We start from the raw sequence: 144,179 nt of genomic DNA on the forward strand, positions 1-144,179 counted from the left end.
TCCTCTCTCCTTCCCTCACCCCAACCCAAGCCTGCCCATGCCTCAGGGCCAATCCAGCCCCAACTCTTCCCTCACTCACCTGTAAGCCCAACCTGAGCCCTCAGCTTGTAGAAATCTCTGGGCACCTGGCTATAGGGATGAAGGTGCTGTAGGAGAGAATCACATCACACCAAGTTCTTCAGCTTGAGGAAGGCTGGTGTCTTCACAGTCACCAAAGATGGTTCTTCAGTGGAGACTGTCTTGGGGAGGAGAAATAAAATCCTGGGTCTGGGATTTTTTTTTTTTAGCATTGCTTTCAGTCTTGGATATACCACTTGAAAGTGTGTCAAGTCTTTTTTCTTTCTTAATTGGAGTATAATTGCTTTACAGTTTTGTGCTAGTTTCTGCTGTACAACATGAATCAGCTATAAGCATAGATATATCCCCTCCCTCCTGAACGTCCCTTCCTCCCAGCTTCCATCCCACCTCTCTAGGTCATAACAGCTGAGCTCCCTGTGCTATACATCAGCTGCCCACTAGTTGTTTTAAGTGTATCAAATTTTGAAGGTGGAGTTATCTTTAAAGATAACCCACTCTCTCACCATGCCATGTACCAGCACTGCTGCAGACCTGTGAAAATTTAATCAAAAGACCCCAGCGGGGGCACGGTAGAGATTTGGCTAGCTGCCCCATCCCTAGATTACTTTAAAACTTCTGTGCCCACCCATCTGGGCCTCTGCCCAGCCCCCCTCCACCTCACCTCCTCCATGGGCATTTAGAGTTTCATCTTATTCCAGGTACGTCTCTTCTGTGGTTTTTTAAAGGGTTTGCTTATGGTTGATCAGAAAAACAGGAAAGGAAAAAAAATGACTCAATTTTATCCAACTTTACCATTTCTTCCTTTCTTGTAATACAAGAAAAACTCCAGTGGTCCAGAACTACCAGCATCCTTAGATGTACCAGTGCTTCAAAAGGATACCACCATGGCCACTGCCAGTCGAGTCTCTGCAGATTTCACTTGGTACAAGAGAAGAAAGACAAAGTAAAGGTGGGGATAGTCACAGGCCCATTCTGAGAAGCAATCAGCAGAGGGAGAGAAGAGTAAGAAGGACAGTTCCAAGTATAGCTGGGGCCACCAGTCATTTTCAGGCAATGGTGTAAAGTGCCCCCCTGCTTGTGTAGATAAACAGGATCTTCCCAAAGTAATCACCTGGGCAGGTGAGATCTTTATTTCCACAGAGAAGTCCTGTGTAATAAATACTTAGGAAACCCTCTGCTGCCTATAGGATTGACACAGATTTATATTTTATTATAAAAGTTTCCCTGGTGGTTCAGACAGTAAAAGATTCTATCTGCAATGCAGGGGATATGGGTTCTATCCCTGGGTTGGGAAGATCCCCTGGAGAAGGAAATGGCAACCTACTCCAGTACTCTTGCCTGGAAAATCCCATGGACGAAGGAGCCTGGCTGGCTACAGTCCATGGGGTCTCAAAGAGTTGGACATGACTGAGCGACTTCACTTTCACTATACTTTATTATGCTGGATATCCTTAGCAATGGCAAATCTTTAGCATTTCAGGACACATTTGATGACAGGAGCGAGTCATGTAGAGTAAAGCCTTACTAAGAAGCTGGGCAAGTCCCTTTTAGGTTAAAATCTAGGTGAGGTTGGTTTAACAATTATCTTTCTCTTATTTGTAAATTTCCCAGAAGTGAGGAGGCTAGGCTGGCTGGACCATGATCACCATTGCTCACCAGCCAATAGGGTCTTGACACGGTCAGGTCCAGGGGACCAAGTACATTGTCCAGCAGGGTCAGTGTCACTGCAAGAGAAAGTTCTTATCTTTGGAACACCTTCAGTTTTCTGGGTCTGTAGCAGACTCAAACATTTGGGTCCTTAATTGTCTCTCCAATCCCCAGGCCTCACCCAGTTCCCCATCAGTGGTATTCTGCCAGTTTTCTTCAACCCTGTCTTCAGGGCTAAAAGTGATTCCCCCAGATAGCCTACTATGGCTTGGTGCCTCTCTCCAAATCACTTAAAAAGATAAAGCAAAAAATGAAAGTCTCCTCCCCAATCTCACAAGCCTAGGCTACTCCTAGTGATACCTAGTATGTTTCTTCCCACATGGTTTCTTTTTGGGGACTCAAGCATGCTGTTTTAACTAAATCAATGCACATATTTTGAATGACAGGAAGAATATCCTGCAGTGAGCACAGTGACCCACCACCCTCTGCAGAGCCTTAAGTAGGCTATGATTATCTCGGGCCAGGACTTAATTTCTAAGTCTATAGATCTCTTAGTGCAGCTACAACCTATACCAATCTCAGGTCCTAGCAGAACCCAGGTAGGCTGTGGGCAAGACAGGCTGTTCTGTTGGACTGCTCAAGTGACAAAGTCAGTGGTAACTTCTGGTCCAGCAGCCAAAGGTCTAGGGCCAGGATCTGATCTGAACTCTGCCCTGTCCTGGATGAGTCCCTCTGCTCTCCAGCTACCTCACTTGGTAAAGACAGAGGTGGAATGAGAGGGAGCCAGTTGTTAAGATGCCCAGGGAACTACTCTGTAACATAATGGAATAGAGAAAATGGTATTAATTAGCACTCTGCTCAGGGAGCATCCTGAGTCTGGTTTAAAGGAATATATTGATAAGCTGCCAGATATTCAGGTGGAAAGTGAAAGTGAAAGTCACTCAGTCATGTCTGACTTGTTGCAAACCTATGGACTATACAATCCATGGAATTCTCCAGGCCAAAATACTAGAGTGGGTAGATTTTTCCTTCTCCAGGGGATCTTCCCAACACAGGAATTGAACCTAGGGCTCCCACACTACAGGTGGATTCTTTACCAGCTAAGCCACAAGGGAAGCCCAAGAATACTGGAATGGGTAGCTTATCCCTTCTCCAGCAGATCTTCCTGACCCAGGAATCAAATCGGAGTCTCCTGTATTGCAGGCAGATTCTTTACCAACTGAACTATCAGGGAAGCCCATTAAGGTGGACAGAACATGTCTATAGTCCATATTTGTTTCTTTGCCTGCCCAGAATCTATCTTCTTGTCTTTTGGCATCAGAAGCAATATTTTCTGTGATGTAGCACCTCCCCTACCCTCAGTGCAAATGGTTTGGGAGCTTGACTCCTTCAGGCTGTAAGAACTGGCATGTGACCCAGGCAAGGACAATCAGAGCAGTGAATTCCTCTGGTTATAATCATTGATTTCTGGTTGGGCAAATGACACAACTCAATTCCATGATGCTCAATTCTTTGGGGACATTGTTGGGAACTGTTAGGGAGACTCTGTTCCAGCTGCTCAAAGGATAGGATGTAAGCCAAGAATTGATAGCCTCTTGCCACCATCAGTGTGAAGATCCTGGTGAGAATGAAATAGAAGAACAGACATATGGAGCAAACATGATGCATTTTAATGTCATTATTCAAGTCCATGGATCCAGCTATGCCCAAAGTAAGTTAATTCCCTAGAGTTTAACGATTGATACATTCCGGATTTTGCTTAAGCCTATTTTTTTTTCACTTAGTTACACTTACACACACACACACAATCCTAACACAACTTCCAACGGGAATGCTTGGGCAACAAAGATGATAAAGCAGGGCTTTTGTTTTGCTGAGATGTGCAAAAGCTGGGATGTTACCTCTAGAATTCTCCTTTTCCAACCTTTCCTCACAGGAATTACTTCTGTTATTTCTTCAACTCTAACTACTGGACAAATATTTAAGAACACCCATTTAAAAGGGCACAGAGGTATGACTGGCTAGAGACACATGCATACCATGGTTCAGATATAATGGAACAAAATGCTTTGTGTTCATGTTCCAGTTTCTCCACTAACTGTGTGAACTTGATTTAGTCTCACAGCTTCTCTAAGCCTAAATATATGTGCCTGTGAGGATGAAAGGAGATAATGTTCATGGAAGTGTTTTGAAATGCATAAAGGAGTAGGAGTTGAGAGTCAGGGAAATCTGAACACTTGCCACCTTGCAAGGCTGCTACATTACAGAAGAAAACATCCTGAGGGAAAAAAGCAGCACTTTATCTCAAAACAAGGAGGCTGAGCTGGGACACATTTTAGTATCAACAGATCATGATGCCAAATGGAACTTCATCTTTTTGAATGAGGATTGAGAACAGCTCAGTAACTGATATGGCCTCCAGTCTTCCTGTTACCAGAAAGTAAGTTTATATGTCCAATGTACAGTGAGGCCAAACAATACCAAAATGTGGGAGTTTGGAACAGAGAAAAGTTTATTGCAGGGGTGTGCAAGGAGATGGTGCTCATGCCTTAAAACTCCCAAATCTTCCCCCGAACAAGAGCTCTCAGCTAAGTCCTTTTCTAGGAAAGCTGAAGGAGTACGGTTAGTTGTTGCAGACTTCTAGGTGTCAGAGCCTTTGTTCTTGAGGCCAGGTTATGGTTAGATAACAATGTTCCTGTAAATATCCACCAAACAAATGTTATTCTCCATTCTGACAAGAAATGGCGAGGTCCCAAGGCTCAACTTTTCCCCTGTGAGGTCCAGGTTCTGGCTGAAAAGCTCTCAGTTGATGGTTCCTTCAGAGCCTGGTCCCCAGACCCTGCCCAGCTGTCATCCCTCAGGGAGCCAGGTGCCTGGGACCTCTTGCCTTCAGCTCCTCAGGCCGCCCTGGGGGTCAGGTCCTGCAGATGACATTTCTAGGCAGATGGCTGCTGCCATTAGGTCACAGGAGTGGGGATAGGGGAGAGGTTCACTGTAGCCTCAAGGCCTGGGTCCAGCCAGCGAATGGCTTTGACGAGAGCTCTAGAGCCCTCCAGGACATAGCCCCCAGCCTGTTCTCTGGGCCCCGCCACTTACTGGCCTGAAGCCAGGTAAGCTGGAGGGCCACAGGGGAGAAGGCCAGGATCCGCCTCTTACCTTACTCTCTGCCTTGATGACCGCTCCACTGAAGGCTGGCTGAATGGCCTCACTAAGGTTGCTCCTGGACAGTTGGTCGCTTGTGGGAGGGGCCCACTGTGGCACCGACCAATGACTGAGCAGGACCATTAAGGGTCACTCACCAACGGCTGCATGGGGGAGGGGTCCACTGAGGAGACAACCAATGGCTGAGCAGGACCACTAAAGGTCCTGTGCTAACTGTTGCCTAGTAGCAGGGTGGGCAGGCTGGAAGGAGGATGGTGGTAATGGCACACAGCATCCACAGTTTGCTAAGGGCCACTCTTTATTATATTCCCATTGCTTCTCTCTCCTAACCTACCCCCGCTTCCCCAGACACAAGCAGACAGTCAAGATTTGCGCCAAGAAGTTCAAACATTCCAAATGGGTAACCAACAGGAGACTACCACTGGGGAGAAAATAATTACATTCAATATAACAGTCATTCTAATCTTTTTAAGATAGCATGAGAACCTCTTTTAAACATCTAAAATTTTCACAGACCTCTTTCCACATGAAGGCATCTGTTCTTGAGAAAATACTTTATAAATTATGAATTCAGTGCTACTTTAAAGTGAATTTGTATATTACTCATAACAGTGGCAGTTCCTAATACTTGGAGTCACACAAGAATATGCAAGTCATATGAGGTGCTTGGTGTTCAGTCCCCTCAGGTCAGGGGCAAACAGATGAGACAACCAGGACAGCCCCTGAGGGACTGACTCCTTGCTGTTGTTCCCCTGGCAGCTCCCTGCCCCCACCACCGTCTGGTTTCTGTGCCAATGTTGTTCTCTTGGTATTCTTAAGAAGGGCACTTGCCACTTGCTCCCTCCATCTGAGATTTGGTCGTTTTCCACTTCCTTTTGTATTTTTCTTCCTCTCAGGTGGGTGAACCGGAGTTCAAGTTTGTTTTGTTATTTCCTAACCTGGGTCACATTCAGGACTCTGATTAAAGCTTTGTGATTTCACCTTCTGAACTCCCAGAAGACAAAACTCAGAACTGCAAATAGTACCCACTCAGGCTGTCAAGAGATGCAAAAGCTTTTCCTTGATGTACAGCATCAACAGCTTTAAAAAGCATCCACTTGGGTATCACACTGATTTTTCTCAAAGTCTCTATTTGATCACTATCAATTTCAACTGGTCTACCCGACCATGGAGCATTGTCCAGTGAGAAATCACCAGCATAAATCTTCACAAACCACTTTTGACACATTTGATCAGTCACAGCACCTTCTCTGTACACTACACAAATCTTTTTCTGTGTTTCAGTTGCATTTTTACCTTCCTTGAAATAAAAAAACATAACATGCTGGAGGAAAAAAAAAAGAAATCTCCTACTTCAGTTGTACATTTTGAAGAAGACACTCAGAGAGTATCCAGGCAGGCTCTTTTCTGGACAGCTTATTAACAGAAGAGCAGGGCCAGTAGGGGCTTGTTGCAAGTGCAGTTCAAATGGCAACACACTCCAGTATTTTTGCCTGGGAAACCTCATGGACAGAGAAATCTGGTGGGCCATAGTCGTTGGGTCACAAGAGTCAGACATAACTTAACAACTAAACCACCATCTTTTAAAATGCCCGTTTAAAAAGCCCAAGCCCTCCCCACATCCTCAGACCCACTACCTTCAGGGCCCTGTCTTCACATCTTGGTGACAGCTGCTAGCAAGTGGTGCCCAGGTCAGAGTTCTGAAAATCCAGGTGTTTGGGGGCTCAGGCTTGAATATGGTTTGAAATCTAAAAATATGGCCAGTCATTTTATGGTGCTCCTTCCCCAAGGGTTTCTCCTTGACCTATTACCAAGATTTGGGCTAAGCCCTCAACAGGGTTCTGGCACTCTCCCTGGGCTCCCAAGTCAGTAGAACATCTTCTGACCCCCTCCTGTTGAGAGCTCAGGTGGGTTCCACTGCCATGTTAAGGTTCTGAGCCGAGAAGGAAAGAACAGTCAATGTGATTCTCAAAGAGATTGTGCTCAGTTGCTAAGTCGTGTCTGACTCTTTGTGACCCCATAAACTGTAGCCCACCTGCCCCCCCAGGCTACTCTGTACATAGGATTTTCCAGGAAAGAATACTGGAGTAGGTTACCATTTTGTCTTCCAGGGGATCTTCCCAACCCAGGGGTCGAATCCACATCTCCTGCATTGGCAGATGGCTTCTTTACCACTGAGCTACTTGGGAAGCCCCCTCAAGAGATTAGGGACATTGTAGTTTATCACAACAACACACACAAAAAATCTGAGCCTAGTCTCATTTCTGACCTTGTAATTCCCAGAAGCCCAGATAAGAAGGTAAGATGGTATGGGACTAGGTGGGGCCCATAATCTGAAGCTCATGGGCGTGGGTGCCAATGCTGTAAGGTGGGGGCAAGGGTTAGTCACTAAATTCCAACTGCTTGACTTCTTATTCCAACTGCTTGCTTCTTACAAATATTCCAATCACAAATGGCAGAGTTTATCTTTTCTAAAAAAAAAAAATCCTACTAGACCAAGTACCTGCCAAATATGGTTTGCAGAATAGCAGCACTGCATGCAGTACTTTTTTGGGAGTGGGAGGTATGGAAAGTTCAACGTCCAAGTCAGTTTGAAAAGCAGTAAGTAAAACAAAGACAGTTTCAGCTACAGGACTCCTCAGAGCTTCTGCCATGTTAGTACTCATTGTGGCCTCCAAACCTGCACTAGAGACTGCAACACTGTCTACACCTGTATTAAGTTGGCTTTTCAGGGAAAAGGACTTCCCTGGTGGCTCAGACAGTAAAGAATTTGCCAGCAGTGTGGGAGACCCAGGTTTGATCCCTGGATCACGAAGAGCCTCTGGACAAGGGAACGGCAACCCACTCCAGTATTCTTGCCCAGAGGAGCCAGGCAGCCTACAGTCCATGGGATCGCAAAGAGTGGGACACAACTGAGCAACTAAGACTTTCTTTTCACTTTTTCAGGGAAAGCATTCTATGATGCTAGTGTACAACAGAACATGCTCTGGGAAACATTACAGCAGACCTAACGTGATCTAATTAAGAGGTGAAGCAGTGCTCTCACCCAGAATCCTGAAGAGAGGCAAGGGTAGAGGGAAGCCACTTAGGCAGTACCATGAGCAGGCCTCGGATTCCTCTCCATCTGTGGCACTTCCTTCCACAGGCCCCAACCACATCATAAGTAAGCTGCTTGTGTGTGTCTGTGTGTTTTAAGGGCAGGTGTAGAGGAACAGGACAAAGGGGATGCTTGATCTTTTATTTGCCTTGCAGCTGATGAAAAATAATGGCAGTTGCACCTGAGATTCTTAATATAAGTAAACATATACACACACAGAAACAGGTATATAACTATAAAAACAAAATCGTGCAAGTTATTTGGAAATAAGAGGAATACCCATCATGTCCCCATCCTAATTCCTGTCATCACTTATATATGTCTTCAGTGCTCTTCTAGGGATAGCTTTTTATGTCACTGTCATTATCATTTTAATTCTTGTATTCCTGGCAATGGAAAAAAGCCCTGATTTTCCTCCCCACTTCTGAATTTGTCTTTCCAGAAGTGGAAAAAGACAGAACCACGATGGAAAGCACCAATGGACGTTGCATATCCTCCTTTCTTCAAGCTGGCCCCCTACCCTTCCTTCTGTCCACAGCCCACATGGTGTTCCCACGGCCAGTTCTCCTCCCTCTGTGTTATCATCCTGGTATACTTCTCCCTCAAGCCCAAGAATACCACTAGCTAAAATGATAAACTTTTGCCCAGTATTCATATTAACTTTGGCCTTCCAGGTACAAAAGTCTTGCCTTTTGTCAGGAAACACATGTTAAACTGAATTCATTCTTGCCCACTCAATTCTTTTTATTTTATGGCTGTTCTGAGTCTTCATTGCTGTGTAAGGGCTTTCTCTAGTTGTGCGTTATGAGGGCTACTCTCTAGTTGCAATGCACGGGCTTCTCATTGTGGTGGCTTTTCCTGTTGCAGAGCATAGGCTCTAGGGTGCATGGGCTCAGTAGTTGAGAAGCATGGGCTTAGTTGCCCCATGGGATGTGGAATCTTCCCAGACCAGGAATCAAACTTGTGACCCCTGCATTGGCAGGCAGATTCTTAACCACTGGACCACCAGGGAAGTTCTGTCCACCCTATTCTATACCATGATCCTGGAAGATTTTGGATGGTGAAAGATGGTGGTGGGCAAGCAGTAATGTAGGATATTCTCCCAAGAGTATTCAGGGAACTAGGTAATGCAGTCTATAGTAGACAACTGTTATTTCTGCCTTCCCAGTGTCTTTTCTCTTTGTAAAAGCATTCAGATTTTCCTTCAGGAACCACTTTTCCCATTCCTCTCAAACTACACAGTTTGGTTGAGGCTAACATCCCTACCACTTCAGGGATGAGAATAGGACCCAGATCTGGTCATTTTGGAGTCAACCAGAGGGAGACACAATTCTGGAGGATTTTTTTTTTTTTAAATAATGGGTAGAATCTCTCTGACCACAAGATTGCTAAGAACTGAATGTTAAAGATAATGCCTGATGGAGAAGAAACACTGAGAGCAATACTGGGAGAAGGGAGATAGTGGAGTTCTGATGACATGCAGGTGCTTACATGGTAGTCTTGTAACACTCTTGCATGATGACACTGGAGCTCATTTGGATTGGTGCACACAGTAGCTGAGCAGTGCTGAGCCCTGAGGCAGCCTGCCTGCTCTCTTCACCCTGACCAGGTGGGTCCTGCTAGAACATGATGAACTTCACAGAGACGCCTGTAGGCGCTCTTTTTAACTCTATAGCATGTCATGGGGCAGTGTGACCCCAACCCATGTACAGGTGCCACATCTTGCCTCTGGTCTTCTGGCTAAGTCCATCCAAGTATCAGATATAAAGATAAACCCTATGACCCATGGAGACATGAACCTGTTAGGTAAAAGACTGCTTTGAATCCTCATCAGGGGTTTAACAGCTAAAAAGACCCCTAAGCATTTAACACATAACCATTTAATAAGTCCTGTCAGTATGAGGGTGGACAGCAGCTATTTCCCATTTTACAGATGAGGTAGAGGATCTGCCCAATGCCATGTGGCTACAGACTCAGCTATTTAATAAGATGCAAACACAGTCTCATTCCTAAGCCTGTTACTTCCACAGTGCTCTACTGAAACTCAAGAAGCCAAAAGCTTTCCTCACAAATGATTGAATTCATCTTTTTTTAAATAGTCTTTCAAAAATACATTTTAAAACCACAGCCACACCAAATTGTAAAAGATTGACCTACTTCACATCAAAACAGGTTAACACAGAGAATTAAGCAATAACTGAGGGTGTGAAGTGTGAAGAAGGCACCCAGGGGTGTATGAGAACCTGTAGTCGAGGATGCCCCACAGGCTGGGGGAGTCCCTCCAAAGATGCTGAGGCTCTAACGTTACAGAGGTGGCTCAGTGAGGGGGGAGGACTTACATGGTTTTACTTTCGAGGCCTCTTATGAGTGTCACCAAACCACACATGTTAAAATACAGCCATGTGGCAAATTTCTGAAAGGCTCCTTATAATTTTGCCTTTTAAACTGTTTGGTTGGCCAAACAACTAGCCATATAATATATGACTGGCAATAATTCCTTGCAATTACTGTGTGTGCCTGGAAATATATGTGTAGAAACAAACTCATTTATATTGTTTTAACATTTTAAATTTGGAAATGCTTCATTTTGTGGATATTTATTTTTGCTCTTTTTCTTTGCCAACTTGAAGGCAGTATTTTTTTGGGGTGGGGGGTAAGCCTTCCCATTGGTTCTTCAAAGCTTACAGATATTAGGCACAATGGCTTTAATTGCTTAACAGGTAAAACAGCAGAGAGGTGGAAGCAGAGCACTGACAGAGAGAGGAGAATTTGAGAAGTATGGGGAGCCAAGTGTACTCAGCATTTAAAACCTGAGGTCAGTTGTCATGACCTGAAATTGGATCCCTCCGAGCAACAAGCCAGGTACCATGTCAAAATATATGGTCCCACCAATATCTTCCCTTAAAGACGAAAGTGATATCTTCAGGAGTCCTACCATCCAACATGCACCAGGAATAGGCACCTGCCTCGAACATTCCTCTTCCTCTGGGGCAGCAGGCACTCCCAAGAGGAGACCAGTTATCCAAATGGCCACCAGTGAGTCCAACAGCAGGTCCACCACCCTCAGGACTGTGTGGTGACAGGGTGTTCACAGAATAGACACATGAAGCTGCCAGATGTGTCATTGTTGGGCTACTTCATTTAAGTCAGTCTCTGATTTCTAGAAATTCACCTACCGTCATCAGTTTGAAGACATGATTTCCCAAATCACAGTAGAAATTATTAGCAAACTAATCAACCTGAAATTTTTAGATGTAAAGCTCTTTAAGAGGGTTGGGAATGGGGGGGAAATACAGGAATAAAGAGTGTCTAAGAGATCTCAGCAAAACATCTTGATGTTATGAGGATGGGAGTGGCATGGAGGAGGCAATGAAGGTCATCTTTCTGGTTTTGGGGGCACCCAAACCAGGAAACTCTGATGGAGTGCAAATTACTTCTCCCCTACTCTGGAGTCGGGTGAGGAAGAGCAGAGGTCCAGGCTAGGTACAAGGCCTCATATATCCACCCTGATTTCTCAAAAGCAATCTGAGTGTGCCGAAGTGAAATATTTATGCCATAACAGCTGGTCAGCAGCTGAAATGGGCCAGAAAGCAAGCTGGGCCTCTTACCTCCCAAGATCAGTATCCCCGCCCCTGTAGACTTAACACAAGGGCATCAGCAGAGCCGGATCCACATCCAGAACCACCAGTATCAGAAGAACCAGGAAGACAGGAAGTGGCCCATGTGCCAAAAGCTCTGTCCCAGTCCATCTACAGATGCTGACCAAAGGCCAGTGCCTCAGGCATGGAGTCAGGCTATCTAACTATTAAGGGCCAAGTGAAAGATGGATTAGAGGAGCCCTGGACCTAGGCTGCTCCTGACAAATATGACAGCCCTATTTGCTTGAGTAAAGGAGTGACATGGCTTGGCCTCTGTAAGAGATCAAACACTGATAAATTTCCCACTCAAATGGCTTCCTAGACCTAGTCAACTAGAGTACAGAAAAACTGCGCTTGCCTATCGACATTCCTCTTAACTCCTGGTCACTTCTAAAGAACAGGCCAGGGTGATTGAAACATGGAAACTCTGATCGAGTGCAAGTTACTCCTCCACTCTGGAGTCAGATGACGAATAGCAGAAGTCCAGGCTGGGTGCAAGGCCTGTGAGGCTGCTTTTCTAGCCACCACAGACTGTTATAATCACCTACCAGCACATTCACATGTCTCCAAACAAGCACCAACAGGTAAAGTCAATGAGGCCCCACATTCTAATCCACCCACCATAACCAATACCCTGGAAAATCCACTTCTGCACCCTGCTTTGGCCCCCTGACCTCACCAGTTGAATCCCACCCCCACCTCAGGCATGGCCAAAATTAAAGTAATCCCTTAGTTCCCTGGTGTCTTCTTTTCTCCATCTATCTACGGTTTTGTCCACTTCCTTAGGCCTCCTCTACTCCAACTGTCTACTTTCTTCCCTGCCTTTTCATACCCTTATCTCTTTCACTTGGCCACCTCGAAACTAACTGTCAGCACTGGCCTTACCCAGGAGCCTCCCAACACAGAAGACCTAGCGGGATGGCTACCTCACCATTTTTCACTGTGGAGTGACAATGAGAGGACAGGCACCACAGTGCAACCTAAGTTTGGGGGCTTTTTGGTTGGGTGTGTAATCAGTGATGTCCTTCACCACTTTTTATCAGAAAAGATAAAGACAAACAAACAAACCACAAGGTTCAGCTGCCCTCTGAGGGCAATCTGGATTTCAGCAGTGCCTCCTGCTCTTTCCCCATCCACACATCATGTTGCAACACCCCAGCCTGCCCCCCATCCTTATCAACTGTCTTGTTGAATATGGTAAATAATCATGATGGAAGGAGGCTGGCTGGTGTTCACCCAGAATGTAACAGAGAAGGATGATAGAAGACAGAAGCAGGGCTTGGAACACGATAGGAAGGCAAGGCCATGGTTCTGTCATGATCCCTAAAACGTGTATATGCCTTAAAAAAAAAAAATTACTAGTTTTATTGAATTCAGACTGATCTGTCTCTGTCTACAGAGGGAAGTAAAGGGGTCAAGATAGAAAGCTAAGTTCAAAGTGCTGGAATCTCTCATCAAACTATACTAGGGGTAGCTGCACCAAGCAGCAGCTAAGCTAAGAACAAGGCAGAGACTGCAGGAGCAGAATGTCACTAAGAAGTACCAGTAACCTCTGCCCAAGGAGAGCTGTTGCTTCTCTCCAGCACCTGAGAAGGAGCCTGCAGCAGGCTGCTTAAATAAATATTAATATTAAATGTGTCTTACTATTGCCTACAGCATCACTACTACCACTCCAGAAGCAGCTGTACCAGTCAGAGGGCTGGAGACCACCAGACACTTTCATGTTGACAGCAGATGGAGGCTCACATCCCTTATACTAGCTGTAATGTTCTACCTGGTGTCTACATGTCACCCTAAACTGACCAACAGGACCCATTTCCCAATCTTGTCCCAAGGGACAGAAAGTTCCTGCTGGACACAGCCAAAGTCATGTGGTTCCTCAGTTCTATATCTGAGCATGGGTGGATCTGGGTTCAAACGTCAGCAGCATTAAATTACTTTGCCAACAAAGGTCCATCTAGTCAAAGCTATGGTTTTTCCAGTAGTCATGTATGGGTGTGAGAGCTGGACTATAATGAAAGCTGAGCACCAAAGAACTGATGCTTTTGAACTTTGGTGTTGGAGAAGACTCGAGAGTCCTTTGGACTGCAAGGAGATCCAACCAGTCCATCCGAAAGGAAATCAGTACTGAATATTCATTGGAAGGACTGATACCGAAGCTGAAACTCCAATACTTTGGCCATCTGATGTGAAGAACTAACTCATTGGAAAAGACCCTGACACTGGGAAAGATTGAAGGCAGGAGGAGAAGGAGGTAACAGAGGATGAGATGGTTGGATGGCATCACTGACTCGATGGACATGAGTTTGAGCAAGCTCCAGGAAGGAGCATGACAGGGAAGCCTGGCATGCTGCAGTCCATGGGGTTGCAAAGAGTTGGACACGACTGAGCGACTGAACTGAACTGAACTAATAATGTGTGGTAGGCATAATTTTCAGATGTCCAAGAGCCCTGGCCCCTGCTATTCAAACACTAACCTAGGTACTGCTATGACCAGATGACCTTAAGATAAGTTATCACAAGAAGTCAGATTCAAAGCATGAGAAGGATTCAATGCACCGTCGCTGGCTTGAAGATGGAGGGAGCCAAGTTACAAGGAATGCAGGCAGCCTCTACGTATAAGCTGAGAGTTGCCTGCAGCTGACAGCCAGCCAGAAACAGGAACTCCAGTCCAACAATTCTGCCAATGATCCAAATGTGGTTGGAAATGTATTCCTGCCCGGAGACCAGCATCTTGGCATTAGCCTTGTGAAGCCATAACCAGAGAATCCAAGCAAGCAGGCCAGGACCTCTGACCTACAGAACTGTGGATGATAAATGGTACTACTTTAAGCTACTAAGTTTGTGGTTACTGGATATGCAGCAACAGCAATCTAATACAGCATGCAGGGCTCTCAGTAAGTAGACAACCACAGTTCAAAATGGCTTGACCTGTCAGTGTTAGCTCCCCACTCCACATCCTCCCACACCCCCAGACACAAGAGCACAAACTTCCTCTGGACCCCCTTTACTGAAAAAAGAAAAGGATACTGAGAGACTGGGGAGGTAAAGACCATGCTTTACTTCAAAAGTCCACCCTGCTGCTGCTGCTGCTGCTGCGTCGCTTCAGTCGTGTTCGACTCTGTGCGACCCCATAGAAGGCAGCCCACCAGGCTCCCCCGTCCCTGGGATTCTCCAGGCAAGAACACTGGAGTGGGTTGCCATTTCCTTCTCCACCCTAGGTAGACAATATCATTTGGAATCCTAATAGAAAAGTCAGCTATTTCCCCTACCACCGATAACTCTGAACCCCCTATACACACCACTTGTAGCCTCTACTAGCAGCAGGTACAATCGCCACAAGTCCTGAGTGTTCCTGCACATTCCTGCTGGGGAGGCTTTTATCCTGGCCCTTTCCTATCACGTGTTCACAGCAAGCAGTCTTGAGAGGTGAAGTAATGTCCCTATCTGGAATAAAGAGCAGGCTTGTAAGAGGTGGAGTTCTCACATGTGCATGCTCCTTGCCTGTGATGCAAACCACCAGTGTGCATGGCATACCTGCAGACTCTCCACATCTTGTGGGACTTGGAGAAAGAAACCAGTAGAGCTCATGCTGCTTCCCGTGCTCTGAGTAATAAAGCTTTTCGTCTATGACATGAGATTTTCATGTTTTCTGTTAGCATCCGTGAAACAGTAATAATCTAACTTACTAGCTTGCAAGTAGCATAAAACTCCAGACTCTGATACTTAGCTCTTGAAATCAGGAGAGCTAATATCTCTATATTATCAAATTTCAAAAGGAATAAAATATCCTTTTTGAATTTCTCTTGTGGGGATAATCAAATCTACATCACTGGGCTATTGGGAGAATTAAATGAGAACATGCATAGCACACCCGAGATATAGAAAATATTCAATAACTTTAGTTGGATCCTTGCACTCCCTAGTCATTCATTCCCTTAATATCCACATACAATGAACCAGATGGGGAGCAGTGTATCTCCAAGATAGTAGTCCATTCAGAAGACAAGGGGTAAAAAGGTCTAACACACCAATTTCTGACATTTGCATTACATGGCATTATTCATAAAGGGCTTCCACTCATAGTACCTCATTTAATCCCTGCACAGAAACCAATATTCAGGGGGGTCAGTCCTTGCAGAAGGAACTGTAACAAACTCCAAAGGTCTGGAAAATAGCCATATGGCGGAAGCCCAGGGATGTGGGGTCAGGAAGCAGTGCTAAAACGCAGCTGTGATGCTGTAGCAGTCCAGTTGGGTCCCGAAGGCACACCCTTCATCCAGGTAAGCCGAGGGAGCTCCTGTTTTGACTGGGCCTCCTGAGGAATGTCTGCCCTGGAGAAATGGCTGAAAACCACAAGGTAGAGAGATGTCCTTTGTTCAGATATCCTGATTGTTTTCAAATGGGAAGCTGGAAAGTCCTGGATGAATCTGGTCCCTTTGGTTCCCTGGCAGCTTCTGCGTTGTCTAGAAGCCTTTGGGCCTTTCATCGTCTGACAATGTCACTTGAGGGTCTTGCTAAGGTTGGAGAAGCCAATGCCAACACAAGTCATCAGCACTTTATCCCCTCCCTTGAGTTCTTCACCACATGGTTTGGTTTCGATTTTAAACATAATCTGGAAAAAGCTCTTCAAATGCCGCAAAAATTCTATCCTAAAAAATAAAAATTAAAATTAAAAAAAAGGGAGGGGGTAAAAAAAGGAGGGAAAAATGAAAGAGGAATTTGATTTCACAAAAATTCTCCTCCTCTGCCAACCTAGAACTGAATTTCCCGGATCAGGAGAAAAGATTGAAATTAAGAAATTCTCATCAAAGCCGATTAAATAGCATTTATTTACAGCCTGCTAGATTCCAAAGATGATTTTAGACAGCTTGCAGAGATGCACACTAGACAAACTCAGTAAATAAATGAAAAGTAGGGAGGTTACTCCTACAAGCACATTAGAGTAGACAGGGATATGGCATTAATCTTCAAGTGATTCATACAGAGAAACACATGCTTTGATGATTCACAGTATCATGAAGCTAAAACCAAGCAGAGTGACTGCTGCCGATGTTGAAAGAGAGAAGCTGCCCTCTCCACTGTTTGATCTTGACAGGTCCTTCATTCATTCAATAAATATTTACAGAGTGCCTACTATAGGCAAGGCACTGTCCTTGGTGCTGGAGACATTGCCGTCAACCAAAATTCCCTTCTCATGAAGCTTTCAGGCTAGTGGAGCAGACAACATAAATATCCTTGAAATATATATATATACACTTTCTCCATAATCAGAAATTTAAATAAACAAGGTAAATGAGAAGGAAATGTAGGTATAAAATATTTGTGTGAATATGGCAGAAAAAGTGAAAATGTTAGTCTCTCAATCATGTCCAACTCTGCAAGTTCATGGCCGATAGCCCGCCAGGCTCCTCTGTCCGTGGAATTCTCTTGGCAAGAATACTGGAATGGGTAGCTATTCCCTTCTCCAGGGGACCTTCCCAACCCAGGGATCAAACCTGGGTCTCACCCATTGTGGGCAGATCCTTTACCCTCTGAACCACCCAGGAAACCCCATATAGAGCAGAAGGCAATAACGAAGGTGACCAGGGAAGTGCTCACAGTCAACATGGAGAGGAGTTCCAAGGAGCTCTCTCTTGCCATCTCCCGCAAGACAGAGTGATGGCTTCACCCCAAGAACACTGTGGGAGCAACAATTCTGTGCAAGGACCCCGGTTCAGGTATGCAGCCTTCTACTGGTCTGGCCTAGCAGATCCGGCATCACTCCAGCAGACTGGTCGTAGCACTGACCATAGTTCACTCAACAAGCAACTTCCTGAAGGTTTCAACCAACTGGCAATTGGTGAAGAGAAAATGTCCATGTTGGAAAGCCCAGAAATACAGGCCACACGTCCCCCTCCACCCTGAACCAGGCCTTGTCTCCCCGGGTAATTCCTCATCCCTGGTGACTCTTACCAGCCCAATTTGGGAAACTCTGGTTTAGTTAAGAACAGACAGTCTGCACGTCTTTCATGAAGTACTTCAGCAACCTTGCGTTGTGCTGCCTCCTAATCAAACTGTCCAAACACTCGCCACCCAGAATGTATGTGAAATCACACCAGGAGCTTTCAAAATACTGATCCTGACATGTAGGACCAATGGAACAGAACTGAGAGTCAAGAATTGAGCCCACACATTTATGGCCAACTAATTTTCTAAAAGGTGCCAAGGTAATTCAATGAGGAAAGAATAATCTCAACAAATGGTGTTGTAACAACTTCACACACAGAAAGATGAAGCTAGACCCTTTCATCATATCACACACAAAAATTCACTCAAAACAGATCAAAGACCTGCATGCAAGAGCTAAAGCTATGAAACTCACAGAATAAAACATAAGTGAATATCTTTATAATCTTGGGTTAAGCAATGATTTCTTACATACAGAATCAAAAGCAGAGTGATAAAAGAAAAAACAGATATACACTGAACTGCATCAACATTAAAATCTTGTCTGGACATTAATAAGAAAGTAGAAAGACAATATCCAGAAAGGGAGAAAATGTTTGCAAATCATTTAATTCATAAGGGTCTGGTGTCTAGAACATATAAAGAACTCTTACAACTCAATAATAAAAAACCAAATAACCTAATTTTAAAATGAGCAAAGGATCTGAATAAAAATTTCTAAAGAAGATATGCATACAGCATTAAGCATGTGAAACTCAACATTAGTTATTACAGAAACACAAATAAAAATCACTATGACATACCACTTCACAAACCAACAGAAAGGCTGAAAAAAACAAGGTAATAACAAAAGTATGGGTGAGGATATGAAGAAACTGAACTTTTAAACACTGCTAGTAGATATGTAAAATGGTACCACCACTGTGGAAAACAGTCTGGCAGTTTCTCAAAATGTGAAACAAGGAGTCAGTTGTTTCATCCTGCAGTTCCATTCAGGTATATACACAAGAAAAATGAAAACATATATCCAGACAAAAACTTGTACACAGCATTAATTCATAACAGTCAAAAAGTACAAACAACCTAAATGCCTATCAACTGATGAATAGACAAACAAATTGTGGTTTATGGAATATTATTCAGCCATAAAAAGGAATGAAGTATTGATATATGTGATAATATGAATGAACCTTGAAAACATTTTGTTCAGTGAAACAAGCCAGTCACAGAGAATCACATATTGTTTATGTCTATATGAATTGGACAGAACAAACAAATCTATTACAGCAGCAGAAAGCAGATTAGGAGTTGCCTGGGGCTGCAAAGGTAGGATGAGAAGAATTGGGAATAACTGTAAATAGGCAAGACTTTCGTTCTGGGGTGGTGAAAATGTTCTAAAATTAGACTGTAGTTACATTTATATATCTCTGTGAATAAACTAAAAACCCACTAAATTGTACATTTTAAATAAGCTGTGTGGTATGCGAATTATATCTCAATAAAGCTGGTTACAGGACTGGAAAGGTCAGTTTTCATTCCAATCCCAAAGAAAGGCAATGCCAAAGAATGCTCACACTACTGCACAATTGCACTCATCTCACACACTAGTAAAGTAATGCTCAAAATTCTCCAAGCCAGGCTTCAGCAATACATGAACCATAAACCAAGATGTTCAAGCTGGTTTTAGAAAAGGCCAAATGGTCAACATCCACTGGATCATCAAAAAAGCTAGAGAGTTCCAGAAAAACATCTATTTCTGCTTTGTTGACTATGCCAAAGCCTTTGACTGTGTGGATCACAAAACTGTGGAAAATTCTGAAAGAGATGGGCATACCAGCCCACCTCACCTGCCTCTTGAGAAACCTGTATGCAGGTCAGGAAGCAACAGTTAGAACTGGACATGGAACAACAGACTGGTTCCAAATAAGAAAAGGAGTACATCAAGCCTGTATATCGTCACCCTGCTTCTTTAACTTATATGCAGAATATATCATGAGAAATGATGTGCTGAAGGAAACACAAACTGAAATCAAGATTTCCAGGAGAAATATCAATAACTTCAGATATACAGATGACACCACCCTTATGGCAGAAAGTGAAGAGGAACTAAAGAGCCTCTTGATGAAAGCGAAAGAGAAGAGTGAAAAAGTTGGCTTAAAGCTCAACATTCAAAAAACTAAGATCATGGCATCCGGTCCCATCACTTCGTGGCAAATAGATGGGGAAACAGTGGAAACAGTGGCTGACTTTATTTTTCTGGGCTCCAAAATCACTGCAGATGGTGATTGCAGCCATGAAATTAAAAGATGCTTACTCCTTGGAAGGAAAGTTATCATCAACCTAGAGAGCATATTAAAAAACAGAGACATTACTTTGTCAACAAAGGTCCGTCTAATCAAGGCTATGGTTTTTCCAGTAGTCATATATGGATGTGAGAGTTGGACTATAAAGAAAGCTGAGTGCCAAAGAATTGATGCTTTTGAAATGTGGTGCTGGAGAAGACTCTTGAGAGTCCCTTGGACTGCAAGGAGATCCAGCCAGTTCATCCTAAAGCAGATCAGTCCTGGGTGTTCACTGGAAGGACTGATGTTGAAGCTGAAACTCCAATACTTTGGCCACCTGATGCGAAGAGCTGACTCTGGAAAAGACCCTGATGCTGGGAGGGATTGGGGGCAGAAGGAGAAGGGGATGACAGAGGATGAGATGGTTGGATGGCATCACCTACTCGATGAACATGTGTTTGGGTGAACTCCAGGAGTTGGTGATGGACAGGGAGGCCTGGTGTGCTGCGGTTCATGGGGTTGCAAAGAGTCAGACACAACTGAGGGACTAAAGTGAACTGAACTGAAAGCTGGTTAAAATTTTGTGAAGTTAAGAAAAAAAAGAACTGATCCTTGGCTCCCATCCTCACATGGTATTCCAAGCTAAGTCTAAAGTCTATTGTATTTTCCACCATCTCCTACCCCTCTGTCCTCATTAATCTAGACAAAAGAGGGAAAAGGCAAAAAGGGGAAAAGCAAGCCTGAACAATTGCATATCCTTTCTGCTTGAGACAGGGGTTACAGAACGGAACAGTAACCACCCTGGACAGCAGGGTGATGCGTGCACACTCATAGAATAATTCCTCACTCCTTTGCTCTCTCTTCCACCTTAAATCGTGCTATTTCATTTCCATCTTAGCAGCAGCAGCAGCAGCATTCTTCCCCTGCTGGCTTTCCCATTTTACTGCTAAGTCACTTCAGTCGTGTCCAACTCTGTGCGACCCCATAAACTGCAGCCCACCAGGCTTCCCTGTCCCTGGGATTCTCCAGGCAAGAACACTGGAGTGGGTTGCCATTTCCTTCTCCAATGCATGAAAGTGAAAAGTGAAAGTGAAGTCGCTCAGTCGTGTCCGACTCTTGGCGACCCCATGGACTGCAGCCTACCAGGCTGCTCCACCCATGGGATTTTCCAGGCAAGAGTACTGCAGTGGGCTGCCATTGCCTTCTCCATCCCATTTTACTAACCAATTGAAATTTTCAGATTTTTGCTCTCTGTCCCAGCCTTACAACCGCCTCAACCCTGCCCTAGGGAAAAAAGAAAACAAAGACATCAAAGCCACAGATAAATAGTCCACATCTGTGGGCAAAGCTTCCAGCTGGCAGTAATGAAGAAAAAGCCAGCCATCTCACCCACTCGTCTACATTCTAAGAAGCAAACAGCCTGTTCTCTCTTGCTGCAGCCTCGGTTCTCACACAGGCCCGAAAGCCTCCCCAGGCTACTTCATTCTTCTACCTGAATTGCTCAACTGTGCTAGAAAAACCAGACACCCTCCCCATCTGGCAGAATTCCTAAGAGGCCACAGCCTGCTTCTGATCTCTTGGAGAAAGAGGGCAGAAACACAGGCTTGAGTGTGCAGGCCTGCATAGTTGCATGGGGTATTTGTAGCCTTTGGAAGTGTTTGAAAAAGCAAAGTCGGTTCCACTTCTTACATAATGTTCTGCCAACCCTCCAGCCAGTCTGAAGAAGACTGTGTAAAGGCTGGATTAAGGTATGTCTTATGATCCCCTTCCCCTCCAGCCTCATTATCCCTAAGTCGCTTGCTGCTTGGGATAGCAAAATGCAAATATAGCTTTTTTTTGCTATGAGAAATAACCTCAGACAATATGGAATCCTAACAGTCTCCTTAAGAAAATCAAACAGAATAAATTCACCCAACTCTACATGCAGTTGAACAAAGTCACCTTCAGGGCCGGCCCACATCCTCCTCCACAGCCCCACAGCTCAGCATGGCCACAGCCACATGTTGGCCCCTAAGGCACCACTCCCCTTTCCTTCCCTTCCAAACACCATACAATAGACCCACACCTCCTAGATATACAGACCAGCCACAGAGCCAGGCAGAAGAGGTACCCAGGGGATACGGAGGACAGCCCTGCTCCTCTACAGATAACCCCCACATGGTGTGACTGGCAGCTTCTCAGATTAACCATTTTAGGCAAATGGGACTATGCAACTCCTGTGTGGAGAATTTAAATCCTGACTCAGAGAAGTATCCAGAGTGAGCTTCCCCCACCCCAGAACAAAGTGATTTATATATATAAACAGGCTCCAGTGCATCTGACAAGCAGGTTTCAGAGACTCCTAGAGCACAGAGGTAATTTTTCCCGGGTATTTTCCAAGAGCAGCTTGTTCCCACCACCACTACTGGTCAGCAGGTGAAGGCCACTGGGCTCTCAGTCATCTGCCCATTTGCCAGGTTGCCTGGCACTGCCCCTAAAATACAGCTCTTCCTAGCAGGTCCCCTCTAAAGCCTGCTAGAGCATGGCAGTGAGAGCAGTCACAGTGAGCTCCCTCCGGCAGCTCCACAGACCGAACCATGCCAGAGGGTCCTGCTTCCTGCTCCACCAAGCCACTCAGACTCTGGGCTCTAAGGAGTTGATCTGCAAGCTGAGGGGTGGGAAGAGAATCTGCTCACTGGGGCCCCCTGAAGTCGCTACACGCACGGCAGCTTTTAGATGTATTGGGGGTACTTCTTCTGCCAAAGAGCAACTTTCCCAAAGCCCCACTGACCTCTGCTCCAGGAATGAAGTTATTAAACTCCATTATAAGGCAACAGGAAACAAGAGAGCCAGGTAGGCTGCACTCTCATGAGATGGGGGCCCCAGGCCAAGTTCAGCCAACAACTAACTATGAGCAGGTGACCTCTTTTTCATCTGAAAAGTAAGGATATCACTTGTTTTTACCATATTCCAAATGTGTTCTGCGGCTCAGAGTATAGTAAGTTGGCAGGGCTTTGCAGCATTTAAACCACTCCCAAGATGTAAATACAGCGGCAAGTGTTGTGCTGGCTCCTAGAGAGCAATTAGGCAACAAACCCAAAAAACAGCAGGCTCGACCAGCAGCTCCCAGTACTCCTGTGCATCTCTCGCCTTGATCCTCACATCGCTGTGCTACATGCTGGGTGAGCCAACGACGCCCATCAGTCAGCGTCTGACAAGGACGCTCACTCCCCAGCACTGCAAAAATAGTATAAAGACATCAGTTATTAAAACTGGCATAAAACAAAGTGACATGGTTTACTTTAGACTTCCAAAGAAAGACAGAAGGAAATTATCTTATGACAATTTGAAACAAGGACTCTGAGAAGATATAGCATGGCACCCTTGCCCAGGCAGGGAGGTACCTGGAGTCCAATAACATGTATGAATCCCAGCTCTACTGAAGAGCACAGTGGGTCAGGGACAGGATGTCAGAGTTCAAAAACCTCAGCTGCTGACTGTGAGTGACCCTGGGCATGTGACTCAACCTGTGTCTCAGTCCCCTCACTTATAAAATAGAGTGTGCAACAGTACCTGTCTTTATCTAAACCCTTGTGGGGTTATCGTGAAACCTGAACGAGTTCGTATTTGTAAAGCAAGTAAAACAACACCTGGTAAATGTTGTTAAATAAACTTACAGAATTCTTGGGAATAGTAAGTAAAATATGTGTAATCTGTTTATTAATGTGACTAAAGGAAGCTAAGTCATACATTTTAAAAATTAGTGGACGCAGATCTAGAGATAGACAATTTACAGCTGATTTCAGGCCTGAGATCACCCAAAGCAACTCCTCCTGGCCTTCAAAATAACCTAAACAGGAGACTGGACTTCCCTGTGCGTCGAGCACTGATGGAGCTTCACCAGGCATGCTGTTTGGAGTGCTCAGTGCCCAATCTCGTCTAAAAGCCTCACTCCACCTCCACAAGCCCATGACTTCAGGACCGATGACTATCTCTATGGGTGAGACTGAGGCTCAGAGATGCCAAGGACCTTGTCCAGAGTCTCCCAGTGCTGCAAGGTACAGCCAGAACTGAAATCCAGATAGGCTGGGCTCCAATACCAGTGCACTGGAAGAACACAGAGAACTGTAGTCGCTGCAGTTTCCGATCATAAACATTTTCTAAAAGCGCTAATTAAGACGCTCATTGATATGTAACCATAATTTTAAATGAAGTACAAACTGTCCCTAAACTGTAAAACTAAGCTTTTTGAAGGGAACGTAGAATCACCATTACCAATTGTAAACCACCCAGAACTCCACAAACTGAAAAGAAATAAGATTCTTCACATTACCACCATGTCATCCAATACTATTTCATTTTACTAGGGGAAAAAAAAAAATCTCTGGCTTTCCTAAAGAATTTCATACCTATTGACTTACTTTCTCAAGTAACACAGAAAATCATTACCAGTCACATCCTGCAATAAGAGAAAAGATGAAAGTAGAAAAACAAGGGACCCTTATTTTCCAGAAAGGGTTTTTGAAAGCAACACTGCTGGAAAAAAACTATCCTGCCTGATCCCAGTGCTCTGTAAATACATTTTTAAAATTATTTATACAAATCAAAATGTGAAAACTGCCAGAAGAAATACATTTCTTTAAACCAAGGAGGATCTTGCTTCTGATTTTCTTTAGAAATCTGAGGTTACAGAAAGCAGATTTTTATTATTTTAACCTCACATAAAAATAAGTGTGATAGTTTGGTCTCCAAAGTTCCTGAATCCAACTAGGATAAGCTGTCCCCTCATGCCATCTACCTGACAGTGGATTCTGTCCTTTTCACCATTAACGTAATGTAAGTAAGTAATGCCTGTATGTAAACAGGTGATGATAACTTTGTCTGCCCTGCAGCTCATGTATTTCTTCCCACCTTTGCCCTGCAGCTCATGTATTTCTTCCCACCTTTGCCCTGCATCACTTTGGGCTTCTGGAGCTTTCCATGATGATTAAGGGAAGAAGGGTCCCAAATAGCAACAGTTTTCAAAAAAACACCCCCTCCCACCACCACTTCATGCTAGTTTACTGAAAGATGAGAGGCTGCCCTTTCCAAGCCCCTGGCCACTCCTCTTGCAGGACGCCCTGGGAGGCGGGTAACCCAGAGGAACATTTCCTGCGAGCTCCAGGCCCAAGGCTCAAAACATAAAATTTTGCAATTTGTCCCACTTCTGTAAAGCTCCATTCAGAGCAGACTACTTTGTTTTCCAGGAGATGTGTAATTTTAGGCAAGGTTTCTGGAAGACAAGACACTGCAATTAATGTTTAGTGAGGGAGTGTATCAAGGACACAGGAACTTTAAGAAATGTCCAGTCACATCTTCACCATCTCCACAGAGTTTGCTGACTTAAAAAGACTATACAAGGCTCTGTAGCAAACTGAAAAAAATAAAACTCTAAAAGCGAGAGAAAAAAAAGTGTCAAGGAAAAATAAAAATATACATTCCATTTTTCACATAATGTTCTGCCAAACCCCATGCCCCATGACCACACACATTTCTAGACGCTGCCTCAGGCTGGGTGAGCGGCCAGGCCCCGAAACCAAGGCTGGGAAAGCAGCAGCGATGAGACTGGCTAAGAAGCTGGAGTGGGCTGTGGTGGTCACACAGCTGCCAGTCACTTCCAGCAAATCATCACCGGAAAGCCAATCTCTGCACTTCGGGTGCTGTGCTAACTGTAAAGTCTCTCTCAGCAATGTTGATTCCTCATGTCAGCATGTCATTTAGGATTAGTCAATTTCAGATTTCCTGTCCTGTGAAACATTTACTTTACACAAGTTATCAGGAGATAATGTGGTTCTCACCAGTTTCCTGCTTATCTGTCTTTCCACACTGCTAACAGAATGTATTCTCTTCCATTTCCTTGTTTCAGAGAGCCTTCTACCATCAATTTACAGGAAAAAAAAAAAAGCCTCCAGAAGAATCTTCTGGTCTCTGCCCACAGCACCATGGTCCAGTGGTGCACCAGCCCCTCTGCAGTGCACTTCCCTTCTCAACGTGATGGCACCACCATTCTTCAGTTATCACAGTACTGTACCTTTCAGATATACAGCATCGGTACCATGATAACCGAAAAAGGACAGTTCAGTCTCATATCTACCTGAATATTCCCTTGCACCCAAGGCCCACTCCTCCCAAGCTACCCACCCGTAGGTGGCTACAGAACGATCTTCAAGTACACAGACACATGTACAGATATCAGTGCTCAAAGGGGCTGTTCACAGCAACCTCACTTATTTTCAGTAATGTTTTTTTTCACTGTGCTGTTTAGAATTCAAGTCTTCTGAGGATCTGCTCTTTTTGGATCTCCTACTTTAATAACCCAGCAGTCAACTTCTGATAACAACCCCTTGGCCTCAAACTCACTTCTGCATTTCCCTGCTAGTCCAGTGGTGTTACTATGAACTTTGTCTTTTGAACAAAAAGGCAGTCCTTTTTCCTATAGCTAGAGAAAAGAGGAATGTTGATATATGGCAAAACCAATACCATATTGTAAAGTAATTAACCTCCAATTAAAATAAATAAATTAAAAAAAATAATAATAATTTCATGACTGCAGTCACCATCTGCAGTGATCCTGGAGCCCAGAAAAATAGTCTATCATTGTTTCAAAAAAATAAATAAATAAAATAAAAATTAACAACACCCAAGCTATATATAATAGTATACCTCCAAAATGGAAATAAGGTCTAAAGCACAGACACAACTGTCAAATACTTATCACACAGCTTTAAGGACATGGGCGTGACAGATGGACAGGAAGAAACTGCAGGAAAGAAAAGAAGGCCGAATCCTTGAGACACCAGATGAAAATGACAACCTCTAGCTCATTTATGGATTAGTACAATCAAGTGTCCAGGACAGTGAACAGGACAGTGTTCAACATAACACTTTTGTGGTTTTGTGCAACTGGAGGACAGAAGTGAAGTGAAAGTCGCTCAGTCATGTCCGACTCTGCGACTGTCCATAGAATTCTCCAGACCAGAATACTGGAGTAGGTAGCCTTTCCCTTCTCCAGGGGACCTTTCCAACCCAGGGACTGAATCCAGATCTCCCGCACTGCAGGCGGATTCTTTACCAGCTGAGCCACAAGGGAAGCCTAAGAAAGTGGAGTGGGTAGCCTATCCCTTCTCCAGGGGGTTCTTCCTGACCCAGGAATAGAACCGAGGTCTCCCACATTGCAGGCAGATTCCTTACAAACTGAGCTATCAGGGAACAGAAGTGGACAGCATGAGGAGGCTGAAAGAAAACAACTCACGTGTAGGGAGAGAGTGGTCCGAGCAGGACTTTGGAAACATCCTGCTGTCCAAGGGTCATGAGTAATAGAGCCAGGCTCTGGTTGGTCGAGTCCACGCATCCACCCTGTAAATAAAAACACTTTAAAGATTAATATTGTACCAATCAGATAATGGAAAACCAATCAAACAGAGGGAGGAAAAAAAAGACACAGATGCCCAGAGCAGACACACAGAAGAGCAGGCTGCAAAGTTCAAGCAATAATAAAACTGAGTAAGGGTTTTTTAAAGAGTTATCCTCATATTAACAACTGTAGGGGGTTAAACTAACAGTTAATCAAAATAATTCTAAGAGTTGAGACTATCAGAATCAACAGACATTGAAGTTCACTGAGGTATATCTAAGGAAAAATGAAACTTTCCCTTCGTAATTAAACCCATAGCAGGACATATAAGCAAAAAGGCATAATCATTCATAGGCAAAGCACAGGTAATTAACACGGGTTAAGTGAATGACATTTTTACTCATTAATATCTTTCAGAGAACACCACCGTTAATCTGACATGAAAGGACCCTTCCCTTTCAAAGGTCTTACCTGAAACACTTATTTAATTATATTCAGAAACTCCATGCCATGTCCCATTAGATTCCCCTCTTCAGCTCCTCCTGTGTGCCTTAGAACTGGAGAACCTCCCAAATCCAGTCCCTCCACTCTTACTATTTATGCATTATCTTTCATTTTCCCTGTTCCTTCAAATCAAGAAGCAGAACAGAATTCTTTTCAAAAATTTCTCCTGAAGTATAACTGCTGTGGTTGCCTTTCTTTTCTCATTCTTGAATTTCTCAACCACTTTAGCCATTCTTACACTTGACGTGTGCATTCCTGCTGTTTCCATTCGTGCTTTAAACAGTGTCTTTACTTCAGATCATTCTTTCTGGGATAACTTTATTTAAAACAATTTATTTAGCCAGTTAGATAGCTATATTTATTCATTTATTGGCTGCACTGGGTCTTAGTTGCAGCATGCGGTATCCTTAGTTGCAGCATGCGGTATCCTTAGTTGCAGCATGCAAACTCTTAGCTGCAACACATGGGCTCTAGTTCTCTGACTAGTGATTGAACCTGGGCCCCTTGTTGGGAGGATGGAGTCTTAGCCACTGGACAACTTCCCTTGTTCCTAAAATAATTTAAACTTGCATTGTAAATAGTGAAAGCAGGATGACATCAACATATTTTGCACACATCACAAGAAATCTAGTTTTTAACCATGAAATCTAGTTTTTAATCATCGTTCAAGGCTAGAATCTCCCAGACTTTGAATAGGTTAGGTGGTTGCCTACTGCTGCTTATGTGAGCACATCTCTCTCCTTTTTCAACGTGTGCAGGGTAGGAAGTAAGTCAATTCCCTGATACAGACACTCATTCTCTGCTGTTAAGACTTCCTACAATGGAGTAAGAAAATCAGGAAGTGGATCCTCCAGCCAGGCTTTATGAAAATCTGCTCTTCTTAAATCTACCTGAGTTGATAAAGGACAATATTTATCTCCTTTAGCAAATTTTAGAACAAGAGTTATAGCACATATATTTCCATCTAAAAGGAAAACCTGACCCCATGGAGAATATATGGACCAACAACACTATTTCTGTTTTACAGAACTCACTCGTTTCATAAAATTAAAACTGTTCTCTTTAGTCTCTGCTTCCTATCACTATAGTGCTATTCTGCCATTCTCAACTGATTTTTATTTATTTTACTAATTTATTTCTTTTTGGCGGCACTGCGTCTTCACTGCCGTTTGTGCAGGCTTTCTGTAGTTGCAGCTAGCCGGGGCTTTTCTTCCTTGCGGTGCGAGGGCTTCTCACTGGAGTGGCTTCTCTTGTTGAGGAGCACAGTTTCTAGAGCACAGGCGTACTGTAGTTGTGGCACATGGGCTTAGTTATTCCGAGGCACATGGTTTCTTCCTGGACCAGGGATCGAACCCGTGTCCCCTGCATGAGCAGGCAGATTCTTACCCACTAGGCCACTAGGGAAGTCCCTCGACTGATTTTTATTATGTGCTGGACCAACACTTCACTGCAATAAATATATTAGGGTCTGTGTACAGGACACCATGGAGGGAGTGGTGGGGCCACTCCAAAAGCAGAAGATACAATCCTTATGCCAAGTAGCTTCAGTCTCACTATAAAGATGAGATATGTATGAGCAGGAACCAGTAACAGTTCAAGGTGAAGATGAAGCTATGCTGTTGAGGGCACCAGGACTCCCAAGGTGGTGGGGTAGGGGTAGTCATACCAGAGAGAGGCTTTGTGGAGGTGGGGATTTGAGCTGGCCCTGGAGTGATGAGCAGGATTTGGAGAGGGAAGAAGAACAGGAGGATGGGGGAAAACATGACCCAGGGCCAGTGAGGAACAGCCAGGAGGCCAGCCTGAAAGTGGCTGAGTGCCTTCTGAGGAGAACTGTGAAACTGCAGGGACAAGGCGGAGCAGGGAGGCTAAGGCACGGCTTTTCTCAATGGGTCAAGGGTTTTGATTTTATCCTGGGAAAGTGAGAAGCTGGTGAAGGTCTCTGAGCACAGGAGTAACAAGATCAGATCACTGTTTTAGGGGGGAATATTTAGACTGAAGAGGATGTTGGAGAGAATGTGGAAAGGATTTCCTCTCAGCAAGAAGGGAAAGCCAGTACGTCTAATCAGAGGAGGTTGGTGTGGAAGGGAAGAGGGTAGTAGATCGTGCCAGAGAGATGGATAGGCTAGGGTAGTTCCAGAAAGTCTGGAATGGAATCAAGAGGGCTTGGTAACTAATGAGACATAAATGGAACAAGAAGAATTAGATCAGAGGATTAAAACTTTGGTAAAAATAAATGGTACCAAAGGAGATGGATTTTTATTACTTATTTAAACCATGTCACATCACAGACTTACAAAGAATTATTATAAAAACAAGAAGCATCTTGATCCTTTTTAGCAATTAAAGATCACAGACCCACACAAAAGAAGTTTTCTTAATGATTTAAAACAAAAAAACGCAGTCCAGCCACAATTAAATGGCTTAAGGTAGAATTTAACTAGAGTAAAAAAAAAATAATAACCTAATCCAGATTGCATGTTTTCTGTCTTGCGGACTGGTAGACTGTGCTTTCACCCTAAGGCTTATAATCTGCCATTTATGGAGATATAAAACCCACATTCCAGCTGTGCCTGTGGGCTCCCACTGGGCTGTTCTATAATGAGATACATCCACTTCTCCCAGGCCCACTGGAAAGAGACAGGAGCGTTGATGAATGTCTAAGCAAAATGACCAGCGGTGCAGGCTTATCTTCAGCATCCTGTCACCTTTTCTTTGTCTCACCTTCCCAAGTCCCTACTATGCTCTGACACAGGCCTGCCTTCCTTAGACAGTCATCAACGCTCCCAAACACTGAGCAAAGTTGAGCCTATTACACTGTTTTTTATCTGAATTAACTCTCACATAGAAATCCAGCTTTCCACTTTCTCTTGAAAAATCTGAGAACGAGCCGTCACCCATGCTGTGGCAACGACTCGGGGGCTGAGAGAAGGTCCCTGCTCTGGGCAGGGCAGTGCGTGCCCTTCAGTTGGCCAGTCGCTGCCTAACCTGCTTCATTTTTCATCCCCTCCCTTGTGCATGACTCTGTTCTAGTTCTCTCCCCTCCCGATTGTTAAAACTTACCTGCTGTTTGTATCAAACCAATGGGGCTGAGTCTCTGTTCACTGCTGCTGCTGCTGCTAAGTCGCTTCAGTCGTGTCCAACTCTGTGCGACCCCATAGATGGCAGCCCACCAGGCTCCACTGTCACTGACTAGTTAGCTAACCCACTAAGCTAGTTAATGCTGAACTGTCTAAAGGGTAGGAAGAGGTTAACTCCTTGACTGAAGCCCTTAAAGAGAAAGAAAGTTGCTAATGAAGAAACATGGGAACTGCTTCCAGGTGCTCCTCTCCCAGACCTGCAGAAGCTGAGGACATACCCGGTAGATCTCTTCGAGCAGCAGCCTGGCACAGTTCCTGCCGAGATCTTCAGGCAGCATCGCTGCGCCCTGGCCCTGGGGGTTGGAAGCCAGCTCAGCACTGAGAAAAGTGCCATTGGTGGTCTCGGCAACCAGGGACAGCCCAAAGCCTGGAGACCTGGAGGTTCAAAGGCACAGACACTGAGTAGCGTATGAAGCAGGGTTTGCATGCATTCACCAGTCAAAAGAGAAGACAAACATCCTTTTGATGGCACTCTGTCTGGTTATATTAGGCCTTATTAGAGTTCCTAGCAGCTCACACTGGGAATACACATGACTCAGTGAGGGCACACACATGGCGAAACCACTGCTTTCCCTTTCAGCCCTCCCTTCCCCGACACCGTACACTGTGAGAGTTTGTAACACTCCACATGTACAGCCACCCTAACAGCTACCAGATATTGAGTTCTACTCTCAGCCAGTTTCTGAGCTAGGGGCCTGACATGACTCTGCAGAGTAAATATTACCATCCCACCTTAGAACGGAGGAAATGGACAAATCAAGCAACCAGCATCAAGTCCACATGGCCAGAAAGAGACTGATATGCATTTCAAACACAGGTGTTCCAGAAGCCAAAGACCACACAAGTTCTCCACTTCCTCGGCCCTCACTCAACCACCCCAGAAATGTAAGCCGCCTGGAGAGCACCTGATTACAGCGCTTCCTAAGAAACAGCAAGTTGTTGCTCCGTGATGACAAAGACCACCCAAGGAGAAAGGGCCTAGAGAAGGTACACCTTTATGTTTTTGTCCCCACGGGACGTCGGTAACTCAGAATTCAATGAATATAATCCAGAACCAGTACCATATTCTTGCCCAGGTGTTTTGACCACCAGCAGCCAGAACCTAACACCCTTACCAGTCCAGGACCACAAATGCCTCGTGCACTCATGCACACAAAAAACATTTAGGAGAAAGTTTCCACATACCCAGGAACTGGGGCACACACAGGCCCCTGCTCTCAAGAGGCTTAGTGACAACCAGTTTGATGTAAAACAAAATCAGTTGACAATAATAAACACAAGCATCTCCCCACAAAACTTCTAAACGTGACCCCTCACATCTACCTTGCTCAGTCCCTTTTAAACAAATATAACTGATCCTTGAGTAACACAGGTTTGAACTGCTCAGTCCAGTGACACAGATCTTTTTTCACTAAATACGAACCCCGGATACAGAGGAACCAAAGATGGAGAGCTGACTGCTGGTTTTGAGTACAGGGAAGTTCAGCACTCCTAATCCAAGCGTTGTTCCAGCGTTAGCTATGTACAGCTCCCATCAGTACACTCCACATGCAAGCACAATACAGCCCTGCCTCCTTTAACACAATTCAACATACACGTTCATGAAGCACCTTCTATGCATCTAGCACAAAACTAGCCAAAATACTTGTTTCAGAAAAACTACATGTAAAATTAATAATGTTCTATATGAGCTCACGACAAGGGGTAACTATACTGGTTGGTCCTTAATTTCCTAAAAAAAAAAAAAAAAATTGACTGTCTATGCAGCCAAGGGTTAATAACACCTGCCAAGGGAAGAGGGAGCAGTGAGAACACAGGTTCCAGGGCACTTTGAGTCACACTTCAACAATCTAACACTGTACTTCCAGCATCATCATGGGACATTTAAAGAACAATCTCAAGATGCCTATGACTCACTTGACCAGGGGCACCCAGCTCATCAGCAGAGGTAGTGGCACAAAATGGCAAGGAGAAAACGGAGGGAGGAAGGGCCAGGAGACAAGCCACCACCACCACTCTAACCCACTTAACTTGTAGTTCCTAAGCACTTCCAAACTTTTCCATCCGTGTGAAATTTTTGAGGTATGTGTACTTACTACAATGAACTTCACATTTAATCAAGATTGTTCCATTTGATATCATATTTGTTTTACAGAAAACAGCACGATAACATATTATGCTCTATGCATGTTATGCTGACATCCCCCACCCCCCAATTTGGGGTATGTATATTATCAGGCCTATTTCAGGTTATGCTGACAAAGCAGCTAATCACCAAGTGACCTCACTGAAGATGGCATTAGTACAGTTTATAGATAACGGGCTCCAAAACTTTCTAATTGATAAAGGGTTACATTTTTCAAAAAAGTCACTTTGGGAATCAAAATGGGAGCATGATGGACAAATGTGTACCAGACAAAGAACTGACACAGGCCACCAAGAACTGCTGGCTCCCAAAGTCCCAGGGCATGGCCACATAGGACTCTCACTCCCAGAGTTCAGCAAGCTTAACTTATGAGGACATTTCACTGAATTAGAAAAGGAAAATACCTACTCATGACTATAATTTCATAAGGGAGAAGGAAGATCACTGTTTGTCAACTGTAACTTGTTATTTAGAAAGCAGAATGCAAATTTAACATCGTGCATTGGTTTTATAGGTAAATTTTACCTGTAAAACAAGGCTATATTATGCCTACATCTCCATACACACGTGAGCTTCCTACTCATTATTCCCAAGTATGGGCCTTGCGCAGCACTAGGGTCGGCTGGTCAATGACGGCATTATGAAAAGCCACATTCTAGCTGGGAGCACAGCCTTTTGGTCTGCTCTGCTTCTTTGTAGAGCGAGAGGCCAGATGACAAGGCACTACAGAGATCAGGCCACTCAGACAGCTGCTGGCACCACCTATCCTCCCCCATCCCTTGTAATTCCCTCTCCCCAGAAAACAGCTGACACATAATTCCAGACCTGCAGCCAAGAAGGGAGGAAAAAGGCAAGAACAGCATTAGCAGCTACCATTTCTGCAGCACCTACTATGTGCCCAGCATTGCATTAGGGGCTTACATATGGAATCTTTTCATCTTTACAATAACAGTAACCTAGGGATGTAGGCAATATCACTCACATGTTAGGAATGAGGACACCACCAGTGGTATTTGAGCAATACACCAAAAGTTTGGGACCATCACTGACCTTTCCAATTCCCAGGGAAACAGCCAGCTTCGCACACAAATCCTTTCCCAACTCTAAGCTCTGACACCACCTCCTCTGTTGCTCTGGACAAAGAGCCACCACTGCATTTGTGAAATCTCCTTTATCTTTTAGTTAGGCCTCATGAAGGTCAGAGATCCCATAACATACTCGCCCCCTTCTTTCCCCTCTCTTTCCTTCTTTTCCTGAGGTTAAAGAAAACTCAGAGGAAGGACTATGAAAGGATGAGTTGTGGTACAACTTAGGAAAAAAACTGATTTCTTATCTCACAATTGTCAGTCTCTAATGTTCTTACTTTTATAAGACACAACCTGAAAAGTTCATGTCCAGAGTGTAAAGGTACTGTCATTCACACTAAAATGGCTCAGCAAAAACAGAAAACTCACATACAAGGAAAGCAAATTTGGCAAAATAACTCTACCTACAAGTAAGAAAAATATACAAGTGTACACTGTATTATCCTTCCAACTTTTCTGTACGCTTAACATTTTCATAATAAAAAATTAGTGGTTTCTAAATATATAACAAAAGCCTAAAACAGATATTTTCATAACATAGATCATCATTATTAACTTTTTATGTTCTAATGTGAGGTTTTCCACAAAGGCTCTAACTAAACCAAATTAAAATCTGCAATAACAAGTTTCTCTGGCTCCAAGGGTGTCGTTCCCCTTGATGGAGAGAGACGCCGACTGGCACTTAGACCAACAAAGGATTTTTGGATTTTTTTCCCCTAAATTGTTATTTACTCAGGATGGGAGAACTTTGTTTACTTTACTTTTTAGTGGGAACAGAGTGCAGATGGGATTTAAAGCTGGAGGCACTTTTATTAATAGCTGGGTTTTAATTCCCCGAGGCTGGTATTTCAAACCCTCATCACCCAGTACTGGGCACGGTGATGCTTTCCATGTGATAGGTGCTCAGAATATACTTGGTGGTGACAATGGCAGTAAGTCAGAAGGAAAAAAAATGAATCATTCTTCCTCTGGCTGCCCAGCCTCAGAGATGGCAGCTTAAGCTTCAATCAGAGACCAGGAGGATGAAAAATGCTTAGAGAGGCTGCAGAATTAGGCTCCCCAAAGGCACAGACACTTACTTCCCAGAGTTGATGCCTTTCATGTGGTCTGTGTAAATATAGATATCGGGTATAAACTTGTTGAGGATGCTCCTTGCAGAATCCACAATCCGGTTTGCCATCTGAGGTGATACACGTACCGAATACCTGCAGCTCGGAGTTAAGGGTGTCATTCTGCTTGGACTCCAAAGCAGAGAAAAGTCAGTCATAAAGCTAGCAAATATTTGTGGTACTGCCATAACAAAATGATGCTTCTAATTTCATTCTATTCTCCACCTGTATTTAATTACTTAACTTTGTAGTGTCACAACTCAATTTTTACATTATTATTTTTATTATTATATAATTTTTGTATTGTTATAAAAAGTCCTTAATGAAAACATCCAAACAATATAGACACTTGGAAAGTATAAAATAAAAGCTGCCAACCCCGCTCTAGATTGCCTACCCATTCCCTCTCCTCTAGAAATGGTTCACCTCAATTCTGGAACAAGTAAAGGCAATTGTCCCCCTGTATGGCATGAGCCAGACTCCCTTTGAAGTATTCTCTGAACATCCCCACTGCTGTTATCCATAAGTCTTTCTCTTACAACTAAGATCAGGACAGATACCCGACTGGGACTGACCTGGGCCTCTGGGTGACCCAATCCACCCCATGGTATGCTGACAAAAGAAGCAGAAAAAACATTAGTAAAAGAACATAGTGGGGCTATCTATATAGGTCTAAACAGGTTTTTAACTTAAGAGCCTATTTTCAATTATTTAAGTGCCGACAATGCTATTTATGGATGACACAGGCTCCTTGCAACTGCTACCTAATGGTCCAAATAGTGATAATTAGCACTTTTACAACAGGACAGCCTCAGACAGGAAAGGAAAGATATTGGCAACTCAAATCAACTCAAATTAAAAGAGTGCTGCTTGAGGAACTGGAAACTACTGCCTCAAATTAAACTTTATTACAGAGACTGGTTCTCCCCCAAATCAACCAGACAAATAAAAAATAAGTATGTACTAAGCACTTCCAATGTCCGATGTATGGTTAGGGGCTGGCTGTGCATGTGGAACGAGGGGCTAAAGAAACGAAGAAGTAACAACACACAATCTTCCCATTACTCTGATCCAAACCCCAGGCACAAAGTTCCTCAGGGAAAACCAGGTGTGTGGTCTCCTCAGCCCAGCCCAACTGTTCAAAAATTACTGTCAATTACACATTTAATTTTCATTTGAGCTGTAGAAACCAAAAGCAAAGAACCTGAATGGCATCAAGCTCCCCTTTCTGACCCATCCTGGACATTCACCAAAAGATCCAGCTCCCACGTGTGAGGGAGAAGCTCCCAGTAACTGCAGGCCCTCCCAGATCTTGAGATCAGACCCCTAGTCTGCTTGGTTCATCCCTAACCCAACACCACCATCCCCAGCTCTATGAACCGAAGTGTCCAAATCCCTCAGCCTGATCTACCTGCCTCCATTCTTCCAACCTGGAGTTTCCCCTCTCCTGAAATCAACCAGGATGCCCCAACTGTGGTCTGCACTTGAACTTACCACACATCTCCCTTCATATACACTCAGGCCATCCTTGCTCTCCGATCACACTGCACGCTTCATAACGAAAGGGGCTCTACCTCTGTATCCCTCACAAGTCTCTCATACACTACTTTTGTACTCAGAAATACTCGATAAATATTTGACTTGACTCAAAGGACAAACCCAAAATGAGGAAAGAGTAAAGAGGGATTTTTCAATACACACACACACACACACACAGAGCCCAGTTACATCACCACCTCTTCTGTCCAGAACGTACTTTTGACCACAGGCAGCTTCGACAAACAGTCCCAGGTCTCATACCCTTTGGACCAGGAGGGTGCTGTCCCTCTGAGGCCTGCAGTGCCCACATTCTGCAGGAAAATAACAGATGTCACTATTCTGATATATAATCCCATGGTGCTCGTGGCTTTCAAAGTTCTTTCAGGTACATGATCATCTTATTTTATGCTCATAGTAACCTTGAGGTAAGGCCATGGGTTTCTGCTTCAGGGCTCTCACTGAGGACAACAGAACCAAGATTCAAAATTAAACAGATGCGACTTCCCAAAGGCAACCTTCTTCCCAGATCCCTCCAGGGATGTGGAAACTCAGTAGGTAAAAGTGCTTATCAGGGCCAATGGAAGCGTATACTAGAATTCAGGCACTGGAGTAATGAAGGAAAGGAACTTTAAAGCTGGCTGCATCCCAGAGTCATTATGGAGCTCTCTGGCTTGTTATGGAGGTCCTACCAAGACTGGCTAAGAGTTCTAGAATCGGACTATCTGTGTTAAGCCCCAGCTCCCGCAAACTGCATCATTCTGGAACCAGTGTGCTATTTCTGGTGCTTCCAGCTTTGCACAGTGGTGGTATCATAGCTAATGAGTTTTATCCAAGGTGTGATTATTGCTACTTGAAAACCTGGTGCCTCCGCATCCTCACTGTTACAAAAATAATAATCATAATACTCTCCTTCACAGGGTCTGGAAGCTCAGCTGAAACCACGCATGTCAGGTGCTCAGCCATGCCTTGCGTGCAGTCGGAGCCCACTGAATGTCAGCTACTGCTTTTCCTACTGGTAGTCCAAGGTTCAAACCCCAAAGCCGAGGTTCTTTCCTCTCAGGAGTAAGAGACCTCTCTGAGAATCTGGTAAAAGCCATGAACCCTATCTCAAGAAACAAGTGAACACACAATTTTGCAGACAATTTCAGGGGCCTTGTATGAGTACCATACTAAGAACTCATATCCATGAAAGATAAGTTCATGGCTACAGGGCATAGGGACCTCCTACCCTTCACCCTCCCTGGTGTTACCAGTCAGAGAAGGCTAAGGAGGGAGGATATGTGTGAACACAAAGAAAGAGACTCACTCTCTCAGTACTCTCCCTACAATTAAGAGAAAGGAAACCAGATCGTCCAACAAACTCCACCTCACGCCCCTCTCCTGCCTCCACCCCAGCTTCTTCTCTTGACTCTTATACATCCAGTCATGAACTACTGGGACGGCATCACAAAACTGAAAGACAGTGTTTCTTTCTCTCTCAGGCAGTGGGGAGAATGAGAGTGGGTGGCAGGAAGTAAACGGCAACCACACTGTCCAGTCAACAGCTACTGGCAGGAATGCCACCAGCTCCCCGCCAGGCCCTGGCCAGTCAGTCAGAGAGACGCACTCGGCAGGGATGGGGGTGGCGGAGAAGGAGAAGAGTTAAAACCACAGAACCACACAAGAGAATGGGGCTACTTCTCCTAGCTCGAGCCCTCCTACAGGGAATATAACCTCCACGCTCAGCCTTGCAAGTAACAAACCCCTGCTAAAGCTTTTTCCAAAAGCAGCTCTTTTATCCCAGGCTCCAAAGCTGGCCAAGAAAAGTGATCTCAATTCAAACCCACATTCCTTTGGGGTATCTGTGAAACGGGCAGCTTTGCAGACCAGCAGCTGGAATGTCTGGTTTGCAGACAGGGATCTGGGCAAGGGTGCTGTGTCGACTTTCATGGGGAATTTAGAGGAAGGACTAGAGTTAGGGCTAGATGGGGGAAGGGACAGGTGTCCTATCCCCAGCCTCAAGGAAGGGGAACCGCCTGGGAGCTCACCAGCATCCTTCTGGCTCAGAGCCTACACAAGGAATGTTCGAAGAACACCAGAAAAAAGCAGGGGAGGAACAAGGTTACATCCCAGATGCCTAGGGTACAACAGCTGCTTCAGCTTTTATGTAAAACCCTGTACAATCCCAGAGCTTTCCCTGTTTCCTGGCATCTTCATCAAAGGCATCAAAAAACTTATGAGGCTCTTGTACACCTGGTAGAGAGTACATGTGAGACCCCAGTGTAACAGCCTCCATGCAACACATGTTGTTACCACAGGACTGTGGTAAACAAAGAGCACACACTGGAAATCACATTTCCAAACTAGCGAGAATGGACTCCAAGCAGAGTTCACTGCCATGACACAGCACTGAAGAAACAAATCTCTAAATAGAAAAAACAAACCGAAATAGTTCTGAAAGTGTGTAGGACTCTGTGTACAAGGCCATTAACCACAACATTTTTGGCAACAGTGAAGAACAGAAGACATCCCAGTGGCCATCAACAGGGTTTAACTTGGAATTTGTACACAGTGAAATTCAATGTTAAGGACAATGAGGTCGAGCTATTAGTAACTACGGGGGGCTTCCCTGGTGGCTCAGGCAGGAAAGTATCCGCCTGCAATGCAGTAGACCCCAGTTCAATTTCTGGGTTAGGAAGATCCCCTGGAGAAGGGAATGGCAACCCACTCCAATATTCTTGCCTGGAGAATCTCATGGACAGAGGAGCCTGGCTGGCTACAACCCATGGGGTCGCAAAGTCGGACACGACTAAATGACTTAACATGCATATAAGTAACTAACGTGCATCAAGCAAAACAGGTATCTTTAGTTTTTAAAAAGAAAACCCACCTACTAGCATTACCAGGCTTCCCAGGTGGTACCTGTGGTGAAGAACCTATTTGCCACTGCAGGAAACATAAGTTCAATCCCTGGGTCAGGCAGATCCCCTGTGAGGAGGAAATGGCAGCCCACTCCAGGATTCCTGCCTGGAGAATCCTATGGACAGAGGAGCCTGGCTGGCGACAGTCCACAGGGTTGCAAGGAGACGGAGAGAACTGAAGCAACTTAGCACGCACTTGCATCTCATTTCCATTCCTCTATAACCTGTTTCTGTCTCCTAAGAGTCAGAGAATATGAGAGTCGACCATCACCTTCAGACGTCAATGTAAGCATCCATCAACCTGGGGGTTCCCTGGGAAAGGTACCATTTCTCCTCCACCAGCCATTTTCCCCCTGCACACACAAAGCTTGGCCCATGGTTGGGCCCAAGGATAGCCCTGCAGAGAACAGACATTAATCCAGGGAAGCTTTATTACAAGTTCCTCTGTTCTTCATGATTCCTAAAAAGAACTTCAGGCAGCACCCCAAGTTTGATCTTTTATCTCAGCAACAGCTCTCTCTGTCCTGTGGCTCTGCAATCCACCCTACATTGAGCCTTCACTACTCACCATGCAATCTAGTCAAGGCCTCTGAAAAGGCAATCCACTCCACAGTTCCTTTCCTCCAAGTAAGACCACCCCAAAACCTCCTGAAAAATACAAAACTTGACTTTAAGCCCCTATCACCCCTAGAAGCACACATTCTTTCTATTCATATCAAATCCCCACCAGGAAAGCCATCATCCAACCCCATCCGGCCCCCCACCTCCAACACTTGCCCTTACCATGATCTTGTTGGTACCTAGAATTCTACCAGTCTTAACATCTGAAACCCCAAAATACAACTCCCTAAACACAATGTCAAGTTCTTCTACACAACACACACATCTATTTCCATTAAAACTGTGAAGAAAAAAAAAAAACCAAAACTGTGACGGTTTCCAACCCCATGACCATGTGCTTTCTCCAGGCCAGCATAAGGAGTGCACCAGCCATCGCTCCAATGACACGCTCACCAATATGCCCTGTAATCCACCCTTCTGCACATCTCACTCACCTGGTCAATCCACACCCAGTCCTGCATGAAGGTGGCCTCCTGCCTCCTCCACTCCTCCTTCTAGGCTGCCAATTGCCGCTAGACTAGCCATACACCACACAGCTAGCACCATGACAACATCTCACTTCAGCTGAGCCTTTACTGCAGTTCCACAGCCTTTTTCTTATCCTGAGTTACTATGCCCCACTGGACACACCCCTCACAATGCCTAAGTGGCCCACATCTTCGCTACCCTTGTCACATTCCCTTATCACACCCTTGCCAGTCCCCTCACCCTGGAACCCATCCTAACTCAACAAAAATTGAAAATGCCTCCTACCCCTTTCCAGTCATCATCAAAATGCTCCATCTAGAGCCATTCTTACCAAACGCCTGCAGTTTCAATCCATCTCCTCTTAATAACAATAAAAACAAGAACAGCCACCACTTACCAAACACTTACTTATACCAGCCCAGTGTCTCATACTATACATCTATTACTCCATTTAAACTTCATTAGAGCCTGGCAGACTAATGGGGTCACAAAGAGTCAGACAAGGCTGAGCACAGCACAGCATAGCACCAACAGCCCCACACAGCAGTCATAAACGGGCCCAGTGATAAATGTGTCAACCAAAGTTTGGGGCCAAAATCCCAACATCAGTGAATGGCAAAGCCAAAATTAGAACCCACATCTGTCTGACTCTAGCACCTGTGCTTTAGCTTTAATCACCTGTTACCTTGCTTTGTCAGTCTCCCTCTCTCATGTATAAATCTACTTAACCTACAAAAATACTCAAATCATCAATCTTTTTGTTAAAGAGAGGGGATGTCCTCAATTCTTTTCCTCAAGTTATCACCATATCTTTCTTTCCATTCTCTTTCCTGTCAAAGTTCTTGAAAGAGTAGCTTCTGCTTGCCACAATTTCTCCCCCATCACTCTGCAGCCCAGAACTGGTTATCTGGCCTCTGACTCCAACACCCGAGCCCTCAGGGTTATCAGCAGCAGCCTCCTGTGAGTCCCTCAGCTTGGCCTAATGCTCACTCCTCTGGGCCCTTTAAGACACTGACTTGGCTTCTAATAAGCTGCATTTTCTTTTCTCTTTTTTAAGAAAAAAACCATTTGCAATTTATTCATAAACAAAGAGTCAATACCTTGATACACAGAGACTTTCCCTCATCAACTTCCCTTTATCAGTTTGTATAGGAAAAGCAGAATAAATTATTGACATTTATTACCGATTTTCAAAAGAATGGGTCGATTTCCAAGGATGATCAATACAGGCTTTTTAAAGTATCATAATAAATTTGTGGATGTAACCTTATTTAATGTGTAATCAATCGGTCTGTAGTTATTTTTATTGGTAGTTAGACTGTCCCATCTTTGGCTAGTAGGAGCCACTTCAAGTTGGCTTCTGTGTCCTTTTGACATGACTCTAGTAGCCTTTGACAGCTTCCTTGATGTCTGGGAATTTTACTAGATACTGTCAAATTCTTAATCATAGTAGTTACATTGTCTCACCTTCTCACCAATCTTTCATCAGAATATGTTGTCAAGCTTTAGTTTCTTTACCAATCTAACTAGTGAGAGATGGCATCTCAGTGTAGTTTTAACTTATTTATTTTTGATGAAGTATCACTGATTTCTTTATTCCCCATTCAACTCTGATTTTCCCTAGTCTCCCTTCCTGGAAGAACTTTGCTTTCTGCTTTCAAATCTTAGTGACCTTTCAGGGTCCCACCCTCTTCTCTTTGCCTTCTACATGGTGGCTGATGCCACAGCCATCCATTTCTAGCTTTCCTTGTCCCTGAGTTCTACATTTCCTAGGAAGTTCTACATTCCCAATTTCTAAGTCCTTTCTGGACTTATCCATGTACTTACCTGGAATCATAAAACCCAACATGAATAAAACTAAACTTATTTTCACTGCCAACCACATGGCCACACCCCACCCCAAACATTTGCAGCTTCTATCTGAACAAATATGTCTATTCAGGGGTATAAGTGAGAAGCATCAAAATCATACTCAGGGACTCCCTATTCCTCTAGCACAGACCCAGGTGATCACTGCATCCTATCCATCCTGCCTCTAGGAGACCTCCATAAATTAGCAGCCCTCACCTGTCCCCAGGCCACAACCCTCACCAGCTCTCTTTCAGTTCAGTTCAGTTGCTCAGTCGTGTCCGACTCTTTGCAACCCCAAGAACCGCAGCTCTCTTTAGGGCATGATAATTCCCTACTATCTCTGCCTCTAAGAAGTGCAGTGAAGAGGTGCTTTTGTTTTGTTTTGTTTTCCAACTCATACCTACCAAAATTTTTACAATGAGCCAAAAACAGCCAAAAGTTCTTTCTGTACCACTGGAGTTATTTGGTTAATGTGCAAATTCTAAATTATCCCTCCAAAAGGAAGTTAATGATTTTGAATGAAGGTCAATTCCTCAGCACAGCCTCCAGTCTTCACAGGCTCCTGCTCTCACTTTTGTCCCATCTTCCACCACCAAACATCCTTGAGTGACCTGCATTCAGGCCACACCACATTGTGGGCCGCTCCCCAGAACAGGTGGGCACTGTTCCCTCCACACAGGCCCACATTTCCGCCCGCAGCACTCCTCCTTCTTTGTCCTGCTTTACAAGCCTCTATTCTTCAAGCTTAGTCCAAATGCCCTGTCCTCTCTATAGGAAAAAAGAGGTTAAAGGCATGGGCCACAGAGACAGGGTTCAAATCCCAGTTCTACCATTACTACCAATGTTATATGGGAGTAAATTCCTTAAGCGTTTGAAGCCTCAGTTTCTACATCCACAAAATAGGATGGAAGTGAATTCAGACTCACTTTGAGGTTAAGAATAAAGTATATAAAACATAAATGTATTAAACTCCACAATCAAAATACATAGAGTGGCTGAATGGATAAAGGAAGATCCAACAAGAGACAAATGAAAATGAAAGCAGAATGTACCAAGATTTACGAACGCAACAAAAGGGGCACTAAGAAATTTTACACTGATAAGTGCTTTCCTGGGCGCCTGATGTCCGCTGCCGGCATTCAGAAGTTGCATTCAAATGTTCTTCTGGTGAATTTGTGGGGGAGAAAGTGGTCTCCCTGTCCTACTCCTGTGCCATCTTAGCCTGATAAGTGCTAACATTCTTTCTATGAAAGGAAGACCTCAAACAGCCTAACTACGCTAGAAAAAGAAACCAAATTCAAAGTTGGCAGATTAGACGTAAATAAAACAGAAAAACAATAGAAAAAAATTAATGAAATAGTTGATTTTTGGAAAAGACAAAAACTGACAAACCTTTAGCTAGACTAAGAAAAGACAAGACTCAAGTAAGTAAAATCAGAAATGAAAGGAAACATTACAACTGATGCCACAGAAATTGGAAAACATCATGAGGGGCTGTTACAAATGACTATATGTCAATAAACGTGACAACTTAGAAGAAATAAATAAACTCCTATACACCTAAAAACTTTCAAGTCTGAATCAAGAACGGAGAGCTTGAACAGATCAGTTACATGTAAAGAGATTAAACCCGTAATCAGAAAGTTCCCAACAAAGAAAAGCAGGTGGCTTCAGCAGATGACTAATGGTGAATTCTACCAAACATTCAAAGAAGAATTAACATCAATGCTTAAACTTCTAAAAAAAATCCAAGAGAAAACACTTCCAAACTCATTTTATGAGATTAGGATCACCAAAGCCAACAACACTACAAGAAAACTACAGGCCAATATATCTGACAAACACGGATGCAAAAAACCTCAAAAAAATTAACAGCACATTAAAAGGGTCACACAACATGACACAGTGGTATTTATCCCTGAGATGCAAGAATGGTTCAACATATGCAAATCAAACAGTGTGATACATCACACTAACAGAGTGACGAATAAGAATCACATCATTGTCTCAATAGCTGCAGAAAAAGCATTTGACAAAAAACACTCTTTCATGATATTAAAAACAAAAAACAAAAAAAAACCTCTCAACAAATTAAGCATGGAAGCAACTTACCTCAACACAATAAAGGCCATATATGAAAAGTCCAAAGCTAACATTATCTTTAATGGTAAAAAAATGAAAGCTTTTCCTATAAAATTCAGAACAAAGCAAAGAGGCCCACTCTTGACATTTCTATTCAGCATAGTACTAGAAGTCCTACCCAGAGTAATTAAGTAAGAAAAAGAAAATGCATTCAAATTGGAATGGAAAAAGTAAAATTATCTCTTTTTGCAGAAGACGATCTTATATGTAGAAATCCTAAAGAACAGCATCCAAAAAAAAAAAAAAACCTGTTAGAATAAATGAATTCAATATAGTGGAATGATACAAAATCACCATCCAAAATTAGTTGAGTTTCTATACACTAACAACAAACTACCTGCAAAAAAAAAATCAAAGAAACAATCCTATTTACAATAGCATTTAAAACAACCTAAATTCTTAGAAATAAACTTCACCAGGGACGTGAAAGACCTACACACTAAAAACTACAAAACACCGATAAAAGACATTTTAAAAGACTTTAGAGGAAAAGACAGTCCATGTTCACAGACTGGAAAAATTAATATTGTTAAAATGTCCATACTTTCCAAAGCAATCTGCAGATTCAAGGCAATCACTATCAAAATCTCACATTTATTTTTAATAAAAATAGGAAAAAAATAAACCTGAGATTTATATGAAACCACAAAGGACTCCAAATAGGCAAAGAATTCTGAGCAAGCAGAACAAAGCTGAAGGCATCACAGGTCCTGATACCAAAATATGTTACGAAGCTACCAAAATCAAAATGGTAAAGTACTAACATAAAAAAAAAAAGGAAAAAAAAGAGACAACAGAACAGAGAGCCCAGAAATAAACCTACACATATCTAGTCACTTGACCTTCAGCTAGGTTACCAAGAATATACAATGGGGAAAGGATATCCTCTTCCATAAACACTGTTGGGAAAACAATACCTATATGCAAGAGAATGAAACAGGATTCTTATTTCACACCAGGTACAAAAATAAACTCAAAATGAATTAAAGAAAAATGTAAGACCTCAAACTGTAAAACTCTGAGAAGAAAACAGTGAGAAAGACTTTTAGCTTCAGCAATGATTTCTTGAATACCAGAAAGGCAAAAAAAAAAAGGAGGCAAAACAAACAACAAAGTGAAAAGGCAACCTATGTAATGAGAGAAAATGTCTGAAATTCATATATATCATTAACACTCAAAAGATACAGGACACCTTATCTTACAATTTAGTAGCAAAATGAACAAACAAACAACTCTACTTAAAAATGGGCAAAGGGCTTGAATAGACACTTCTCCCAAAAAGACATACAAATGATAAACTAAAACATGGAAAGGCACTCAATAATCACTAATTACCAAGGAACTGCAGATTAAAACTACACTGAGCTATCACCTCACCCCATTTGGATAGTGATTATCAAAAAATAAACAAATAAGTAAGAAGTGTTGGTGAGGGTATGCAGAAAAGGGAGTCCTTGCACAGTGCTAGTGGGAACATGCACTGGTGAAGCCACTATGGAAAACAGTATGGTGATTCCTTGAGAAATTAAAAATAGAACTACCATCTGATCCAGCAATCCCACTTCTGGATATATATCTAAAGAAACTTACATTAGGATCTCAAAGAAATACACATGGATTCCTATATTCTTTTCAGCATTATTTACAATAGCCAAGGTATAAAAGCAACCTAAATGTCTACCAACAGACAAATGGATAAAGAAAATGTGGTATATGGATTCAATAATGTTATTCATCCTCAAAAAAGGAAATGTTATCATTTGTGGCAACATGGGTGAACCCGGAGGATATTATGCTATGTGAAATAAACCAGATACATAAGAACAAATACTACATGATCCCATTTATATGAGGAATCTAGATAAGTCCTGCTGCTGCTGCTGCTGCTGCTGCTGCTGCTAGTTGCTTCAGTCACGTCCAACTCTGTGCAACCCCATAGAGGCAGCCTACCAGGCTTCTCTGTCCCTGGGATTCTCCAGGCAAGAACAATGGAGTGAATTGCCATTTCCTTCTCCTCGACACTTACTATACACTGTAATGCCTATACTGCATACTTAAAATTTGCTAAGAGGGAAAATCTTATGTTAAAAGTATTCTTATCACAAAAAATTAAAATAATAAAGAGGATGAAGAGAAACTTTTGGAGGTGATAGAAATGTTTATGGCACTGATTGGGTTGATGGTTTCACAGGTATATATATATATCTTTCCAAACTCCTCAAGTTGTACACGTTGAATATATACAGTTTTTTGTATGTCAACCACATCTCAATAGTTTAAAAATAAAAATAAATTAAGTATATAAATTATCATAGTTCAGAATAAGCAATTACTAAATGGTAGATATTATTCATGTTTACTCAGCTCTCTCACATCTTTCAGACAAAATGCCTCTCTACTCTTAGTTCCTCCAACCCACTGAACATCATCTACACCACTTTATACATTATAGCAGAATTATGTATCTGTACATTCATTTCCTTCACCAGATGATGAGCTCTTCTGAAGCAGGGACTACAGTGCATTGGTAGCCCCCGTATCAAAGCCCTCAAGAGAGTGTCAGAAACAGTGGAACTGTTTGCTTAAGTTTTAACCGAAAAAAATAAATGAATCAATCAGTCAATCTAGTTATGATGAGGCAGATAATAAAATACCCTATCTCAGCCAGTAATTACAAGTTCACTGTTAAGATTTTTCCAAGACTGTTGTCTGGAATGTGAAGCCAAGTGGGCCTTAGGAAGCATCACTACAAACAAAGCTAGTGGAGGTGACAGTATTCCTGTTGAGCTATTCCAAATCCTAAAAGATGATGCTGTTAGAGCTGCATTCGATATGCCAGCAAATATGGAAACTTAGCAGTGGCCACAGAACTGGAAAAACGTTAGTTTTCATTCCAATCCCAAAGAAGGGCAATGCCAAAGAATGTTCAAACTACCACACAACTGTACTCATCTCACATACTAGTGAAGTAATACTCAAAATTCTCCAAGCCAGGCTTCAAGAGTACATGAACCGAGAACTTCCAAATGTTCAAGCTGGATTCATAAAAGGCAGAGAAACCAGAGGTCAAATTGCCAACATCTGTTGGATCATAGAAAAAGCAAGAGAATTCCAGAAAAATATCTACTTCTCCTCTATTGATTACGGCAAAGACTTTGACCATGTAAATCACAACAAACTGCAGAAAATTCTTAAAGAGCTGGGAATACCAGACCTGACCTGCCTCCTGAGAAATCTGTATGCAGGTCAAGAAGGAACACTTAGACCTGGACATGGAACAACAGACCGGTTCCAAATTGGGAAAGGAGTATGTCAAGGCTGTATATTGTCACCCTGCTTATTTAAGTTATATGCAGAGTACATCATGCAAAATGCCAGGCTGGATGAAACACAAGCTGGAATCAAGGTTGCAGGGAGAAATACCAATAACCTCAGATATGCAGATGGTAACACCCTTATGGCAGAAAGTGAAGAGGAACTAAAAAGCCTCTTGATGAAAGTGAAAGAAGAGAGTGAAAAAGCTGGTTTAAAACTCAACATTTAAAAAATGAAGATCATGGCATCTGGTCCCATCACTTCATGGCAAACAGATGGGGAAACAATGGAAACAGTGACAGACTTCACTTTCTTGGGCTCCAAAATCACTGCAGATGGTGACTGCAGCCATGAAATTAAAAGACACTTGTTCCTTGTAAGGAAGCTATGACTAACCTAGACAGCATATTAAAAAGCAGAGACATTACTTTGCCGACAAAGGTCCATCTAGTCAAAGCTATGGTTTTTCCAGTAGTCATGTATGGATGTGAGAGTTGGACTATAAAGAAAGCTGAGCACTGAAGAATTGATGCTTTTGAACTGTGGTGTTGGAGGAGACTCTTGAGAGTCCCTTGGACTGCAAGGAGATCAAACCAGTCCATCCTAAAGGAAATCAGTCCTGGATATTCACTGGAAGGACTGATGCTGAAGCTGAAACTCCAATACTTTGGCCACCTGATGCGAAGAACTGACTCATCTGAAAAGACCCTGATGCTGGGAAAGATTAAAGGCAGGAGGAGAAGAGGACAACAGAGGATGAGATACTTAGATTTCATCACTGACTTGAGGGACATGAGTTTGAGCAAGCTCCAGGAGTTGGTGACAGGGAGGCCTGGTGGACTGTAATCCATGGGGTCGCAGAGTCAGACACAACTGAGCGACTGAACTGTTGTCTGAAATGTAAATAACCCTGGGAAGAAGTAAACTGTTACAAGTCATTCTTATCTTACTGAGGCAAAAAAAAAAAAAAAAAGTAAGACATCTGAAGTGAATGCAAAGGATACGCCATTCCTCTGATACGTTTGATCTTTCCTGGATCTATGAGTTGAATAGGCTTCAGGATCTTCCTCAGGGGACATGAAAAAAACACCTCACCTCCTCCCCCAGGCGGCATTCCCCGTCGTACAACCTGCAGGCATAGGGAGAAAGAGGAGGTCAGGGTTCACCAGAGTGGATGACACCCAGCCAGGCCGGTGCACACCAAGAATGGAAACCAACATTAGAATGCAGAAGGCTTTCAAACCCAACTTGTCCACCTCTTTAAGATCAACAGCACCTAATGTTAGCTCCACAGGGGCACATGCTGAGCAAGGGGACTACGTGGTGTGTCAGAAAAAGCAGTAAACACAGAGTCTACACGTTCCAGTCAAAGCCAGATAGGTCACTTGACCACCAGAACTTGTTTCCTCAACCTTAAAATGAGGGACTGGTCTAGCTCATCTGCTTACCCACTTCTTAACCACCAAGAACCCTTTTCTCCTCTTCTGGAATTAAATGGTCTATCAAAACTCAATAGTTTTGAGTTATTAAATAAAAACGAAGTAATTTCCCTTCAAAAAGCAGAGATGCTAAACAGCTTAAGATATCCAGTGTTATCACACTGGATTGATATAATTTCCTTAAATGGCAAACAAACAGATGCTTAAATTACTTCAACTAGGTTTTGAAAGTAAAGTACTAAAAAGTCTTAGGGACATTCAGATTGGTAGGCTCTGGACACAAATAATAAATGATCCAGATCAGAGAGGTAGCATGGTCAGAATCTCAGCTCCATGACTTATTGGCTGAGTTGTTATGAGTCAAGGAGTTAATGTATGTAGAATGCTGACAACATCTACTACCACTAAATAAGTGCAATATATCAGTTACTCTTGTCATTAGTAAAGGGACCCTTTCAGCTCAAAGTCTGCAATGCTAGGTTCAATAATTCTTATAATGATGACTTCAAACGTACCACACACACACTGAGCCATACAGCTCCTCCAGTGAGTTGGTAAGAAAATATTTCACACTGATTTATGCCACCAACAATCTGGACATTCGTACCTTTAACTCAAAAGATTCACCATCAATCCCAAACTGTTTCAGTAGAGGGAGTGCTGTTGCCTTCAGAACATCAACCTGTAGAACAATTTCAGAAAAAAAAAGTTTAGTTAAACCTTGAGATGGAAAGAACAAAGAATCCACAAAGCAGGTTAAGGCTTAGCCTTCAGGTAGATGAAGGAGTCTGGTAAAGAGAAAAGAGGCTGGCTTACAACTGAGGGCATGGGTTGGCTCTGCTCTTGACTAAAGACTATGATTTTATAAGCCACTGGCTTCTCTGAGCCCCTTTCCCACATTTGTAGTAGTACACACCTACCTTATGAGTCATCATGAGCATCACATGCTATCATGCCAAAAGCAGCAAGAAACTGCTGGGCTCCTGCAGAAAACAAACTGAGACCTCTGCTCATTCTTACAGGTACAAACACTAAGCAAAAACATGGCCCCTTTAAATATTCTTTATTCAACATGACTATATCACGTTTAGAGCTGGTGGCTCTCCAGGCTAAAGTGAATCAACTATTCAGCCTAACAGTTCTACCTGAGAATGCTGCTGACACCCACACACAGGCAGTTAAAGGTGGCGGTGATTCTACAAGGCGGGGGTGCCTCAGAGGAAGGACAGCCTCAAACTGCAGCAAACAACACAGACCCCTAAGTGCAAGGAAGATATCCACAGGTGATGGCAAGACACTGTCAAGTACAACTGTTATCACCTCCTCATTCGAAACTCCTAGGAGGCCTGCGATCCTTCCTTATTCATTTGCAGATTCCTCACAGAGGATAAGATGATATTCAAATCACGTTATCGAAGAAGTCAGTGACTGCTGTCTCAGCAGCAACTAGGGAAACAAGAGCAATCCCTTGCTTGTTCCCAATGGAACAAGACATGTTTCTCAGCCCTGCGGGGGCTGATCCTACAACAAACAGGAAGCATTGAGGGCAAGCAGCACAAGCAGAGGCTCTGGGAAAAGCCCTGGTCCCAGTACAGGCTCTAGTTTGCTGTGTGGCCTCAAACAAGAAAATATCAACTTCTAAATTCCCTTGTCTCCAAGGTAAGGAGCTCAGCCTGCCCGTCTCCAAGTTGCTACCAGCTCTTACATGCTAAGACTCAACAGAACAATACTCCAACAGGGCTTTATGGCAGAGAACAGTCCCCAACTAAATATTCATATATCAGAAAATTAACCAGAGGTAGAAATGACCTATGTAGCCTAGGAACATGTTCAGCATGGATCAGGTGGGGCAGAAGCAGTTACTGGGAAAATCCATTAAAGATTAGCTAATTTCAATTAAATACTAAAGCTACACACAACTCAGAAACTTAAAATAGGCATTTGGAATTGCTGAAACCAAGAAGAATTCAATCAAGGCTAGTACGAAGGGCAGCTGAGGAGAAGACCAAGCCAGATTCTGGAAAAGGTGGGGGCTGTAAGGATGCCGGTTACTCCATGAGCACGACTCCTGGAGCTAGGTGGCCTCTGGCTCTCCCAGGGAAGAGAAAGGCAAGAGAATAGAACACCCCTGCTGGTTCATCCCACCCACACCTGGAGTCAAATAGGAGGAAGTCAAATTGACTGAGGGCCAGTCAGGAGCCCAAATACAACTCCAGGTGTGGTCCTGTCTCCTGGGTCACTCTCCATCTGACACGAAGGGCAGGCTCCTTGCTGTGGTGGGACAAGGGCTGGAAAGGCAGCTGTGGGCTGGAGCCCCACTCTGCCTCTTACAGCCTCTGAGGCCCGGACACTCTCTCCTCAGGGCTTTGGCTGCCTGCTGTAGAAAGAGGGGCCGACTAGAAAATTCCATAACCTCCTCAGGCTCTACACACTGGATCTAGCAAAGTGGGGGTTGTCTGTGGATTCTGCTTCAAGGAAACCTATCTGTTACTCTGCAGTCAGAGAGGAAAGGCAAAACTCTGACCCAAGTGGAACCTCAGGGCAAAGGCATCACCCTTACAGTCCAATCAGTCAACAGGTAGAAATATGATCAGACCCATAGCTTCCCAGGTGGCCCTAGTGGTAAAGAACTTGTCTGCCAATGCAGGAAACATAAGAGACTCAGATTCAATCTATGGGTCAAGAAGATCCCATGGAGAAGGAAATGGCAATCGAGTATTCTCCAGTATTCTTTCCCGGAGAATCCCATGGACAGAGGAGCCTGGCAGGCTACAATCCACAGGGTCTCAGAGAGTCAAACATGGCTGAAGCAACTTAGCACCCACCACAACAAACAGAAAAAGGGAAGAAACCTGTTCCCTTCAGTTCCCTTGTCTGAAACAGTGATAAGAACATCTACCCAGCCCTCATGAATCAAATAAATACGGATATTGACAGAGGTCCACCTAAACAAGTGGCCAGGACACAGCAGACTTCACTCTACTTCTTTCCCCTGCTAGGATAGCCCTGAAAGAGGGTGGACTCTGCACTCACCATCTGGCCAACTGCTGGTACCAGTAAACATCAACGGGGGGCACTAGTATCAAATCACTGAGACTCAAAGGAGACCTCCTAGAATTTTTCTTCTCAAAATTTCCCCCCATTTCCTTCCTTTTTGTCTCCAAAATGTCCCTACCCCTTTACAAGGCTCATCCCATCACTGCTCTTTCTATCCTCTGGATATCTGTAGGTGGCCTTATTAAGCCCTTCTACCCTTCTCATTTTAACTTTTTCTTTCTCCATTACAGCCTACAAACAAGTGCAAGTTTCTCTCACTTAAAAATCCCCAACCTCAGCTCTTAAGGAGACATCCTATCTAGCGTTCTGGAAGAATCTCCCAACCTTCTATGGCTCTATTTCTTACTCATTCTGAACCTGTGTGTGATCTTGCAACCTAATGATACTGTTCTCTTAAAGCTCAACAAAAATTCTCACTGCTGCATCTCCCTACCCAACCCCAACTCAACTCCTGCAAGGAATGACTCTTGGATCATCCCCAGCTTTTCAGAACTCAGCTCCTCCTTGGCTTCTCCAAATCCTTCTATTTCCACAGTCACTGTCTCCAGCTCCTCTTCCCCAACTCACTCCTTACACACTTACTCCTCTTCTTCATCTATTCTCAATCCCTGGAACCATAGGCCAAAACTATACTGGCCCACTGAGGCCAGAAAGGGATGTTAAATCAATGATGAAGTCAGTTAAGACCTGTGTCCAAATGGAACTCTCATGCCTCTTCCCAAGAGGGCAGGTGCTACTCAGCTCTGATGGCTTGAGAAACAGCCACGCCGACCTATTGCAATGAAAAACTCTGGGGTTTCAAACAAAAACAACCAATTCAGATACACACACCAACACCAACACCACCCGCACACTATGCAGGCCAAGAGAAAAACACCTGTCAGACTTACTGAGCCAAAAAGCCACCAGTGATAAACCTCAGTACTAGTCAACCTCATTCTCCTACAGAGTGAAATATCAGTAGGTAAGATCCTGATGATCTGAGGCTCCAAACAGTAATTCCCAATTGGACATCCCCCATGGATATCCCATCAATATCCCAGAGAACAGAACCAAAATCTGACACATCAACTATCACCCCATCACAGTTTTCCTCTTCCCTGTGTCAAACTCTTTCTGATCACTATCCTTTCAAGTCATCCATGACAGAAATCATGGAGTTACCTGTGACCCCTTCCTCCTATCCCATCTCCAATTAGTTATCGAGTTATGAAGCCCCTCCCTGCACACTGCCCTTCATATCTGTCTACCCTTCCACTTCCCTCTGCATCAAGTTCATACTGGTTGACACCTTGGCAATTCACCCTTCTCTCAGCTCTACAGTTATCTTCCTAAAACCATGACTGACTCTGGGGCTTCCCTTCCTCTTGAAAGCCCTCCCCAGCCCTCAGCACTTGGCTTGTACGTCTGCCAGAGCCCAGAGGTATCCAACCTTGTGGTCTCCCTGGCTGTGTTCACAGCTGTTCACCCCATGAAACCACATTCCCTATGGGCAGAACTCATCGTATTCATCCCTGTGTGCAGACAGTAGGTGTGGACATAAATTGATGGAGAAACTACACATTAAAGAGAAAGTTCAAAACGAAGAAGCCACAGGCTGAAGAAGTTACTCTTTATCCAGGATTAGGTGTATTTACTTTATCCTGGACTGGAGCCAGGTACTAACCAAGGTCATTTTAGTCCTGTAGCATGTGAAAACTACAAGAAAGCCTTTTAATATGCTGCTAGAAAGAATAAAATACTATTTCTAGGGAATCTGTCAATTAATCTTTGTCATTGCTAATATGTAAATATATAAATTTTTAGTACTGTCGTAGATAAAAGCTTTTAAGATCACTGGCAATTATAGAAAGAGAGTACAAAACTGGGATACATGGTGCCAACATCACCTGTCTGCTTCAGGGACTTTTTGCAAGAGTCAAGGCACTTCCCCCCTCCCCCTTCCAATCTGAAATAGTAGAGGTCTCCTCTCTTACTTTTAACTGAAGAACCCATTTCCTAGAATCTTCCGGAAAAATGCAAGAAATAAGCAACCACTTGAAATTACTTTGAAATTCTAAACAGTTTACGCAGCATTCATATACAGTTAAGAATATCAGATCTTGCACTCTACTTTGGATCCTGGGAAGAATTTATGTACCCAAATCCTAAGAATTCAGGAATAAACCTTTTATTGCCCAAGAACATACTAATCATGTTTATAAGCTCATCAGCATCACGGTGAATACCAGCAGTCTCTGCTTTGGGGCTCACTGCACCACCTAACTGGTCTTCCCTGGTTACGGATGCCACACACGTCTGCCTCCGAAGCCACCCCTTCAGCGGTCTTGTTCTAATGTCTGCCGAGGTTAAGACAAGCATCCTCGGTTAGAACTTCACATCATGGCCCTCAGCTTGAAGATACCTTCTCTGGACAACAGAGCATCCAAAGGTAGGGATCGTTGCCTCACTATGAAAGCTCTAAGGCAGACCTGCTCCAATCCATCAGTCTCCCTCTCCCCAACCTGTCTGTCTCTCTCTCTCACACACACACAATAAAACCCATCCCAGACTGGCATTAAGACAGCTGTGGTAGCCACAATGAATATTTTGGTTGTACATTAAACTATCCTCCCCACAAATGCAGCATGCTTCATAAGAAGCTTGCTGATGCTCGTGCCCTGGCAAAGCTCGTCTGTACCTTCCTTGGCCTTATGCCCTTTCTCTAAATCTGCAAGCTCTTCTCAGAAGAAAGTCCTGAAGTGTACAGTTGAAGCCTAAGTCAAGATTATGCTGCAGCACGCCAAGAAGATATTATTCTCTGCCTAAAATTTTGATCTGCTGCCTTTCAGCCTCAACCATCACATGACCTTATGAAAACTCCACTCTCACACACTTCAATCAACAGAGCCATATTTCATGTCAAACATGATGAGATTGCAAGCATCTGTTCGGAAGGTTCCTAGACATAACAATGAAAGGCACCTTGAAGAAGATTAACAATCATCACTGAATCTGATGATTATGAGTCTTGGCTCATCTGCCTTCTGGAGTGATTAATCTCTAAACTTCAAGGTAAATAACAAAACAAATACACTCAACAATAAACTGTGTTTTATCAGGAACTAGTTTCTCAGAAGTTAGGTGTGACAGGAGACAAAAATCACAGTGTGGTGTGGCCTCGCTACTCACCGAAGGGTCAACCTGGTCATTGGTCACTCCTCGCAGAACTATTCTCAGCGGGTGCTTCATAAATGGAGCCAGGCAGAGCAGGCTTTCCAGATAATACCCAATGCCGCGAAGAACGCTGCAGTCATGCTCCACGGACCCACCATACAAGAGGCCAGGCTGATAATATAAGGTCGTTCCTTACAACAGAGGAAAGAAAGTCAGCAGAAGGAAAAAAAAAAAGTGTCACAAAGGCAATGAAACAGTCAGTCCCAAGGGGAAAGTCTGGCAAGGGCATCCAAGAGTTCAAAATGCCATTCCTGAGAGCCCACATACTTCACTCCAAAAGCTGACTCATTACTGTCAAGTCCTTGTAACAATAATAAACTGTGAGTGTAATTTAATAAACAGTAATAAATTAAACCCCTCCCTAAGCCATTTTAATTGCCAGAGTCACGGCAGGGCACAGAGGAGCTATATCCTAACAGGCACCCTAGTCTCCCAAGAGCATGCTCTCAGATTGTGCCAAGGTTGGGGTTTACAAATGATGTTCTGAAATCATCGTGCCAGCAATCAGCTTCTTCCAGGCCCAGGAAATCAGATTTCCCAATACCACAGTCACCAAACTAGGTACCTAGAGAGGGCAAGTACTTATGGCACTCACTTCCATTAACAGTAACTTTTAATTTAATAGTAACCAATGGAAATGTCTAAAATTATTGAACTGCTTTAGTGGAAACACTTTATCTTTCTTTATTCTTTCAAATATGCATATCATCCAAAAAGTTTCTTACTAGGTTTACATATTAGAGGAAAAACCAAATAAAATATGCTAGATGATTCAGGGAATATGAAGAAATGAACACAATATATTTTGATACTAATAATCCCTGGCCAAGTTCTCCAGGCACAATTTACCAATAAAGAAATCTAACATTAGAGGAAGGAACTATGTTCAGTCACCAAAAGGAAAGTAGTGCTTGGGAGTTTGACACAAGAAATACAGGTTTCACCATATTAAAAAATCAAAATCACAATAATCACAATCAGAATCATATTCTAATCAAAGTTAGAAAATTCTACTTTAGTTATTCTAAATACTATTTATGACACAAAACAATCTTTTAGGTCCAAAAGCCCCCAACTCCCAAAGACTCTATAACCACGAAACTGCACTAAAATCTGTCTATGCCGGCAAATTAACAAAATAAGAAACTAACCAGATCATCAAAATGAAGGCTGAGGGGGCTGGGGCGGGTGGGTAGACACAAGAGGTGGAAGGAAGCAGGATCATATAAATATCTTATTTCTCAACTAAGCTGTAGATATGACCCCAAAACAACAGAATTTCTTATCCTCTGAATCACCAATAAAAATCACTGAAAACATCCCCTGCAATTTCAAAGTAAAGGAGTCAAGGAAGACTAAAGGAATCATAGCTTGCAAAGGGCATCTGATGTTTTACTTCTGAAACCTGTTCTTTGTGAGGTATGGCTGAATGCAGCTACAGATCAAGTCCCACGGCCACTTATAAAGCCAAGCTTGTCTTCTCCCTTAACAGTGCCAACACACAGAAAAGTTCAGTTTTGTTTCCTCTGTTGAATACATGTGCAAAGGCACATAGCTCATGGACACAATCAAAGCATGTTTGCCATGATCATCTATACAATGTAGCTAACAGTTTGTAATAGCAAAAAAAAAAAAAGAAGAAAAAAAAACTAGACAAAAAGCTAGAAACAACCTAAATGCTTATCAGCAGGGAACAGTCAAATAAGTTACTATGTATCCATACAACAGAATACAATGTAACGTCACTGAACAACTGAGATGGACCTGCATGTGCCTGGCAAGCAAATTCCAAGACATCTGTGCTAATAAAAAACAGCTGGCTGCAGAACAGTATGAACAGCCTGATCCTGTTGATGGTTTGAGATACAAAAATGCCCATGGAAGCAAATACATACAAAGGAGACCAGGACAAAGTCCCCATGGCTGCCCCTGGGAGAGTGAATGGAAGGGGAAACAGGTGAAGGGATTTTCACATTTTTTGCACATACTTGTATAAACATTTTAAAAGACAAAATAAAAAAAATTAAAATTCATCACATACAGCTACCTCAGAGTTTGTTGTAAGACTTTATTGTGACAACATAAGCTACATGGACATTGAAAAGCTGTACATAAAGTTAGGTATAAAACACTTCTATTGTTTAAAAGAGAGGAGGTGCTTGTCTGTTTACCCAAAATTTTCACTGTTCTCACTTCCTTAAGTCAAGTATATGTCCCTTAAATTGGCAATTTCACATATTATCTTCAGACAATCATATCACAGACAGGAAACTGGGTCTTTCCATTCAAATACAATATTTATACCATCAAAAAGAGTGAGTAACAGAAGAATATTTAAGTAGTACATGTAAGTGCTTTCAGGAATGGGAAGAAAAGGAGCTTACCTGTTTGGTTTATTTCAATTCGAGAACCATTAGTTACTTTGTCCAACAGTCTTATGAAGCTGGCTTCAAAATCTGTGGGGAGGAAAGAAAACTGATTGGCCTCCAATTAAGTCATCATTTCCAGACAGCACATCCCATCCAAGTACTGCAGTGCAGGGTAGGTTACTCCCTGCATCACACTGGGTTCTTCACAGGACCTGGGTGAGCACACTGGCTAAGGAATCTGAAGCAACTGAGAAGCACTGACTAGCACTGGTATGTCTTGCTGTTGCTGTTGTTCAGTCGCTAAGTAGTATCCAACTCTTTTGCAACCCTATGGACTTGGCCCACTAGGCTCCTTTGTCCATGGGATATCCCAGGCAAGAGTACTAGAGTGAGTTTTCATTTCCTTCTCCAGGGGACCTTTCCAACCCAGGAATCGAACTCGTGTCCCTTGCATCTCCTGCCCTGGCAGGCAGATTCTTTACCACTGAGACACCTGGGAAGCCCATATGCATGTTTAGTAGAACTATTAAACACAACTCAGTTTTTGTATTCCACCAAAAAATAGGAACTCTACCAGCAATCTAATGGGATATTAATTTCAGCAGCATAACACCCATTTGTTCTGATCTCAGGAGTGTGTGCCAAATGAGAGAAAGAACAGAAAGCAGGAAAGAGTTTTAAAGTCAAACTCTTACTTGCTGCAGAATACCCTTCAATCTCAGAGACAGTAAAAGGTCACTGCCTCTCTCATTCAACAAAGTGCCCCTTCTCCCCTCCTCTATCATCTTATTGATCTAGAACTTTTTAATCAGTTCAGTTTTTAATTTTATTACAAGGTGCCTGAATATATAGTATTATTGTCACTTTTTTAATGCATGAAAAAGGTTAGAAGAAAAAAAACACCAAATGTTAATAAATAGGTTTCTCTTTACAGTAGCATTTTATATGAATTTTTCTTGTTTAAATTTTAATGTTTAAATTTGCTTCAGTTACTTTTATGAATAAATTGTTATCAAAGCTGTTGAGTTTGGCAGAAAACAAAATTCTGTAAAGCAATTATCCTTCAATAAAAAAAATTAATTTAAAAAATACAAAAGCTGGTTATTCTCTAAAACATGAGGGGGTAGATTGTAAATGTGAAATATGAAAAGATAGAGAGAAGAATCAGAAGTATATGTTCTCTGTTCTCCTGAATTGATATTATATACATACAACCCACTGCAGTATTCTTGCCTGGAAAATCCAATAGACGGAGGAGCCTGGTGGGCTACAGTCCATGGGGTCACAAAGAGTCGGACATGACTGAGTTACTTCACTTTTTCTTTCTTTCACATACACACATACACAGAGCTTTAGCTTCAATATCCCTCCCATGAATGGAAACAGGAAGACCAAGTTTTCTGTACTGAAGGCATGGTGACTGCCTGATGCTTTCAGGCAGTTCCTGCTGCTGCTGCTAAATCATGTCAGTCATGTCCGACTCTGTGCGACCCCACAGACGGCAGCCTACCAGGCTCCTCTGTCCCTGGGATTCTCCAGGCAAGAATACTGGAGTGGGTTGCCATTTCCTTCTCCAATGCATGCATACATGCATGCTAAGTCGCTTCAGTCGTGTCCAACTCTGTGCGACCCCACAGACGGTAGCCCACCAGGCTCCTCTGTCTCTGGGATTCTCCAGGCAAGAATACTGGAGTGGGTTGCCATTTCCTTCTCCATCAGGCAATTCTTGCTGCTGCTAAGTTGCTTCAGTCGTGTCCGACCCTGTGAGATCCCACAGACGGCAGCCCACCAGGCTCCACCGTCCCTGGGATTCTCCAGGCAAGAACACCGGAGTTGCCATTTCCTTCTCCAATGCGTGAAAGTGAAAAGTGAAAGTGAAGTCGCTCTGTGTCTGACTCTAGCAACCCCATGGACTGCAGCCTACCAGGCTCCTGTCCATGGGATTTTCCAGGCAAGAGTACCACAGTGGGCTGCCATTGCCTTCTTCGTCAGGCAGTTCCTACTCCTCTAATAAACTAGCACAGTTTGAGAGCATAGACCTTAACAGTAACCTAAACTGATCCCAAAGGGTGAGCAGATCAACGAAGCAATTCCCATCCACCTGTTGTTACTTAACGCTGTCCCATAACTCCTGTCACAGCAGATTCTGCAATCTGTACAAAGAGCACTAGGCTAGAAGTCAGAGAAGCTCCCTTAAGTCCTGAAATAAGGCATAATGGCTAATAACAGCAGCTGTGTGTTAATGCTTACCTTATATAATCCTCATAACCACTAAGCAGGAAATGCTTCCAGTTTTACAGAAGGCTAAGGCCCAACTGGCAGAGGGAAGACTTGAACCCAAGTCTGCCCTTCTCTAGAGTCCATGCTCCAAACCAAACCAGGGCTGGGTTTGCCTCACTCAGTTTAATCTCTCAAAGCTAACCTCCTCCTCTAGAAAATACCTTTCAATTGATTTACTGAAGGTCCTGCAGATGACTTAATGAGTCCCCAGTCAACATTTATCTTTAATGAAATTAGAACAGAAAAAACACTATCAGTTACACAGTAAAGGTGTTATTCATGAAATTTTAGTCTCAGTTCAATATATACTTGTATATGTATTGGGTTACACAGAAGTAGCACCACAAAAGTTCAAAGGTTAAGTCAGCTACAAAATTGAACTACATATTATTTCTATGGCCTTTTATATAGAATATTGTATGTTTTTAATGTAGGCAGGATGTATTAATGTCATGCCACTGTTTACCTATGTTTATAGAAAATGCAAAGTATTCTGCACAAAGAAAGAAAACTTGACCTGCTCAAGCTTTCAGGCTGCCTAAATGGGTAAGACAAACAAGCATTTATGAATAAAGTCCAAGATTATAAACTCCATAGCTTTTATAAATTAGTAAAGAAAAGAAAACAAAAAATTACTTTGAAAGTAGAGTTTTTTTTGCAATCCACAGGGGCTCTTGAGCATGAACACAGTTTAAAATGTCCAGCAGAGGAACACAAGTAGGAAGAAAATGAGCACTTAAGAAGACCTCCAGACAAAACCATCCCTGGGTCACAGTAAACAGGTGCTTTAGAAGCAGTACCTCAAAGAACCAACGCAGAGCTAGTTCCTGAATCCTAGTAACAGTGAAGATACAGCTCCATCACCTGGTACGAAAAAGATCTCAAGTTCGTCTAATAATAGTCAGACTGAAGCCTCAAACTTGATTAAAACAAGATGTGTAGGATTCCCTGCCACCTCCCTTCTTCAAGACTGCTCCTAGGAGTAGAGAATTTCAGGTATCTAGCATTAGGGAGGAAGTTCCCCCCAAAAGCACAATTTTACTAGATGGTTTAAGAATACATAATTAGGTTACACAGCTCTAAGGAGAATCAACATGAATGCCACAATGGTCAGGAGACTGGCTACCACTAGGTACATGGAAAGTGAAAGTGAAAGTGAAGTCGCTCAGTCCTGTCTGACCCTCAGCGACCCCATGGACTGCAGCCTACCAGGCTCCTCCGTCCATGGGATTTTCCAGGCAAGAGTACTGGAGTGGGGTGCCACTGCCTTCTCCAAATAAATTATGACACATTTATATACCAGAACACTCTGCAGCTATCAAATTAGTGTGATTTTTCATACACTGATATGAATCATCTCCATAGTATATTGACTGGGGAAAAAGTAAGATGCAAATGGCCTTTTTCTGAGAAAGGAAACAGAATCTATTTGCTTATTTATAGAAAAAAAAGAGCCCTGAAAAGAAACACAACAAACCAACAACACTGGTTGCTTCACACGGAAGGAAGATTGGGAAAGAAACAGAGACAGACTCTGTAAACCACTTTGTTTGTTTTGAATTTCATGTCACGTGTACACATTTTTTAAAAAACACATAAAAATTAAATTGAAAAAATACAAATAAAGGTACTGTAACACAATTTAAACAACCAATAAACACTGCTCTCATTAATTAGCCTATGAAAGGTCTTTATAATACAATGCAGCCATCATTTTTTAAATAACTGCTTAATTACAAAAGAAAATGTTCACGCTATTTTGAATAAAACAAATTTTAACTAATATGTACAATGTGATTACAATTCCGTCAGAGACAGAACTAAAAGAAAAGACAGCAAACTATTAACACATGAAATTAGGAGTTACTATTTTCAACATTTAATCCAAAAAAGGTAGAAATTACAAATACATACCCAAGTCTCAGCATAAATTAAAGGATGTTCACTCACTTGGAAATAATATATATAAAGCATTTACATATTTTATATAATTATGCAGAATGTGACAAATAATAAGTTATTTGAACTTAAATACATCCCATCTTTCCTAAATTATAAATAAAGTCAGTTCAGTTCAGTGGCTCAGTCACATCTGACTCTTCGCAGTTCCATGGACTGCAACACGCCAGGCTTCGCTGTCCATCATGAACTCCCAGAGCTTGCTCAAACTCATGTCCATCAAGTTGGTGATGACATTCAACCATCTCATCCGCTGTCATCCCCTTCTCCTCCTGACTTCAATCTTTCCCAGCAGCAGGGTCTTTTCAAATGAATCAGGTCTTCGCGTCAGGTGGCCAAAATATTGGAGTTTCAGCTTCAGCATCAGTCCTTCCAATGAATATTCAGGACTGATTTCCTTCAGGATGGACTGGTTGGATATCCTTGCAGTCCAAGGGACTCTCAAGAGTCTTCTCCAACACCACAGTTCAAAAGCACCAATTCTTCGGTGCTCAGCTTTCTATATAGTGCAACTCTTACACTCATACATGACTACTGGAAAAACCATAGCTTTGACTAGATGGACCTTTGTTGGCAAAGTAATGTCTCAGCTTTTTAATAAGCTGTCTAGGTTGGTCATAACTTTTCTTCCATGGAGTAAGCATCTTGTAATTTCATGGCCACAGTCACCATCTGCAATGATTCTGGAGCCCCCCAAAATAAAATCTGTCACTGTTTCCATTGTTTCCCCATCTATCTGCCATCAAGTGAGGGGGCCAGATGCCATGATCTTTGTTTTTGAATGTTGAGTTTTAAGCCAACTTTTTCAGTCTTCTCTTTCACTTTCATCAAGAGGCTCTTTAGTTCCTCTTCGCTTCCTGCCAAAAGGGTGGTGTCATCTGCATATCTGACATTATTGATATTTCTCCCAGCAATCTTGATTCCAGCTTGTGCTTCATCCAGCCTGGCATTTTGCATGACGTACTCTGCATATAAGTTAAAAAAGCAGGGTGACAATATACAGCCTTGCCGTACTCCTTTTCTGATTTTGAACCAGTCTGTTGTTCCATGTCCAGTTCTAACTGTTGCTTCTTGACCTGCATACAGATTTCTCAGGAGGCAGGTCAAGTGGTCTGGTATTCCCATCTCTTTCAGAATTTTCCACAGTTAGTTGTGATCCACACAGTCAAAGGCTTTGGCATAGTCAATAAAGCAGAAATAGATGTTTTTCTGAAACTCTCTTGCTTTTTCGATGATCCAGCGGATGTTGGCAATTTGATTTCTGGTTCCTCTGCCTTTTCTAAAACCAGCTTGAACATCTGGAAGTTCACAGTTCATGTACTGTTGAAGCCTGGCTTGGAGAATTTTGAGCATTACTTTGCTAGTGTGTGAGAACCCAACTTATAAATCTTTCTGTGGCCTTTTACGGAAATCTTTGCCTTCACCAAGGTCATGAAGATGTTCTCCTTGAACTGTTTTCATGTGGAAACTATTACATTTGATAAATGCATTCTTCATGGTTTTTGAAACAGTTTACTGAAAGATGGATGTTCAATTTTGTCAGGTGTCTTTTCAGTAGCAATTAAGTTGGTTATGTGATTTTTTTTTCTCATTTTTGTGTTTAATCTTACATTTAATTATGTTATACTTTTCCATGTGATTTATCTGTAGCCAATTCTTGGGATGTACCCTTCCTAATAATAGTGGATAGTTTAAAAGTTTGTTATGATCTATTTTTTAAAGATTTATTTAGGGTTTTTCATTTGGCCTCATTAAATGAGGTTATTTTGTAATTTAATTTTTGTGTGTGTGGTGCTCTTAAGTACCCTACAACTAAAGTCATCTCCATACATTCTTTTTTGTTCTTTGGAATGTAAAATAATAATTATTTTTCTTTGAATATTGGCGGGAAATTTTCTAGCAACTTCAGTGCTCTTTTCTATTTATTACTTGGTGAATTTTTGTATTACTTTTGTTTTGGTTTTATCTTTGGGTGTCTTTAAAAATTTCATTTTATGTATTTTGATTTGTTATGTTTTTACATAACTATGTTAATTCCAAATGTATCAGTAAATAATAGAGAATAGTCTATCACAATGTTCTTGATCTTTTACATTAATTACATTTTTTATTTTATTAACTCATACTTTCTTTCCTTTTACAAATGAATGAGTCTATTGATTTGTCTTGTATTTTTTTTAATGAATTAACTTGACGTCTTTTGCTATTTTCCATTTTGTTTATCTCTTCCTTTAAAATATTTTCATTTAGTTTTTGGCTTGTAAATTTGTTCCATTTCTAAATATCTCAGTTCATTGTTCTGCTGTTTTTCTTCTTAATTACCAAAGTGTTTAGATTGGTAAATTTTTCTTTGGTAGACTCCCATATATTTTTATAAAATTGATATGTCTCTTAATGTTCTTCTTCCAACAACACAAGAGACAACTCTACTCATTGACATCACCAGATAGTCAATACTGAAATCAGATTGGTTATATTCTTTGCTCTCTATACATGCAGCAAAAACAAGTCGAGGAACTGACTGTGGCTCGGATCATGAACTCCTTATCGCAAAATTCAGACTTAAATTGAAGAACGTAGGGAAAACCACTAGACCATTCAGGTATGACATAAATCATATCCCTTACAATTATACAGTGGAAGTGACAAATAGATTCAAGGGATTAAATCTGATAGAGTGCCTGAAAAACTATGGACAGAGGTTCATGACATTGTGCAGGAGGCAGTGATCAAAACCATCCCCAAGAAGAAATGCAAAAAGGCAAAATGGTTATCTGAGGAGGCCTTCCAAATAGCTGAGAAAAGAAGGGAAGCAAAAGGCAAAAGGAGGAAAGGAAAGATATATCTATCTGAATGCAGAGTTCTAAAGAATAGCAAGGAGAGATAGAAAACTTTCCTAAGTGATCAGTGCAAAGAAAAAGAGGAAAACAATAGAATGGGAAAGCCTAGAGATCTCTTCAAGAAAATTAGAGATACCAAGGGAACTTTTCATACTAGATGGGCTCAATAAAGGATAGAAATGGTAGGGACCTAACAGAAGCAGACGATATTAAGAAGAGGTGGTAAGAATACACAGAAGAACTATACAAAAAAAAAAGATCTTCATGACCCAGATAATCATGATGATGTGATCACTCACCTAGAGCCAGACATCCTGGAATGTGAAGTCAAGTGGGCCTTCAGAAGCATCACTACGAACAAAGCTAGGGGAGGTGATGGAATTCCAGTTGAACTATTTCAAATACTAAAAGATGATGCTGTGAAAGTGCTGCACTCAATATGCCAGCAAATTTGGAAAACTCAGCAGTGGTCACAGGACTGGAAAAGGTCAGTTTTCATTCCAATCTCAAAGAAAGGCAATGCCAAAAAATGCTCAAACTACTGCACAATTGCACTCATCTCACATGCTAATAAAGTAATGCTCAAAATTCTCCAAGCCAGGCTTCAACAGTACATGAACTGTGAACTTCCAGATGTTCAAGCTGGTTTTAGAAAAGGCAGAGGAACCAGAAATCAAATTGCCAACATCCGCTGGATCATCGAAAAAGCAAGAGAGTTTCAGAAAAACATCTATTTCTGCTTTATTGACTATGCCAAAGCCTTTGACTGTGTGGATCACAATAAACTTTGGAAAATTCTGAAAAAGATGGGAATACCAGACCACCTGACCTGCCTCCTGAGAAATCTGTATGCAGGTCAAGAAGCAACAGTTAGAACTGGACATGGAACAACAGACTGGTTCAAAATCAGAAAAGGAGTACGGCAAGGCTGTATATTGTCACCCTGCTTTTTTAACTTATATGCAGAGTACATCATGTGAAATGCCAGGCTGGATGAAGCACCAGCTGGAATCAAGATTGCTGGGAGAAATATCAATAACGTCAGATATGCAGATGACACCACCCTTTTGGCAGGAAGCAAAGAAGAACTAAAGAGCCTCTTGATGAAAGTGAAAGAGAAGACTGAAAAAGTTGGCTTAAAACTCAACATTCAAAAACAAAGATCATGGCATCTGGCCCCCTCACTTGATGGCAGATAGATGGGGAAACAATGGAAACAGTGACAGATTTTATTTTGGGGGGCTCCAAAATCACTGCAGATGGTGACTGCAGCCATCAAAGTAAAAGACGCTCGCTCCCTGGAAGAAAAGCTATGACCAAACTAGATAGCATATTAAAAAGCTGAGACATTACTTTGCCAACAAAGGTCCATTTAGTCAAAGCTATGGTTTTTCCAATAGTCACGTATGGTTGTGAGAGTTGGACTATAAAGAGCACCGAAGAACTGATGCTTTTGAACTGTGGTGCTCTATTTAAAACAACCAACACTGAAGATTACTTTTTTTGCCTCCTACCTTCAAATTTTCCTAGATATTTTATCTTGCTTATATAAAAACCTTTGAAGAAATGAAATCAACAAAATACAGCTTATTTTTCAGATTTATGCTGTTTTTAGCACCTTCAAGTATTCTATTTGTATCCAACCTCTTCAGTGTTAGTCTTTTTCTTCAAACAGATTGAGAGGAGGTGACCCTTCTCTCACACACTGAGCAACTGAACAGAACTGACCCCTCTCTAACCCTAATGCACTGAAATATTTCCTCCACCTTAGAAAATTACTCAAAGCAGAATAGGACAAAACTGCATAATACTAAAAGGGTCAATCCACCAAGAAGGCAGAGAAAACCTACATGCACCAAACAACAAAGCTGCAAAATATATGAAGCTAGAACTGTTCTAACTGACAGAAGAAAGAACTCAGCAATTCCACCAACCAATAGGATCTAATCAACATCTACGTGTCACCCAACTCACAGAACAGAATATACATGCTTTCCAAGTGCACACTGAAAGATCATGGTATCTTGGGCCTTTAAGAAACCTCAAGAAATTTAAAGTAACTGAAATATACAGAGCATGTTCCCTAAACACAATGGAATCCAACTTATATCAATAACAAAATGATAACGGGAAAATACTCAATACTTGGAAGTTAAACAACACACTTGTAAATAATCCATGGATCAAAGAAGTCTTAAAGGCAAGAAAAAACATATTGAACTAAATGAAAATTAAAATATGACACATTGAAAATTCATGGGACTAAACTAAAGCTGTGTTGAGAGGGAAGTTTATTGTAATAAATGCCTATATTACAAAAGAGAAAAGGTTTCCAATAATCTGTCTCACCTCAATTTAGAAAAAGAACAAAATAAATCCAAAGCAAATGAAGGAAATCATAAAAATAGTAGAGGCAGATGAAATTGAAAACAAGAAAAATGGGGGGAAAAAAATCAGTCAAACAGCTGGTTCTTTAAGAAAATAACCCCAAATCTCTAGTACCACAGGAAAAAAAAAAAAAAAAGACACAAATCTATAGTTTATCAGGAAACAGGGAATATCAATGCAGAACCTCCAGGCATCAAAAGCACAATAAGAAAGAACTATGAACTCTACATATATAAAACAATTTAGACGAAATGGACCATTTCTCCAAAAAACACAAACTACCACAACTCATCATATGAAATGGGTAATTTAAATGGCCCTATAACCATTCAGGAAATTGAAAATATATTCTTTAAAACTCCCCCAAAAGAAATCTCTAGGCCTTTATGGTTTCATTGGATAATTCTACCAAACGTTTAAAGAACTAAAATCAATTCTACACAATCTCTTCTAGAAAACAAAGAGGAAACCGTTTCCAATTTATTTTAAACTAGTATATTCTTATTTAAAATATCAAAATCAGACTAAGAGTACAAATATAGGAAACTACACGGACTGTAGCCCACCAGGTTCCTCTGTCCATGGAATTCTCAAGACAAGAATACTGGAGTGGGTTGCCATTTTCTTCTCCAGGGGACCTTCCTGACCCAGGGATCGAACCTGGGTCTCCTGAATTGCAGGCAGATTCTTTACCATCTGAGCCATCAGGGAAGTCCACAAATGAGTATCATTTATGAATATATATGAAAAAATCTGTAACAAAATATTAGAAAATAAAATCCAGTAATATAAAAAAGAATTACACATCATGACCAGTAGGGTTTATTCCCGTAATGCAAGGATGCTTCAATATTTGAAAATCATTCAATGAAATAAACCATATTAACAGACTAAACAAGAGAAATCACATGATCACATCATTGGTACAAAAAGTGCATTTGATAAAATACAACACTCATTCATACACACATACAAATCTTAGAAAAATAGAAGAGAACTTTCTCAACTTGATTTTAAAAAATCTAAAAAAAATATAGAACTAACATTATACTTTGTGGCAAAACACTGGGTGCTTTATCCCTAAGACAGGGAACAAGGTAACGAAGTTTGGTCTCATTACTCTTATTTAACATAGTGCTAGAAGTCCTACTCAGTGCAATAAGGGAGTAACAAAAGGTATAAATTTCAGAAAAGAAGAAATAAAACTGTTCCAAGTTACAGATGACATGACTGTCCACATAAAAAAATCCCAAAGAATCTACCAAAAAAAGAAAAACCACTACACATTTAGAACTTATAAATGAATTCATCAAGGTTGCAGGGCTAGGAACTGAGTTATTCAGTAGTGTCTGATACTTTGCAACCCCATGGACTATACAGTCCATGGAATTCTCCAGGCCAGAATACTGGAGTGGGTAGTCTTTCCTTTCTCCAGGGGATCTTCTCAACCCAGAGATCAAACCCAGGCCTCCTGCATTGCAGGCAGATTCTTCACCAGCTTAGCCACAAGGAAAGCCCAAGGTTGCAGGACACAAAACAAACATGAAAAAAAAACATTGTATTTTATATACTATTGATGAACACATAGAATTTGGAACACAGCACACAGCAAATTTGGAAAACTCAGCAGTAGCCACAGGACTGCAAAAGGCCAGTTTTCATTACAATGCCAAAGAAAGGCAATGCCAAAGAATGCTCAAACTACCGCACAATTGCACTCATCTAACACGCTAGTAAAGTAATGCTCAAAATTCTCCAAGCCAGGCTTCAGCAACACATGAACCGTGAACTTCCAGATGTTCAAACTGGTTTTAGAAAAGGCAGAGGAACCAGAAATCAAATTGCCAATATCCGCTGGATCATCGAAAAAGCAAGAGAGTTCAAGAAAAACATCTATTTCTGCTTTATTGACTATGCCAAAGCCTTTGACTGTGTGGATCACAATAAACTGTGGAAAATTCTGAATGAGATGGGGATACCAGACCACCTGACCCGTCTCTTGAGAAACCTATATGCAGGTCAGGAAGCAACAGTTAGAACTGGACATGGAACAACAGACTGGTTCCAAATAGGAAAAGGAGTACGTCAAGGCTGTATATTGTCACCCTGCTTATTCAACTTCTATGCAGAGTACATCATGAGAAACGCTGGGCTGGAAGAGTCACAAGCTGGAATCAAGATTGCTGGGAGAAATATCAATAACCTCAGATATGCAGATGACATCACCCTCATGGCAGAAAGTGAAGAGGAACTAAAATGCCTCTTGATGAAAGTGAAAGAGGAGAGTGAAAAACTTGGCTTAAAGCTCAACATTCAGGAAACGAAGATCATGGCATCTGGTCCCATCACTTCATGGCAAATAGATGGAGAAACAGTGGAAACAGTGTCAGACTTTATTTTTGGGGTCTCCAAAATCACTGCAGATGGTGACTGCAGTCATGAAACTAAAAGACACTTACTCCTTGGAAGAAAAGTTATGACCAACCTAGATAGCATATTGACAAGCAGAGACATTACTTTGCCAACAAAGGTCCGACTAGTCAAGGCTATTGTTTTTCCTGTGGTCATGTACGGATGTGAGAGTTGGACTGTGAAGAAAGCTGAGCACCGAAGAATTGATGCATTTTGAACTGTGGTGTTTGAGAAGACTCTTGAGAGTCCCTTGGACTGCAAGGAGATCCAACCAGTCCATTCTGAAGGAGATCAGCCCTGGGATTTCTTTGGAGGGAATGATGCTGACGCTGAAGCTCCAGTACTTTGGCCACCTCATGTGAAGAGCTGACTCATTGGAAAAGACCCTGATGCTGGGAGGGATTGTGGGCAGGAGGAGAAGGGGATGACAGAGGATGAGATGGCTGGATGGCGTCACTGACTCGATGGACGTAAGTCTGAGTGAACTCCGGGAGTTGGTGATGGACAGGGAGGCCTGGTGTGCTGCAATTCATGGGGTTGCAAACAGTCGGACACGACTGAGCGACTGAACTAAACTGAACTGAACACATAGAGGCCAAAATTTAAAATCAGATATTATTTACAACTGCTCAAAAAAGTGAGACATTTAGGTGTAAATCAACAAATCATGTACAGGACTTAAATGCTAAAAACTACAGAATGTTGATGAAAGAAAACAAAGATCTAATAAATGGAAAGATACATTATGTTTAAGGATTAGGAGACTCAATATAGTAAAGATGATAACTCTCCCTAAACTATCATATAGGTTTAACACAGTTCTTTTCAAAATCCTGATATGATTTTTTATAAAGAGAATATTATTCTAAACTTTATATGAAAAGGCAAAGAACTAGAATAGCTAAAATACTCATGAAAATTAAGACTAGAGTTGAATGGACCAGCCCACCCAAATATTATATACATAACAATGCCAGAAAAACATTTACTTTTGCTCTATTAACGACGCCAAAGGCTTTGACTGTGTGGATCACAACAAACTGTGGAAAACTCTTAAAAGACGGGCATACCAGACTTGCCTCCTGAGAATTCTGTAGGCAGGTTAAGATGCAACAGTTAGAACTGGACATGGAACAGACTGGTTCCAAATTAGGAAAGGAATACATCAAGGCTGTACATTGTCACCCTGCTTATTTAACTTAAATACAGAGTATATCATGTGAAATGCAGAGCTGGATGAATCACAAGCTAAAATCAAGATTTTCAGGAGAAATATCTATAACCTCAGATAGGAAGTTGACAGCACCTTAATGGCCAAAAGCGAAGAGGAACTAAAGAGCCTCTTGACAAATGTAAAAGAGGAGTGTAAAAAAAGCTCACTTAATACTCAACATTCAAAAAACAAAGATCATGGCATCCAGTCCCATCACTTCATGGCAAACAGACCAGGGGGAAGTGGAAATGGTGACAGATTTTATTTTCTTGGGATCCAAAATCATTGTGGATGGTGACCGCAGCCATGAAAATAAAAGACACTTGTTCCCTGGAAGAAAAACTATGTCAAACCTAGACAGTGAATTAAAATGCAGAGACATTACCTTGCTGCAGAGGTCTGTATAGTCAAAGCTATGGTTTTTCCAGTAGTCATGTATGGATGTGAGAGTTTGACCATAAAGAAGAATGAGCTCAGAAGAATGGATGCTTTCAAATTATGGTGCTAGTGAAGACTCTTGAGAGTCCCTTGGACTCCAAGGAAATCAAACCAGTCAATTTTAAATGAAATCAACCCTGAATATTCACTGGAAGGACTGACGCTGAAACTGAAGCTCCACTACTTTGGCCACCTGATGCAAAGAGCCAACTCACTGCAAAAGACCCTGATGCTGGAAAAGACTGAGGGCAGAAGAAGGAAGCAACAGAGGATGAGATGATTGGATGGCATCACAGACTCAGTGAACATGAATCTGAGCAAACTTCAGGAGATAGTGAAGGACAGGGGAGCCTGGTGTGCTGCCGTCCATGGGGTCACAAGGAGTCAGACACGACTGAGGGACTGAACAACAAATATGATGAGAGTGTGGTACTGACAAAGGGACAGACATAAAGGTCAGTGGAACAGAACAGAGAACCCAGAAAGAGACCCACATAAATGTGCCCAATTTTTTTTTTAACAAAGTGATTTGTTAAAAAGGGATTAAATGGAAGATAGCCACTTGTACAAATGGTGCTAGAGCAGTTGGACATTCATAAGTAAAAAAATGAACACTGACCTAAGTTTTAAACCTCATACAAAAATTAACTTAAATATAAACTGTAAAACTATAAAACATATAGAAAAAAAAAGAAAATCTTCAGGTCTAGGGCTAGGCAAACAGTTCTTAAACTTTTCACCAAAGGTATACGCAGTAAAAGAAAAATTTGATAAATTCTATTTCATTAAAACTTTCCCTCTGCAAAAGACCATGTTACAGTATAAAAAGGCAAGCTGTAGAGTGAGATAAAATACTAGGAACTAGGAAACCACATATTTGACAAAGGACTAGAATATGTAAAGAACTCTCAAAACTTAACAGGAAAAAAAAATCCTACTAGAAAATGGCAAAAGACATGAAATGTTCAGTATCATTAGCCATTCAGCTCAGTTCAGTTCAGTCGCTCAGTCGTATCCGACTCTTTGCAACCCCGTAAATCGCCGCACGCCAGGCCCCTCTTTCCATCACCAGCTCCCAGACCTCACCCAAACTCATGTGCATCGAGTTGGTGCATCGAGTGCATCAAGTCGGTGATGCCATCCAGCCATCTCATCCTCTGTCGTCCCCTTCTCCTCCTGCCCCCAATCCCTCCCAGCATCAGTCTTTTCCAATGAGTCAACTCTTCGAATTAGCTATTAGGAATGTGCAAATTAAACTACAAGACAGCACTATACATTAATCAGAATGGCTACAGTTAAAAATAGTGACAACACCAAATGCTGGCAAGAATGTAAAGAAACTAAATCATTCCTTCACTACTGGTAGGAATATGAAATCTATGCTTATCATTAGTATAGTGGCTAGGCCTCCCCCGATTCCAGTTACCTATCAACAACTTTGAGTCCCAGACCATACTGAAATAAAGTATAGGTACATCCTGTGGTATAATAAGAAGTATAGTTAGTCTTTGTTCCCAGCACAGAGCTCCTAAAAAAAAAAAAAAAACACCTTGGAAGTTCCAGAGTGACAGGGGTCTACTTTAAAAGCTATTCATACAGAGTCCCTTTTGAGCACACCTGAGTTTATGCTGCTGAGGTGACTTAAGGTAGAGCCCCTAGACAGCCTCAGGATGGGGCTGGTCACCAGAAAAATCAAAAGATTAGACAGTTAGAACTTTCAATCCTACTGACTTCTACGGGGGGTGGTGTGGTGTGGAGGTGGGCCCGGAGATCAAGCCCTGGTAAAAATTCTTGAACAAGGAGAAAACTTCAGGTTAGTTTAAAACAAAACAAAACAATCCACATTCTGGGAGAATAACAAACCCCCATTGTTCCACAGGGATGGAAGCCCCTACTTCAGGACTCTTCTGGACCTACTCTATGTATCTCTTCATCTGACTACTCATCTTTATCTTTTATATCCTTTATTATAAACTGGCAAATGCAAATAAATATTTCCCTGAGCTTCATGAGACATAATTTTAGCAAATTATTAGACCTCAGGAGGGAGTTTGGGAACCCCCGAATTATAACTGGTTACTACGAAGTATAAATGGTCTGGGCTTGTGACTGAGATTTGAGATTAAGTCCTTAACCTGTGGGATTTGATGCTATCACCACCGAGGTAGTTCACAGTTGAGTTAAATTTGTAGCACACCCAGTGAATGTCCCGGAGAAGGCAATGGCAACCCACTCCAATACTCTTGCCTGGAAAGTCCCATGGATGGAAGAGCCTGGTGGGCTGCAGTCCATGGGGTCTCGAAGATCGGACACGACTGAGTGACCTCACTTTCACTTTTCACTTTCATGCATTGGAGAAGGAAATGGCAACCCGCTCCAGTGTTCTTGCCTGGAGAATCCCAGAGACAGGGGAGCCTGGTGGGCTGCCATCTATGGGGTCACACAGAGTCGGACACGACTGAAGCGACTCAGCAGCAGCAGCAGTGAACGTCCACTGGGAACTGGACAACTGCCTGGTATGGAAAGGAAACCCCACACATCCTTTTACAAAATCCAATTCATGAACACCCAGATTTATCCCCCAAACAATGTATCAGTTTGCCAAAAGACATTTTACCTTTAAGGACCTCCATGTGGCATGTTTCCTCAGCACATTTTAAAGGATTCTTTTCATTAAAATTTCACTTACCCCTCCTTTTTCAGAAACTCATCTGGTTAAGCCACGTGCAGCACTCCCTGAGGACCAAATAACTCCTCTCTCCAGTTTCACAGCAAAGCCTAAACATGTGACCTACTCAGGGACATGGGTAGCAGCAATCCCATGTCCTAAGTGCTAAATCAGGGCTCTTACCCAAGTCCATCATTTCTGTATTCCCACTTTTTAAAAAAATCATCATTCTTGTGAATTCTTTCCATATGGACCTCACCTTTACCCAGAAAATGTTAATCAGCTGAACCCTGCAGGATACAGCCCTTGTGAAATCCAGAAACTGAAGCACTTTGGACAGCTGCTTTATAATCCGAGGAACACTCAAGTCCACCAAGCAGTCGGTTGGGAAAATAGGCCTTGCCGACTGGAGCTGGCTGCCGTCTGCTTCTGGCTCTGTTACTGACTGGATAGTTAACTTCACCAGCTATCTTACTTAACCATGTTTTGCCTTTTTTAGCTTTAGTAAAACAGCAACAGAAGAATATTTATTTCCTCCTCACTGATGGGAAGAATCTAATGAGGCAATATAATCGTTCATGTTCCTCAAAAGTGAAGTAAATATTACACATTGTTGCTGCATAATTAATAAAAACTATTCCAGGATCTTCTTTCTTTGGGATTCAAATTCTTCTCATTGTTTACAATTCCTCGTTCAGAGGAGACAAATATTCTATTTAAGAGATTAACAAATCCAGCTGAAATCACAATTTGACCTGTGTCTCATCCCCTTCTGAATCTGTTTGCAGTTTTCTTGGTACCTCATGCTGCTATTCGCAGTCATTACGGATATGAAGAAAAGAAAAAGCTTAACAATTAAATTCAGTTGTTGCTGTTGTTTAGTCACTAAGTGTGTCTTATTCTTCTGGGACCCCACAAACTGTAGCCTGCCAAACTTCTCTGTCCATGGAATTTCCCAGGCAAGAACACTCGAGTGGGTTGCCATTCCTTTCTTCAGATCTTCCTCACCCAGGGATTGAACCCACATATCCTGCACTGGCAGGCGGATTGTTTACCACTGAGCCACCTGGAAAGCCCAATTAAGTCTGGTAGAGCAGGGTTTTCCAACAGCAGCACTGACATTTTGCACAGAATAGTTCTTTGTGTGGGGAGCTGTCCAGTGCACTGTATGATGTTTAGGAGCACCCCTGGGCTCCACCCACTAGGTGCCAGGAGCAGCCTCTCAGTTGTGACAACCAAAAATGTCTCCAAACACTGCCAAATATCCCCGGGGAGCAAAAGTGCTCCTGCCTAAGAACCACTACATTATACATATAACACACAAATATTTGGAAGCCATCACTTAAAAGGAAACCTTTAGACTGAAAAGAAAACAGAGAAGGTACACTTAAATATTTGAAAATTTTCCATACAGAAGCAGGAACAGATTTTGAATGCCAGGCAACGGAACTATAACAGTGAACAGAAGTTACAAAAAATAAAACCAGCTAATATTTACTCTTCCTACACACCCGGCTCTGCTGAGCACTTTCAAGCACTATTTCATTTAATTCTCACATGACTCTCTGAAGTTGTAGTAATGGCCTCACCTTACAGATGAAAAAAACAGGCTCAGGAGCTCCACTAGCTAATAGCAAAAGCAGAACCCTATTTCAGACAGAGATCTAACTGAGCCCAAGCTCTCAACTCCCACCCTACAATGACCGTGACAAATGAAGAGTTTATATCATCTCTGTGTGCTCAGGCATGTCCGACTCTTTGCAACCCCAAGTATTGTAGTCTGCCACGCTTCTCTGTTCATGTAATTTCCCACTAGAGTGGGCTGTCATTTCCTACTCCAGGGGATCATCCCAACCCAGGCAGAGAACCCACATCTCTTCCGTTTCTTACATTGGCAGGCAGATTCTTTACCACTGTGCCACCTCGGAGGGTATACACCTCCAAAAAATAAAGAAAATGAAGGACTTTCTGACTTAAAAGCTGTTTCTTTCAGCAACAATTCCCGAAGCCACCATCTCAGTCCTATCTAGTCAGATCAGAAGATCCAGAGAGTCTTCATCATAACCTCTAGGCAAGGCGCTACTCTAACTCTGCAGAGCCCCATTACAACTTCCTACCTCAAGTTACTCAGGATACTCACTCTCTCAGCTCTTCCTCAGAAATCTCCTTGAGAACAGAGCTATGAGCTTCTCATGTTTACACCTCCACAAAGCTGTGCTCGACCTGGGGCTCAATGAACCTTTTATGAATGACTATTCCAGAGATGCCACCTCCACCCTCCAAAGCTCACACCAGAGGAGATATTTAATATTTAAGCACCTTCAGGAGATATAATTCTTGCACTTGAGCTGCAAAATTTTATTGGAGATGCTGAGTTTTTTCTAACTCTCAGAATCTAAGTCAGGAACAGTCAGAAAGGGACAGATGACAGATAAGACATTCATCGGCTACATCCCCACTGAAGCTACTACAGACTCATATGACTATGATCACATCATGTGTCAGGGGCTACATGTATTTATATGTGTGTATGTATATACACCTACATATGTATGTATGACATATATATACATATCTATGAATGCACGTATATACGTATATCTTAGTTCTTTCCTTAGAAATTAAGTACAAGTGTACAGATTTCTGAGGCCTTGAATCCAGCCAAGAAGGTCTAAATTAAGGGTCTCTTTTTACCCCCCAGTATATTAATAAGGTAAGGCAAATAAGGCTATACAGAGTGCTCCTCATATAATACCAGCACTTCTGCTAACCAGTACTACCATCCCCAGGTACCAGAGTCTGGTATCTCTTCAGGAAAATGCCAAGTGCCCAAGCTCCATTCATGTGTGTGGCAGTGAAGAGATACTCACAAACAGTGCAGGAGGGAGAAAGGGAAACATCACTAAATTATATCTCATGGGCACGATATTTCCATTAGAAATCCCAGGTCTACAGGCTAATGTATGAATGTACGCTCAGTCACTCAGTCTTGCCTGACTCTTTGTGACCCTACGGACGGTAGCCTGCCTGGCTCCTCTGTCCGTGGGATTCTCCAGGCAAGAATACTGGAGTCAGGTGCCATTTTCTCCTCCAGAGAATCTTCCCCACCCAAGGACTGAACCCAAGTCTCCTGAATTGGCAGGCAGATTCTTTACCACTGAGCCACCTGGGAAGGTAAAGTACTTCTACTTAAAAATGCTATCCCCAGTGTTCCTAGAACCCTGTCTTCATACCACATCCAGGTAGCTATGTGTCCTCTAGGCTAATATAGGGGGCTAATGGGAGAGTTGATAGGGAATACCAGAGTAGAGCAATCAAGCAATTGCTTCACCCAAGGGTCAGACTCAAAATGAAGATAAGAAACGTTGAGAGGAAGAGCACCTGGCAAAAACCATGCCAGCGGTCCCTCAACTTCTTCAGGACAGTGAGGGCACTGATAATCATGTACCAACGGAAGGCTTTCTCACTGTCGCCAGGTTCCCCTCCGTGGTACAGGGTTCATCTGGTTCTTTCCTTACGAACATTCTATCTCCATCAATGACATGGCATTTCCCCTTACGTGCAACCAATCCCCCTTCAAGAGAGGCAGAAACATCCAGAAAGCGCATTCAGACAGATGATGAAATGGGCTGGCCACCGAGTATAGGAGCCAGTGCAAAATTAAACACACCAACAGGGCCCAGAAAGCTCCCAGGACCAACCACAAACCCTCTTCTCCTTCAACATACAGAGAGGTTTTCTTTTTTCCTTGAAGTGATTTTTCCAATTCGGAATAACCAGACAGAAGCTTTTAAATATATGAGTCTTATTCCAAGGGACCAGTTGAAACTCGGACAGTTAACCCGACATGGGTTTAAATGGGGCCTTATTTTTCACTTATTCACCTTTGTAGGGCAAAAAGAAAGCTCTGAAGCCTATAGTTTAGCACTTGTCACCAACCCTTTGCTAAAGTCAAGGAAATTAGGCCCATGACTGTTAAAAATTTATCTCAAAGCTTCTGTCCTGCACAAACCAATCACAGTCACGGCTGAAAACAAACACAGAATTTTTTTTTAATTCTTTAATCCACACGCAAGGAGATGTGTGAGGGCGGCCGAGAAATCATGGCGATAGGGACAGCCGGTGGCAACCAAGGGGACATCAGCTTCTGAGACCTGTTTTGGGACAGGGGACAATACCAACCAGTGGTACTTCGCTCTCTCCACATCGCTCTCCGTCGTTACATCTGCCCATTCACCACATTTCGGTCCAACAAACTGTTTCTCTCTTTTGAGAGGTTAATAGCGAGAGCAAGAGGGACTCAAGACAAACGAGGGGGCGATGCCTGGGATATGTTGCAACACGTAATGCTGGAAAACGTGTAGCTGTTTACTACCAGCGCCTGGGAGACGCGGAGCGCCGCGCACACCAGAGCTCAGTCCTCGGGGCGTGACCCCGCCTCCCCACAACCTCAGGCGCGTTCTGGTGTGGGGGCGACGCGCTGCGAGCCCCCCACGCGCCCACGGAACCCGGAGGCTCACTGCCTGCGGGCCCCCAGGGCAAGAGCGCGGTCTCCCCTCGGGCCCTGCGCCCACCCTGCAAGCTGCGCGCCCCGGAGTTACCTCGGAGGCCGGGGTTGTCGTCTCTGGCCCGAATCTTTCGGATTTTGACTGGGCGCCCGCTCAGAGTGGACAGGACCAGACGCTGGCGCAAGAAGTTGCAGCCTGAGTAGCTGAGGGAGTGCGCCTGGGTCGCCATGTGCACGCCCTTCGCAAAGGCGCGGGCAGCAGGGATGAGGCGACTTAGGATGGGCGAAGGGGTCGCGGTACTGGCAGTAGCGGCGACAGCGGCAGGGGCGGCCTGGGTTCCCTCCCGCAGCCCCCGGCGCGTCCACGTGGTTTGGAACAGGAAGAGAGAGAGACGAGACACCGGGTCAGAGGGGAGTGAGGCGGAGCCGGTGACCGCCTCTCCACCTACCCGCCCGGCTGGAGGCAGGCCCCCGCACCGGGCCACGCCGCTATTGGCCGGAGGAGAATCAGGGCGGTGCCCGTGCCGCGCCGCTATAGGCCTTCACTGTGGCCGGGCGGTGCCCAGGCCGCGCTACCATTGGCCTGCGCTGGAGTTGGGCGGCGCCCGGGCCCCGGCAACAGCTCTCGGCTGGAGGAGCTTTGGGGAGGGGGGTGGATTGCAAAGAGGCCTGGGAGCGGACGCTCTGTAACACACCCTCCCTGCCAGTTTCTTCGGGTCTTTCCCCCGTAGGGGTAAGGGGAGTGGACAGCATGCCCGGTACTTAGGCTCACCACTAACGGCAATCTCTGGGATGTGGATGGTAAAATCTCCCCCCCGCTTTTTCTTAATAGAAAAGAAAACAGGATTGGCGCGCTTTACCCTGTTGCAGAGACAGTGCTGGGCACGCAGCCAATTTTATCCCCTCGCTCCCCTCTGTGACCCTGCGAGGTAGTGTCATTCCTTCCCTACACTTGGGGAAGACACCAGCAACACTGCGAGACTGGCAGTAGCACCATGCCCCGAAACCGAAGTCTTCGGATACCAGGCCATTGTTTACTAGACACGAAGCTTTGCCACTTTAACCTCAGTGGCTTCCTTTACGGTCACTGTGCTTCATGCCAAGTCAGGTCCTCCCACCTCCCGTGCCTCAAAATGGGTAGCTGTAATACCTTGGACACACACACACAGCTTTTCCCTCTTTCCTGTCATCTTCTATACCATCTTGCATACCAAAATCTTTGCAAAGATTGGAGTATGTCACTCTGTTGAAAAATCTTCGAAGATAACACAGTTAACTATAAAATTAACTGCAGTTAACTGCAGACTTGGGAGTTCAATACCATAATACTGTTGGTTTGCAGTTATTCTCGGGAAATATTACCACATCATGAGTTCCAGAACATATGAGGAAAGAGGGGCTTCTGGAAGAGGTCAGAGTTTGAGTAAGATTAAAAGAAGTTGGCTAGGCTTCCCTGGTGGCTTAGACGGTAAAGCATCGGCCTGCAATGCAGGAGACCTCGGTTTGATCCCTGGGTCGGGAAGATCCTCTGGAAAAGGAAATGGCAACCCACTCCAGAGCAGTACTCTTGCCTGGAAAATCCCATGGACGGAGGAGCCTGGTAGGCTACAGTCTATGGGGTCGCAAAGAGTCGGACATGACTGAGCAACTTCACTTCACTTCAGCCTTAATGTGGGTTAAGAGTTATGAGGAACCACTGGAAGGTCTGAACTCCTATAGGCTATTAGAGGTGTTAAGTTCAGTCCCTCAGTCGAGTCTGACTCTTTGTGACTCCATGGACTACAGCACGCCAGGCTTCCCTAATGATCACCAAATTTCTGAGCTTGCTCAAACTCATGTCCATCCAGCCAGTGATGCCATCCAGCCATCTCATCCTCTGTCGATCCCTTCTCCTACTGCCTTCAATCTTTCCCAGCATCAGAGTTTTTTCCAGTGAGTCAGTTCTTCACATTAGGTGGCCAAAATATTGGAGTTTCAGCTTCAGCATCAGTCCTTCCAATGAATATTCAGAACTGATTTCCCCTAGGATTGACTGAGCTTTCCAGAGTCTTCTCCAACACCAGAGTTCAAAAGCATCAATTCTTCAGTGCTCAGCTTTCTTTATAGTCCAACTCTCACATCCATACATGACTACTGGAAAAACCATAGCTTTGACTAGATGGACCTTTGTCAGCAATGTTTCTGGTTTTTAATATGGTGTTTAGGTTTCTTATAGCTTTTCTTCCAAGCAGCAAGTGTCTTAATTTCATGGCTGCAATCACCATCTGCAGTGACTTTTGGAGCCCAAGAAAATAAGCTCTCTCACTGTTTCCATTGTTTCCCCATCTATTGCCATGAAGTAATGGGACCGGATGCCATGATCTTAGTTTTTTGAACGTTGAGTTTTAAGCCAACTTTTTCACTCTCCTTTTTCACTTTCATCAAGAGGCTTTTTAGTTCCTCTTCACTTTCTGCCATAAGGGTGGTGTCATCTGCGTATCTGAGGTTATTGATATTTCTCCCTGCAGTCTTGATTCCTACTTGTGCTTCATCCAGCCCAGCGTTTCTCATGAGGTACTCTGCATATAACTTAAATAAGCAGGGTGACAATATACAGCCTTAACGTACTACTTTCCCTGTCTGTTGTTCCGTGTCCAGTTCTAACTGTTGCTTCTTGACAGCATACAGATTTCTCAGGAGGCAGTTAAGGTGGTCTAGTATTCCCATCTCTTGAAGAATTTTCCACAATTTACCGTGATCTACTTCCCTGACAGAACAGTTGGTAAAAGAATCTGCCTATAATGCAGGAGACCCTGGTTCGATTCCTGGGTTGGGAAGATCCCCTGGAGAAGGGATAGTCTACCCACTCCAGTATCCTTGTGCTTCCCTTGTGGCTCAGCTGGTAAAGAATCTGCCTGCAATGCAGGAGACCTGGGTTCATTCCCTGTGTTGGGAAGATCCCCTGGAGAAGGGAAAGGCTACCTATTCCAGTATTCTGGCCTGGAGAATTCCATGGACTGTATAGTTCATGGGGTCACAAAGAGTCAGACACAACTGAGCGACTTTCACTTCACTTCACACAATCAAAGGCTTTGGCATAATCAATAAAGCAAAAGTGGATGTTTTTCTGGGATTCTCTTGCTTTCTCCATGACCAACTGAATCTTGGCAATTTGGTCTCTGGTTCCTCTGCCTTTTCTAAATTCATCTTGAACATCTGGAAGTACACGGTTTACCTACTGTTGAAGCCTGGATTGGAGAATTTTGAACATTACTTTACTAGCATGTGAGATGAGTACAACTATGTGGTAGTTTGAACATTCTTTGGCATTGCCTTTCTTTGGTATTAAAATAAAAACTGACCTTTTCCAGGTCTATGGCCACTGCTGAGTTTTCCAAATTTGCTGGCATTTTGAGTGCAGCACTTTCAAAGCATCATCTTTTAGGATGTGAAATAGCTCAGCTGGAATTCCATCACCTCCACTAGCTTTGTTTGTAATGATGCTTCCTAAGGCCCACTAGACTTTACATTCCAGGATGTCTGGCTCTAGGTAAGTGATCACACCATCACAGTTATCTGGGTCATGAAGATCATCTTTGTATAGTTCTTCTGCATATTCTTGCCACCATTTCTTAATATCTTCTGCTTCTGTTAGGTCCTTACAATTTCTGTACTTTATTGTGTCCATCTTTGCATGAAATGTTCCCTCGGTATCTCTAATTTTCTTGAAGAGATCTCTAGTCTTTTCCATTCTATTGTTTTCCTCCTTTTCTTTGTGTTGATCACTGAGGAAGGCTTTCTTATCTCTTCTGCTATTCTTTGGAACTTTGCATTCACATGAGTATATCTTTCCTTTGCATTCACATGAGTATATCTTTCCTTTTCTCCTTCACCGTTAGCCTCTGTTCTTTTCTCAGCTATTTATAAGGCCTCCTCAGACAACCATTTTGCCTTTTTATATTTATTTTCTTGGGGATGGTCTTGCTCATTGCCTCCTGTACAATGTCACAAACCTCCATCCATAGTTCTTCAGGCAATCTATCAGATCTAATTCCTTGAATCTATTTGTCACTCTCACTGTATAATCTTAAGGGATTTGATTTAGGTCATACCTGAATGGTCTAGTGATTTTCCCTACATTCTTTAATTTAAGTCTGAATTTGGCAATAGGGGGCTTCCCTTGTGGCTCAGCTGGTAAAGAGTCCGCCTGCAATGTGGGAGACCTGGGTTTCATCCCTGGGTTGGGAAGATCCCCTGGAGAAAGGAAAGGTTACCCTACCCATTCCAGTATTCTGGCCTGGAGAATTCCTTGGAATGTATAGTCAATGGGCTCACAAAGAGTTGGACACAACTGAGCGACTTTCACTTTCACCGTTGACTTGGCAATAAGGACTTCATGATCTGAGCCACAGTCAGCTCCCAGTCTTGTTTTTGCTGGCTGTATACAGCTTCTCCATGTTTGGCTGCAAGAATATCAGTTCAGTTCAGTCGCTCAGTCGTGTCTGACTCTTTGCGACCCCATGAATCATAGCACGCCAGGGCTCCCTATCCATCACCAACTCCCAGAGTTCACTCAACTCATGTCCATCAAGTCAGTGATGCCATCCAGCCATCTCATCCTCTGTCATTCCCTTCTCCTCCTGCCCCTAATCCCTCCCAGCATCAGGGTCTTTTCCAATGAGTCAACTCTTTGCATCAGGTGGCCAAAGTACTGGAGTTGCAGCTTCAGCATCAGTCCTTCTAAAGAAATCCCAGGGCTGATCTCCTTTAGCATGGACTGGTTGGATCTCCTTGCAGTCCAAGGGACTCTCAAGAGTCTTCTCCAACACCACAGTTCAAAAGCAACAATTCTTCTGCGCTCAGCTTTCTCCACAGTCCAACTCTCACATCCATACATGACCAGTGGAAAAACCATAGCCTTGACTAGATGGACCTTTGTTGACAAAGTAATATCTCTGCTTTTCAATATACTATCTAGGTTGGTCATAACTTTCCTTCCAAGGAGTAAGCATCTTTTAATTTCATGGCTACAATCACCATCTGCAGTGATTTTGGAGCCCCCCAAAATAAAGTCTGACACTGTTTCCACTGTTTCCCCATCTATTTCTCATGAAGTGATGGGACCAGATGCCATGATCTTCATTTTCTGAATGTTGAGCTTTAAGCCAACTTTTTCACTCTCCTCTTTCACTTTCATCAAGAGGCTTTTTAGTTCCTCTTCACTTTCTGCCATAAGGGTGATGTCATCTGCCTATCTGAGGTTATTGATATTTCTCCCAGCAATCTTGATTCCAGCTTGTGCTTCTTCCAGCCCAGCATTTCTCATGATGTACTCTGCATAGAAGTTAAATAAGCAGGGTGACAATATACAGCCTTGACGTACTCCTTTTCCTGTTTGGAACGAGTCTGTTGTGCAAGAATATAATCAATCTGATTTCGGTATTGACCATCTGGTGATGTCCATGTGTAGAGTCATCTCTTGTTGGAAGACGGTGTTTGCTATGACCAGTGCGTTCTCTTGGCAAAACTCCGTTAGCCTTTGCACTGCTTCACTTTGTACTCCAAGGCCAAATTTGCCTGTTACTCCAGCATCTTCTGACTTCCTACTTTTACATCCCACCCCTGTGATGAAAAGGACATCTTTTTTTTTTTTTCGGTGCTAGTTCTAGAAGGTCTCATAGGTCTTCCTGGAGCCGTTCAACTTCAGCTTCTTCAGCATTAGTGGTTGGGGCATAGACTTGGATTACTGTGATGTTGAATGGTTTGGAAAAGAACAAAGATCATTCTGTCATTTTTGAGATTGCACTTCAGACTCTTCTGTTGACTATGAGGGCTATTCCATTTCTTCTAAGGGATTTTTGCCCACAGTAGTAGATATGATGGTCATCTGCAGAGTCTATGAAGACCTACAAGACCTTCTAGAACACCAAAAAAGAGGTCCTTTTCATCATACGGGATTAGAATGTAAAAGTAGGAAGCTCAAGCTAAGAGATATCTGGAATAACAGGCAAGTTTACCCTTGGAATACAAAATGAAGCAAGGCAAAGGCTAACAGAGTTTTGTCAAGAGAACACATTGGTCAGAGGAAACACCCTCTTCAAACAACACAAGAGACAATTCTACATATGGACATCACCAGATGGTTAACACTGAAATCAGATTGATTATATTCTTTGCAGCTGAAGATGGAGAAGCTGTATACAGTCAGCAAAAACAAGACTAAGAGCTGACTGTGGCTCAGATCATGAATTTCTTGTTGCAAAATTCAGACTTAAAATGAAGAAAGTAGGGAAAACCACTAGCACATTCATGTATGACCTAAATCAAATCCCTTATGATTATACAGTGGAGATGACAAACAGAATCAAGGGGTTAGAACTGGTAGACAGAGTGCCTGAAGAACTATGGACAGAGGTTCATAACATTGTATAAGAGGCAGTGACCAAACCATCCCAGAGAAAAAGAAATGCAAGACAGCAAAGTGGTTATCTGACTGCAAAGGCTTTACAATAGCCAGGAAAAGAAGAGAAGTGAAAGGCAACAGAAAAAGGGAAAGATTTACCCAACCAAATGCAAAGTTCCAGAACATAGCAAACAGAAAGACTTTTAAATGAACAATGCAAAGAAACAGAGGAAAACAATAGAACGAGAAAGGCTAGAGATCTCTTCAGGAAAATTGGAGATACCAAGGGAATATTTTATCCAATGATGGACACGATAAAGCACAGAAACCATAAGGACCTAACTAAAGGAGAAGAGATTAAGAAGCAAGAATACACAGAACAACTGTATGAAAAAGGTCTTAATGACCCAGATAACCATAATGGTGTGGCCACTCACCTAGAGCCAGACATCCTGGAGTGGGAAGTCAAGTGGGTCTTAGGAAGCATTACTGTGAACAAAGCTAGTGGAGGTGAGGAATTCCAGCTGAACTATTACAAATCCTAAAAGATGATGTTATTAAAGTACTACATGCAATATGCCAGCAAATTTGGAAAACTCAGCAGTGGTCATAGGACTGGAAAAGGTCAGTTTTTATTTCAACCCCAAAGAAGAGCAATGCCAAAGAATGTTCAGACTACCACCCAATTTGTGCTCATTTCACATGCTAGCAAAGTAATGCTCAAAATCCTTCAAGCTAGGCTTCAGCAATATGTGAACTGAGAACTTCCAGATATACAAGCTGGATTTAGAAAAGCAGAGGAACCAGTGATCAAATTGTCAACATTCATTTGGTCACAGAGAAAGCAAGGGAATTCCAGAAAAACATCTACTTTGCTTTATTGTCTATGCTAAATCCTTTGACTGTGTGGATCCCAACAAACTGTGGAAAATTCTTTAAGAGATGGCAATACCAGACAATCTTACCTGTTTCCAGAGAAATCTGTATGCAGATCAAGAAGCAGCAGTTAGAACCAGACATGAAACAATGAACTGTTTCAAAACTGAGAAAGGAATAAATCAAGACTGTTAATTGTCACCCTGCTTATTTAACTTCTGTGCATATTACATTACATTTCTGTGCAAAATGCCAGGCTGGATGAATCACAAGTTGGAATCAAGACTGTCAGGAGAAACACCAATAACCTAATATATGCAGATGATACCACTCTGAAAGCAAAGAGGAAATAAAAAGTTTCTTGATGAGGGTGAAGGAGGACTTGAAAAAGCTGGCTTAAAACTCAACATTCAAAAAAGAAAATCATGGGATCCAGTCTCATCACTTCATGGCAAATAGAAGGGGAAAAAGTGGAAACAGTGACAGGTTTTATCTTCTTGGGCTTCGAAATCACTGCAGACAGTGACTGCAGCAATGAAGTTAAAGATGCTTGCTCCTTGGACGGAAAGCTATGACAAACCTAGAAAACATTAAAAAGCAGAGACATCATTTAGCTAACAAAGATCCCTATTATAGTCAAAGCTATGGTTTTTCCAGTAGTCATGTGCGGATGTGAGAGTTGGACCATAAAGAAAACTGAGCACTGAAGAACTGATGGTTTTGAACTATGGTGCTGGAAAAGATTCTTGTGATTCCCTTGGACTGCAAGGAAATCAAACCAGTCAGTTCTAAATGAAATCAACCCTGAATATTCATTGGAAGGACTGATGCTGAAGCTGAAGCTCCAACACTCTGGCCACCTGATGCGAAGAGCCAACTCACTGGGAAAGACCCTGATGCTGGGAAAGATTGAAGGCAGGAGAAGGAAGCAACAGAGAATGAGATGGTTGGATAGCATCACTGACTCACTGGACATGAGTTTGAGCAAATGCCACAAGAGGGACAGGGAAGTGAGAGACAAGGAAGCCTGGCCTACTGCAATCTATGGGGTCACAAAGAGTCAGAATCAACTTAGCTACTGAACAACAACAACAATGCAGAGTTTAACATGATCAGCTGTGAAGTTCATTGAGGGAAGTGGTAATCCATATACATTAATGTCATTTGTTGAGACTTTTAGGAAGTTGCTGCTAAGTCGCTTCAGTTGTGTCCGACTCTGTGTGACCCCAGAGACAGCAGCCCACCAAGCTTCCCCGTCCCTGGGATTCTCCAGGCAAGAACACTGGAGTGGGTGGGTTGCTATTTCCTTCTCCAATGCATGAAAGTAAAAAGTGAAAGTGAAGTCGCTCAGTCGTGTCTAACTCCTTGCGACCCCCTGGACTGCAGCCCACTAGGCTCCTCCGTCCATGGGAGTTTCCAGGCAAGAGTATTGGAGTGGGGTGCCATTGCCTTGACAGTATTTAAAGTTCCAGGACCTCTGAATGCCTCCCCTGAATCCTGACGTGCAGGATCCCAACGCAAAAACTAGAACCATCACGCCAGTAGAGGATGTTTTGTGTATTATCACATTTTAGTTATTCAACGACCTTAAAAAAAACAACTAATATCCTTTGTATCAACCCCTGTTGGTGCCCTGTTCATATCCCTTCAGCTATTACTATTTTCAGTGCAAACCTGCTTAGTTTTTCTCCAACAGCACCTTTATCTCTTTGTCTGAGGGTTTTTCTCACCTGTGTAACTTAACAGGGCAAAACTGCTGGGAATTAATTCTCCCTCAGCCACCTCCCACTCCCCACCTCCACTCCCTCACCCTCTAGCTCCGCCCAATCCTCACCCAACTGGTTTGAGTTGATCCCCTAGTTCTGAGACATAAGTTCTACAGTGGTTCCCCAGGGTTCCCCAGAGGTTTTAAGCTTCCATTGCCTAAGGGGTTACTTAAGTACCTTTTACTGGCTTCCTTACAAGCTTCCCAGCTCCCTTCTGATATTTCCTGGGATTAACTTCCAAATAAACTACTTTCACTCAAATTTTTGCCTAAGGGTCTTCTCAGCAACTCCAATATAAGTTTTGATTTTTAATATTTGAGAACTGAGGATCAGAGAGAATAAATGCTTAAAGTGACACTTGCTTAAAGTGATACCGCTAATAAATGGCAGAACCAGGACAAAAACTGTCTGCCTGTCACTGTCTGTCTGCCTCTCTCATCTCATGTCTTTGGAACTCTGAACTCTAATAAGAAGTCTGGCTACCATGAAGCTGCCATGCCAGAGAGACCACACAGTCAGAGCACCAGCTGTTCCAGCTGCCAGCATCAACCACCAGACATGGGAGTGAGGGCGCCTTCAGATGATTCCAGTCCCCAGCCTCTGACAAGTCTTTGGAGCCATTCTAGCTGACACCATATGGAGCACAAATGAGCTGTCCTCACTGAGGCCTGCCCAAATTGTGTATTTCTGAGCTAAATAAATGCTTGTTACTATTTTAAGCTATGGCTCTGGGGGTAGTTTGTTACACAGTAATTAATAACCAAAACTACATGTCCCTGAAATCCCCTTCTGTGCATAATTCTCATTTATGTGTATGTGTGCTCAGTTGTGTCTGACTCTGCGACCCCATGGACTGTAGCCTACCAGGCTTCTCTGTCCATGGAATTCTCCAAGCAAGAATACTGGAGTGGGTTGCCAAGCAAACTGCAAGGAACACCTTACATAAGATTTAAAAGGCAAAAGTGAAGTCACACCCCCACTTTTTATGTTTCAAAGGTCACTACGATGTACCAGGCTCCCTTGCAGCTCACATACTTACCTTGTTGGCATGTAGCAGCAGCCAGGCTCACTGGTCCTCTAGTGTTGGGGTCCTTTAATGGACCGGAACCTGGTGGTCTGGAATCGATGATAAGAAGGTGAAAGAAAGAAAGAGGCTAATATTCCCTGGGTTGTGCTGAAAACCAATAAAGCCCTTGGACAGACCTTGTACCACTCACGTAGGTGCAAGGCACCCTCTCAAGAAGTCTTAAGAGGTCTTGGAGGCCCAGGCAGGAAAATGAACTCGGAAGGCCTCCACGCTCCAGGGAATCAGCCAGAAAGACACAGAGAGAGAGAGAGAGAAGGACATGGGGACCCAAGTCTCTGGTGAAACAAGGGTGCTTTATTGAATTCTATGTGGATATATATACCATATTACAAGGTAGCTTCTTCAGATAAAGATCAAAAGACCAGACTTTACAAGTTACCAAGGAAACAAGGAGTAATAGAGACCTTAAAGCCAAAAGACAATCCATATCAAAAGAGGGTCGTAGATAATCCCTTTCACCATATGGAAAAAAATGGCACCCCACTCCAGAACTCTTGCCTGGAAAATCCCATGGACAGAGGAGCCTGGAAGGCTGTGGTCCATGGGGTCGCGAAGAGTTGGACACGACTGAGCAACTTCACTTTCACTTTTCCCTTTCATGCGTTGGAGAAGGAAATGGCAACCCACTCCAGTGTTCTTGCCTGGAGAATCCCAGGGACAGGGGAGCCTGGTGGGCTGCCGTCTATGGGGTCGCACAGAGTCGGACACGACTGAAGCGACTTAGCAGCAGCAGTGAAGGAAATCTTATGCAAGAATTCCATCTCTTTGATCTCAGTCCTGGGAGTGGCTGGCCACTCTGCTTGCTCCTATCAGGAACTGATAAGGAACAGAGGGCTCAAGAGAGATAGGAAACAGCACACAGGAATCCTACTGTGAAACATTTCCTGACACTCTAGCTCCTACCTGATCCTAGCAGCCCCAACTGTCATGGGCTCCGTGATAAAGGAGAGTGTCTTCTGCTGGTCATTAGAGACTTGGAGTCAGTGAGCAACCGATGCAGCTTCCAGCTCATCCCTGTTGATTATGAGCTCTTTCACCAAGTACAAAGACAAGAGCCTCATATAGACTATGAAACTAGCTCCCCCACTTGATAAGGTCAGATCCCAACAATTAACCTCTTTTGCTTTTTTGCTTAAAACCTGACTGGTACACAAGCCATTACTGAAAGCCTCTGCCTAGTCAGTTCAGTTCATTTCAGATCAGTCACTCAGTCGTGTCTGACTCCTTGCGACCCCATGGACTGCAGCACCCCAGACCTATCACCAGCTCCTGGAGTTCACTCAAACTCATGTCCATTGAGTCAGTGATGCCATCCAACCATCTCATCTTCTGTCATCCCCTTCCTCTCCTGCCCTCAATCTTTCCCAGCATTAGGGCCTTCTCAAATGGGTCAGCTCTTTGCATGAGGTGGCCAAAGTACTGGAGTTATAGCTTCACCATCAGTCCTTCCAGTGAACATCCAGGACTGACTGATCTCCTTCAGAATGGACTGGTTGGATCTCCTTACAGTCCAAGGGACTCTCAAGAGTCTTCTCCAACACCACAGTTCAAAAGCAACAATTCTTCTGCACTCAGCTTTCTTTAGAGTCCAACTCTGACATGCATACATGACTACTGGAAAACCATAGCCTTGACTAGATGGACCTTTGTTGACAAAGTAATGTCTCTGCTTTTGAATATGCTGTCTAGGTTGGTCATAACTTTCTTTCCAAGGAGTAAGCGTCTTTTAATTTCATGGCTGCAATCACCATCAGCAGTGATTTTGGAGCCCAGAAAAATAAAGTCTGACACTGTTTCCACTGTTTCCCTGTCTATTTGCCATGAAGTGATGGGACCAGATGCCATGATCTTCGTTTTCTGAATGTTGAGCTTTAAGCCAACTTTTTCACTCTCCTCTTTCACTTCCATCAAGAAGCTCTTTAGTTTTTCTTCACTTTCTGCCATAAGGGTGGTGTCATCTGCATATCTGAGGTTGTTGATATTTCTCCCAGCAATCTTGATTCCAGCTTGTGCTTCATCCAGCCCAGGATGTACTCTGCATATAAGTTAAATAGGCAGAGTGACAATATACAGCCTTGAGGTACTACTTTCTCTATTTGGAACCAGTCTGTTGTTCCATGTCCAGTTCTAACTGTTGCTTCCTGACCTGCATACAGATTTCTCAAGAAGCAGGTCAGATGGTCTGGTATTCCCATCTCTTTCAGAATTTTCCACAGTTTATTGTGATCCACACAGTTAAGGGCTTTGACATAGTCAATAAAGCAGAAATAGATGTTTTTCTGGAACACTCTTGCTTTTTCCATGATCCAGTGGATGTTGGCAGTTTGATCTCTGGTTCCTCTGCCTTTTCTAAATCCAGCTTGACCATCTGGAATTTCATAGTTCACGTATTGCTGAAGCCTGGCTTGGAGAATTTTAAGCATTACTTTACTAGCATGTTAGATGAGTGCAATTGTGTGGTAGTTTGAGCATTCTTTGGCATTGCCTTTCTTTGGGATTGGAAAGAAAACAGCTTTTCCAGTCCCGTGGCCACTGCTGAGTTTTCCAAATTTGCTGGCATATTGAGTGCAGCACTTTCACAGCATCATCTTTTAGGATATGAAATAGCTCAACTGGAATTCCATCACCTCCCCTAGCTTTGTTCGTAGTGATGCTTCCTAAAGCCCACTTGGCTTCACATTCCAGGATGTCTGGCTCTAGGAGAGTGATTACACCATCATGATTATCTGGGTCGTGAAGATCTTTTTTGTATAGTTCTACTGTGTATTCTTGCCATCTCTTCTTAATATCTTCTGCTTCTGTTAGGTCCCTAGCATTTCTGTCCTTTATTGAGCCCATCTTTGCATGAAATGTTCCCTTAGTATCTCTAATTTTTGAAGAGATCTCTAGTCTTTCCCATTCTATTGTTTTCCTCTATTTCTTTGCATTGATCGCTGAAGAAGGCGTTCTTATCTCTCCTTGCTATTCTTTGGACCTCTGCATTCAAATGGGTATATCTTTCCTTTTCTCCTTTGCTTTTTGCTTCCCTTCTTTTCACAGCTATTTGTAAGGCCTCCTCAGAGAGCCATTTTGCTTTTTTGCATTTCTTTTTCTTGGGGATGGTCTTAATTCCCGTGAAGTCTAATCAAGGCTATGGTTTTTCCAGTAGTCATGTATGCATGTGAGAGTTGGACTATAAAGAAAGCTGAACACTGAAGAATTGATGCTTTTGAACTGTAGTGTTGGAGAAGACTCTTGAGAGTCCCTTGGACTGCAAGGAGATCCAACCAGTCCATCCTAAAGAAGATCAGTCTTGGGTGTTCATTGGGAGGACTGATGTTGAAGCTGAAACTCCAATATTTTGGCCACCTTATGCAAAGAGCTGACTCATTTGAGAAGACCCTGATGCTGGGAAAGATTGAGGGCAGGAGGAGAAGGGGTTGACAGAGGATGAGATGGATGGATGGCATCACCAACTCGATGGACATGAGTTTGAGTAAACTCCGGGAGTTGGTGATGGACAGGGAGGCCTGATGTGCTGAGGTTGATGAGGCTGCAAAGAGTCGGACATGACTGAGCGACTGAACTGAACTGATATTAAGGCTCTGTATAAAGGCTTTATACACATGATCTCTTTTGGTCACAACAACTACCTCAAAATTTGGCTTATACATACATAGAGGTTTTATGATACAATTCTCTATACTTTTATTTTCAGAATTGTCCATTACAGTTTTAAAAATCTGCTCATATATTCTTCTTTCACACTGATATATATCACAATGATAAATGATATATATCTTTTCTGATAATTACTTTCATGATTACTCCCATTTCAATAGTGATAAAAGTGTACTTGGCTAAACAATGGATTTAGAGGCCAGAGTAGAAACACATTCTTCCCAGTTTATAGAGAAATTTGCTCAACACCACACTTCCACCAACTCTGCTATCTTATTATGTCCTTTATTCAAATCATAATGGTTCAATAGGCTTTTTCTCAACTCAGTCTGAACTAATGCTTACACTTCTCCAATTTTAGGATGACTTTTTATTTCCAGTGTTGTTTCTCTTGTTGTTGTTCACTCTCTAAGTTGTGTCCAAGTCTTTGCAACCCCATGGACTGCAGCAGTCCAAACTTCCCTGCCCTTTACTATCTCCCAGAGTTTGCTCAAACTCATGTCCACTGAGTCAGTGATGCCACCCAACCATCTGATCCTTTGTCACCCTCTTCTCCTCCTGTCCTCAATATTCCCCAGCATCAGATTTTTCTTCCACTGAGTTGGCTCTTCACATCAGGTGGCATCAGACTTTCCAAAGAATATTCAGGGTTGATTTACTTCAGGATTGACTGGTTTGATCTCCTTGCTGTCCAAGGGACTCTCAAGAGTCTTCTCCATCACCACAATTCAAAAGCATCCATTCTTTGGCACTCAGCCTTCCTTATGGTCTGACTCTCACATTCGTACATGACTACTGGAAAAATAATAGCTTTGACTATGTGAGCCTTTGTCAGCAAAGTGATGTCTCTGGTTTTAAAAATGCTGTCTGAGTTTGTCATAGTTTTTCTTCCAAGGAGCAAGCATCTTTTAATTTCATGGCTGCAGTCCCCAACCACAGTGATTTTGGATCCTAAGAAAATAAAATCTGTCACTGTTTCCACTTTTTCCCCATCTATTTCTCATGGGCACTTAATGATGGGATGCCATGATCTTCACATTTTGAATGTTGAGTTGCAAGCCAGCTTTTTCACTCTCCTCTCTGCACTCCCACAATGACTAGTCACAAGTACATTTCCACATATATACCCTCTCATCACCTCTTGAAACCTGTTTATGTGGCAGCCTTCTTAACAACACTCTGTGATCCAGTGTGCCTGAGGACTGGGTCTTAGCATTTAGAGCAGAAGTCATCTCACTGTATGTCCAGTGCTTGGCATCTAATAGGTGTTTAATCACTGTGACTACAGTTGATTAATCAATTCACTGAAACACACATGGATAGCCTGTATTAATAAATTATAACTGGCTAAAACATTGGTTCTCAAACTTTATCATGCATTAAAACTGCCTGGAGGGCTCATATTCCTGGGCCTCATTCCCAGAGTTTCTTCAGTACCTCGGGGTTAGGGCCTGAGAATTTACATTTCTAACAGTTGCCCAAGTGATATTGATGCTTCTGGCCTAAGGATCACACTTTGAGAAGCTTAACAAAAAATAAAAAAGAGGGTAATTCCCTGGTGCCCAGTGGATAGGACTCTGCACTTCCACTGCAGTGGGGATGGGTTTGATTCCCTGGTCAGGAGCTAAGAGCCCATAAGCAGCACCGTGTGGCCAAAAAAAAAAAAAGGAATATGTTTACATACACATAATGGGAGTCTCACAAAGAGGAGAGAGAGACAGGGATAGAAAGAATATGTGAGCCAAAACTTTGCAAATTTGATGAAATACATAAAGCTACACATCCAAGTGAAGTCACTAGTTTAGAAGTTGAAGTTTTAGAAGTAGAACCTCCAAATAAGAACCTAGTCCAGGTTGAGAGTCTCTGAGACAAAGAACCCAATGAAGCCATGCCTGAACTTCTGACCCACAGCAACCGTGAGATAATTAGTGCATGTTCAAGCAACTAAGTTTGTGGTAATTTGTTACATAGCAATGGAAAATTACTACACTGGTTTTCAAACCCAGATCTGTATGACTTCCAAAGTCTGTGTTCTCTCCCACACCTGATTAAATGTCTTATGAAAGGTGTTAAAGGTGTTGATGGAGACTTTCTGAGTTTCAAGAAATACAAGTCAAATGGTCTGTCCTTCTATGACAAATGCCTCTCTCCTAAGGGAACATCTAAGAAGGTTGGAACTATTGAGCCCGAGTCCCATTTATATTTGGATGATAACTAGTTGTTGTTGTTCAGCCGCTAAGTCGTGTCTGACAGTTTAACCCCATGGACTGCAGCTCACCAAGCTCCTCTGTCCTTCACTATCTCCTGGAGTTTGTTCAAACTCATGTCGAGTGAATTGGTGATGCAATCTAATCATGTCATCCTCTGCCATCCCCTTCTCGTTTTGCCTTCAATCTTTCCCAGCATCAGGGTCTTTTCCAGTGAGTTGGCTCTTCATGTCAGGTGACCAAAGTACTGGAGATTCAGCTTCAGCTTCAGCCGTTTCAATGAGTATTCAGGTTGATTTCTTTTGGCATTGACTGATTTGATCTCCTTGCTGTCCAAGGGACTCTCAAGAGTCTTCCAGCACCACAATCCAAAAGCATCCATTCTTCAGTGCTCAGCCTTCTTTATGGTCCAACTCTCATATCTATACATAAGTACTAGAAAAACCATAGCTTTGACTCTATGGACCTTTGTCAGCAAAGTGATGTCTCTGCTTTTTAATATGCTGTCTAGGTTTATCATAGCTTTTCTTCCAAGGAGCAAGTGTCTTTTAATTTCATGGCTGCAGGCACTGTCTACAGTGATCTGGGATCCCACTTTTTCCCCGTCTATTTGCCACGAGGTGTTGGGACTGGATGCCATGATCTTGCTTTTGTGGATGTTGAGTTTTAAGACAGCTTTTTTACTCTCTTCTTTCACTCTCCTTAAGAGGCTCTTTAGTTCTTCTTTGCTTTCAGCCATTAAAGTGGGATCTTCTGCATATCTGAGATTGGTGACATTTCTCCTGGCAATCTTGATTCCAGCTTGTGATTCATCCAGCCTAGCATTTCACATGATGTACTCTGCATATAATTTAAATAGGCAGGGTGACAATATACAGCCTTAACATATTTCTTTCTTAATTTTGAACCAGTTAGTTGTTCTGTATAAGATTCTAACTGTTGCTTCTTGACCTGCATAAAGGTTTCTCAGGAGGCAGGTAAGGTGGTCTGGGGTTTCCATTTCTTTAGAAATTTTCCCGTTTGTTGTGATCCACACAGTCAAAGGTTTTAGCATAGTTGATGAAATAGAAGTAGATGTTTTTCTAGAATTCCCTGGCTTTCTCTTTAATCCAACAGATGTTGCCAATTTGATTTCTGGTTCCTCTGCCTTTTCTATATCCAGCTTGTACATATGGAAGTTCTTGGTTCACATACAGTTGAAGCCTAGTCTAAGGGTTTTGAGCATTTTAGATTAGATCTGGTAGACAGAGTGCCTGAGGAACTATGGATGTAGGTCCATAACATTGTACAGGAGGTGGTGACCAAAACCATGCCAAAGAAAAAGAAATGCAAGAAGGCAAAGTGGTTTTCTGAGGAGGCTTTATAAATAGCTGAGAAAAAAGAGAAGCAAAAAGCAAAGGAAAATGGGAAATATATACCCAACTGAATGCAGAGTTCCAGAGAATAGTAAGGAGAGACAAGAAAGCCTTATTAAATGAACAATGCAAAGAAATAGAGGGAAACAATAGAATGAAAAAGACTAGAGATATCTTCAAGAATACTGGAGATACCTAGGGAACACTCCATGCAAAGATGGGCACAATAAAGGACAGAATGACAAGAATCTAACAGAAGCAGAAAAGATTAAAGAAAAGGTGGCAACAATACACAGAAGAACTACACAAAAAAGGTTTTAATGACCCAGATAACTACAATGGTGTGGTCACTCACTTAGAACCAGACATCCTGGAGTGTGAAGACTAGTGGGCCTTAAGGAAGAATTACTATGAACAAAGTTAGTGGAAGTGATGGAATTCCAGCTGATTTATTTCAAATCCTAAAAGATGATGATATTAAAGTGCTGCACTCAATATGAAAAACAAATTTGGAAAATTCAGCAGTGGTCACAGGACTGGAAAAGGTCAGTTTCCACTGCAATTCCAAAGAAAAGCAATGCCAAAGAATGCTCAAACTACCATGCAATTGCACTCATTTCACATGCTAGCAAAGTAATGCTCAAAATCCTTCAAGTTAGGCTTCAACAGTACGTGAATGGAGAACTTCCAGATGTAGAAGCTAGATTTAGAAAAGGTAGAGGAAATAGAGATCAAGTTGCCAACATCCACTGAATCATGGAAAAAGCAAGAGGGTTCCAGAAATCCTGGTTTTTAATTGCAAGATACTAGGAGCACTACCTCTCCCAACTGAGACAACCAAAAACAATCTCCAGATATTGACAAATGTATCCTAGGAACGAAAACATTGAGAGTAACTGATATTAGAGGACTCATAAGATTCAGGATCAAATCTGGGGTAATGGGGCACTGGGGAGCAGAAGGCATACTCTATAGGTAGAATGTACACCTCTGTCATGAGGCATAGAATGTCTAGACGGCTCTTCTTTTTCATGTTGGCAGCCAGGGATGAGCATTGCCTACCTCCATTAATTCATCAGGAGGGGTTGCACAATGGTGATTTTCAAACTCACTTATTTCTTTTTCATTTATTAAGTCAAATATCTACATGAAGAGAAACCTTCTCATCTAGTATCTGGTTACCTGAGTATTTCACAGAGGAAATGTAAGATCTGCGTTTGTTCCTTTTCATTTATCTACCAATTTTCAAAATAATGAGTTCTGCAAAGGTGTCCTTTGGGGATTTGGGAGTATGTGAGCCTTTATGAGATCATTAATTTAAACATATTTGATATGACTTAAATCACTGCAATTAATATTCTTAATAATAATCAAATTATCCCCTCTCTCTAAGAAGTGACTCTCTTTTCTTCTTTTAAATATTTATTTATTTTATTTAACCGTACTGGGTCATAGTTGCAGCATGCAGGATCTTTAGCTGTGGCATGTGAATTCTTAGTTGTGGCATGTGGGATCTACTTCCCTGACCAGATTGAACCTGAGCCCCCTGCATTGGGAGCACAGAGTCTTAGCCACTGGACCACCAGGCAAGTCCCAAGAAGTGACTCTTGGTTGCTGAACTTTTTTGCCTTATTCAACTGTATCCTAATAACATCCTTGCTTTCTTGGATGAGATGGTGTTCCAGAATCAACCTGTATCTTTTCTGTCTCTCATCTAGAATCAGTTATTTTCCTAAGAAGTTCTCACTTCTTTTAGTGGGAACTGGAGGCCACTAAGTAGATCTGGGTAATCTACTGCATTGTGCTTGTTTCTAGTCTTTTTCAGGAGACAAAGCAGAGAAATACTTTTTCTTTTTAAGATAAAAATATACTGTGAATTTGTAGTGGTACTTCCATTCAGGATTCAAGGTATTTAAGTTAATTCCATTATTCTTACATTTGTATCTCTGCTTCCTTTGTCTTCCCCACCTCAAAAAAAAACCTGGTTCCCAAGGACCCCAACATAATTACTCATTTGCTTTATCCCACAAAACACAAACCTAGTGTCAGAACAATAATTCTAACATCAACAATACAATTATAAAAAAGAACTTACAGCACTTGTTTTTGTCCCCAGAGTATACACCAGAAGGGATGTATAGGGAATTTCCTATGTTTTAAAAGTCTTAAAATAGTTCCACTCTCTGTAGTTATTCCATCTACTCATTATAGACTTAGGCTTATTTGTTTCATTTGCTTCCAATTTTAGGGACTTAAAAAATGTTTAACTTTGTTTCACAATTAGGAAAAATTTACAAAACACAAGTATATGTAGAAAAATGTAGCTAGTGTTTCCATCCTTTCTCTCTTGTCCCTTCCCTCCCCCATATAAATGACAGATTTTTTAATGTTTTTAGTTTACCCTTATTTTATAAAATACAGTTTTATTCTCTCTCTTTTCAGCTTTCTTAGATAACCAGTATCATATTATATATAACTTTCTTCATGTCAGTTTTCAACTGATAAATATGTGTTAGAAATCACTCCACAGAAGAACACACAGTTCTTTCTCATTTCTTTTTACAGCTGCATTTGTGTGGATGGGCCATTTTATTCAACAATCCACAACAATTTCCAATGTTTTGCTATGACAACACTGTAGCAATTACGGGGCCCACTAGGTAAAAGAATGCAAACAACTTCAGTATTCTTGCCTTGAGAACCCATGAACAGTATGAAAAGGCAAAAATATATGACACTGAAAGATGAACTCTGCAGGTCAGTAGGTGCTCAATATGCTACTGGAGAAGAGTGGAGAAATAACTCCTGAGAGAATAAAGAGACAGAGTCAAGGCAAAAGCAACATTCAGTTGTGGATGTGACTGGTGATGGAAGTAAAGTCCGATGGTGTCAAGAACAAATTTGCATAGGAACCTGGAATTTAGGTCCGTGAATCAAGGTAAATTGGAAATGGTCAAACAGGAGACAGCAAGAGTAAACACTGACATTTTAGGATTCAATAAACTAAAATGGATTGGAATGGGTGAATTTAATTCAGATGACCATTATATCTACTACTGTGGGCAAGAATCCCTTAGAAGAAATGGAGTAGCCCTCATAGTCAACAAAAGAGTCTGAAATGCAGTACTTGGGTGCAATCTCAAACATGACAGAATGATCTCTGTTCATTTCCAAGGCAAAACATTCAGTATCACAGTAATCGAAGTCTATGCCCCAACCACTAATGCCAAAGAAGCTGAAGTTGAATGGTTTTATAAGGACCTACAAGACAGTCTAGAACTAACACCAAAAAAAGATGTCCTTTTCATCATAGAGGACTGGAATGCAAAGGTAGAAAGTCAAGAGATATCAGAAGTAACAGGCAAGTTTGGCCTTGGAGTACAAAATGAAGCAGGGCAAAGGCTAACAGCCAAGAGAACGCACTAGTCATAGCAAACACCCTCTTCCAAAAACCCAAGAGATGACTCTACAACATGGACATTTTCAGACGGTCAATATTGAAATCAGAATGATTATATTCTCTGCAGCCAAAGATGGAGAATCTGTATATAGTCAGCAAAAACAAGATCAAGAGCTGACTGTGGCTCAGATCATGAACTCCTTATTGCCAAATTCAGACTTAAATTGAAGAAAATAGGGAAAACCACTAGACCATTCAGGTATGACCTAAATCAAATCCCTCACAATACAGAGGAAGTCAGATATAGATTCAAGGGATTAGATCTGATAGACAGAGTGTCTGAAGAACTATAGACAGAAGTTCATGACATTGTACAAGAGGCACTGACCAAGACCATCCCCAAGAAAAAGAAATGCAAAAAGGCAAAATATTTGTCTGAGGAGGCCTTACAAATAGCTGAGAAAAGAGAAGCGAAAGACAAACGAGAAAAGGAAAGATATACCCATCTGGATGCAGAGTTCCAAAGAATAACAAGGAGAGATAAGAAAGGCTTTCTCAGTGATCATTGCACAAAAATAGAGGAAAACAACAGAATGGAAAAGACTAGAGATCTCTTCAAGAAAATTAGAGATACCAAAGGGACATTTCATGCAAAGAAGGGCACATAGTATGGACCCAACAGAAGCAGTAAATATTAAGAAATGGTGGCAAGAATACAAAGAAGAAGTATACAAAAAATGTCTTAATGACCCAGATAATCAAGATGGTGTGATCACTCACCTAGAGCCAGACATTGGAGTGTGAAGTCAGGTGGGTCTTAGGAAGCATCACTAAAAATAAAGGTAGTAGAGGTGATGGAATTCCAGCTGAGCTATTTCATATCCTAAAAGATGATGCTGTGAAAATGTTGTACTCAATATGCTAGCAAAGTTGGAAAACTCAGCAGTGGTCACAGAACTGGGTTAGGTCAGTTTTCATTCCAATCACAAAGAAGGGCAATGGCAAAGAATGTTCAAACTACCGCACAATTGCACTCATTTCACATGATAGCAAAGTAATGCTCAAAATTCCCCAAGTGAGTCTTAAACAGTATATGAACTGATAACTTCCAGATGTACACGCTGGATTTAGAAAAGGCAGAGGAACCAGAGATCAAATTGCCAACATCCGCTGGATCATAGAAAAAGCAAGAGAGTTCCAGAAAACATCTATTTTTGCTTTATTGACTATGCCAAAGCCTTTGACTGTGTGGATCACAACTAACTGTGGAAAATTCTGAAACAGATGGGAATACCAGGCCACCTTATTTGCCTCCTGAGAAATCTGTATGCAGGTCAGGAAGCAACAGTTAGAAATGGACATGGAACAACAAACTGGTTCGAAATCTGAAAAGGAGTATGTTAAGGCTGTATAGTGTCACCTTGTTTATTTAAGTTATATGCAGAGTACATCATGTGAAATGCCAGGCTGGATGAAGCACAAGCTGGAATCCAGACTGCCAGGAGAAATATCAATAACCTCAGATGTGCAGATGACACCCCCCATATGGCAGAAAGTGAAGAACTAAGAAGTCTATTGATGAAAGTGAAAGAGGAGAGTGAAAAAATTGGCTTAGAAGTCAACATTCAAAAAACAAAGATCATGGCATCTGGTCCCATCACTTCATGGCAAATAGATGGGAAAACAATGGAAACAGTGACAGATTTTATTTTGGGGGGCTCCAAAATCACTGCAGATAGTGACGGCAGCCATGAAATTAAAAGACACCTGCTCCTTGGAAGAAAAGCTGTGACAAACTTGGGCAGCAATTTAAAAGCAGAGACATTACTTTGCCGACAAAGGTCCATCAAGTCAGAGCCATGGTTTTTCCAGTAGTCATTTATGGATGCGAGAGTTGGACTATAAAGAAAGCTGAGCACCGAAGAATTGATGCTTTTGAACTGTGGTATTGGAGAAGACTCTTGAGAGTCCCTTGGACTGCAAGGAGATCCAACCAGTCCATCCTAAAGGAGATCAGTTCTGGGTGTTCATTGGAAGGACTGATGCTGAAGCTGAAAGTCCAATACTTTGGCCACCTGATGTGAAGAATTGACTCATTTGAAAAGACCCTGATGCTGAGAAAGATTGAAGGCAGGAGGAGAAGTGGACAACAGAGGACAAGATGGTTGGATTGCATCACTGACTCGATGCACATGAGTTTGAGCAAGCTCTGGGAGTCGATGATGGTTAGGGAAGCCTGGCGTGCTGCAGTCCCTGGGATTGCAAAAAGTTGGGCACGACTGAGTGACTGAACTGGCTGAATTTGGTCTATTTCTCAATGTCATTATTTCCAGACCTTTCTCTTCCCAGTCCCTCACCTCTGGACCATTGTTCAGTCTAATAAGCTGGACGACTCTGAATTTGACATGCGCTCATCTCTACTCCCTTCCCTGCCTTCTCCTCCCCACCACCACCTTCCCAAGTTAAAGCCATAAAAAACACTTTTGCTGGGGACGATCCTCTAAGAGATCAAAACCACACAGAGAAACCACACTGGGACTATAATTTATTATTATTTTACAGAAAGGACAAACTCCTGAATTTTGCCTTCCAGGAGAAGTACTGGAACCATGGACTTATTATATAATTCTAGCCCAGTGATTTTGGGGACCAAGGCTGTCTAAAACCAGAGAAGGGAAACCAGCTGCAGGGAATTCCAAGAAACATCAACATGTGTGTACTTCTTGGAGGGAAATTTCTGGGAACATTTAGTAACTTCTGTGCTTACATATGCTTGGTGTATAAAGGCAAGTGCTCACCCCAAGGATAGTCAGCAATAGACATAATGAATCTTTATTTTTTTGTTAAAAAAGTTTTCCCCTTTCCCTCTAATTTATAAAACATTATATATTGTCATAAGTAGAAATTAAACCATATATGACTGGTACTCATACAATAAAATCTTTCTATATTCAATAGCCAGTGGCATATCTATTAATGGTCGTGCTTTCTGTAACAAAATCATGGCACAAAATTGTCTCCTTAAACACAGGATTCAGAATGTTAAAGTTTTAACTCTCTCCTTTCTGCTAGAATTAAAGAATTTATTGTAATTCCTTAACTTTAATAAACTCAATGACTACTTCATGGCTGACTAAATTGTCAAAGAAGTTTCCCTGTTAGGCTGTTTTCAGTGGCCCATAAGAAATATTTATAATCATCTCAAACTCAATCTTCTGCTCAAATCTGAGGTTTTTTTTCCAGTCATGTCATCCCTTTTCTTTTTAAGAGAGGGAGTAATGATAGTTTTCTGGTTCACCAGACTTACAACATCAATGCCCCTCTCTTTTGTTCTCCACATATTTACAAAGACAGAAATTCTCCTTTTATCTCATAAAGGGGAGAAAATTTTTTTCCTTTATTCTTTTCTTCTTTTTTAAATTGCATCTTTATGAGAAAATGAGTATGAGTCAAACCTATTGTAGCTATCACTTTACAACATACGTAAATGAAACCATCTTGCTGTGCATCTTAATTATACAGTGACGTATATCAATGATTTCTCAATAAAACTGGGGAAAAAAGATTCCTCCTTTAAACTGTCTCCAGAATTCCGCCTTGAATTTCACAACACCAGACACTTTCAGATCAGTTCAGTTCAGTTCAGTTCAGTTGCTCAGTCATGTCCAACTCTTTGCAACCCCATGAATTGCAGCACACCAGGCCTCCCTGTCCATCACCAGCTCCTGGAGTTCACCCAAACTCATGTCCATCGAGTCGGTGATGCCATCCAGCCATCTCATCCTCTGTCGTCCCCTTCTCCTCCTGCCCCTCATCCCTCCCAGCATCAGAGTCTTTTCCAATGAGTCAACTCTTTGCATCAGGTGGCCAAAGTATTGGAGTTTCAGCTTCAGCATCATTCCTTCCAAAGAACACCCAGGACTGATCTCCTTTAGAATGGACTGGTTGGATCTCCTTGCAGTCCAAGGGACTCTCAAGAGTCTTCTCCAACATCACAGTTGAAAAGCATCAATTCTTCAGTGCTCAGCTTTCTTCACAGTCCAACTCTCACATCCATACATGACCAGTGGAAAAACCATAGCCTTGACTAGACAGACCTTTGTTGGCAAAGTAATGTCTCTGCTTTTGAATATGCTATGTAGGTTGGTCATAACTTTTCTTCCAAGGAGTAAGTGTCTTTTAATTTCATGGCTGCAGTCACCATCTGCAGTGATTTTGGAGCCCCAAAAAATAAAGTCTGACACTGTTTCCCCATCTATTTCCCATGAAGTGATGGGACCAGATGCCATGATCTTCATTTTCTGAATGTTGAGCTTTAAGCCAACTTTTTCACTCTCCTCTTTCACTTTCATCAAGAGGCTTTTTAGTTCCGCTTCACTTTCTACCATAAGGGTGGTGTCATCTGCATATCTGAGGTTATTGGTATTTCTCCCGGCGATCTTGATTCCAGCTTGTCCTTCTTCCAGCCCAGTGTTTCTCATGATGTACTCTGCGTATAAGTTAAATAGGCAGGTTGACAATATACAGCCTTGACATACTCCTTTTCCTATTTGGAACCAGTCTGTTGTTCCGTGTCCAGTTCTAACTGTTGCTTCCTGACCTGCATATAGGTTTCTCAAGAGGCAGGTCAGGTTTAAGCCTCATTAATTGGAAATATGTTAGTAAGGAGGATTCAAATTCATGTCCATCAAGTTGCTTCATTATTCCCCCAACACGTCCTTATGTTTTATTAGTCTTTTCTCTGAAATGTGTCATATGTTCTCATTGTTTACTAACTAAAATCTAAACTCTTAGACCTGATGTCATTCATTTAAAAACTATGTAGTCTGTGCCAGACACTGTGCTAGGCAGAAAGGATACAAGAATGCAAAGAGGTTAACAGGCGAGATCCCCCGCCCCATGGTGCCATGAGCTAGTGAAGGAGATGTACAATAAAGTGCTAGACAAAAATAAACATACAACTTGTGACAAGTGCTCTGAAGGAAATAAATAACCAGGGTGCCCAAGAATCACAGAGAGGGTCTACTGGTTGGTGGGTGATATGCAGACTGGGGGAGGGGGTTCCTAAAGAGGAAGTGATGAGACCAACAAAGTGGGTCCCCCCATTGTCTGGGCAGCAGATGACAGATGGTTTTGATTATTGTGGAGAGAGAAGGAAGTGGGCATATTAGAGATATATTTCAGACGCAGAAATGATAGGACTTGCTAATGGATTTGATATGAAGGGGAAGACCCAAACCAAATATCACGTCTAGCTCTCTGGTTTAAACAATCTGGTAGATGGTGGTACCAGTCAAGATGAGGAATATGAGAGAAGAATGGGTTTGAGGACTGATATCAGGAATTCCATGTTGCACCTAATCAACCATCTAAGAAGATGGAGGAACCAGCCCTGCAATCACAATAGTTAACACCCACCAGGGAACGGACTCCCATGACCCCATCCCTTAAACCCAGCTCTTACAGAGAGAACCCAATCCTCTGGGCAGCCAGTGGCTGATCCCTATCCCAGCTGGAGACCCAGCCCAGAGCAACTTTGACCTTGGCTCGGTTTTTATCAGGCCAAGTTTATCTTCTACAGCCTCCAGGGCAGGAAGAGTCTGTCAGAGTTCTTCAGCAGCACCTCCTCCTAACCCTCCCCTGACTTAAGGGAGCGGGATTCCCCCCAGACTCCCGCATCCAGCAGGGCCACCCTACTCTTGCCCATCCTGCCACAGGCAGGATCCCTTGCAGGAGGAAGCACTGCCCTCCACAATCCCCTGTGGGTCAGGAGGAAGTTCACCTCCCTGTCTCTGGTCTAGATGATGTGCTCTCCCTGCAGCCAGCAGAGAGAGACAGTGTCAGCCCCACGTGATCCCCGTCTATCCTAAGGCTGAGTCCTGGCCCGCTGCTCAGTTCACTCCTGTTGGCCAAGGCGTTCCTCACAGGTATAGGGCCTCTGGCTGGCTGGCCTCCTGCTCTCCTCCAGGATGCCCTTCCCAGACCACATGAGCCAGATCTGCTTCCCTTGCTGTAACACGTGTTGCATTGTGTGGCCCCTGGAACCCACCCCCAGCTGGTTACTCTCACCTCAGCCACCTGGGCAAGGCCCTCGACTTCCTGGAAAGAGTACTGGTAGTGCTTCTGCTTTTACCCCTCAAGCTGCTCAGATTCTGTAAAAACACGTTTGTTCTCTGAGGCCCAATGCTCAGTTTGGTCAGAGACACTGGGTGCTACCTGCAGCTGCAGCAGACTTGGCCCTCCTGCTTCCAGGAGACAGCTCCCTTGAGCCCAGATATGACCCTGCTCCTGGGTTGGGGGAGGGGACACTGGACAAAGACAGGAACATCTGCCACCAGGCACTCTCCTGCTTGGTACTCTCAACCTCCCCGCAACTGTCCTCATCTACCCCTCATCCTGAGGACAACCAGACCCATGTGGGGGATCTGGGAGAATGCTCTTGCCTGCTGCTGTGACCAGAAGCCATCCAGGAAGTCCCAACTTCCTTGCCCCCCACAAATGACATTTAGTGACTTTTGAACTTGACAGTTCAAGGAGTAAAAAGAAAGCAAAAGGGAAACTGTATTGTCTCTCATTTCTTTTAAGCACTTCCATCTAGTTTATACTGAGTCATTCAGAACTTGCAAGTTATTTTCTACCAGGTCAAAATTTGTGTGATGCCTCTCAATTGCGCCTTCCCAGTAAGGCTGGGAGGCTGTGCAGGGGTTTTGCTTCTCCTTTGTGTCTATCTTTGTGTCTACTGCTCCCCTCTACGTGCAGGGGATAGAAGCCCCTCCTCCACCCCTTCCCCCCCACAGGGCCTCTGGCAGAAAGCTCTGTGCTGGGAGGAAAACAGCTCAGCCTCTCGTTCTGGCCCTGCTGATAGTCTTCCCAGTGCCCTATGCCAGCCCTATCAGTTATTTGCACACGGATGCCCCTGGGGGTCGAGAGGGCAGGCTGGAAGCGGGAGGAAGAGTGGTCTATGGGGCCCTGGCTTCTAGACTGTGAAGCTCGCTTCCAACACCTCAGGAGAATAAAGTATTCAGACCAGGAGGAATACTCAGGCTTTCAGACTTTGTACTACTAGGGAAAGGATTTTAAAAGGTTAGTCATGTAGTCATTTGACAGTCTGTAAAGGAAACGTGGATGACTAACAGAATTACAGGATGACTCCACCCTCTTGGAGAAATGGCTTATTCTTTTGAACTTTCTGGGGAATTTCATAACACTTAGTGCGGGCTGGGAGCAGCTTTCCATCAACAAGATGGAAATAGGGGTAATCAGCATATCCTTCCCTTCTCTTTCATTACCTGCTCAGCTCTTTCTGCTACCAGACTTTTTCCACTTGTTTTTCTTGTCTAAGTTTTCATGCCTTCAGAAATCAATTTAATCATTCAAGTGGGACAATGATAGACAAACTGGGTAGGAAAATATAAATTCAATTACGCAGCAGTCTAGTCTTGAATTCCTGTAAAACAAAATTTCCCGTCTTCCTCCTCCCCATTGGATTAAAACACAGATGTTGACACAGCGCCATCTGTTGGAATCTGGTATTGCAGTCGCTGAATACTCGCTTTATATTTGTGTTGCCTTGACTAGTGCCGCTCACTTAACTCATTCATTCGGAACACCTTCATTGTGTGCCTACTTTGTGTCAAGCACTATGCTAGATGTTAGAGGTACGAGAAAGCATGGGCGCAGTTTTGTTTTGTCTAGGACGGTCCGAATCTTGGTATAAGTCGGAATCATCTCAGGAACTTTCTAAAATGCACACTCCTGGGCTCCATCCCGCAAAGATTTTGAGTTGATGGGACTGAGACAGGTCCCAGGAACTTGATTTTCAACAAAATTCCCAGGTGATTCTGAAGCAGGGGGGCCCACAAATCATATTTTGAGGAAAATTAATGACAGAGAAGTAGACAGCGGAATAATATTGAAATATAGCTCGGTAAATGCCACATCCTATGGCAGAGTCTACTGAAGACACAGAGAAAAGATGTCTAATCAGAATAGGGAATAGATTGGAGAAGGCTTCCCCAAAGGTAAGACTCTAGATGAGGTGAAGAAGTGGAACAGAGAATCCAGGCAGAGGGTGCACTATATGAAAAGGCAAGAGGTCACGAAATTTCATGTGACCTGCAGGTAGTGTTCAGTTGAGTTCAGCTCAGTCGTGTCTGACTCTTTGTGGCCCCATGGACTGCAGCACACCAGGCCTCCCTGTCCATCACCAACTCCCGGGGTCTACTCAAACTCATGCCCTTTGAGTCAGTGATGCCATCCAACCATCTCATCCTCTGTTGTCCCCTTCTCCTCCTGCCTTCAATCTTTCCCAGCATCAGGGTCTTTTCCAGTGAGTCAGTTCTTTGAATCAGGTGGCCAAAATGTTGGAGTTTCAGCTTCAGCATCAGTCCTTCCAACGGATATTCCGAACTGATTTCTTTTAGGATGGACTGGTTGGATCTCCTTGCAGGCCAAGGGACTCTTGAGAGTCTTCTCCAACACCACAGTTCAAAAGCATCAATTCTTAGGTGCTCAGCTTTCTTTATAGTCCAACTCTCACATCCGTACATGACTACCGGAAAATCCATAGCTTTGACTAGATAGACCTTTGTTGGCAAAGAAATATCTCTGCTTTTTAATATGCTTTTTAGGTTGGTCATCTTTCCTTCCAAGAAGTAAGCGTCTTTTAATTTTGGAAGGTAGTTTGAAGTGTGACAGAGTGTCAGAAAACAAAAGGTGTGGAATACTAGGCTAACTTTATGCTAAAAGCTCCAGGGAATGCAGAAACTTTCAAAAAAAAATAATAAATAAAAAAGAAACTTTTTATTTTTTTATTTTTTATTTTTATTTTTTAAAAGAAACTTTTTAAATAGGAGATTGACTTGGCCAGATCTGTATTTTAGAAAAATCTCTCTGGCAGCAAACTAAGTGTGCAGGACGAAAAGCAGAGCATCCTTTGGTAAAGAAGTGGTAGGGCTCTGAGTGGAGGCAATGGGCAGAGGATGAAGAGGAGGGAGCAGACTGGGAAGACTTAAGAAGGTACAGACAGTGGAAACTAATGGCTGACACACGGGGCAGGGAGCAAGTGTGAGGGGTCCAAGGACGACCTTAAGGGTTCTGGTTTAGGTTATCAGGGTTGTCTTTCACAAGACAAGGCACACAAAGGGAGGGACAGGGTTGGGGAGGGGCAGAGAAGAGTAGGAGAGACACAGAAGGGAGAGAGGTAATGGGCAGTGTTCTTTTCTAGTATAAATGTCACTACCCTACTCTGACATTTACTATGTGACCTTAATTCTTCCTTCATCCTACTATGCCTTGGCTGTTTCATCTGTAAAATATAGACCATATTAGTATCTACCTCATAGAGTTGTTGTGAGGATTGAATGAGTTAATACATGCAAGATACTTAACAAAAGTGCCTAACACTTAGTAAGACTTAGTGTTGTGTTAGTCGCTCAGTCGTGTCTGACTCTTTGTGATCCTATAGACTATAGCCCGGCAGGCTCCTCTGTCCGTGGAGTTCTCTGGCCAAGAATATTGGAGTGGATAGCCATTCTCTTCTCCAGAGGATCTTCTAGACCCAGGGATTGAACCTGGGTCTCCTGCATTGCAGCAGATTCTTTACTGTCTGAGCCACCAGGGAAGCCCAGTAGATGATAACTATTATTTTTTTATCTTTATATATTATTCATAATAATGTTCATTGCCAGATTACTAACTGTGGTAACATTGGATCATTGCCCCCCGTGTTTCATTCCCTCCATATTTTAGAATTTTACATCCATGTCCTTTGCTAAAGGACTTTGCACTAGGATAAAGCACATCCCCGTTTGGCATCCGTGACTTGCTCTGGCCGGTGCAGGAGTAGTGACACTGTGACACAAAGAGAGGCTTTAAATGTGCTCGTGAGGTTTGGCTTGTTCTTTTGAGCTTATGCTATTCACCAGCCATGACCTTGTTAGCCACTGGGCCTGGAGTGATGAAGACCAAGGAGCAGCCTCAACCCCAAGGGGCCAAGTCAAACCGTAGACTTGTGAGCAAGAAAATAAATTTTTGTGGTTGTGTGTCACTAAGATACGAGTGTTGTTGTTACAGAGCATTACTGTAACAATTGTGAACTAATACACTGATATAGGAAAACATTCTCTGACCAAATTTTTACACTGTTTCAGGGATTCTTGTATCTCTACATTAGGTTCCTCAAAAGTAGAGGCTGCCTAGGCATCCTAGATCTCTGACAATATACCAGACTTTCTCAGCCTTTGTTAGGAGTAATCTTTTCTTTTTTTTTAGGGTGAAATTTATTTTTTTGCCACACAATGTATTTGATCTTAGTTCCCTGACCAGGAACTGAACCCGGGCACTTGGTAGTGAAAGCATGGAGCCTTAACCACAGGACTGCCAGGGAATTCCCAAAAGTAATCACTTTAGAGGCTTCCCAAGTTGTAGCTACCAAAGAGTTATGCTGAGTGTCTTCATGTCTATGGGAAGAGAGGCACTGAGTCAGAAAAGTATCAGGTGCCCAACCCACTTCAGCTTATACCCTTCTTTCCCTTTGACCAAGCTCAACTCATGGCCCTGACCACAGAATGACCCAACAAAGCTAAATTTAATTGTTTATTTGAAATCTGGGAGTGAGCACAACTTGACCTCCGACCCTCCTCTAATAGCAGTGCTGTTTCCAAAGTTAATTCTCTGCATAGAATGGCTACTGGAATGGGTCTTCTTTCCCTCGGTCAAGAGCTTTTGGGTCTTTGTTCATTTCTCAGCTGTACTTGACAATCCTGTTTTATTCTAGACAGGAGAGTGGGACGGGCACTGTGTCAGAAGTTGGAAGACCAGCTCTGCCTTCTCATTGTCTGACACTGAATATAGTTAAACTGGCCGCTCTCAGCTTTCTAGCTGTAAAAGGGGGATAATAGGAGCAGCCCCTAATCATCACCTAGTTGTAAGAACCAAATGAGAAAGTGCTTTCAAAATTGTAAAGTGAAATACAAGTGACAAGTCCTATCACTAGGAGTTTCAATACTGGGGGGGGTTGGGTGGGGTGGAGCGGGAGGAATAATACATGAATGTTGCCTCCTTCTGTGCATCTCAGGAACTTCAACACATGACTGAGGCGGTAGTCTTCATCCAGAGTGGGGATTCCTAGCCTCAGGCATTACAGGTTTCCCTTATCTCAGGTTCCCATCATCAGTTGCTTTACAACTTTCCTCCTGGTTTTCTTGGTACCACTCTCCCATTCCTCAGTTTGGCTTCAGTCTGGGCATCAACTTTTCCGAGCAGTTTAGAATTCTCTAACTGCCCTGTGATAATTCCTTACTCAACTGCAGGGTTCTGTATATCACTGGGGACCTTTCCTGGAAGAAACTTGTGAGATGTACAGCACAGCTTCAGTTTTAACAGTTAATCTTTTATCTTTTCAGCTTGTCAATTAGTGCTTGCTAAGAAATAGTCTTCGTCTGCCTATCCACCTATTCTGTGTTGTTCTCCAGACAAGCGAACCACAAGCTCAAGGCAAAACTGCAAAGGTGGGCAAGGTTTGAGGGTCCTTCCATTCACTTTTCTGTCTAGTGGTCTTCTTTAAAAGCACCAAGAGCCAGGAACCAGGTTGTTCTTGAAGACTTCCCACCATATCTGAACCCCAATCTCACTGGGCCCCAAGGCATCACAGTTCTGCGACTTAGACTAACTTGAATAACTTTGGAAAATGTATTTTTTAATACATATGTTTTAGGTGATAATATCTTAATGTTGTGTCTTAACAGATGTTTGTCTTTTCATAGCAATCTTTAAAACCTTGAGACAAAAATGGAGGGAATAATGAAAAAGAGAATTTCAATTTCAAATCACAAGCTTTGACTAATAAGCTTATTTGAAGGCAGAGCCTCATTTACATAGTAATGAAGGGGGCCGAATCCTTCAGAGTCTCACCACCCTCTGGGCCAGGCGTGATCTCCATTTTACTGTTGAGAGAGCAAAGTGGCTCAGCGGTAAAGAATCTGCTTGCCAGTGCTTAGAGACCCAACTCAGGTTCAGTCCCTGAGTTGGGAAAATCCCCCAGAGGAGGAAATGGAAACCCACTTCAGTATTCTTTCTGGAAAAATCCCATGGACAGAGGAGCCTGGTGGGCTACAGTCATAGGGGTGCAAAGAGTAGCACATGACTGAGCAACTGAGCACACACACACAGAGCAAGGCTCAGAATGGTGAAGTACTTGACCAAGTTTCCAGAGCTAATTAATAAATGAGGCAGGGCTAGGACCCAGCTCTTCTAATTTAAAGACCCAGCTCTTCAGACTTTGTCACTTCATTCTGTTGTAGAGAGTATTTGATGAGGCAGATACTGCAAATATTCACTGAAAAGACAGTTATTTTTATAAGAATTGCCTGCAGATTTAAATTCTCCTTTGCTTTCTTCTTCTTTTTTCTCCCACAGTAATCATTACTATCCTCTCTTTCTTCCACAGATGGAAGGGAAACTCTGTGAAAATAGGGGCTTTGTTGCATTCACTGCTATATTCCTAGAACATCAGTAAATGTTAATTGAATCAAAATGAATCAATCAACATGAATAACAAAAAGGTGATGTTATTAACTATACTTCTATAAAACTAAAAAAAGATGAAGAAAATTCACTTTTGTTTGGAAAGGTGATATTGTATTAAATGAGATTTGGTTCTAAGGTGATTTTGAGGGTAAAAATTATATGAGCTCATTAAGCATGTTTTCAAATGAAACAGAAAAGTAAAAGAAAAAAAAATCAACATGTTACACCCATTATGAAGACAGGAACACACAGAAAAGAGGATATGTGAGGACACAGTGAGAAAGTAGCCATCTGCAACCCAGGAAGAGGGCTATCACCAGATACCAATCCTGATGACACCTTAATCTTGGACTTTCAGCCTTCAGAGCTGTAAGAAAGTAAATGTTTAAGCCACTCAGTCTACGGTATTTGTTAGAATACCCAGGCAGGTTAATACTGGAAATATGTTTACATGTCTCTTGAGTAAAAACCTAGGAGAGAGACTGCTTGTTTTTTTGATAGGTGGGCATTTAACTGTACAAGAATCTGCCAACCTTTTCCAAAGTGACTGTACCATTTTGTATTCACATCAGCAATATATGATGCTGGGAGGGATTGGGGGCAGGAGGAGAAGGGGATGACAGAGGATGAGATGGCTGGATGGCATCACTGACTCAATGGACGTGAGTCTGAGTGAACTCCGGGAGTTGGTGATGGACAGGGAGGCCTGGCGTGCTGCGATTCATGGGGTCGCAAAGAGTCGGACACGACTGAGCGACTGAACTGAACATATCCTCTTCGATATTTGGTATGATCTGGTTTTAAATTTTAGCTGTTCTGGTAGTATACACTGGTATCTCATTATTTGTTGTTCAGTCACTCAGTTGTGTTCAACTCTTTGCTACCCCATGGTTTGCAGCATGCCAGGCTTCCCTGTCCTTCACTATTTCCCAGAGTTTGCTCAAACTCATGTCCGTTGAGTCCGTGATGCCATTCATCTATCTTGTCCTCTGTCGTCCCCTTCTCCTTCTGCTCTCAATCTTTCCCAGCAACAGGGTCCTTTCCAGTGATCAGCACTTCACATCAGGTGGCCAAAGTACTCGAGCTTCAGCTTCAGCATCAGTCCGTCCAATGAATATTCGGGGTTGATTTCCTTTAGGATTCAATGCTTTGATCTTGCTGCCCAAGGGACTCTCAAGAGTCTTCTCCAGAACCACAGTCCAAAAGTATAAATCCTTCGGCACTCAGCCTTTTTCACCGTCCAGCTCTCACATCTGTACATAACTTCTAGAAAAACCATACCCTTGACTGTACGGACCTTTCTCAGCAAATAACATCTCTGCTTTTTAATATGCTGTCTAGGTTTGTCATAGCTTTGTCATAGCTTTTATTCTAAGGAGCAAGCATCTTTTAACTTCATGGCTGCAGTCACTATCTGCAATGATTTTGGAGCCCAAGAAAAAAAAGTCTGTCACTGTTTCCATTGTTTCCCCATCTATTTGCCATGAAGTGATGGAACCGGATGCCATAATCTTCGGTTTTTGAATGTTGAGTATTAAGCCAGCTTTTTCACTCTCCTCTTTTATTTTCATCAAGAGGCTCTTTATTCCTCTTTGCTTTCTGTCATTACAGTGGTGTCATCTGCATATCTGAGGGTATGATATTTCTCCCAGCAAACTTGATTCAGGCTTGTGCTTCATCCAGTCTGGGATTTTATACAATGTACTCTGCATAAAAGTTAAATAAGCAGGGTGACAATATATAGCCTGACATACTCCTTTCCCAATGTGGAACCACTGTTCCATGTCCAGTTCTAACTGTTCCTTCTTGACTTGCATACAGGTTTCGCAGGAGGCAGGTAAGGTGGTCTGGTATTCCCACCTCTTTAAGAATTTTCCACAGTTTGTTGTGATCGACACAGTCAAAGGCTTTGACATAGTCAATGAAGAAGAAGTAGATGTTTTTCTGGAATCCCCTTGCTTTTTCTGTGATCAATGGATGTTGGCAATTTGATCTCTGGTTCCTCTGGTTTTTCTAAATCCAGCATGTACATCTGGAAATTCTTGGTTCACATACTGTTGAAGCCTAACTTGAAAGATTTTGAGCATGACCTTGCTAGTATGTGAAATGAGTGCAATTGTGTGGTAGTTTGAACATTCTTTGGCATTCCCTTTCTTTGGGATTGTGCCGGGAGCCAGCACGAGGAGTCTCGCCCGTGGCAAAGTCATGAGGTTAAGGGGTCCGACAGGCAAAGGCGAGTCCGGCCTTAAGGGAGTATCACTGGAATTTCTCGAGCATCTACCCGCAAAACCAGAGTCTGCCTGCCGTACTGTATTATGCTTTTCACTTACACTTCTGACATTAACAAGGGCTGTCCCCCCCCACCTTTCTCTAAAAAAGAATTAACTTAGAGCTCCAGTTAATAAGTCTCCTGGGCGTAAAAAAAAAAAAGTATCGGCTTAAACCCCTCTGATCACTTTCTAACTTACCTGACAGGTCTGTCCGGATTTTTACAACTACGCATGTGATTGTTTACGGCCCTCCAACTGCGAGAGGCATGAAGCTTTAAGCATCTTAAAGATATAGAGTCTGTTTCTAAAAAGCTAAAAATTATATTGGTGATGGGTTTCACTGTTGAGTCAATGACTGCTGCCAGGCCTCCATATTTTTTATCTTTTAGGCACTTGGAGGATATTAATCAATGTAATTGGGATACAGAAAAGGGAATATAGTAGTTTTGATGTTAGCAACACTAGACTTTTGAGTTAGTGAACTTTCTCTTTGTTATAAATCACTGTACTCCTCTTTCCTTGTTATAAATTGTTGTGTCCTTGCTATATAAAAATGTAACCTTAATTAGTGCTTTTTGAGAGTGGCACCAGACTTTAGTAAGAACAACACTTTTAAGGCAAATAAGTTTTCTGGTTGACGTACCCTTATCAGAAAAGGGCCATAAAATGCTAATAGGCCTCCTGGCCAGAAGATTATGTAAATCACCTAAGACTTGTGTATACAGCTAGGTATGCAGAGAGAAAGCCTGGTCTTGATAAGTCAGGGCTGCTGACGCTGCATAACTTTGTATTATCTATTGATCTCTATGTACAACCAAAAGTATAAAAAGCTTTCCTGGACAATAAAGGATGGACCAGTCACTGGAAAGACTGGTTTCCCCTGTGTGGTCTTTTCTCCTTCTCTTGTTTTCTGGCTGAATTCCCATCTGGGGCGTGGAGGCTCACCATGTCTACTTACTTGCCCTGGCTTCTAAGACCCACGTGAGAGGGAGCCCAAGGCGGGGCACCCTCCGTTATTCAAGCGGGTGCTGGTGGCATACGTAGGTGGTGCAAGTTTCTTGTCTTGAGACTTTATTAGCTTTCCACGTAAACCAAGTTATTCAGCCTGTTTTCTCCACTAATTTTCCTACTACACTATTCTTTCCTAATCTCTCTTTTCTAATTAAATAGTCCTTTCTAAGACGCTGACTCCATCCCCCCTTCGAATTCCCTGGATCCACTGGGGCTGGACCCCGGCAGGATTGGAATGAAAACTGACCTTTTCCAGTTCAGTGGCCACTGCTGAGTTTTTCATGTTTGCTGGCATATTGAGTACAGCACTTAAACATAATATCTTTTAGGATTTGAAATAGCTCAGCTGGAATTCCATCATTTCCACTAGCTTTATTCATAGTGTTGCTTCCTAAGACCCACTTGACTTCGCACTCCAGGATGTCTGGCTCTAGGTGAGTGATCACACTGTCAGTGTTATCCAGGTCATTAAGTTCTGTTTTGTATAGTTCCTCTGTGTATTCTTGCCACCATTTCTTAATATCTTCTGCTTCTGTTAGGTCCATACCATTTCTATCTTTGCATGACATGTTCCCTTAGTATCTCTTATTTTGTTTCTCATTCTATTGTTTTCCTCTGTTTCTTTGCATTGTTCACTTAAAAAGGCTTTCTTACCTCCCCTTGCTACTCTTCGTAACTCTGCATTTAGATGGGTATAATCTTTCCTTTTTTCCTTTGCCTTTCACTTCTCTTCTTTTCTCAGCTTTTGTAAGACCTCCTCAGACAACCATTTTGCCTTTTTGCATTTCTTCTTCTTGGGGATGGTTTTGATCACCACCTCCTGTACAATGTTATGAACCTCCATTCATAGTTCTTCAGGCACTCTGTCTATCAGATCTAATCTCTTGAATCTATTTGTCACTTCCACTGTATAATCATAAGGGATTTGATTTAGGTCATACCTGAATGGTCTAGTGGTTTTCCCTGTGTTCTTCAATTTAAGTCTGAATTTTGCGATAAGGAGTTCATGATCTGGGCTACAGTCAGCTTCTGGTCTTATTTTTGCTGACTGTATAGAGCTTCTCCATTTTTGGCTGCAAAGAATGTAATCAGTCTGATTTTGGTATTGACCATCTGGTGATGTCCATGTATAGAGTCATCTCTTGGGCTGTTTGAAGAGGGTGTTTGCTATGCCCAGTTCATTCTCTTGGCAAAAATCTGTTAGCCTTTGCCATGCTTCATTTTGTACTCCAAAGCCAAACCTGCCTGTTACTCCAGGTATCTCTTGACTTCCTACTTTTGAATTCCAATCCCCTGTGATGAAAAGGGCATCTTTTTTTGGTGTTAGTTCTAGAAGGTCTTGTAGGTCTTCATAGAACCGTTCAACTTCACCTTCTTTGGCATTAGAGGTTGGTGCATAGACTTGGATTACTGTGATATTGAATGGTTTGCCTTGGAAATGAACTGAGATCATTCTGTTGTTTTTGACATTGCACCCAAATGCTGCATTTTGTACTGTTTTGTTGACTATGAGAGTTACTCCATTTATTCTAAGAGATTGTTGCCCATAGTAGTAGATATAATGCTCATCTGGATTAAATTCACCCCATTCCTGTCCTCTTTAGTTTACTGATTCCTTAAATGTCAATATTCATTCTTGCCATCTCCTGTTTGACCACTTCCAATTTCTCATTATAGTTATTTAATTAATTAATTTTAATCAGAGGATAATTTCTTTACAATATTATGATGGTTTTTGCCATACATCAATATGAATCAGCCATAGGCACACATGTGTCCCCTCCATGCTGAACGCCCTTCCCACCTCCCTCCCCACCTTATCCCTCCAGGCTGTCAGAGAGCACCAGCTTTATGTGTCCTGTGTCATAGAGCAAACTCTTACTTGTTACCTATTTTACATATGGTAGTACATATGTTTCAATGCTATTCTCTCAAACCATCCCACCCTCTCTTTTTCCCATTAAGTTCAAAAGCCTTCTCTTTATGTGTCTCCTTTGCTCCCCTGCATGTAGGATCATCAATGTCATCTTTCTAGATTCCATATATATGTTAATGGATGATATTTGTTTTTCTCTTTCTGACTTACTTCACCCTGTGTAACAGGCTTTAGGTTCATCCACCTCATTACATCTGACTCAAATGTGTTCCTTTTTATACCTCAGTAATACTCCACTGCATATATGTACCACAACTTCCTTATCCATTCATCTGCCAATGGACATCTAGGTTGCTTCCATGTCCTAGCTATTTTAAATAGTGCTGCAGTGAACATTGGGGTCCATGTGTCTTTTTCAATTCTGGTTTCCTCAGAATGTATGTCCAGTTGTGGGATTGCTGGGTCATATGATAGTTTTATTCCTAGTTTTTTATATTTATTTTACATTTTCCTGGTGAGCAGTGATATTAAGGATCTTTTAATGTGCCTGTTTTTTAATTATATATCTTCTTTGATGAAATATTTATCCATTTTTTTTGCTTGTTTCATTACCATGTTGTCTGTTTTGTTATTATTGAATACAAACCTTTTATTAGATAAGTATTTTTCAAAGATTTTCTCCCAATGTATGCTTTGTCTTTACATTCTCTAAACATTGGTTTTTCAAAGAGCATAATTTTTTAATTTTGGTAAATTTCAATTTATAATGTTTTTCTTTTATGATTCATGCTTTTTGTGGCCTAAGAAATCTTTGCCTGAACAAAAGTCACAAAGATTTTCTGTGAGGTTTCTTATAGAAGTTTTATCATTTTGAACTTTTACGTGGAGGTCCATTGTGAGTTAATTATAGCATATGGCAAGAGATAAGAATTGAGGTTATGTTTTTCCACATGGGTATCCTATTATTCCAGCAACATTGTTAAACAGACTATCTTTTTCTCTTTTGTCAAAAATGAATTGACCTTATGTATGATTCTATTTCTGGACTCTATTCTGTTCCACTTATCCATATACCTGTTTTTACATCAATACCACACTGTCTTAGTACTGCAGTGTTATAGTAAGTCTTGAAATCAAGTAAAGTTTTTCATTTTTGTTCTTTCTCAAAATTGTTTTGGCTAATCTAGGTTCCTTTTATTTCTAAAAATTTTTAAATCAACTTGTCAATTTTTATTAAAAAATTACTGCTGAGATTTGTGATTGAGACTATGTTGTATTTATAGATGATTTGGGAGAAAACTGAGATTGTAACAAAATGGATGGTTTTGATGTATAAACATAGTATTTCTTTCCATTTATTTAGATCTTCTATTATTTCTCTGAAATGAGTAGCTTTCAATATTGAGTTCTTAAAAAATTATTAAGTTCTTGTATTCAATTTGTTAGATACTCCCAAATATTTTTTACATGATTGCAAATGGCATCTTTAAAACTTTGTTTTGCAATTGTCTGTTTCCAGTGTGAAGAGATACCCGTTACATTGTATGACTTTGAATCTAGAACTCATTAGTTCTAGTTGCTTTTTAATAGATTCTTTAGGACTTTCTATATACATGCTCACTTATGAATAAGACAGTTTTCTTTCCACTCGTCCTTCGTTTACTGCACAGTCTAGGCCCTCCAGCACTCTGTTAAAGAGATACCATGAGAATTGAAATCTTTGTCTTGTCCCCCATATTTGGGGGACTATATTCACCATTAACTGTGATGTTAACTTAGGTTTTTTACAAATGCATTTTATCAAATTGCAATGGTTTCCATATATTCTTAGTTTTCTGAGCTTTTAATCATAAATGGGTGTTGAATTTTATAAAATGATTTTTTACATCTATCAAGATAATCATAGGCTTTTTTTCTTACTAATCTGTTAATATGGTGAATTGTACTGATTGATTTTTTAAATGGCTTTATTGAGATATATTTCACACATCATATAATTCACTCATTTAAAGTGTACAATTCAGTGGTTTTTAGGAGAGTCACAAATGTGTGCAATCATCACTACAGTCCACTCTATAATATTTTCATACCTCAAAAAGAAACTCTGTACCTTTTAGTCATTACCACCCTATCCTCCTTGTTCTCCATATTCCCCAGCCCCAAACAACCATTAATCTACTGTTTGGTTCTATAGATTTCCCTATTCTGAACTTATGTATGAGTAGAATTACATAATATGTGACTTCTTTCACTTAGCATAATGTTTTCAAGTTTCATCTATGTTATAGCATGTATTAGTACTTTACTCCTTTTTGTGGCCAAATAAAGTTTCCTTATATGAATATATTAATTTCATTTATCCATTCATCTATTGACAGACATGGACGCGACTGAGCGACTTCATTTTCACTTCTCACTTTCATGCACTGGAGAAGGAAATGGCAACCCACTCCAGAAGGAAATGGCAACCCACTCCAGTATTCCTGCCTGGAGAATCCCAGGAACGGGAGCCTGGTGGGCTGCCATCTATGGGGTTGCACAGAGTCGGACACGACCGACGTGACTTAGCAGCAGCATTGACAGACATATGAGTTGTTTCCACCTTTTGGCTATTATGCACAATGCTGCTATGAACATTCATGTACAAGCTTTTGTGTGGACATATGTTTTCCATTTTCTTGAGTGTATACCTAGGAGTGAAATTGGGTTATATGATAACTCTACATTTAGTTGTTTGAGAAACTGTCAGTCATAATTCCAAATTGACTGTATTATTTTCCATTTCTACTGACAGTGAATTTTCCCATATTTTCACCCACACTTATCTAACTTTTAAACTTTAATCTCCTCCTTTCTTTCCAATTTTTCTCTTTCCTTCTGTCCTTCTCTCATTTCCCTATTTCTCCTCCCTTGGACAAATTGGAAGAATATTATTAAGACTAACCAAGAAACCCATTCCTCTGGGCTTTTAACCCCTAAATGCCTCTTCACTTAAAATCATCATTGACTGCTACACTCACATTTCTACTATATTTATCTTTGAATTTCAGATTCTAGTGGCCAAGCTTCCATTTGAATGCACTGCACTTTATCAATATTTCTAAGGAACTTAGGGTTTGAGAAGACCCTTAAGAGTTCCCTGGTCTAACTCATTTTGTTCAATGAAGAAAGGGGGTAGAGGGAAGACTTAATGAAAAGAAGGTTGGAAAGAAAAGAAGGGGGAAGCAGAGCAAGGGGAAGAGAAGCAGCACCCAGCATATGCCTGGCATTTTACATACGGGATCCTATTTAAATTTCACAGCCACCCCATGCTATTGCCCTCCCCCTATTTCATAAATGAGGCGACAGAAGCAGAGATGTTAATTATTTTGCTCAAGATCAGTTTGTGAAAGTCAAATTTAGCTTTAGTGCAATACCAAATCCTGTGACCCAGAAAACTCTTGAATTTCAGGGAGGAGGATTACCCTCATGGGTATATGACTGTCTTACCCCTGGGTCCTGGGACAGAAATGTCCTGGATGGACACAACTGATGAGGCATTATTAGGGGAATAACAGTGTCTCCTCTCTGGACAGAAGTCAGTGCTCTGATAGGAGTTTTGTCTCAAATTACAAACAATGCCTCAGGCTAGAACAAAATTGGTGAGGAAGTATGTTCCACAGCCATGGTTACGGTATTTGTCAACTGGCAGGAATGCCAAAGCGAGATATGTGAGATGGTATGGAAAATTCCAAAGCAAAACTTCAGAACATGCATTACCTCAGTAGCAAAGGAAACAACTCAGATTTCTACAAGCTATTCAAAGAGCAGCAGCAATTTATAAAAATAGACAGAACCAGGTCATTACACAACCAAGTTCATTTGTTTCATTTTGCTTTTGATTTTTAAGACTTGCTTTTGTAAACATTAAAAAAAATTAGACATTGTTACATACTTAGCAAAGTCATTTGTATAAACCAAAGTACAAAGAGAGATTTGACATGCTTCCCTATCCTTCTGTTCCATTCCTTCCTTTCCCTGGAGGTAATCAGTCTTCGTTTGTTTAAATAAAACAAAAATTTTAATTTTATTTTAATTTTATTTTTATTTTGTCCTATTTTTCTAAAACATAAAGATATATTCGTATCCCTCCCACTCCCACCCCTACCCTGTTAAATGGTTCTGCTTTGCCTCCTTGTCCATTTTCCACTAAAAATAATGCCATAGCTCTGTGGAATATTTCTCATATGTTTTTATAGCTGTGTAGTATTCCAGTATGTGAGCAGATCCTTGTCTATTTGACCATTCTGATGGACACTGGGATTGTTTCCACTCTTTTGCTAGTACAAATAGTGTTCACTGAACAACTCTCTGTATACATCTTTTTGTATTAAAGTCAGTGTATCTTAAAAATATATATATTTATGAGACTCTAAATAAGCTCCTAGGTCCCAGAGCTTTCCTTTTATTTATTTGGCTTCATCAGGCCTTAGTTGCGGGATGTAATCTTCGTTGTGTCACTCGGGATTGTGTGTCACTCGCAGTGTAAGGACTCTCTAGTTTCGGCATACAGGCTATGCCTGTTGTGGTGCTCAGGCTTAGCTGCTCCACAGCATGTGGGATCTTAGTTCCCTGACCAGAATCAAACCCAAGTCCCCTGCACTGCAAGGCAGATTCTTTATCACTGGGTTACCAGGGAAGTCTCCTGCCAGTGTATCTTTAGGTTAGATTCCTAGATGTGGCGTTTTTGGATTGACAAGTGCACATATATGAAATTTTGCGAGAGACTGCCAAATTTCTTTTTCCATGGATTGTACCATTTTTTCATTTCCACTAGCAAAATATGAATGCCCGTTTCCTCACTACCTTGTCAACAAATTATATTGCCAAACTTAGATTTTTGCTGATCTGATAGTTGAGAAATAGTATCCCATTATAGTTTTAATTTGCATTTCCTTTATCATATGTATGATTAAACATCTTTTCATATGGCTCATTTGCTGCTGCTGCTGCTGCTGCTGCTGCTGCTGCTGCTGCTAAGTCGCTTCAGTCAAGGGCTGTTAAATAGAAGTTTTAATTTCTTTGTGTTTGTGTGCGTGTGTACTGTGTGTTTATATCACTTGCCTATTTTCCACAGAGTGGTTTTTCTTTTCTCTATTTGTTGAAATCCTTTCTGTAGTAGGGATATTTACAATGGTATGCAGGAGCTGATGGGTGTTGCCCTATAAGTGCAGATGGTTTAATTTTCAGGAATTTGGTTAGTCAGTTGACATCATGTTGTTACAGCTGATGTCATCTTGGCAATTTAAAAATCTGCTATGGTGGAAGTATTTACACCATGGGCAAATGCCACAAGTCAGGGCTCCTTCTAGCCCTCCCCTCCAGAACACACCACTGGACATTATTCCTTTGTCTGTAAGTTGGAAATATTTTTGCAATTTGTCTTTTTTATCTTGCTTATGATGTATTTTGCTACACATTGCTACACATTTTGCTACATTTTGTTGTTGTTTTGTACAGTCCAAATTTCAGTCTTTTTCTTTACTGCCTCCAGATTTTGCCAGTTAGAGTAACATGGAAACATACATTACCATATGTAAAATATATAGCCGATGGGATTTGCTGTATAAATCAGGGAACTCAAACCAGGGCTCAGTAACAACCTAGAGAGGTGGGATTGGGAGGGAGGTAGGAACGAGCTGTTCAAGTGGGAGGGGACATGGGTAAATCTACGGCTGATTCATGTTGATTTCTGGTAGAAACCAACACAATACTGTAAAGCAATTATCCTTCAATTAAAAATAAATGGAAAAAAATGTCCCCAACTCCTTGATTATATAGAAATTCACCCATACTTTCTACTGGATTAATATAGTTTTATTTCTTTAAAAAATTGTAAACGTTTGATCTGTTTCGAATTCATCTTGATGAAGAAAGAGATAGGTTTGTGCTTTTCCCACTGGCTATCTCTTCACCCTCACACTATTTATGAAGAAGATCTTTTTCTTTTTTTTAAAGATTTTTTGGTATGTACTATAGTCTTTATTGAATTTATTACAATGTTGCTTTTATGTTTTGGATTTTTTTCTGGCCATGAGGCATCTGGGATCTTAGTTCCCTGACCAGGGATCAAATCCGTACTCCCTGCATTGGAAGGCAAATTCTTAACCACTGGACCATCAGGGAAGTCCTGAAGATCTTTTTCTCCAAGATTTGAGATGCCTCCTTTATTAAATATTAAGCTTCCAGATGAATTTAGGTTTATTTTTAGATTTTTTATTGTTTTATTGATCTATGTATTCATACCACCTTATTATACAAGTTTCATAATGTTTTAATAACTGTTAAGGCTCGACTCTCATTTTCTTCCTTTTCAGGGTTTTCTCATATATTCTTGCTTATTTATGCTTTTGAATGAATGTTATGATAAAACTTTCTTAGCGCTGAGGGCTCCCTCTTCTGTTGCTTTTGCAGTGTTAAAAAATATTTCCTTGTATTTTCTGACTTTTGTTTCCTCTGTTCTCTTCTGTCTAGATTTTCTCTTCCTTTTTCCTCTAACATCCTTGTTAGTTTGAATTCTATTCTCAGAAGTTCCCTCTCAGAGAAAGCATTTTCTATATTTCATCCAGCATTTTTTGAAATTACTAATTCAGCTGTTGATTAGCTATGGGATTTTGGGCAAAACTATCCTTTGATATTTTTACCGATGTATTGCAAATGAAAAATAATCTTTTTTTTTTACAGTTAGAAATAATTTCAGTTGGTTCTCAGTTCTATCCACAGACTCTGACCCATTTAATCTCTCCCTCCTTTTTTTAAAAAATAATTTTTATTTTAGTTGCTTTACAATATTGTTAGTTTCTACTGTACAGCAAAGTGAATCAGCTATGTGTATACATATATATATATATATATATATCCCCTCTCTTTTGGATTTCCTTCCCACTTAGGTCACTACAGACCATTAAGTAGATCCCTGTGCTATACAGCAGGTTCTCATTAGTTCTCTATTTTATACATAAGATCAATAGTGTATACATGTCAATTCCAATCTTCCATTTCATCTCATTCCTCTCTTTCCCTCTTGGTATCCATACTGTTGTTCTCTATATCTGTGTCTCTATTTCTGCTTTGTAAACAAGATTGTCTATACCAAATTTTTTAGATACCACACATATGCCTTAAAGGAGTATTTGTTTTTCTCTTTCTGACTTACTTCACTCTGTATGGCAGTCTCTAGGTCTACCCATGCTTCCGCAAATGACTCAATTTTGTTCTTTTTTATGGCTGTCACTCCTTCTTGAAACACATTCCATCAACTTCCAAGATACCACACACACCTGTTTTCTTCCTAATTAACTTGCTGTTCCCCTTGGGCTCCTTCAGTGTTTCCTCATCCCCTAAATGCTGGAGAATCCTAAAACTCAGATTTCAAACTTCTTCTCCTCTCATCTAAACCCATCCCCTAAGTGACTTTGTATTGGCTCATGGATTTAAATGTATCAACAACTCCCCAGTTTTATACCTTCAGCCTGGACCTCTATTATGCACCAAAATTTGTACATCTAACTGCTACCTTATCAATTTCTGTAGACGTCCCAAAGGCATCTCCAAATTCACTTACCTAAAATGCATTAATGCATTAATATTTTCCTCAAACCTGTTTCTCCTATAGTCTTTCCAATCTCAGTTAATGACAGTTCTATTTTTCTAGTAGCTCAGGGAGAAATTCTTCTTCCATTCTCTAATCCACCTATCCACAGGTTCAATCCTGTGGCTACAACTAGGAGCTCAGCTGGAATGGCTGAACCCACTCAGATTGCTGGGCTTCTGTCCACATAGCCTTCAGTCAAACTTCTTCAGATGTGGCCTCTTCAAGAATCCCAGAGAGCAAGTCCTGACATACAAGCACTTCTTAAATCTCTTTTTGACTTTCTTGGTGTCTTAATGTATTATTTGAGCTCAGTGTTTTTACTACTGGGACAAGTTCAAGGGAGAAGAACCAACCCATACAAATGTGCGTGCCCATGGACAAATGACTGTGCTAAGCCCAGATGCCAGGAGATTTCTCAGTTTGACAGTTACTTATTCATTCCTTATTCATAATCAACAAACTTTTGCAAAGCTGCAGTTAGTTGGCGTTTTGTGGGTCCTGGTGATGTGAACACAACACTCAGCTTTTCCTCCCCACTGATAGGATAGTTCCTCAGCTATTTTGTTTGTTTTCTTTCTAAGCCAAATAACCCCAGGATTTTCTTTGAGCTCTCTTTTGTATCTAAACCCTCAAACGTTCCCAGTTTTGCAGATCAGAAGGAGTCTCTATGCACCTGTTCTCCAGTGTTCTGTAACTTGTACTTGTCCAAACTTTTTCATTTTTTTGTTAGTTCTGTTAAGTTTTATGATCCTTTTATTTGCATTCTTTATCTAATCCTTTCAAAGCATTATTTTGATTTTTTTTCTATGAGCTGATTATTTAATTCTTTTATTTTCATTCTTGCTTTCTTAGTAAGAAATATGAATGAGCTACTAAATTTCTTTCCATGTACAGAGCTGTCTACATATTGAATTCCCCCACCCATTCTCCCAGCTCAGATTCACTGGGGAGCAAGCTTTCTCTTACCATCTCTCTCTGATATAATTTCTATCTTTAAATTGAAAGCAGTTTGGAGCCACTCATTTGGCAACTTATGTGAAGGATGGCACTGTTTATTTTCACAGAACCTTCTCTCTGCCTTAGCATAGTGACCTTCTACAAAAATGGATAACAATAATGGATGACTCTAATGTAATACTGCACACTTAACCTGTGGCTGGCATTGTACTTTATACCCATAATTTGAACAACTCCAAACTAATCTTCCATGCCCATTTTACAGAGGAAATAGGTCTTTTTGTCTTGTGTTTCTATTCCTGGAACATGAAAAACATGCCGTTTTAGGGCCTTTTCTCCTTGACTTTGTCCCTCTCCTTCCACCTTCCCATTCAGTACTCAGAGCAAATAAATGCCATTTCTTCAAAGCTTGACTGACCACTAGATATAAAACAGCCTTCCTCCACGCATTCTATTTTACTTTGTTCAGGTTTGTGTTTTAGTTGCTTAGTCCCGTCCGACTCTGTGTAATCCTGTGGACTGTAGCCCGCCAAGCTCCCATGTCCATGGGATGTCCCAGGCAAGAATACTGGAGTGGGTTGCCATTTCTTTCTCCAGGGGAATCTTCCCCACCTAGGGATCGAACCCAGGTCTCCCGCATTGCAGGAAGATTCTTTACCATCTGAGTTACCTGGGAAGCTCCCTATTTTGTTCATAGTACTTATCTTAAATTACCTTGCTCATTTATCTGCCTCCTCCACTAGACTTTCAGCTGCAGGAGTGGGAATTTAACTGAATAAGTATTTATAGACTCAATAGGTGAGACAATATGTTTGGGCGGGACGAAGGCAAACAATAGAACCTGAGGAAGAGTCAGTATTTTTAGGTTCTGCCGAGTAAAAGCAACAGTTACTTTCGAATCTGAAAGTGTGATCCTGGGAAGTAAGAGACAGCCCTCCACAAACTTGTGACCTAGAACCCTGTGCTCTATTTCGACTGGGATTCCTCTTTGAAATGAGGAGGAGAGCCCTTTGGGTTCACTGCCACCCACTGTGACTCTACTCAGATAAACGTACCTCAAAAACCTCCGTTAGAAAGCTAGGGAGGATGAAGAGTCTCAGCAGCAGAGAAGGGAGTGGGAGGGACTGCGGGTTTAGGAGGAGGAGAAGGGGAGGACCTCTGTTAACCCTGGGGACCGAGGAGCAAGGGTGAGGGGGCAGCAAGTCGGGGACGCGCAGAGAAGCGCGCCGGGGTCTGGGGAAGCGAGAGCGAGCGCGGTCAATCCTCTGGGACTGAGCAAGATAGGGCCTGGAGTGCACGAGCGGTGAAGGGTGAAGGAGGGTTGGGGGGAAGGGTGATATCCTGTAATCCAGAGGAGCAAAGCGGCGGTCAGAGGTCAGGAGGGGGCGCGGCAGGAGTGGCCAAGTGTCGAGGAACCGGGCGAGGTCTCTCCTGCTGGGACTGGGCAGGACAGGGCGGGGCCCTGACAGGTGTGAGGTGCGGGCCTGAGGGAAGCGGCGGACATCCGGGGGTCACCGAGGAGGGCCCCCGGAGGCGGAGAAAAACAGAGGCGATACGGAGGGGAGCGGGCGGATGGGGACGAGGCGCGGAGGGCCGCAGGTCGCGCGGAGAAGTCGTCGCACTGGCAGGGGTCGCCGCGGGAGCGCCGAGGGTGCGCGGCGTGCGCGGAGGGGGCGGGGCGGGGTGGGGCCACGAGCGGGGTGCGCGGGTCGCGGGGGGCGGGCGCTGCAGCGGCGGGGCGCGGGCGCGGTTGCCCAGTGGCTGTCTCTTCACTTCCGGGAACGCCTGGGCGACAAGGCCGCCCCCTGCTCACCGCGCAGCCAGCCGGCCGGCCCGGGCGGCGAAGTGGGTGAGCGCGCAGTTTCAGGCCGAAGCTCCACTGTCCGCGCGGGCCCGGCCTCTCTCTGCAGCTATGGGGGCGTCTGCGCGGCTACTGCGCGCAGCGATCATGGGGGCGCCGGGCTCTGGCAAGGGTACCGTGTCCTCGCGCATCACCAAACACTTCGAGCTGAAGCACCTCTCCAGCGGGGACCTGCTCAGAGATAATATGCTTCGGGGCACAGGTTGGGAGCCCGGGCGGGAGGGGTGGCCGTGTGCTGTCACCGGTGGGGCTCTGTGGGCGGAGGGGCCAGGGCGCGGGAAGTAGGTCCAGCGAATGCAGGTTCAGGGGTGCGGGCGCAGCCTCTCCCGATTGCCGCCCAGTGAGGAGTCCTCGGACTGCCGAGCCACTGCTCCTCGAAACCTCTGACCTCTGCACAGCTTCAGGAGGGTTACTGAGGGAAGGCACTAGAAAGTTAGGACATGTTCGAAGTTCAAAGATGAGACGAAACCACACGGCTTTGAGAAGTTTGTCCAGCCCCAGTCGCAGCTGCTCCTAAGGGTCCACCGAGCTGTGTATGGCTTATTCTCCTCGTGCCTTTGCGCTTGGAGAACTGTTAGCTCTTTCTCTTTTTACTTTTTGTTTGTTAAACTCTATGGAACTTTCTGGTTCTGACCTTTCCCCCATACTCTGATGACCGAGTATTATTTATCCTCATTGCTGTCGCAAAATTGGCTTAAATCTTTAGACACGAAAGCTATTCTTGTGCCTTGTTATCTGAAAGATTGTTTTGTTTCTCATTTCAAATGAGTTCTTATAACTCAGCACAAAATTTAGTCAACAAACTGTACACTGTACAATGGGCGGACTTTATCTTATGTAAATTCTATCTTAAGAAGGCTGTTTTCAAAAAGTCAATGGCAAGGTGAGATTTTTTTTTTTTCTCTCAAAAGCGTTGACCTTTACTTTCCAAAACAAAGTCATTTTGACGCTTCTTTTAGAAAGTAGAACTAATCCCTTACACAAGTTAAGAAAGAATTGGAAACAATTTTGGATGGAAGTATATAATATTAAAAGGAAAGTCCTCTCATTCCCTACCTCAGTCTCATTCTTCAGAGGGGAGTAGTGTCGTGTTTCCTTTTAGAAATCTGTGTTTATGTACAAGTATATATATCTGTATCCTTTGTTTTATGCAATATATAATCCTACTAAAAATGGGTTCTGCACCAGTGTGTTTTCACCGTATATCTGGGATATCTTTCCATCTGAAAACACAGAAATCCGTTTCATTATTTAATGTTTGTGTAGGTGTCTATTTGCTGGATCTGCTATGATTTATTTAACTGATCCCTTACTGATGTGTCATGTAGGTTATTTTCAGGTGAGTTTCCCTTTGTTTTAAAACACTGACTTTTAAATGAAAAGAATAATCACCCCACTGTTTTTTGTTTCTTGGAGTTCTGTGGTTCATCACCTAATCTGGTGAATTAGTAGTTTTATTTGTCTCTTCTAACATTCATCTTCAAAAAAAATCATAAAGTATTTTGTAGTTAATTAAGCTTCATAAGATTAAACTGTTTAGCTCACTTGCTGAGTGTTCTTGATCCTATGTATTGATGTCGTTAGGTAACACTGTATAGTCCCCAGTACTGCAACCCGTTGGGGTAAGATTATCCAAACTGGAGAGGAGTAAGGAATCCGAAAGTGAATCTCTGAAAAATAACTCAGCAGTGAGGCATAACTGCGTGGTTAGAGACCACCTTCAGTGGAGTTAAAGATATGTTAACTTGTGAAAACAGAAAACTTAAAAAAATTAAATTTAAAGCAAATTAACTGAACTTTTAAAATTAAGAAACAAACCTCTTTATCTATAACATCCCTTGACAAGCCCATCATCCTCTTTCTGACTCCACAACGTGAAAAGAGACTAGAGGGAGGCAGGAGAGGGTCTCTGGGAAAGATGTTCAGTCTGCCTCAGACACCTGCTCATTCTGGAGTCTCTACAGGCAGTTCTTTAACAACCAAAAAAAAGCAGGAAATGGAGTTGAGAGAGGTGTCATGAGATTGTTATTACAGATGGTCTGTATCTCAGGTCTAAGAATACATTGTCAATTAATATTTGTGAACGGATTGGATATTTCACACAGGATCAGCACCAGAGGAGAGGTCTAATCTTTTATTTAAAAAATACTGTTTAATGTTTTTTTGATGCGAAGAAAAACATATTTATTATAAAGTAAGAAAAACATGAGAGTATAAAGAAAATTAAAGTCCTTTATAATTCTACCATCCAGACACAACTGTAATTAACTCTGGTGCTTTTTCTTCTATTCTGTTTTTTCTCTTTTTTTTCTCTATTGTATTTGCGTGTGTTTGAAAAATTGTTACAGTCTAAATGATTGTTTGGATACCTTCTTTTACACTTACTGTGATTATGCTCACACATCACTAAGTGGTGTTTAAAATGATATTTAATTTCATCAAGATTGCACAATTATTAATTGAAACATTTTCCTATTATTATACCCTTATGTGGTTAACCATTCTTTGCTATAATTAATATTGTTATGATTATGCTGGTACATGAATATTTGGCAGCATCTCCACTTAACTTCCTTCAAATAAATTCCATACTGTGGAATTTCTATAAATACTGTATCATCAAATAGTGCTAAGGAAGGATGGTACCAAATTACCTTCCAACCACCATTTCACAATGATTAATCCATGTCTGTATTTTATAGCTAGGTTTAAAGTCATCCCAGCAGATGTGATAAAGACCCTGGAAATAAAAGGCAACCTGTTGACAGAAGCAAACCTTGAGTAACTGTAGACCACCACTGAACCCTGGAGTCAGAAAACTTCAGTGTCTGCCCCTTTGTCGTTAGTCCAGCCCTCTCATTTAGAGATGAGGAAACAGAGTTCAGGAGAGGTTAAAGAACTTGCTCAATAATAAAAAGCAGTCACCGGGAGACAAGTGTGAACACCCAGGTCTCTTGTATGCCAATTAAATTACTCTTTCCATTATGCAGTGTTTCCCAAGTTGAGATTCATGAGATAATTTTAGGTAGACACAAAATTTTCTCTAAAATAAAAATAAAATTCAAATTAATAAAATCAATAAAAAATTTTATTTCAACTTGTATTTGAAAAAATGATAATTAGCACACCAACCCTTTAATTTCTTGAACAGTACAGCTTATTAAATTAAAAGAGTCTTTTAAAAAAATCTCTTTTCCCATTTTTTTTTAAAATTTATTTTTAATTGGAGGATAATTGTTTTACAGTGTTGTATTGGCTTCTTCCATACAACAATCTGAATCAGCCATAACAATACATATGTCCCCTCCTTCTTGAAACTTCCTCCCACCCCTCAACTCCATCTCATCCCTCCAGACTGTCACACAGTACTATGTTGAGCACCCTGTGGTGGTGGTTTAGTTGCTAAGTTGTGTTCAACTCTTGCAACCCATGGACTGTAGCCCACCAGGCTCCTCTCTTTCCATGGGATTCTGCAGGCAAGAATACTGGAGTGGGTTGCCATTTCTTTCTTGGGAAGTGGATCTTCCCGACCCAGGAATTGAACACTGCGGGTCTCCTGCGTTGCAGGCAGATTCTCTACCAACTGAGCTACAAGAGCCTGTATTATATAGCAAATTTCCACTGGCTATCTGTTTTACATTCAGCAATATGTGTGTTTCAACACTACTACCTCAGTTTGTCCTACCATCTTCTTCCCGCTGTGTCCAGATTATCTATGGTTGTGTTTCTGTTCCTGCCCTTCAAGTAGGCTCATCAGTACCATTTTTCTAGATTCCATATATATGTGTGTGTTAATGTCTGATATTTGATTTTCTCTTTCTGACTTACTTCATTCTGTGTAACAGGCTCTAGGTTCATTCACCTCACTAGAACTGACTCAAATGTATTTCTTTTTATGGCTAAGTAATATTCCATTGTTTATATGCCCCACATCTTCTTTATCCATTCATCTGTCAGTGGACATGTAGGTTGCTTCCATGTCCCAGCCATTGTAAATAGTGCTGCAGTGAACATTTGGGTACATATGTCTTTTTGAATTATGGTGTTCTTAGGGTATTAGCTCAGTCGTGTCTGACTCTTTGCAACCCCATGGACTGTAGCCTACCAGGCTCCTCCCTCCATGGGATCCTCCAGGCAAGAATAGTGAAGTGGGTTGCCATTTCCTTCTCCAGGGGATCTTCCCAACCCAGGGATCGAACCCAGGTCTCCTTTGTAGCAGGCAGACGCTTTAACCTCTGAGCCACCAGGGAAGCCCAGGGTATATGCTCAGTAGTGGGATTCCTGGGTCATATGGCAGTTTTATTCCTAAAAACACCTGAGTCATTTTAAAGAAATTACATAGTAAATGATAGATCTGCTGTGGCAGAAATTGTATGGTTTCCATGTGATTGTCCAAAGTTTGAGAAACTGCACTGCAGCTTGGTGCTTCTCAAAAACATAATCCTGGACTAAATGAACCCCTTTTGAATCTCGTTTGTTCTCATTTGTAAATTGAGAAAATTGAACTCGGTAGGTAATCCTGAAAACATTTGTCAGCTCCCAGGTTTCTGTATATCTAACAAAACTTTTAGTTTGTACACCCAGACAGCATAGATGTGCCTCGTCAGAATGGTATTGACAGTAGAGCAAATTATTTTTGTAATGGCAAAATTTTTTATTTGTAATAGGTAATACATTTACTTGGTTTTGAACTCCAAAAAATATAAAAGGACATTTAGTGAAAAGATTCTTCCAGAGCTATTTCATGCACATACAATCCATTGTTTATCTCTTCCTTTTTTTCCTTTTTTATACAAATCACAATAAACTACATGCAGTTTCCTACCTTTAACAATATTGCTTTCCATGAGGATTGCTCCATTTCTTTTTTTCTAACAAAGTAAGGTAGGCCTTTTTAAAATTCCATGGCTGGAATCCAGGATAATCCAGGCAGCTCATCTCTTCATCTATCCAGTTATTCATCTATGGATTTATCAAGCTGGGTACTGGCAACAACAGAGACAAATATATTTCACTGGAGGTGCTCAAGTCAGAACATGCACAGTCAGATGGCAATTAGTCTACTTGGGCTGCCATATAGAATAGCACAGACCAGGTAGGTTAAACACTAGAAGTTTATTTTCTCATCGTCCTGGAAGCTAGAAGTTCAAGACCAAAGTGCCAGCAGGGTTGGTTTTCTGGTGTGGCCTCTCTTGCTGGCATACAAATGGCCTCCTTCTCACTGGATCCTCATGTGGACTTTCTTCTGTTGTGTACATTCTTGATGTCTCTTCCTCTTCATGTAAGGACACCAGTCATACTGGATTAAAGTCCCCCTTTTTGACCTTATTTAGCCTTGATTACCTACCTAAAGACTCCCATTTCTAAATACAGCCACATTGGGGGGCAGGGCTTCAACATACAGATTTTAAGGGGCACACTTCTGTTTATACCAACATGGGAACAGGTAGTTTCAACAGTGTGATAAGTGCTCCAACAGAGATAAGTCTGTGACATTAGCGAAGTCCAGAGCAGGAACTTTTGATTGCCTCAGAGGTTAAGGGACATCTCATCAGGAAGTACCTTGAAAGATGAGCAAGAGCTTATCAGGCAACAGAGAAGAGAAAGAGGCTTGTGCAAAGGCTTGGGGAACATAAAGGATGTACAACTCCTTGTTGGGGCCATGGTTTGAGGGTTGTGTGGCAATGGTGAGGAGGTAAGTAGAGGAGAGAGATGAGGCCAGACCTACTTGGGCCTTGAGTTGAGATTCTGTCCTGAAGCAGGGAGAAATATAGACCTGGAATGGGAGTTTCTTCTAAGTGCTTCACTGAAGAGGTTTCAGCTTGAGTGATGGTTGGAGGGAGAACAACTGTCAAGGGATGTTTCAATTTTCAGTATTATTCTTGTGAGGTATCCCATGCATGAAAGTATTATGATTTCTATGATGGTTAGAAGAATAAAATGAATACCAAAATGTGGAATATCCATACAGAATTCTATTATTTAGCCATAAGAAGAAGTATTGATACTTGCATGAATATTACCCATGGACATTACCCACCATCAGGCAGAAAACCAGTACCTTTAGGGTCACCACATGTGCCAACCTACCGCATCTTCCCACCCTGCCAGAGGTAACCACTAGGTTGACTCAGAGTCTTTATTATTTGAGAAAGTCTTTTTTTCTAAACCCTTGATTGGGTGTAAAGCTATCATTTGATACATTCCCTCTTGTTCTAGTTTTGTTTTGCTTCAACATGTTTTTAAAGTAAAGATGTATATACGTTATAAAAAAGCTAAAAGCAGTTTTGTCAGAAACTAGATTAATTCTCTAGCTCCTTCTCTTGGCATATGTAAAAGAGAACTGTATTTACAGGTTGGTCAGGCCCTCTTTTGTACTTCATAAATGCTCAAACATAAGTTGTTTCTAGATCATTCAGATATGAGGTGTGGTTGGCTTGAGGATTGTTATAAGAATGACTAGATATTAAAAGGAGACATAAAATTAACAATTTTTTTGTATAATACAAATATCATCTCTCAGATTAATATTGCTGTGTTTTAGAATTTCTCATTATTATCCTTAAAAATCAAAAGCTAGTTTTAACCCTTCCTATTTTCCTGTAACCTTCCTTTTCTATTTTTGTTTGTGTACAACTTAATAGAAAATTAGCTTGTTTTGAATGATTTAGTTTTAAACTACCTTTTGGGTTTTGTAGGTGTGGAAGCTCACATATTTGTTAATTTTTGGAATCAAAAAAGAAACAGTCTTTTTAGTGAGGAGTCTATTTAGATACAGCATTAAATTATAGGCAATCAAGGGAATAAAAATTTACTGACTGTCCAAAGAGTATGCTGGACAAGAGTCCTTCGATAATTTTAACAGGGGATGAAAACCTGAAATGTAAACAAACTGCTTACATTTTGATATAGAGAGTTGAATCATTTTTATTTTTTCTTTTAAATGAAAGCATTATGGACTTCAGATTTTAAAAACTGTTGTGTTTAGTGATATAGAAAGTTGTTAGTGATAGTGAAAAAGATTGTTAGACTATGCATGGAATTATCTATTCACAAAGTGTCTGTAGGTTTTAATGTTAACAGTTTTGATGATAATTATCTAAGTAGTGCTGAGTTATATAGGTTATATGAGTGGCTTTTTTTTCTCTTGTTTTGCTTACCAGGTATTTTTTGTCTTTACTTTCTTTTTTAAAAAAACCTTTTTTAAGATATAATTCACATACCATAAAATTAACTCTTAAGTTATGAATCCTTGTGTTTTTTTTTTTTAATTTTTTTGTTAAAGGATAATTGCTTTACAAAATTTTGTTGTTTTCTGTCAACCTTCACCATGAATCAGCCATAGGTATACATATGTCCCCTCCCTTTTGAACCTCCCTCCCACTTTCCTCCCCATCCCACCCCTCTAGGTTGATACAGAGTCCCTGTTTGAGTTTTCTGAGCCATACAGCAAATTCCCATTGGCTGTCTGTAATTAAGTTTCCATGTTACTCTTTCCATACATCTCACCCTCTCCTCCCCTCTCCCCATGTCCATAAGTCTATTCTCTCTGTTTGTCTATTGTTGCCCTATAAATAAGTTCTTTGGTACCATTCTTCTAGATTCCATATATGTGTGTTAGAATACAATATTTATCTTTCTCTTTCTGACTCACCTCACTCTGTATAGTAGTTTCTAGGTTCATCCACCTCATCAGAACTGACTCAATGCATACCTTTTTATGGCTGAGTAATATTCCACTGTGTATATGTACCACAACTTCTTTATCCTTTCATCTGTTGATGGACATCTAGGTTGCTTTCATGTTCTAGCTATTGTAAATAGTGCTGCAATGAACAATGGGATACATATGCCTTTTTCAGTTTTGGTTTCCTCAGGGTATATGCCTAGGAGTGGGATTGCTGGGTCATGTGGTGGTTTTATTCCTAGTTTTTTAAGGAATCTCCATACTGTCTTCCATAGCGGCTGTATCAATTTACATTCCCACCAACAGTGCAAGAACATTCCCTTTTCTCCACACCCTCTCCAGCATTTATTGTTTGTAGACTTTTTGATGATGGCCATTCTGACCGGTGTGAGGTAATATCTCATTTTAGTTTTGATTTGCATTTCTCTGATAATGAGCAATGTTGAGCATCTTTTCATGTGTTTGTTAGCCATCTGTATTCTATGGAGAAATGTCTGTTTAGGTCTTTTTTCCACTTTTTGATTGGGTTGTTTATTTTTCTGCCATTGAGTTGTATGAGCTGCTTGTATATTTTGGAAATTAATCCTTAGTCAGTTGTAGTAATTTGCTGTTATTTTCTCCCATTCTGAGAGTTGTCTTTTCACATTACTTATAGTTTCCTTTGCTATGCAAAAGCTTTTAAGTTTAATCAGGTCCCACGTTTACTTTTGTTTTTATTTCTGTTACTCTAGGAGGTGAGTCATACATGATCTTGCTTTGATTTATGTGATTGAGTGTTCTGCCTATGTTTTCCTCTAAGAGTTTTATAGTTTCTGGTCTTACATTTAGGTCTTTAATCCATTTTGAGTTTATCTTTGTGTACAGTGCTAGGAGGTGTTCTAATTTCATTCTTTAACATGTAGCCGTCCAGTTTTTCCAGCACCATTTATTGAAGAGGCTGTCTTTGCCCCATTTTTGCCTTCTTTGTCAGAAATAAAAGTACCCATAGGTGCATGGGTTTATTTCTGGGCTTTCTATCTTGTTCCATTGATCTATATTTCTGAATCAGTGTTTTTTTTTTTCTTTAAATTACATTCAGAGTTGTGCAACCATCACCACAGTCACCCTGTTCCCATTAGCAGTCACTTTCCATTTCCTCCCAATATTGCCAGCCCTGGACAACCACTGATTTTTCTTCTCTCTCTCTAGACTTGCCTACTCTGAACATTTCATATAAATGGAGTGATGTAAGATGTTGTTTTTTGTGTCTGGCTTCTTCCACTTAGCATGTTTTAAAAATTCATACACTATGTAACATGTATCAGTACTTCTTTTTATGGCTAAATAATAGAATTTTGTATGGATATTCCACATTTTATTTACCCACTTGTCACTTGATGAACATTTGGGTTGTTTCCAATTTTTGGCTATTGTGAATAACGTTGCTATGGACATTCATATATAAGTTTTTCTGTGAGCTAATGTTTTTATTTCTTTTGAGAAAATATACCTAAGAGTTGAATTGCTGCATCATATTGTAACTCTGTTTAAACTCTTGAAAAACTGCCAGACTGTTTTCTGAATTGCCTACATCAGTGTTAAGGACTCAGCCCTGGAGAATTGTGATTTTCCTCAATACTCTTGGTGAGTTTGAGCTTTATGTCCCCCAGCATGGTGGTCAAAAGCCTGACAACAGAAATGTTGCACACCAGCAATATATGAGGGTTTCAGTTTCTCAACATTCTTGCCAACACTCGTTAGGTCTTTTTGATTACAGCCATCCTGGTGAATGTGAAGTGATGTCTCATTGTGGTGCACACATATTAAGTATGTGGACCTTTCCAATACAGTGTTTTAGTGAGTCCAGGGTGCTCTCAGGCCCAGTTCCAGATACTGTTTGTAAATCTAAGCAGTGCTCCTGTCAAATGGCAGCCAATTTCCATGTAGTTAATGTGCTTAGTTAGAAATCTGAAGTTTCATGAATTTGACAATTTAGGATCTTTTCTGAAGTCAGTATGTCAGTTCATACCAGGAATTATGAAAACAGTCATAAGCATTGACTCTTTAATCTCTGATTCCTGAGAATTTATCCATCAGAAATAACTCAGAAGCACCCCCCCCCAAAAAAAAAGAAAATAGAAAAAGAATGTTAAGATCTTTAAAAGCAGAAGTGGTAGGGAAAAATCAAGACTAATTTAAAATTTTAAATGTCCAACAGTATATACTGCCATGATAGAGTGTATTTTTATCAAATATAGATATATTTTCCAAAGATGACTGAATGACTATATAAAATCTCTGAAAAGTATTTACAAAATGATGGTTAAGTGAACAAACACAAAAATGTAAGTGCACAGATTATTATAGTGGCATTACAAATTCTGTATGGGTGTAAATAATTTGCTAACAGATGATGAGAAAATCAAAATACCATTGCACAAGAATAACATATAATTGTAGGTAATATTTTAAAGTGTTCATAAATGCTTTTCAGTGTACTTTATTTATAAAAAATGTAACAATCACAGTGTTGATCTGGTCAAAACCTGAATTGTGACAACAGCATCTACTTTAGAGGATTAGAAAAATATCTACAGTAACAAGATCTCAGGTACTTAAGCTGAGCCACTTAAAAATAATGACTATTTCAGTTTCTTATTAAGAAAATAATTTTAGTGTATATGTTTTTCTGATAGAAAATTTAGAAAAATACAGAAAAGTACAAATATGTTAAATCACATAATTCTATCACAGAGATGACTACTGCTAACATATTGCTTTATATCTTTTCATTATTTTTACATTTATCTATTTTTATATGATGAAAATTTTGAAATAGGCATTGATTATTTTACAATCTCTTTTTATCACAAAAGTTGATGACGCACATTTTCAAATGAGTGTGTTTATCCAGGGGGCTTCTTTAGGCAGCCAGTTTCCTAGAGGCTTAGAATGGGATAGAATAAAGGCACTTGCTGACTTGCCTTTTTTTCCTGCCTCTAATGTAGAAATTGGTGTTTTAGCCAAGACTTTCATTGACCAAGGGAAGCTCATCCCAGATGACGTCATGACTCGGTTGGTCCTTCATGAGCTGAAAAATCTCGCCCAGTATAACTGGATGTTGGATGGTAGGTGGAGCATTGAGAATATTTCAGCTGCCCAAAAGGATGCATGCAGACTGGAGCGTGAGCATTGCACGTGCTACAGAAACAGATGGCGGGCAGGACTGTGTGCTGCCACTCCTGACCCTGGGGACTTGGGGGCCAGTCGTCTTCTCTGTCCTGCTTCTTTTTTTAAATGCAAAGAGGGAAGTGCACTGCATTATTTCTAAGCTCCTTCAGATATGACTTTTGTTCCTGCTCCCCTTTTTGAGAATATTTAGGATGAGGCAGGGTCCCAGAAGGAAGAAGGAAGGACGGAGGGTAACTTATAGTAAGATGTAAACTTCCCCCAGCCAGGGGTGCCGCGGGATCCTTGAGGATAGGTTGATTTTTTAGTTTTTAGAGGGAGGTCTTTATTACAAGGAATTTGCTTATGCAGTTATGAGGCGGACACGTTTCAGGATATTCAGAGTGGGTTAGGAAGCTGGGGACCCAGGAGAGCTGGTAGTGTGATGGTGTAGTTCGAGTCTGAAGGCTGGTGAAACCTAGGAAGACCTGATGTTTGAGTTTGAGTCCAAAGGCAGGAAAAAGCCATATCCCACTCCAAGGCAGTCAGATAGGAGGAATTCCCCCTTATCTTCTGGAGAGGGCCAGCCCTTTGTTCCATCCAAGCCCTCAATGGATTAGACGGGGCCCACCCACATTAGGGATAATAGTCTGCTTTACTCAGGCAACTGATTTAAATCTTAATCCCCCCCCCCACACACACACAAAACACCCTCATAGACATATCCAAAATATTGTTTGACCAAATATTTGAGCAACCTTTGGTCTGGACAAGGTAACATATAAAATATTAACTATCAGGGTTGCCCTACAAGTGTCATCAGCCTTCCTGGTGTTACTGCTTTTGTTCAAGTTGCTCAACATTAATTTTCTTCCTTCTCCCCCTCTCCCCTTGGTCCTTTCTTTCTTTGTTCATTTTTAACTTAATTTGTAAAGGCTTTCCAAGGACACTTCCGCAGGCAGAAGCCCTGGATAGAGCCTATCAAATAGACACAGTGATTAACCTGAATGTGCCTTTTGAGGTCATCAAGCAGCGCCTTACTGCTCGCTGGATCCATCCAGGCAGTGGCCGTGTCTACAACATCGAGTTCAACCCTCCCAAAACCATGGTGAGTAGTTGGGGTAGAACTGATTTTGCCTTCTGCGTAGCCAGCTGTCTCCGGATGACAGATGACGTCTGTCATCCGGAGACAGTTGCCCTCAAAGATTACGTTGATACTCCTGGATGACCAGAACTCCAGAGGGCATGATCTCAGATTCCTTGCATAGTCTGCTGGTTTAGTCCAGTCAACTTGGTGGTAAAGACATCCCCAGAGGCAACAGGGGTTTGTTGTTCCTTCAAAAGCATGTGTTGATTTTCCACTCTGCCAGGTGTTGTGTTAAGAATTGGGGCAGTAGGGATTAATGACACCTTGGGTTATTTAGGGCTTACAGTTCAGATTCTCAATCTGTAGCTGAATCCTTTTCATATATGTATGATATCACAGGCTTCCCTGGTGGTTCAGATGGTAAAGAATCTACCTGTAATGCAGGAGACCCGGGTTTGATCCCTGCGTCAGGAAGATCCCCTGGAGAAGGGAATGGCTACCCACTCCAGTATTCTTGCCTGGAGAATTCCATGGACAGGGGAGCCTGGGAGGCTACAGTTGCAAAGAGCTGGACATGAATGAGTGACTAACACTTTTTTTCATAATATAATGCATATAATATACATGTAATATATAATACCAAATTATTTAGAGGCTGCTTAAAGAACCTTTTGCTGTAAAGAGAAGGTGATTGCCACCGTGGAAACATTCCTGGGGTCTCATGGCACTGTGTTGCAATGACCTGGGTTTGAATTTGATTCCATTTATTTAAAAAGCACATTTTTGTGTGGTGCTTACATAGATGTCTGTTTACAAATCAGTTAACTACCTATAAAAATATCCTTCAAAACTATGGTACTTGATGCCAGCCCTTCTAACTCCCACTTAGGGAATTGATGATCTGACTGGGGAGCCTCTTGTTCAGCGTGAGGATGATAGACCAGAGACAGTTGTCAAGAGACTGAAAGCTTATGAAGCCCAAACAGAGCCCGTCCTGGAGTACTACCGGTGAGTTGGTTGCTTTTCAGAATTTCTCTTATATGATGAATCACTAAATCATTTTCTGATCTTTCATGCTTTCCAGCCAAAATGCTAAAATACCAGATGATCCAACTCGAGTTAGTTTAAATAATAAAAGGAAATTTATTATGACACAAATCCAGGAGGTAGTTTGGGCTTCAGCTGCCCCCAGGTTTGATCAGAATTTTGCTCATCTCCGGTTTGTATTGGCTCTGTCCTTATACTTCCTGCATAGTTGCTGATGGTTGCTAGAGGCAGGCACAGCATCCTCTTTATGAAAGGGTGAGGGGTCACCTTTTCCCCAGTGAACAGAAGTGCTAAAATTAACCAATTTGAGCAGCTACTGTGGTCAGAGAATGCCTTGCATTCTAGGCCTAGGTTACTGTGCGTTTCTGAGCCAGTCACTGGGATGGGAGAGATTATACTGATTGGTTCACACCCAGAGCAGGCAGTGGGTCAGTCTCACCCAAACTCTGCTGTCTGGTGGAGGGAAGGAGGGCTGGTGTGAATGCCAGGAAGGCAAACCTAATGGTGCCCACTCCCTGTGACAGTAGAGGACACTATAGCACAAAAGCTTCTCAAAGGGAAACTAATCCTCAGATCATTTATTTGGCAAATAGTGTTTAAAAGTTTTCATTTTTATATAGTTTTGTTAACTCCTCAGGGAATTCATATCCCACCACAAATACAGGAACTCTAGTGAATTAATGTTTGGCTCGGGCCAAGAAACAATTCTGTTTCTTTATTCAGCCTTCCCCTCTCCTAACAGAGGGTTGATTACATTCACTTTCCTTTATTCATTCACTTACTGAATAATGACTCAGCATTAAGACAGGACAGTGCTGTGGTTAGAGCACTGACTCTGGAGCTAGAGTGCCTAAGTTCAAATCCCAGCTCACCATTTATTAACTTGGCCTTAACTTCCCGCTTAACCTCTGTTTTCTTCCATGCAAAATGGGATTGAGACTGGAGGGTTGAAAGGTGGAGTTAACATGTGTAATTCTTAGAATTGTGTCTGACACACATTAAGTGCTATATGATTATTGGCTATTACTATTGTTGTTGTAATTGAGTAACTATGCAGTGAATTCTGAAGTAGCAGTCTCCAAATTATTTTAAGAGTTATTTTTGGAGGATGAAATTACAAGGAAATTGGCAATTCACTTTCTTCACTAACTGTTAGTATAATTTTGTGATTGTATAATGAGCCTGGCTCCTGCAGATTACCAGCTGTGTGGCCCTGGGCAAAGTGTTTGAACATCTGTGCCATGAATTCTTCATTTGTAAAATCAGAGCAATTATTATATAGTACCTTCCTTATAGGGTTGTTAAGGGAATTAAATGAGAGAATCCATACAAAGACTTAAAAACAGTCCTGGCACTGTTGAATCATTCAGTATTGATGAATGTTGTTTACCCTGTGGACACTATGCTAGGCCAGTGATCCACACAGATAATTAGACCCAGTCTTTGCCAAGCCCCAAAGAAACTCAGCTTTCTTTGTGAGGCAAAATGCTATGTAAACAGTATTTATCATATAGTGTGATAGGTGCTTATATCAATCAGGAACCCAATTCACACAAGCTTTAGCAAAAGGGAAATTTATTGGTCATGTAACTGAAAAGTCCAGAGGTAGATGGTTTGGGTCCAGGTGTTCAAACAGAGTCATCAGGCCTCTGTCACTCTTAGCTTTGTTTTCCTGTGTTGGCACCAATCTCAGGTGGGTTCTATCTGTGTGAGCCCCTCAACATTCCAGCTCACCTCCTTCCAGTTCATCTATCCCAGAAAAAGAGAGCCTCTTTGCCCTCAAAAGCCATGGAGTTGGCACTAACTAGCTCTGGTCATGTCCATCCTTGAAGCTGGGAGGTGGGGACTATCCCATCTGAGTCTCATGGACTGAATTTAGTGAAAAGGTTGTTTCCCAAAAGGGGTTTGTTATTCATTCAAAAGTAACTAGAAGAAGGGAGAGCACATTGTTGCTGAGCTGGTAACAACACTGTGAGGCTATTAACGGAAGTCATGACTGACTGTAGTGGAAGTACAGTGGCTGTAAGCATTAGTTCTGTAAAATGTGGGAGGGGAAGTTGGGGAAGGCTGTAGAGATGAAGTATATGTCTTGGGTCCCTATCTCAGGAGATACCCTCATCTTTCTGAGCTTCTGGCTTTTGCTACCTCTTGCCCTTAATGGAAACTTTTCCCTCTAAGCTCCTGTACATAGATCTAGGACTGGACTTAACCAACAGTTTAAAATGGTATTTGCAGTAACCTTAGTGAGAATCAGCATTGTTATTTTAAAATACTGACAGTTACGTTGTTGCTTTTAAAACTCTTCTCAGCTGTGGACATTTGATAGTATAACTAGGTCGCTATTTACAAGCAACATGATGCTCTTTTTGGAGGACCAATAGCTTAAGCCAGTTCCATTTTATTACATAGGCATGAAGGTGACAAATGTTCGTCCAAGATTCAGCCTTAGGACTGAATAGGTGTGCATAGTTGTTCCCTTGGAAGCAACGTGTTAACCCACTTGTGACATAGGCTTGATTTTAAGGTAGCTCTTCAAGAGGCTTACAACAGTTAAGAAGCTTGTTCTATTGAAAACTTTATAAGAAGCTTGTGAACTTAGAAGCAGGAGGGGTTTAGCAGATGTTTCTTAACCCAGAAAACAGTGGGAATTATTTAAGTTAGTCTTTAACTGTGGCAAATCTTATGAGGAATGCATTAAGGAATGTTTTTGTTCCCAGTGGAACATCTTAAAATCTAGTGAAAAACTTGGAGAGGTATGACTGATCCTGTTTTTAGAAAGTTATAAACCAGAGTTCTTCATTTGCTTTTCTGGAGCTTTAAAGCCAGTGTGTATATGAGTAGTTGGAGGAGGAGGATAAACAATTGGAATGCCAGAATCTCTGGCAGGAATTTTTCTGTTTTGAAAAACAACCCCTGGATTTTGATCCTTCTCACCATCGAACCTCAAGGAACTAGTGAATACAGACTGATTGCTGGCCTGGTAAAAAGCCAGACAAATCTGCCTGGGAAGAAATGGAGAAACCCAGTAGGAAACATGATAAAAACAACATTCTAGAATTCCCCTTTCCTTTAAAATTCAGGAGGAGGGCACAGAGGAAAAAAAAACCTAGGTGAAAGAAGGAAGGCTCATCAAGTATTAGGAAGCTGTCTTGCAAAGAGGTAAGCAGACAACAGAAAGCCAAGGGTGTTCTAGTGTCTGACAGAACCCGTGTTTTGAAGCCTACTACCATTTTGGTGATTCAGGTTATTACTTTACATCCCTAACACAGTTTCATCAGTAAAATAATGAAACTTGAGTTTTAAATAGGATTCAATTATATGTAAAGCACTTAGCATGTGCTCAGAAAATGATAGATGCATCTTAAGTGACCATTTCTGTTAGACTGAGGGCACAACTGAAACCAAAATCTAGGTTTTCCAGCACCCAGCCAAGTGCCTTTCGTTCTTGATCACACAGATCTGTACTTACTGAGACCATTAAATCCACACTATTATCTTTAAAAAAAAAAAGAAA

The 144,179-nt window shown here is 42.0% G+C and overlaps 2 protein-coding genes across 11 annotated transcripts in view; one reads left to right on the forward strand and one right to left on the reverse strand.

The window, feature by feature from the left end:
* Positions 1-15,502: 15,502 nt before the first annotated feature.
* Positions 15,503-79,277, reverse strand: RCL1 (RNA terminal phosphate cyclase like 1). 5 transcript variants are annotated; one of them, XM_040242894.1, is made up of 9 exons: positions 78,923-79,277; positions 58,139-58,210; positions 55,710-55,885; positions 50,089-50,163; positions 49,047-49,171; positions 35,177-35,302; positions 31,085-31,241; positions 27,124-27,227; positions 15,503-16,274 (listed from the first exon to the last, which is right to left on the reverse strand). In XM_040242894.1, the coding sequence occupies exons 1-9, from the start codon at positions 79,056-79,058 to the stop codon at positions 16,124-16,126; spliced, it is 1,122 nt and encodes a 373-aa protein (XP_040098828.1). In that variant the 5' UTR covers positions 79,059-79,277; the 3' UTR covers positions 15,503-16,123. The 5 variants fall into 5 exon arrangements, with proteins under 5 accessions (XP_040098828.1, XP_040098904.1, XP_040098979.1 ...); XM_040242970.1 differs by lacking the exons at positions 49,047-49,171; positions 50,089-50,163; positions 55,710-55,885; positions 58,139-58,210; positions 78,923-79,277 and adding exons at positions 35,782-35,818; positions 36,963-37,715 and having other exon boundaries at positions 35,177-35,338; XM_040243045.1 differs by lacking the exons at positions 49,047-49,171; positions 50,089-50,163; positions 55,710-55,885; positions 58,139-58,210; positions 78,923-79,277 and adding exons at positions 35,782-35,818; positions 36,963-37,714 and having other exon boundaries at positions 35,177-35,329.
* A 47,532-nt stretch (positions 79,278-126,809) lies between these two features.
* The window catches only part of AK3 (adenylate kinase 3), a 21,999-nt gene continuing 4,629 nt past the window's right edge, over positions 126,810-144,179 (forward strand). The window contains exons 1-4 of one of the 6 annotated variants that reach the window (XM_040243881.1): positions 126,810-127,023; positions 138,372-138,491; positions 139,467-139,639; positions 140,508-140,626. In XM_040243881.1, coding sequence (XP_040099815.1) covers positions 138,431-138,491; positions 139,467-139,639; positions 140,508-140,626 — 353 coding nt within the window. In that variant the 5' untranslated portion in view covers positions 126,810-127,023; positions 138,372-138,430. The other 5 variants (XM_040244042.1, XM_040243800.1, XM_040243965.1 and 2 more) reach the window with 5 other exon arrangements.

The sequence above is a fragment of the Oryx dammah genome, unplaced genomic scaffold, assembly GCF_014754425.2.
Source record: "Oryx dammah isolate SB20612 unplaced genomic scaffold, SCBI_Odam_1.1 HiC_scaffold_1, whole genome shotgun sequence".
NCBI lineage: Eukaryota > Metazoa > Chordata > Mammalia > Artiodactyla > Bovidae > Oryx > Oryx dammah.

Excerpts from the sequence above, each read along its gene's own strand:
- RCL1 (XM_040242894.1), bottom strand. The coding sequence starts at position 79,058 with ATGGCGACCCAGGCGCACTCCCTCAGCTACTCAGGCTGCAACTTCTTG. Across the intron at positions 50,164-55,709 it reads ATGACCAGGTTGACCCTTCG|GTTGATGTTCTGAAGGCAAC; the intron begins GTGAGTAGCGAG and ends ATTGTTCTACAG. Across the intron at positions 16,275-27,123 it reads GGACCACTCTCTCCCTACAC|GATAGAATTTTTGCGGCATT; the intron begins GTGAGTTGTTTT and ends TTTATTTTTTAG.